This window comes from Cynocephalus volans, chromosome 13 (assembly GCF_027409185.1).
Source record: "Cynocephalus volans isolate mCynVol1 chromosome 13, mCynVol1.pri, whole genome shotgun sequence".
Taxonomy (NCBI): domain Eukaryota; kingdom Metazoa; phylum Chordata; class Mammalia; order Dermoptera; family Cynocephalidae; genus Cynocephalus; species Cynocephalus volans.
In genome coordinates, this window is record NC_084472.1 from 79,854,361 (window position 1) to 79,998,539 (window position 144,179).

General features: G+C 34.7%; 2 protein-coding genes and 2 pseudogenes across 3 annotated transcripts; 2 read left to right on the forward strand and 2 right to left on the reverse strand.

The window, feature by feature from the left end:
• Nucleotides 1-16,625: 16,625 nt before the first annotated feature.
• Nucleotides 16,626-17,591, reverse strand: LOC134361703 (myosin light chain 6B-like; annotated as a pseudogene).
• Nucleotides 17,592-27,820: 10,229 nt separating this feature from the next.
• FBXO8 (F-box protein 8) lies at nt 27,821-86,057 on the reverse strand. Its single transcript, XM_063077016.1, has 6 exons — nt 85,732-86,057; nt 61,094-61,430; nt 58,064-58,190; nt 31,928-32,046; nt 29,783-29,979; nt 27,821-28,361 (listed from the first exon to the last, which is right to left on the reverse strand). Exons 2-6 carry the CDS (start codon nt 61,420-61,422, stop codon nt 28,174-28,176), a joined length of 960 nt encoding a protein of 319 aa, XP_062933086.1. The 5' UTR covers nt 61,423-61,430; nt 85,732-86,057; the 3' UTR covers nt 27,821-28,173.
• An 11-nt stretch (nt 86,058-86,068) lies between these two features.
• CEP44 (centrosomal protein 44) lies at nt 86,069-116,628 on the forward strand. Of its 2 annotated transcripts, XM_063077014.1 has the most exons (11): nt 86,069-86,546; nt 100,339-100,477; nt 104,162-104,309; nt 105,624-105,770; nt 106,171-106,293; nt 108,439-108,609; nt 109,600-109,806; nt 110,557-110,632; nt 115,361-115,485; nt 115,740-115,777; nt 116,544-116,625. In XM_063077014.1, the coding sequence occupies exons 2-11, from the start codon at nt 100,389-100,391 to the stop codon at nt 116,584-116,586; spliced, it is 1,167 nt and encodes a 388-aa protein (XP_062933084.1). In that variant the 5' UTR covers nt 86,069-86,546; nt 100,339-100,388; the 3' UTR covers nt 116,587-116,625. The 2 variants fall into 2 exon arrangements, with proteins under 2 accessions (XP_062933084.1, XP_062933085.1); XM_063077015.1 differs by lacking the exon at nt 115,740-115,777 and having other exon boundaries at nt 116,544-116,628.
• On the forward strand, nt 94,372-94,488 carry LOC134362248 (U6 spliceosomal RNA; annotated as a pseudogene).
• Nucleotides 116,629-144,179: the final 27,551 nt, after the last annotated feature.

Genomic DNA, 144,179 nt, shown 5'->3' on the forward strand with positions numbered 1-144,179 from the left:
TTAAATAGGAATCAATAATTCATTGTAAAGACTGATTCATTATAAAGACTGAGTTTATTTTTTATGCTCAATTTTAATAAATTTTGTTTTGGGTTTTATTTCAGACTTTGGGTCTGAAATAAATGATCGTAAGCGGTTTGAATATTTACCAACAAAGACTAAGTAACATTTAACAGTTAGACACATTGTTCAAGTGAGATGTTAAGACACTGTTAAGGTAGGTTGGAAGCACTTAGTTTTGATAGGCATGATATATAGCTAGGGAAGTGTACCCAAATAATTATGCTGTCTTTGAAAGAGTGGCTTATTTATAAGTGGACTAGCCAATGAGACTGAGGTAGTAGTTGTCAAATTTACAGGAAGTAATTAAAGAAGCTGAGATTCTCTTCTTTTACTGGCTCTTTCTGGATTACATAGAGATTATGAAGAGAGACAAGAAAAATGACAGAGCAGCCTGAACAGCCCATCAAATTTTTAACTAAGAAAATTGTTTTTCTTCATAGATAAACTTCCTAGTTAACAAACACTTGTTGTTTTTATTTTATACTCTATTGATTGAAAGTTCGGGGGAAAAATCTGATTTCTACATTTTGATAAAAATACAGAGATTGTTTATTCTCCAAAGGACTAGTTCCTGTTTCACTAGCATTTTGTAATACTCTCCAACCTCCATTCTTTTGGTTGGTTGCCATCTGGCATTTTGCCTTTGATTTTATGAATAAGGTCCCCAATTGTTTCTGCAGCTGTTATCAGTGCAGCCTGACCTGTTTTGAATGAGGATAACAGGGGAAAATCTCTCCACAACTTTCACAGCATTTCATTTCTGTGGCTCTCTTCCCAGACCACGTACTATGATTTTCTAGTGTACAGTCCTCAACACAGATGGTGACATAACTAGACCCTTGGCTCAAGGAAGACATAAAAGTGAACTCTTTCCAGTAATCATTGTTTACAAATACATGTATAAATGTATGAGTATGGGATCTATTAATTCTATACATATCATATGCATATATATGATTGTCCTCATTAATGGTTGCTGATAATGCTTCTAATTATACAATTTCTCTCTACCTCCAACTAGTTGTTTCTTATATTTACAATAATGTCTACATCTTCTGTACTAACCTCATGCAAAATAACTTTTAAACTGTACTCCCAGGAGCCCAGGTAGAAGAAGGGAAAGAGATGAGGATGATGGGCTGCGACTGGTCTGGTTTTCAAGGTTATAGGTCCATCACCCTCCTTTCAACCAGAGCAGCTCTTTTTAATTGGTTTCATGTATTGGTTTTCAAGTAAAATTCCATTTGATGAAGGGATTTCACTACTAATCTAGAGGATGACTGATTTACTCACTACTAGATGTGGCCTCAGGCCATTCAGCCTATAGATAGACAAGATATTACTATAGCTAAAAAGGCCTTAAAAGCAATCTCCCCTGAAATCTCCCACTTGTAGCAGATTTGCCTATAGGTACCTTCTGGTACTGCCTTTGTTTTTTTTTGGGGGGGTTTTTTTTTTTTTTTTTAAGGAGTTGAAAACATCAGTTTTAGGGCAGCTTAATAGGTTGAACTGGAGAACACATTAAACCACATATTAGTACTTCCATATGAATAAGTTTATTTATTAGCTCTTGGGACCTAGAGAGACCTGGAGAAAACCTAGTAAGTTCTGGTGGGAAAAGGGGATAGAGAAATTTTCCCTAGGTCATCACTTCAGGGAACTGCAAGGTACTCGGGGGCAGGGGAGTGGAGTGGAGGGAACAAGAAGAGAAGGAATGTAAACCTGGGCAGTAGAGGACAGTGATAGGAAACCCAGGCTCTGAAAGTTGAGGCCTGTGGGTCGAGAGAGAGGACGGCTGATGCCTAGTAAAGCGTCAGGGAGCACTTCTCTTCCCCTACCCCTGGTCAGCAGAGCTCTTCCAGATCAACATAGATTCTTCTTTTTTGACATAAGTGCTTCATTCTTCTGATCATGTCAACTATATTTTTGTTCTAACTGAATTTTACTTTTAAAGTTTTCTGTTGTCACCAACATCAATAATAATACCTAACATATATTTAATATATTTATATTAATAAATAAATATATCCTGAGTTGTTCCTTTCATAAAACATCTCCAATTTAGGCAGGAAAGTTCCTAAATCTCTGAATAAAATTGGTCATACACATTGACACTTAGTGCCTCTACTTTTCTAGACAGGTTGTTACTGATAAACAGCCATCTAGGTAAAATGTAATGACATAATTTTCCTAATTATATTCTCCCTACAACAAGATAGGGACAGAATATTTACTTAGTGTTCACAATTTTTTAAGTGAAGGAAAAAAGTCTACTGAGACTAGTTTTTACATTACATTAAGCGATAAGTAAGACTGAGTGATTCACTATGTGCAAATTATTATTCCACATCTCCAGGCCTGCACTGGAGGAAATTTTCTTTAATGATACCTCTGTATGCACAAAAATTTTATGCTTTTGATTTGAGGGTGATCCCTGGGTAATTCTAAAGCCAAATTTGTGAGCAACTTTACAGCGGGAGAAGAAAGCAACAAGACCGTTTTTTATAAGTACAATTTTAGTAAATGCCTACTTTAGATGAGAGAGGGACCTCAGAAGAGGTGACAGAGACCTTTATTAAAACGAAACGAAAACTCTACATAGTATTTTCTTACCAATAGTTCCCGCACTTTTATATGAAATTTTCAGATGCACATAATATTGCCATACAATTCTTCACAGTTGACAAAGTGTTTTCACATGCATTTCTCCTTTTCTGCAGGCTGTGATCCCTGGACTCTTTAAGACCCATAGGAAAGACATCCAGGATGTCATTGGAGGTCATAGAATAGCGCTCCGGGTACCCAATACCCAGCAAGCACCACCTCTCTGGGAAGTGACCCCGCCGGCGCACCCACAGCTCTGCAAGTCCCTGGACCTTGCTTGTGTTCCCGTTCACACTGCGTCTCATGCATGTAGCCCGGTGAAGATACAGGGGACAGCTGTCCTTTCCCGCAGGGAACAGGCTTCTCTTCTGCCCATCACGTTCAGAAGAAGCACTCTGAAGTGCAAACACCTTTCTAAAACTCTCAGCGCTTCCTAGGATGCAGCCATCAATGCCTTGCTGAGTTATCCGTTCTTCTGATGAGCAAATACACTTAAGCCCCCTGCCCGCTGCTGGCGGTGCGCCCCGTCCAGTTTCTTTAACCGATGCGTGGCCGGCGGCGTCGCAAAGACCCGCTGACTCTGGGTTTCCCGGTCCCCGCGCGTTCGCGGGTTGAGGCTTCTTTTGCCTGTGTGTTCTGTGTTCCTTTTTCCAAAGCTCTATTTACACGAATTCCTTTCTTCTTCCTTTCATTAAGCCACCAGGATTTATTTTCTTTTCTCTCTCTATCAACCATGCGCACATTCAGTGCTGAAGAACCAGTCGACGTTTCATGTTATTTATTTTTATTTCTGATGAGGCAGGTTCAACTCAAACAGCAAAGTCAGAGAAAATAATCAAACAGCTCGCGGCGAGCTTTTTGCTTTTGTTTTCATTCGAGTTTTCCTTTATGGATCACTTTTAATTCTCTTCATCAAGGTGTAAAGAAATCAGTATCCTTGTGCTCAGCGCAAGGAGACCACAGCAAAACCGCTCAGGCCCTGAAGAATTCCTGATGTTCAACGGGCAACTTCTCTTCCCACTGAGGAGGAGACTTCAGTTAGAGAGAGAGAGAGAAATCGAAAAACCTTCCAGCAAAATCAGTCATTGCCTGGAGAAACCCCGCCAGTTCTGGCTGCCATTCAGGAGCTGCTCGTTCTTCCCCAAGCAGCTCAGGCAGGACAAGGAGGGAAAGACCCCAGGTAGGTAAAGGATCCAAACTCAGTGCTGATGCAGAGAGAGAATCCCCTCTCTCTCAGTGAGGGACATAACTCGCTTTATTATTTATTTGTTTGTTTGTTTATTTATTTATTTTGAGGGTGGTTTGGTGTCATTGAAGATCCATGGGGCCAAGATTCCTTAAATGACACTAAAAATATTGAATTGTTAACTCCATGGGTTGCATAATGACGAACACTAACTGAGAGAGGCGTAGAGTAAGTACCTGTTTTCCTGCCCCCCAAAGATGAAAACGGGCTCTGAGAATAAAGAAGTGGAGGGTATGGTTATCTGCTATTTAGAACACTGGTTACATTGCTGAGAGGCTGGGGAAAGGAAGGCAGTGTGATTTAAACTACACATAATAAAGAAACCTCTCTAGATGACAAGGAGAGAGAGGTTTCAACCAGGTGGCTGGGAATGTGCCTTACATTTCTGTTAAAAAATCCCATCCTCTGAGTGCCCAGCCCAGAGTAAGTTCTAGTTTTAACTTGATCCTCCCCTCTAGAGTGGAAGCTGTAGGATAGGTTGTGTGTGTTTTTAAAACTGTTGTGTCCCCAATGCCTAATATAGTAGGCATTAAATTAATATTTGTGAATTGAATTAGAACACTAAAAGTCCCCTCCCCCCACGCCCCATGAAAAAATGGGATTTACCAACCATGACTAGTGAAAGAAGGAAGAGACGAACATTGAAGTGTCTTTACCGACAGCATTGGGAAGAACTGGCCACCTAGGAAAATACATACTGGCCCAATGACATCTTCACCTAATCTTTATAATAAAGGGAAGCAAAATCACAAGTAGATGGGGCAGAGAGGATGCAGGAGAGTGCTTCGAACGATTTCTCTTTGGGCTCTTGGAGAGAAGAGATCCTGGAACAGGGGCCCCGGTTGGAAGGTGGCATCAACATGAGCCTTCTAAAATTGAATTTATAAACGCAAAACTGCAGAACTTTCAAACTACTGCCTAAGTAATGGAAGTCTGTCCATGTTCAATGGGTTTTGGACACGGCTCTAGTAAGAGAACTGTTGATCTGGGACCTTCGCTTTGGACTCCTATTCGTCTTCCCTCCTCTGGGTCCCTAAGGAAAAGGAAGGCCTGCTGGCAAACCCCAGCGTTCTCTGTCGCTCCCAACCGGACAGTGACTCTCGCAGGAGACTCCGGTGTTGGGTTCCCGCGGCCCTCTCCCCGGTCCCCAGTCACCGTCATCACATCCCCTGGCCCCAGCTACTGACGGAGGTCATGCGCAGCTGCCATAATGTGTACAAAAGCATCTCTCCCGGGCGTCGGTTCCTTCTGTTCTTGGAATGCTTTTGGCAGATGCTCCTCGTTTTCCGGGTCTCCTGGGAGTTTGAACAGACATTTTCTTTCTTTCCGCCCCGATTCCTTAGTGCTAACTAGCTGGTGCACTTCCACGCCCTGTCGTCCCTCCCAGCTCCCAGCTCCTTTCCTTTTCCGCCCCGGGGCGCGCAGGAGCGCGCGCCCTGGCCAACATCAGCCTTTTGATCCTCCGCGGGCACAACAGCTTTCCGGGCAGGGAGGGTTCTACCTGCCTCCAGGGTGTGAGCCGCAGAAGCTGAAGAGACTGGCGGGGCGGGATGACGAGCTGCAGCAGACTCGGCTTTGTCTGGTCGCCGGGGGTGCCAGTCCCCGCAGGCGCGCCCATCTCGGTGCGGCGCGCCCGGGCTCGCGGATCGCCTCTCACGTTTTGAGACGCCAGGAAAAGCCCTCTTTGGGGTTCTTCCCGCCGACCGGTGGGGAGAGGAGCGGGTAGGGCAGAGTCGAGGCGAGGGTGGGGGGCCGCGGGGGAGAAGACGTGAAAACCGGGAAAGAAGCGTCCGCTGACCTTGAGTTCGGCTTCGATTTGAAGCGTCCGTGATGTTGGGAGGCTGCTCACCCCCACCCTCACCCCCGTCGCTGACTCAGATTGATCCTGGAGCTAGTGACGGGTGTTAAATTGGTACGCGGGTGGGGCAATTCATTAGGCAAGAAATGGATTAGTTGTTTATTATCTATAAACATTCCAACCCCAGCAACCAATCATAAAACCGCGGAAGGGCCTATAAAGTGCAGCGGCGGCCAAGCCTCGGTGTGGGCAGGACGGCCTTGGCAGTTGTTCTGGGGATCAAGGGCTGATTACAGAAGAAGGGAGAGGGCAGTAATCCATCAATTCGTAAGAAAATAATTTCCTAGACTGGGAATCACGATTTTTCTAAGTTGAACGGGGCAGGGAAAATGTTGGGGCGAGCTGGAAGAGGGAGATAAGAGAAAGGACGAAATGAGGATTGGAGGCCGCAGTGAGGTCATTAGGGAAGTCGATACCAGCAATAAAAGCTGTTGATTAAATGAGGAGAGCAACTTCATCTTTGGTTTCTTGGTGAAATACCTGGTCATGAAAGCAGCCTAATAATATTTTATGAAGGAAAAAAAAAAAAAAGTTAAAAATTGGCATCTTCCTTGCAGCAGAAATTCACTTTTGAGTATGACTTTTTAAAATTCCCATTTGGGGTAAAACATATTCTAATACGAGGTAGTCTTGAAGAATTAGATACTTTTTTGAAGTAAAAAGATTTTAAAAACTAAATAGCTATTTGGTTTCTTGGGGTATTTCTTAAAACAAGCTTTAAACCCTCATTGCATATTCGACATTTTATTGTATTAGAAACAGTGATGCAATATTTATTCTGGTTTCTGAAGAACTAATTCAAATATATTGTTTTCAATTTGATTCAGAACCTAATAATCAGAAACTAAGTTATTGGTAAATTTCTTAATGCAATTTAATAAATATATCGGCTTAAAATTTTATTAGGAATAAGTTTTAGAAGATAGTGATACGCACATCAGAGGCTTCTTGCTTCTCTAATTTTGAAAACTTGTTAATTTAAGCATAACAGCCCCAAAAGGAGAATCAATCAGCATGAAGGAACTTGACAAATTACAAAAACTAATCCTTCTCAAGTAAGACCAAGATAAAGAGCATTACCGGCACCCCAGAAGTTCCCCTCCCACAATAGATTTTTAAAACTTCATTTATCAGATTTTTGTTTGGGGGGAAGTTGCTATGTAAGTAATTGCTCATCGAGTGCTTGAATTTCTTTTCAGTACTAATATTGTGGATTCCCCCCTCCCCTCCGGGATTATCTTGAAAATAAAAATAAAACACTTTGAGCATTTCAAAGAGGGAACAAAAACAACCTCTACATCCAATTTTTTTCTCCCTCTGGCAACCCAGACCCCTTCCCCCAGCTTTCCTTATTCTGTACAGAGAGACATAACAAACAAACGATTACATGTTGGAAAACACATCTGAAAACAGAAAGGTCACATTACTACCGAGTCCTGGGGAACATTAATCTGGTGTTTGGAAAAAAGTTGACAGTTGAAGGTTGGGGTTTCTCTCTTTTCTACTCTGGGACTAGGAGGGAGAGAGACCGAGAGAGATCATTTGAATGAGAATAGAAGGGAAGAGACCACTTTGTGGCTTTTTCACTTCAGAAATAAATGATTTGGAGCCTACCAATGTTCTAACCCAGATTTTAAAACACACATGTACAAAGGAAACTACAGGGACTGACAAAATCTGAAATGCCTTGAAATGAGTTTGCATTGACTCAATGTGTGGAAGGGTGTGTGTGTGTGTTGTCCTAAAATAATTAATGTGAATAGTGAGAAATAATCATAACATCAAGCCCTGAACGCCTGAGGGGAGAGTTTGCTGGACAAAAACCAGTCCCTTTTCTAATAGCTTACAACAAGGGGAAAGTTGATTGCCTGACCACTTGCCACTCTACGGCATTCCTCTCGGCCCGCGCCCCCCGTCTTTCCCAGTCCTCAGGCTCGGAGCAGAATTCATTTCCCTGACTTGGTTAGGTGCGGGTAACCCATCGCCCAGCGCTGAAGCAGCTGGGTCTCCATAACCCTGATATCTGGCTGCCACTGCCTGAGGTTCCTTTTATCTGAATAAGTGAGGTAGAATGAGAAGGGAAATCCGAAGTGCATTTCTGGGACTGGGACTGGAAATTATCATATTGAAAATTATGCTGATAAATTGCAGCGACAGCAAAAAGTGAATCCTTCTTTACGCGCATCCTCAGATCCTGATATCTCTATAACAATAAATTTGTGAGGCGGGAGGGTGGAGGGGGCCGGGCAGTGAATCAAAAGACTTAGGATCAAACGGTTTTACCAGAACTTTGTGAAACCTTGAGCATGCCACTTTAACCTTGATGGGCTCAGGTTTCCCCACTCACAAAATGAGATCGAGTGATGCGCTCTTGCGTTCCCTGATGGCAGGGATGATTAGGCCATCGAGAGCAGGCGCTCTTGGTTGCTAGAGCCTTCCCCCCAGAGCCCTTGGCGTGTCTGTTAAAAATGCAAGCGCGTTTTTTGAACTGTCTAGGAGACTAGGATGGGAAGATTCAGGGCAAATATTCTAGACTGGGACATTTCGCGCCAAGTCCCCTGCGGTTAACCTGCCTACGGCCGGGGTGGGCAGGACGAGACGGAGAGCTCTGCCCCCACTGTCCGGGCTGACAGTGCTTTATGTGCTCGTGACACAAGTCGACCATAAACTTGCATTGCTAGACTGTTGGGAGCTGCGCCGGAGTTGAGGCAGGACGGGTGCCCCAACGCGCACAACCTTCTGCAGTCCCCCCACCTAGGGCTCTGCAGCTCCGGGGCGCAGGGATTTCAGCTTTCCCTGCTTCACTGGTCGGTTAACTGAAAGGCGCCTGGGGGAACTTGACTGAGTCTGATGCGGGTTCTGGAGGCCGCGTGCCCAGCCCAGCTCCGGGTGTAGACGGCGGCGACTGCGAAGCCAGCACCGCGACTAGGCCCAGCGAGCGGGCGGTGGGAAGGATTCGCCCTGGAGTTCCGTGCGAATTGCCTTGACAGTAGGGGGTGGGGGCGGGCCGCTTGCCTCGGGGTGGAATCATCCCCGATCATTTATGTTAAGACGTGAACTCCTCCAGAACCCAGCAGAGGCTGTGGACGTAGCCCCAGAGCCAGGCAAGCGGCCAAACTGCGCTTTCTATGAAGGAGCGAGACTGATTCCATCTGGTTGCTGATATACTTTCTTTTTTTTTTTTTTTTTCTTTTTTTTAAGCAATCATCCTGAAGAGCTTCCCTCGCCATTCACAATTTTCAGCAGGCTGCCTCTCCGAAGTTGGCCGCGGAGCAAAGGCCTCTGCCGGGTAGTCTCCGGTAGGGGCCACGTCGGCCAGGCGGGTTCCCGCAGCGGGACCTCTGACAGGGTCGGTGGAAGCCGACTTGACGCTTCCAGGTTCCTTCCCGGTTCGTTTCTCAACCCAGCAATTCAAAAATTTATTGTATAACTATTTCCAAACAAGAGCGCGATTAAGAAAGATTGCAAAGAATTAAACCGGCCCAGGCACCCATGTTTGGGAAAGGTTTTCCCCGGAGACTGGGAGAGGAGGCCATTCCCTTCTGCAGTTCACGAAGTTTCCTCCAACGTTGTCGTTGAAGATTCCTCCTACAGCCTCGTACCTGGCAGCGACACGGACATGGCCTTGAAACAGAATAGGGCGGCGTTCCTCTCCCTCCGGTGTTAAGTCTCGGAGCGCCCCCTCGCCCCCACCCGCCATTGAAGCAAAAGCCGCCAAACTCCAGGCAGCAGGACGGCATGGATGAAGGATGCCATAGTAAGGCCTTACGTGCTTCGCGAGAGAAGGTCCCGGAATCCCAGAGGGGTTTAGGCAGCTACCTTACCTCATTCAGCAGGTTGACTCTTGTCTATATCATCCCCTCCCTCCCACAGTCTGGAGAGAGAGGAAGTGGACCAGAGAGGTACAAGTTGGAGAAGACACCCCACCCCTCCACCCCCATCGGACCCCCCGCAGTCCGAATCACCTAAGGACACGCGATTTGCTTAGTGTTCCTGTGAGTCACAGAAGATGTTAATGAGAAAATACAACAGTGGCTCGGTGCAGCAAAGGGGACAACCCTCTCTTATTGATAAATATTGCTCCAAATGTGTTGAAGACTTTCAATGATTTTTACTCTGTTTGGAATTTCTGGCGCTATACTTTAGATACCGAAAGAGAGCAGGTATTACTTATGCTAGTCACGTGCCAGAACACTGTTAAAGTGAAAGAAAGAAGGGGAACTACAAGGGTTTCTAAAAGGACACATGACATATAAGATAATCACATACAGAAGGCTCACATAATTTTTATGAAAACAGTTACAGTTAAGAAATTACATTTCCAGTTTAAGAAAATTTAGTTCTCTTAGTTGTTTGGACAGTTTTTTCCAAATTGATGACGTTTGGTTACAAAATTTTACTTTTGCAGAAAAAAATGTTGCTCCCCAATCAAGTTATAACACCATGACAGCAAATAGTACGTTTGGTTTTTAAACATACACAGTTGTTTTGAAACAAAATGTTTTGAGGTACCTGACAGCATAGATGAAACAGTAAAAACACGGTTATATTTTGGAAATTATCGTAATGCATTTCTCTCTATGATATCAGAATTCACCCCAATTAAAGAAAGAACAGCTAACTCTATGGGTTAAATAAACACTTTTTCTTGTTAATTCCCAGACATAGATTGGAAAGTAATAAGTATATATTTGCAAGAAATCATTACAAAATCAAGATTTAAAAGGTTGTACAGTCTTCTCCTGGTAAAAACAACCTATATGCATTTCATATCTGACAATATGAAAGTGTCATCTATAAATATTGCATTTTCTGGAACTTTGTAGTAAAATGGAGAAAGATAATATTACTTACATTGATTTATTTTTTCTTTTAAACTCCCTCCCCCAAGATGAGATAGATACCTTTTGTTTAAACAGCAAATTGTATGAAAACATAAAATCTGAAGGAATTAGCAATTTGAAAGTCTTTTGGCAACTTCAGAGTTTATATTTGTTGGATTTTCTCTCTCTTATTTCCATAATTTACATGTGTGAATATTTGTGTGACCCTCACTCTTTTTCCCACATGCCATGCATATTAGGTAGGATAAATTAATTTTGAAATTCTGGCTTACTTTTAAAATGAGGTATAGCCTTACTGTGAAGTCAATAAGCTAAATGTGTGTGTGCATTTTTTTTTTTAAAGTCCTAATGACTAAATATAAGTACAATATTGTTGATGTTAAAAGGCAAAAAGCTTTCAGCCTGTGAAAATCATCTGCCAAATGTATATTGAACTCTTTGGTCAAGATCTCCACATAATGTGTCCTCAATAGCTTTTATAGTAACTATTAATATTGAGATTATGGTGCTAGATTCGTTCCAATTAAAGAGAGTTTCTGAAAAACATAAGAATAGGAAGGAGAAGACACCTATCTCACACATTTACACCCTAAACTTCCAATCCCCAATGCAGAAGGAATAACACTTTTACTTTGTTAAAATGGTCACTAACCTGGCTAAGATCAAGTGTAGTATCCGTTCTTATCAGTTTAAATGGTCACTAACCTTATAATAATAAAGGAATGTTTTAATCTCTTACCAGAAGGGGTCTTGTCAATGCAGCAGAAACTGAAATTGTGACTGTTCCATATTGTCTATTGAAGTACAGGGCTCTGTACTGTATTGCCTTTGTGAAAGCTGAGGTAACAATATATGACTATTGCCTCCCAGCGCCCTTATGAAAATGAGATATATGGCTAGTTAAACAAATGCTGCAGACCTTGACCCAGGGACATAGTTGAGAAAAACAAATTATTGTACATACACTAAAACATAATTGAGATGTTATTCTAAACTTTGTTTTAGTGTATATGATTTTGTATGTACATATCACAATGATATGTAAGAAATGATTGTACTGATAAATGTTACTTAAACCACTTTTTTCACCAGAGGGATAAAAATTACCTTAGAAAACAATTACATGGCAATTTTCTCTTTCAAAGTCTTTGAATATTGAATATTTTAATTCATATCCTATCATTCTCATACTTAAAATTTTTTTGGCTTCTTCAAAGCTGGTATTTTAAAATTTTGTTTTTATTGCAGGCTGCTATGTGTGTAAGGTTGCATTTACCATTGACTCCCTCAAAATTCAGTCATTGTTTGCTTGGGATTATATACTTGTTTAAATATGTGTGCCTATTTGTTTAAGACTATGAACTCTGGGGAGAGTTTGAATTCTATGCAACATAAATGAGTTTTATATAATGAATATACACAGTTTCAGCTAATAATAAGATTTGTATCTCAGCAATATGTTATTAAATGTATTAGGATCTTGTCAGTTTAAGATCAGCTTGATTTGAAAACAAGAATAAGTTCTTTTAATGAGCTACTGACATACTGTTATATTTTATATGCATACTATTTTTTGCTGATTTTAGAATGGAAAATAATCCCCCTGCAAAATAAATTTGAGGTGGATTACCTAATACATTTCTTCCAGTCTAAATTTTAAGGTGCTAAAACATAGTCATATGTTTTGCTTTTCAAAATATCATTTTAAAAAAAGGAAGTCTCAAAAATAAAAAAGACATTAGAGAAATAATCTATTTAAAAACTATGATCATTATTTTGCCTTTTTATCACCAATCTTTATGCCAGGAAAAAATATGTTAAAAGTCATGATCACCCTATGTTCATTGAAGTAGAAGACTGAACTGTTATTTTGAAAAAGGAAAAAAGAAAAAAAATTACATATTCGTACATATGCACATGTATTCTTTTTAAAAAGAGAATTAAAAGGGCTTTATAATTTTGGGCAGCAGAAAAAGGGAATAGCAAGCCCTACAGCCCAAGCAAGAATAAAGCCTGTAAGCATTTTTACACAAACGAGAAAGGGCATTTTCTAGAGTTAGTTTTACTTGTGCCCGGAGAGATGAAACAGAGAGGTAGGCTCTCAATATCTAAATTAAATTATATTGATGGTCTGTCTACACAGAGCAATAATGACATTTCCTCTTTCTAATGAGCTATGTAAATATAGACCCACCATTTACTTTTGAAATGATTTAGAACTTTTCATTTTAGTTGGGAAACACATTTTGCCAATATCATATTGTGCCTATATTTTTAATTTCATGCCTCATAACAACAGTCTTTAAATAGAGTATACCTCCAGTAAGTGTTCATCATTCATGTAACAACTATTTATTGACTATCTACAAACTTGCAGGCTCTACTCTAGGAGCAAAACAAACAAAATACCTGTCCTAGGTGGAGTTAGGGAAGTCTTTCTGAAGAGTATGGAAATTAATCCTTAGGGGAAAAAAGCCTGTAGTTTTTAGGTTATACAGTAGGTGACAAGGTGTGCAAAAGTGACAGCTTAATGCAGAGCTTGTGCAAAGAATAATGGCTTTGTATGAAAATTTCAACCGCATTTTGTTACAAATGTCTCTTTTTGAGCACTGTGGTTAAGAGCTAATCTTTAGAATACATCTTGTGTTCAATTATACAAAACATTCCTTGCTAGGGGCTCATCTCTTCAAGGAAAGAAGAGAGCCAGCTGTGTTCCCCAGAGGCACATCTATAAGATCCCCAAGCTTATCTTAAGAAATTTTCCTCTTTTCCTTCCCATATTTCCCTGTGCCTCCAGATGTGTAGATCATAGAAATCTGACTAAGGATGTAAACATCTGGCTTTGCACAGGGCCTACAAAGCCTTGGTTCATTTTTATTCAAATTTACCTAGGTAAACTTAGGTACCACACTTTGATTTGATAATTTGGGGGGTTAGTGTCCAAAACACTAACAGCTTAGAATAACATTCATGCTGGCGAGGAATTAAACACACACGTCAATATATACATATGTGCAATCAAGCACATATTTTGTTTTCAGAGTCTCCTTTAGTGAGGCCTCATACTTACATTGAAGAAATAAAATTCCTCCATTTCATCAGACCTCTTCATTGGAAGAGAATTAAAATATTTTTCCCAAATAAAATTGGATATTTACTTATTTTTAGATTTCCTAAAGAGATTTTTTTTAAAAATACTTCCCTTCTTTGAAAAATGGTTTATACAGGATGTAGAAGTGCTTGCAGGTTGTTTAAATGTAGAGTTTGAGATTCTTCTGTGCTAGTTTACCACACCAAGACAGGATCTTTGTTTTCAGTTGAGTATTCTCTAAATCTTAAAGTGAGATGTTAGGTAAATATTTCTCTAAGTGAAGATGCTCTCTCCAACAAGTCTGTGTGTTCTTTTTCTAAGAACATAATTAGTAGGACATTAAAATTTTAATATGTATAGCCGAACATTTTCTCCCTATATATTCACTTTGCTTGTGGTAATTCTCAACACATTTGAAATGTGTGGATCATAGCAGAGTTTATAAGTTTGGCCATAAGGTTTGATGACAGCTGTGAATTAGCAAAGGAAAGATTATTTTAATATAAATTGGAAATGTGGGTTAAGTTTTCTGGTAGATGTGGTCGTTTTAGAGTTATCAGAGTTCTACGGTAACTAATATTTGAGATAAAGTGAAAGCATGTATGCAAAGCTCAATTCCTCTCAATACACAGTCAGGCTCAATTTATATCTGTACTGCTTAACTCAGGGCCCTACACATAGTTGAATTAATAATTTTAATGATTGGTGGCTATGATTTATTTCACAGAGAAATCATTTGTATAAAATTTTTTGTGGATCTTAATGTGGCCAAGTCCAAGGTGTGGTATGGTATTAACTAGTAAAATAATAGACTATTACCTAATATGATTTTAACTGTACAAAGATTTTACATGTAGTTAGTCTGAACAAAAAAAGAGAAAATTCAAGGGTGTTCAAGTGTTCCTAAAATGAAGATGGCAACTGGCAGCCACCCACTCCCACTGACAGCAAAGCAGCAAAAAGCCTCAAAGGGAAGCCTAAGGACACTTAGGGACTTTATGTCAGAAAGAAGCAGAATAATTTTAAAGAAATTGAGGTTATAAATATGGAATGGATTATAATGGGAGCTCATGGAATTTCCTTCTCTTGAGGTTTTTTTGTTTTTATTTTTGCTTTTGTACATAATTTTTATTTAACCATATGCTTTTAGCTTAGTTCAGCCTAGAGTGCAAACTTTAAGTTGTATTAATAAAGAATTCAGGGCTATAGGGCCATTATAATGTTGTTCGTGTTGGTATAACTTTATCGGAAGCTACAAATACGACCTGATGGAAAAACAACCAATGAAGAGAGCACTATGAAAACATCCACTGTTTTACAAATAACTCTGTTATTACAGATACAAAATGATAGTTGCTGTTAGCAAATCATCCACAGAAAACTTTCAAAAAATCCTGCGACAAGGAAATGGACATTTCTTTGTGGGAGAAAGGGTCTTCATCCACAATTTTTAAGCAGAAAACACTTCAAGGTCAAGCATATTCCTTATCTGAAAACAATGTTTAAACTAACATGCATTTTAAGGAGTATATTCAAAGAGATACAATATCTTTACAACTGTCTTCTTGAGTAGGTATTTCAATTAACTTTCTGCAGAATATAAGTAGTCCAAACTTCAGCAGCAAAATATCACAATATAACACACAAACACAGAGTTAATGTGTTATATTGCAGAAAGGAATACGTAAAGAACATACAATAATAATTTGATCATATGAAACATGATACATAGCTGAAATATAGTTCACTTAAATAGCTTTGTGACCAAGAATATTAAATTCTGTATTAAATGCCATTTTAAACATAAATTTTCAATTTTTTATGCTTAAACTTTTTTTTCTGTGAACTATTTCTCACTTTCAATACTGCCCCTGTGATTAATATTACAAAAGATTGCAATTTTCATGAAAACATCAACATAAAGACATTGACTTATGAGAAAATAAGTCACTTAGTTCACAGAATGGGAAAGTGGTGTACATTCAGATTTGAGGAGAAGGGCATTTGGCTAATCACCAAGTCCTTCACAGAAATGTCCTTATATCAGAAGCAACGTGAGATTTGAAAGAATGGAAAGCCACACAATCACATGTCGGAAGGAAAAATAAGCTTTTTGATTCTTTATGGATATTATCTAAGTGAACTTTGTCTTCTGTTGTAGAAGTGCCTGAGCCCATGCTATCGTAAAAAATTCATCACGTAATTTTGTTTTTGAGTGCTGTTAAACTCAAAAAGAATAAAGGCAAAGAGGGAAAGGGAAAAGAGCATGTAAGTCCCATCATTGAAAGCACAATCTATTCGAGGTCCTACATAACCCTGACATTTATTTGAAAATTTTCAAATCTTCTCTTGAGGTCTTTAACAATAGAATCGAATAATTGAATATCACTAATTCCCCCGCATGCCCCACATTAATTCTGCTTTGGATTTCAGGGCCTGGGAATATAGCTTTTAGTGGTTTTAGAATATCCATTACAAAACATGTCAACTCTAATAAATTTATTATAATAAAATTTTGTTCTGGATTACAAACATTTTATGCTTTTCTCGTAGACTTATTGTCTTTTATGAGAACATTACTTTTTGTTTCACAAACAATAGTATAATGAGCAGAGTAGAATTCTAAATTTTTTAAAACTACAAAATCCTCAACAAATCCTCAATAAATCAGTTTCCATGTAATCATATTTTCCACTCACTATTTTTAATATACAAACATTTTATTTATAATTATAATTATTTTATGTATTTTATTTAGATTTTGTTTATATTTTATTATAACCAGTTCTCCCTATTCTTTTTTTTTTTTAACCAAGGTAGGAACTGTGTCTTTATCTTAGAACAGTAGGTTGCCTTCTAGTGGCAGGAATGTTTTTCATCCTCAGGGTCCCAGTGTCCTGCCACCTGGGTATGTAGAGCTCAGAAGCTGAGGATGTGCTTCTGGAAGGCCTGGGAATTGATGCAGCTGTTGCTGTACTCATGTCCTGCCAGAACAGTCTCTACCTCCTCCTCAGTCATCTTCTCTCCCTGGGTGGCAAGAACATGTCTGAGCTGTGCTCCCATGATTTTCCTCTTCCCCTCTGCAGTATATTGAATGGTCCCCCCAAAGTCATTTAAGCTTAATCCCCACTGTAACTGTTGAGGGTAGGAAATCCTATTACGGTAATTGAAAGGTGGAGGCTTGAAGAGGTGTTTAGGTTCTGATGACCATGCCCTAATGAATGGATTAATAATGGTCAGGGTGAGCTCATGAGAGTCTTTCTCTTTCCACTCTGCCATTTTTTGCTATATGAGACCCCTGCATTGCTGTAAAGTCTCAACCAAAGAAGCCCTTCACCAGATGTGTTCCCTGGACTTTGGACTTCCCAGCCTGAGAAGCTGTAAGCAATAAATTTTGTTTTCTTACAAAGTACCCAGTTCCAAGTATTTTGTTATAAGCAACAGAAACTAATACACCCTCCTTGTCAAACACCCAAAGTCCTTCCAAGTAGTCGTCACATGTACCTTGGTCCTCATTTTCGGCCACTGCCTGGAGCACGGGCAGGAAAGTTTTGAAGTCAAGACACTGAAACTTCAGCTCATCTCTCTTGGGGTTCCCCAGGACCCTGAGCACTTTGGCCTTGGTGAGTTTCTGGTCCAGACCCTCATCGTGTCCCCACACTGGCTGTACAGGATCTTACCATCCCCTACTCAATCAAACAGTATAAAGGCCTCCTTGGAGTCCAGCTGGTCCTTGTTAAATTGGATCACCGCTTTGAAAAGACGGCTCCTGGGTTTTCTCAGGCCTTGGTCTTGGCAGGAGGGGCCCCTGCTGCTGGCTTTGCAGTAGGCTTGGATATGGAGGGCCCTTGTTTTCTCATGGAAATAATCCTTCTTGGGAGGCATGATCTAAGGACAGTGTGTGGATGGGGGTGCCCATCTCTTGCAGGGTCTGGGTAAGGAACAGGGGTGGACTCTCTTTGTGCTCAACTAGATCTTATATTTATCTAGATTACTGGCTAACCTCCCTTGGATTTCTTCCCTCAACATACTCCTTCTCAATGTTTTTTATCTCAGGAAAGGGCACCACCATCTATTCAGTTTTTTTGTTTCTTTCTGGGGGCTGGTGATCTGAACACCTGACCTTGGCATTATCAACACCAAGCACTAAGCAACTGAGCTAACTGGCCAGGCTACTCAGTTTTTAAAGCCAAAAATCTAGAAGCACTCAGTTCTTTTCCACTGCCGCCACCCTATTCCAAGCCTCCATGATCTTTCATCTGAACAGCCTCAGAAGTCTGCTAACTGGTCTTTCTTTCACTCTTGCTCCAGCAGCCTATTACCCACTCTTCACACAGCAATCAGAATAATTGTTTTAAAAATATAAATCACACCCTATTACTCCTCTTTCTAAAATCCTTCTATAATGTTCCATTGCACTTGAAATAGAATTCAAATTCTTTACTACCACCTACCAGGCTCTACAAGATGTGTCTCCAAACCCAGCTTACTCTATAAGTCTCTCCCCCTCTCCCTTCCTTCCTTCAGTACATATTTACTGACTTTTCTTATGTTTTAGTGACTCTTTTTAGGTGCTGGGAAAAGTGTCTTCCTTCTTGGAGCTTACATTTTATTGTATACAGACCAATGTTGTTTCTGCCTCATGACCTTTGCACTTCCTGCTCCTCAGTTTTGGAACACTTATCCAGATCCTCTGAGGGATATAGATAGATAGATGGATAGGTAGATAGATAGACGTCACGATAGCCAGTACATCTGGACTCACTGGCCTGTGGCCTCTAAATAAAGTCATGTTTATCTTCCCAGAGTGTACTTGTGAAGGCTAAATGAGTTAAGGAATACAAAGCCCTTAGCATAGTAAGTGTAATAGAAGAGTAAGAAAAATGTTATCTATAATTTAGATTTTATTACCATTGCCAATTAAATATTTCTACAATTTTGTCAGAGATTTCCTTATGATATTGACCAAACTGCAAAATGAACTCTCTTGCAGGCATCCTGAGTTGCAAAATACATTGCCAAGATGCAGAAACAGCATTTCCTCCCAGGACCAGTGATCCATTCTGCTGCATGACACAAATATCCCCAGCTTAATACGATGGTTTTTTTAAATTATGGATGCCAATTGGAAAATAATTTAGAGATGTTTTTGATTGGAAACAAATTTTGATCCCTAGATGCACTGCATTCAAAATATCTCCACTGCAAAATGTTTAAACTTTTATTATTGCATTTATCACATTGTGTTATAGTCATGGGTAGGGTGACCATACATCCTAAGTTTATGCCTGTTGTCCTGAAGTACCATCTGGTTTAGCATTTTAGCACTCTCAAAAGTGTCCTGGTTTAGACAATAAACTCTATAGTTCCCCAATTATGAGGCAGGTGCCTGGCTGCAGAAACTGAGTAGCACTGGGGTGGTCCTAAGCTGAGTGTGGGCCTGTTAGAGAAACTGGTGATGCTGGTGACCTAGAAATGTCTGGCTGATTTGCATGCAGGGAAGGGCTTTGAGAAGAAATTTAGGTGCTGAGGGCTAAAGGTGGAATCAGTGGAGGACGGTAAGGAGGGCCTTAAAGACTATAACTAAGCCCTCTGAGAAGGTTCCTCTTCCCATTTCTGCTAAGAACACAGCATATTCTAAGACACTGAGGACTATGACAGCAGCACAATTTTGGTTCTTTTAGGGCTTGTAGTTGTAAGTATATTAGAAGAACTCCAGGGCAATGAGACACAACTCATAAGATGCTTTGCAACCCTAAACCTCAGTGAGGTGGGAAAGTGACTACAACTGAGTTTCTGAGGATACTAAGAAATATTTTGAGGGACAGCAGGATGTGCATGCATCTTAACCATCAGTGGAAGACTTAATTTGCTTTAGTATAATTTTAGTTTTGAGTACTCCAGTTATAGGGTCAGTGACAGTATATTGACTAAAAAAAATAATTGATAAGTAGAACACCTCAAGTCCTGGAAAAGACAGACTGTCAAGAGGAAACTTTTCTGAGCAGAGAGTATCTTGGTTATTTAGTTTTAAAATTTTATTGTGAAAGATTCTTTAAATTGAGAAAGGATAGTATCTTTTTTATATCTAAGGCATGTTTTTAAAGTACTTTGAAATTTTTGAATGCTTGGTTTGAGAACCCTTGTCAAAATCAATTTGTTCATTCAACAGATACTTATTTAAATCCTACTATTTTAATAAGTATCTGTCATGCACTGTATGTGCTAAGTGCTCATAACAATGTCGATATACTATTTATTCCAGTGTTTTTTCCTACCATTTCTATGCTGATGACCCCCAAAATATGTTATCTTAGCCTTTATCTTCCATTTCGGCACTATATTTCATTTAAAAACTAACTGCTGACTACTTTCACACAATTTTCCTGTCTGTACTTTAACTGACCGAAGGTGAACTTCTTCTCTCCTGCTTATATTCTCCTTCTCTTACCACCTGTAGTGGATTAAACTTTGTCCCCCCAAAACTCGCTGAAACTTGGATTGTGTTCCCCAAGTTTTATGTATTAGAAACTTGGTCAACACTGTGACTATTAAGAGGGTGGGAAATCCTATTATGGTAATTGATAGGTGGAGCCTTGAAGAGGTGATTAGATTGTAGGACCATGCTGTAGTGAATGGATTAAAAATGGTGGTCAGGGGTGTGGTTCTGAGGGCTTTAAAAGAAGAGGAGAGTCTGGCTCTCTCTGCTCTCTCTCCTTCCATCATTTTCACCATGTGATACTCTCAAAGAAAGCCTTCAGCAGATGTGTTCCCTGGACTTTGGACTTCCTAGCCTCTGAAACTGTAAGCAATAAATTTTGTTTTCTTTATAAATCACCTAGTTTCGAGTATTTTATTATAAGCAACAGAAATCATGTCATTGATTAATTTTAAACATAAATACAGAAATAAGTAGATAAGGGATGTATTAAGTCAGATTGCAATCTTATAGCTTAATGTAAAAACTTGATTATAAAACTAGGTCATATTTATGTTAAACAAAATGTTTTCAAATATAAATAATTTTACTTTAAAAAAATGCTTCACTTCAATTCTTAAGTAAAAAAAGAAAAACAGAAAGTATCCTGAGATTCTAAAATTGCTTGTTTATTTTTTTAAACAAATTAGAGAGGAGGACGGGACATTAGTAAAGATTTTGTCTTCAAATAGTTTCCTTTGGAAAATGTCAACAATTTAAATATTTAAAAAGTGATTAACTACTTGTAAAGAGATTGAAAGCAATATCTTAGGTATGTGTGTCCCCAAACATACGTATTTCTGATTTAGACTTTTAAACTGTCAATACCAGAGAGACAATGCCATTGACGTGGACCTGGCACTAGTCCTTCCAGTTAATTTTTTCCCTGGAGAGTGGTTTTGGGCGACAGAGTGGCGTCCGGGCTTCCCAGGTTGTTGCACTGACAAACTGCAGTGGTGGTAAAGTCAAGGAGCCTGACAAAATCCCATTAATCATTTTAAATTAAATCCAACCTTCCTGTCCAACTATGCCAAGAAGAAAGCCTTTTTTTTTTTTTTTTTTTTTAAACAAATGAAAACTTCCTCAGTAAAGATTTGGTATCTTTCTCTTGCTGGTCTTTAATTCAGTTAGACAAAAATAAAATAAAACAATCCACTTTTCTAAGCTTGAAAACAAAACGTTTCTGCAGATATGATTTCACAGATCAACCAAGTGTCTTTTAAAAATAAAACAAACTTTGAATAAAAATACATGGAAACATTCTAAGGGGAAACTTCACTAGGTAAACTGGGGAAATTGTTTATTTTCTGAATAGTTCAATAAAATAATTTGTTCTATCTAAAATGATCTGTAATAAGATTTTAAAGAGGAAAGAAAAAACTCATTATCCAAATTATTTTGGTATATTTTATTCCAGTCTATTTCCGTTCATAAGTTTTTGCCTTGTTTTATATAGTGATTGTAATGTGTATATACATATGTATGCATATATACATATATGTACATACATACCCTTGTTAATATTTGTACATATGTACAACTTTATATACTATTTAACATTTATCATGTGTCTTCCCATATTATTCATAAACATAATGGCTTCATAGTAATATATTATGAAGATGATATATATTTTGGTCTACTTAAGCAGTACCAAATATTTGTTTGTTATTTGTCAAAACTGCCCCAAGTTTTGGGCATTCCAATTATTTTCATCTTTTTTTTTTCCTTTAAAAACAATGGTGTGATTAAGGGTATGCATACTGCCTTTTCTCTATTTTGGATGATTTCTTTAGGACTTCCTAGGAAAGGGCATATTCACTTATGAATGCTTGAAAAAAACCGTAGGAAGTTGAGTTATTAATAGTGATATTTAAGAAAAAATTCACTTTACGCACAGGAAAACAAACTCTAATTAAAACAAACAGGTTGTTTAAATATTAAGACTCTTAAACTCTCATTGAGCATCAGTCATAATACTGTCAAAAATTTAAAAGACCAATTAAGAGAAGTACTAAGATCAATGACTTAAACTCTTTAAGTTAAAAATTGTAGACAATCCAAAGTAGCAGTGATTCATCCAGATATTTAAAATTAGAAGTCCTGGAGAGATGAACTTATGTATAGAAAAATACAAAGGTTGAGTCTGTCTTAATATTTTTAAAAGTTAATACATTCTGATTTGTAAGTTGTGTACACCTAAAAGTTCTGAATGTATTTGTGAAAAATAGAGATAGTAAAGCCATCTTTCTAAATATGCTTATATAGAAACTAAACTAGAGCTAAAATAATTCATTTGGATTTATTGAGAAACTGCTCTAGGCCATTGTCTGTGTTAGGTATTGAGGGAGACAGAAGAATAAAATTTCCATCTGCAAGAATTGAGAAAGTTGTCCTGGAGGGGAAATAATCTGAGAGGACTTTGAAGGACAAATTACTTTTCAACAGGTAAATTTAGAGGAGAGGTTAAGAGCTTTCTGAAAGAGAAAACAGCAGATAAATGGAAGAATGAAAATACAGGGCTCATCAAAATTAGAATGTTAGCTTTAACAAAATGTACTCAGGAAAATCCTGTTGATGACAAATTTGGAGGGGGCTCCAAAAATTTTTAAGCATTTTTTTCTTTCCTTTCTTTTTTTTCTCCCTCTTTTCCTCCCTCGCTCCCTTCCTCTCTCCCTACCTCCTTCCTTTTCTTTCCCCCCCCTCTCAAAATTATGACATGTATCTTAGAAAACATAACTGGTGACTGTATATAGAAAGTATTCATTAGCAGTACCCTGGTTGGTATTATAAGTTCTGGGCTTGAAACAACACAGCACTTACTGTGGAAGGAAGGTGTAGATAGGCCTGAGTTGCAATGAACCATAAGCATTCTTGTGGGTTTCAGCAGAGCTCAAATTACAGTGGGTAAGGGAGTATTTGTCTAGCAACAATATAAAAGCCATTATGAGTACTATGATTTTTTAGCCTCAAAGAACTCATCTTCAAGTGGAAAAGGTAAACTTAAGAAGAGCATAGATGGGAAAAAACTACCTACTTGGGCTGCAACAAATGTAAAGCTTAGCATTCTTCTTGAAATGCTCCTTCCTTAGCTCTTGGGATACCACTCTGGTCCTTCTACATTTTTGATGAACCCTCTTTTTCTGACTTCTTTTTGTCTACCAAAACCTCAAATGCTGTGTTTCCCAATTACGTTTTTTTACTTAACATACTCCCTAGAGGAAGTATCTTTTCCCATGCTTCAACTTAGTATAACATACTGTAAATACTAGTATGACCCCAACTTACATAACCAGTTCTTATTTTTTGTTTTTTTTTTAAAAAAATATTCTCTAGCTGCAGTCAATGAATGTTCTATTAATACCTTCAAGTTACAAAAACTGATTATCTTTTCCATTTTACTGCACTAGTTGCTTCTCCTAGTATTTATCTTTGATAACAGGAAAGCCAGACCCTTGGATTAGAAACTTCTCTCCAAAATCACCAAATCTTCTATCAATTTTCAGGGTTTAAAAAATTAATTACTACAAACCCTCTGCCACTTCCCTAGTTCAGGCCTTACAATATAGCCTGATAGGCTGGGAGCAGTTTTTGACCTCAATATGATTACATTTGATGAATGAGCTGGACATGTATAAAATTATAGTATAATCATTACAATACAGATATGTACAAAGTACTATAGTTTATAGAAGAAGCAATTAACACTAGTATTAAGCATGATAGAAACAGTCTATTGAGAGCTTTGATAAAGAAATTACATTTGACGTCGATCTCAGATGAGTAAGGGAACTTTATATAGAGAAGGGAGAAAAGAATATCAGAGAAAGAAGGAAAGTCTGTAAAAGGGAGAGAAAGACAAGACCACAGTTGAGGAATGTTGTTGGAGATGAACTTTAAAGGTAAGCTGAGGCCATATCGTGAAAGATCTTATATGCCATGCTAAGGAGGCTACACTTAATTTTGTAGGGCGAAGGAAGACATTGAAAGACTTTAGACAAGCGTCATCAAGAGATTTGTTTTAGGAAGACAAAATTGTTAAATCCGAAAAAAGATGCAATAGTTCTCAATTTCAGGTGATTGGTCTCCCCAGTAGGCATGTGGAAATATGTGGGGAAATTATTTTTATGTCATAGTGACTAGAGAATGCTACTGGCATCTAGTAAGCAAAATCCAGGCATGCTATGTCCTATACCGCATAAGACAGTCTTCCATAATGAAGAATATCCTTTCCCAAAGCCAGTAGAACCCTCACTGGGAAAAACTGAATTGCTTAATTTTCTAAATGTTTAGCAAATGTTTATTAGGGTTTTTCACAGACAGAACACATTAAAAATTTCTACTCACCTAGTTTAAAAAATAACCAGAAATAAATCCCTATTCAGTAATCATAGAAAGTAGTAAAAAGAATACTACCCAATTGGAGAAGATTCCACTTCAAGTGATGGCTGAGTAGTTCTTCCAGACCAACCCTCCAACATATAAAACTACAAACTCTGGAATCAACTACCTGAAAACAATGGAAAGCAACCAAAAGCAAGGTGATCCTACAAAGAGAAAACTTGGAAGAGAATAGCATTGAGTGTTTCCCATTTTTATAGCTTTTAGTCCAAGGGCAGTCCCCACTCTCCATCATGTGGAGCCTATAGTTTTATTGGTTTAAAAAACCACAGGACACAGTTTGGGGCAATGTCAGCTGCTGGAAAATGAAGAGGAAAATCCTGGCAAGGAAAGAACCTTGAAAGAAAATCCCTACATTCTGTGTATGAACTCTTGTCCAAAATTCTGGCTGGTCTCTGAAGCATGCATGCACAGAACAAATTCCAAGTACAGTAGCCAGGTTAAAGAATGAACTGAAACCTGAACTGCCACTAACTGCAGGAGAGCCAGAGCTTGCAGTTGGGAATTCAGCCAAGTTAACTTCTTGCTTATAAGAAAAAAAAAGTTTTTGGAGAAACATATCAGAATCTAGGGTTTCTACAGCATTTTATTTATCATGTCCAAGACACAAATCTAAATTACTCAACATATGAAGAAACAGAAAAATGTAAACCATTCTCAAAAGAAAAGAAAATCAGAGAAGACTGACAATGAGATAATCCTGAATATTAGAATGAGCAGAGAAGCATTTTAAAGCAGTTTTTATAGGTTGCTCAAGGATGTAAGGAAAAATGTACTTATAATAAATAAAAAGATAGGAAATCTCAGCACATGAACGTAAAAACTAGATGGAATTTCTAGAACTAAATAAATATAAAGCAATTGAAAGAAAAAATTTCATTGGATGAGCTGAAAAGAACAATGATTACAGAAGAGTTAGTGATGTGGAGAACAGATCAAAAGAAAAACTCCAATTAAAGAAAAAAGAAGTGAAAAGATTGAAAAAACCAACAGAGCCTCAAAAACCTGTGAGACAGTATCAAAAGGTCTAGCATACGTGTAAATGGAGTTCCAGAAAGAGAGGAAAGAGAAAATGAAGTAGAAAAAATATTTGATGATATAAAGCACTAAGAGAAAAATGACATTATACACAGGGGAAAAACAATATAAACACTACTGATTCTCATTAAAAACAATGAAGGTCAGGAGACAGTGGAATGATATCTTTAAAGTGCTCAATGGGGAAAAAAACATCAATCCAGGATTATATATTTAGCAAAAATGTTACTCAGAAAGGAAAACAAAATAAAGACATTTTTGGAGAAAAGAAAACTATGATAATTAATTTCCAGGAGACCCGAACTATAAAATATGTTAAAGAAAGTTTTTCAGTTTGAAAGGAATGATGCTACAAGGAAACTTGGATCTTCAGGAAAGAATAGGAGTATCAGAAATAACAATCTGAGTAAATATAAAAGAGTGTTTTTTTCCTATTTTAAATGTATGTGCCTGTTCAAAGTAAATAAAATTATATTGTGGAGTTTATAACATATGCTATATGGAATACACGTGACAACTATAAGATAAATGAATGGGGGATGGGGTAAATAGGCTTACATGGTTACAGGGTTTTTGTATTTTATGTAATGTTTATGGTACAACATTAACTGTAAACAGGCTGTGCGAAGTTGTATATCTTGAAATGGGTTTAATTTGCACAGGTGTATGCATTTGTGAAGACTCACTGATTGGTACCATAGATTTACGCATTTTATTATATGTAAATTTTACCTCAAAGGAAAAGCTAAAAAAAAATTGATCTTTAGTTAATAATATGCAAGTTAAGTCATTAGGAAGAAAGTGCAGTCACATCTGAAACTTATTTTGATCTGTATCAAAGGAATAAGATGGGTCGACTGATGAGGAGTCAGACAGATAAATACGTGGTAAAGTGAATATAGTCAAACTTTAATTGTAGAATTAGGTAGTGAGTATACAGGCATTCTCTGTAAAATATTTCAACTTTTCTGTATGTTTGAAAGTTTCCATAAGAAAATGTTGGAAAAAAGAATACTGCCAATCCACAGGTCAGGGTGGAAAAATAAAACAGGAAAAAGGAAAAGAAATAGCAAAACAAAGGATACAAAAAAAAAAGAGAGAGAGATACTCAATTAGAAAGAAGTATTTTGTCATGAAAGTCAAAATTATGTACATATAAAAATTTAGGTATTTGCTTCAGAATCTTAGAAATTATTTACTACCAGTCTAAAAGTCCCTTTGATATTCAAAAATTGATTACCTTATGTTTTATCCTTGAAAAATCTGTAGTACATCATTCCAGTTGTAATATTAACAACCACTATTGACTTAGGGTCAGATCTGGAAGGAAACCAGCATTCCATACCTCTAGTAAGGAAGGAGTTTTCATTCCCCCCCCCCAAACTAGCAGCTCTATTCGTCAAATACTATATCATTCCAAAGATTATGCTTTTCACTTAGAGGTAACTTTTAACTCAACGTATAAATACATTGTTCTCTATCATTCCAAAATATTGTGTATTTTAATTATTAAATAATTTAATTAAGATATACTCCTTAAATTTATTCTCCATTAGGCAGTATTTTTCTTCTCATTACCCAATCATGTAACATCTGTGAAGGTAGAGCCCATGTCTAAATATCACTAGTACCTAGCACAGTGCTTAGCACATGGAAGTCCTTTTGTAAATATTTAACTGAATAAATGAATACGAGTGTTTATGATCACTTATAATATCCCTTCCTTAATGGGTTCTCAAAACAGACCATCAAGATTAGGAAAACAGTAAAATTTGACTAATTATGTCAGATATAGAGAAGCAAAGATTTACCAGAGTTCTAATAACATTTTATTTTTATGAGTGTAAACTTTAAATTTTGACTTTTTTTATCCTAAATGATTTAAAGGATTTATTGAGACTTGACTAACTCAGAAATTTTAAAAATGAAAAATCAAATGATAAATTTGTATTATAAAAATAAGTGCCGGTTTTGCATAGTAGTATAGTAACAAATCAACACTCTTTTCAAAGTTCAAAAGAAAGTGAAGATGTTATTGGTTTTTATCTGAAGTCAGATCCAACTTTTGAAAAGACAACAATAATCTCAGATCAGAATCAAATAAATTTTAGAACTCAGTTTGAAAGAAAAGGAAAAACTTTAAAGTCTTTACAATAAAATAATTATGATTATAAATCTCTTTAGTTAAATATGTACATATATATTTTTAAAAAGAATGGAAATGGATAGAGTTTTACAGGCAGATCTAATGCACAATACAACTTTTAGAGTATAATGTCAGTTTAACATCCTTTAACAGCTGTGTCAGATAGTGGCTCTGCTTTGTGCAAAATATGATGAGCAAAATTTTAAAAAGTTCTGCAAAATTGTTTAGTTCCCCAAGGAAATTACTACAAAAGAAAGTAGCAAAAGAAAAAAGGTTGTACACTCAAGCTTAATTGTATACAAAGGCTAGCATGACCAGCACTGATGTAACTTGCATATCTGCTAAAGTCGTCCTTGGGCAGCTTTAGTGTGAAGTAAAAAGTTGAAGTCCTAGCACTTGTGCTTTTATGCAGCCACATGGCCAATAAGGTAGATGTTGTCATAAAGGTGCCCTACAAAATCTTCACTAATGTTTTGAGCAGCACGACGGGTATTTCGAATAAATTCTCTCTTTGACATTTTATTCTTCACATGAGGGCTACTGAGGTCAATGGAAAGTAGAATCAAAGAGTAGCACAGTACATAGACAGCATCTGGAAGGAAAATGAAAACACTTCAAGTTATTAGCTGGTTTAAAAAATATAATCCCAATGGCATCAGATAAGGCAAAAGTGTTTATAATTTCAAGAGATCAAGATTACCTCATAACTGAACACAGGGTGACCAACCCAGCCTAGTTTGCCTGGTCCTTTCCCAAGTTTAGCATTGAAAGTCCTGCGTACTGGGAAAGTGCTGCATATTGGGAAAGACCTCAGTCCTGGGCAAACTGGGATGGTTATTATCCTAACTGAATTATTCAGTGAGTATTTTCATCAGTTTGAAAGAACTTTAGAATAGCTTAAGAGTTTACAGTGAAAACTCATTCTAGATTTAAAATTTCAGAATTGGCTTTATTTTCATATTTGCTTTCAAATGTGATACTTCCATTCAACTACCCATTAAGTAGACTGTGCTGTAAGCATATTTATCTCCCCATTCAAAAAAAATTTTAAAAAGCAACATATTTACATAGAATGCTTTCACAAAAACCTAAATTAATTTGAAAGCAAGAAAACACATTAACTTGGTACTAAAAACTAAAATGCAAATAACTTGTAAGATTATTAAATTAATATTTGCATTTGAGATATGTATTTTAAAGCCTAATGGAATTTACATATTGATTTCAAAAGTAATTCTTTAGAGAAAAGATTGCTATACCTGAGCACCATGCAACAAAGTAATTTTCTTTATATATGCTGAAGTCAATATTTGATGTTTAATATTAAAATAGTAACAGATGTCATGATACTTGCTACTACAATGGTGTTGATATTTTGGAATCCTGCAGTCTTAAGAAAGCTAAGTTAAACGTGTCTTGTAAAGCATGTTCAACAAATTTTATATGATATGGAAATGTTTTATAATTCATGCTTAATAAAATAAGCACAATAAAATTTTTACATGAAGAGATAAGTAAAGCTATAGCAAATGAAAAAATATGTAGAAGACTGGCTATCTCATACACATACATACACACACATAAACATTTATACACACACAAACTGTAAAAACTAGTTATATTAAAAAATTTTAGTAAAAATGTGTTATTTATGTAACGTGGATCATTAAAAGCTTTTCAAATAATTTCTCAAGTTTTCAGTTAGATTAGTAAAAATATCCAGTGCTCAAACAAGTATAATTTTAAAGAATTTATGTAGTCAAATTTAACTTTCTTCCTAAAACAGTATATTTACTATACATATAAAAAATAGCTATGGCAAGCTAATGTATTCCCTCTAAGCTCACACAGATGATGTATTCCATAGAAGCAGTCACTGCTACAAACAGTAAAATAAGTATTTGTAATTACTGTTAGTATTTTTCCCCACAGTGAGAAAAATGTCTCATATACTACTGTTTCTCCCTGGAGATGAAGAGGGGGCAAAGTATACTACATACTATATATTCTTACCAGGACTAAGGCCAAGTTCTCGCATTAAATCAGGGTTACAAGCACAGAACCTATGTGAGAACTTTGTTATAAGAGTTTCAAGATACTCCCCACGCTCTTCGGGGGCATGGATATGACGAAAAAATTCTCTCAGTGCATTTGGCAAGAATTGATTTCTAAAATTATGCAATGTTACAAGGTCATCCAAGACATCTCTCCTATAGAAAGAGAAAAAGGTACAGCTTTAGTTAACTGTTCTTTGTTTAAAAAAAAATGAAAAGAAAAATCAAACTGTCATTTTTTGATAAAAATACTTTATTATTGATTAACAAATCATCTAATCCTATAAAAGTATATGTAATTATTAAAATTTTTAAAAATCTAAGTATGGTTATTTAAGAAGTTAAATAATTTTGAAATCTTTCATGAATAGGTTACAACAAAACAAAATAAGGTAAAACCAGCAATTCCACTTACAAAATGAAAAAATAAATAAATTTTGTGGTATTAAAAAGGGCAGCTACTTTTCAAGTGTCTTCTTAGCTAAACCCAAATGGCAACAGAATTCTTTATTTTTTAAATTATGAAAGTAATGAAAGTCTCTTACCTACCACACCAATCCACATCTCCAGAGGTAACAACTATTTAAGTAGGTTTCTAAAAATGCCTACATATACCATATATTGTTTTAGAACTTGCTTTTGCTTTTTTCATATAATATATTGTGAACATCTTTCTATATCTGTACGCACAGATCCACATCATTCTTTTTAATGGCTCCAAAGTATCCCACCTCATAAATGTAATAATCCTATTGATATACATTTAGGTTCCTTACAACTATATAAATATTTGTGTATTCATATTTGTATATACAAGGGTACTTCAGGAAGTTCATGGAAAAATTGAACTGAAATATAATATGAATTCTTCTATGAAGTTTTTGAAGACCCCTTGTATATAATTTTTTAAACAATAGCATTCCAATATACAGTCACACTTTGTTACAATATCCTTCAATTCTTATTGAACTTAACCATGATTATGTAATCACAATCTTCCATTTTTACCAATTGGTTATGGCAGGGATAGGCAAACTACAGCTAGTGGGCCAAATCTGGCCTGCTGTCTGTTTTTATAAATAAAGTTTTATTAGAACAGAGCCACATTAATTTGTTTATGTAATGTCTATATCTGCTTTCATGACACAATGGCAGAATTATTAAGTAGCTGTGACAGAGCTCACATGACCTGCAAAGCCTAAAATATTTACAGAAAGAGCTGGTTCTTCACAGAAAAACTACTGATCCCTGGGTACCTAGCATTTAAAGGCAAAAAGAGCTAATGACACCATCTTTACGTGAGAGATTTCTTTCAATGAACAGTATGCTGGATGTAAACTCAAAAACAGGGATTACATCCTAATCATCTGTGCATACCTACACTCTTACAAAACTTCTGGAATATAATAAATGTTTGTGAATTATTGTTAAAAAATCTCGAGTTAAAAAAGATTGAGAATTACAATGGCAAATGTATTTTTGCACCATATATTAGATTAGTATGAGATCTGTAATTTAAAAAATGGTAGTCCAGTGAGGTCATATTAAAATACTGTCTGAATATTTTTATGTCCATTAATAACCAGAGTTAAAAAGTACAAGTGAACAACTATCAAAACAGAACAGCATACTAGCCAACATAATATCTGTGTAAAACATGTCACTTTTTGAGAATTTCCAAACTTGCAAATGACACTTCCATGTAGTATCTACATGCAAATATATTCAGATCTCTAGGATTTGTGGGTTTATGCTACAATTTATCTTTGTATTAGATTTTTATATAAATAATTTCAGAATTTAGAACTTTTAGTTATCTAAACACTTAGATTATGGATAGTTATTAAGAAAAAGGGCTGTAGGTTTCTCAAAAATATTTCATTTTGGTTTACTATTACAAAGGTACTGGGCTTCCGTTTTCTGTGTGTATGTGGGATTTTTTTACTTTTACAATGACACCTTTTCATCAGCAAGTTAAAGCTCGCAAAAGAAATAATACTCAATTTTGCAACTACATGATTACTATGCAGTATAATTTTTAAAGTGAAAGAACTCATCAAAAGCATTTCATAACTCATTTCTGATAAAAACAAAATTTTTTTACCTTTCATCAAGATAGATTCTCAGTTTTTTCCAATTTAGTGTTCTTGTACAGAAGATAAACTTTGCTATTTCCTTTGGTGAATCATCTAGAATACCCTTGGACATAAAGTAATTTACTCCCTAAGGCAGAAAGATAAGTCTACATAAATAAAATCAGTCTTTATTTATAAATTTTAACAATTAGGCAATAGCAGAACAATAGCTATAAATTCTTCCCAGCATTAAATACACTTTTGATAGCTTTATCATGCAAAATACAAGCTAGAACTTGAACTGAAACTATTATTTGTGGTTGATAGTTTACAGGCAATGAAAAATAGGAAATTCAAAGCTAAGACTCTTAAAGAAATCTTAATTTAATTTTCTGGCTCACATCAGGTAAAACTAACTATACAGAAATATGGCCTAATTTCGGAGGTGGGGAGCTGCAGAAGAAACCACAATATACATTTTAAAATAAGCCTCGTAGCAAAGACTTCCCTTGTCTAATAGAAAACATGATTTCTTAAAGCTCAGATATATATTATAGTACACTTTTCAAGGAAATAGCTTCTTGAGAAAAAAATATTCTCCAAATGAAAGACTAACAATTTTATTCTGAAAAGAAAAATTAAATTATTTAACTTAAAGTAGGCCCAGCTCCAGGCCCACTACTTTTGTTTTAAACATTGCTACATTCTACAAGAATCTAGCTACAATACACACTAAGGCAAAACAGAAGATAATTCAATGTTTTGCATAGAATTTATCTTTGAATTTCCTTTTCTCTGCATGCAAATTTTTCAGAGACACATTACCCATAACTTTTTACCTGCTTTAGATTTAAATCAACAACAATGAAACGTCAACAAAAAAATCAAATGCTGAAACCAGTGTTCTCTCATGTTGATGGAGGTAACATTCAAATATATGTCTTAGATGGATTTCAATGTGCAGTTATTGAAATAAAAGGCAGGTGTGTTTATTTCAACTTGCAGTTATCCAGATACATGCATTCCCACGAATGCTTATGTCTGGATACTACCACATTGTATGCAGTTAATTGGTAGAGAAAATGACGTATTATACACATGCAACATACTGTTTTCACACATAAATTCCTTCAGCATTTCTTCACTTTACAAACACTTACATAGTACTCAGAAATATTGCACACACTAAGAATTCAAAAAGTTGGAAGAATTTCTATAAAAGACTCTTCAAGATAAAAACTTTCTCATGAAATTTTTATATTAAAAAAATTTTAAAGCAATTTGTTACTATGAGGTAACGATTTTGAAAGGTTATAATCTACAAATTTTAATTCAAAGGTAAGATTTTTTATAAAAAACTAATTTTATGAATCATCAGGATAATATCCTAATAGCAACAGTAGCAAGTTTTTATGGAATTTTAATAATATAAAAGCAATGTTAGGGCAGTAATTTTAAAAATGTACATAAAGAGCAGAATGTGATAAAATAAAACTTTCTTGTCAACTCAATTGAAAGCCATATTTCATACTGAATCCTGGATACAAGGGCTAGAAAATGTAATACGATCAAGACAACAGAAAGCCAAAAAATTTGTTTGGAATGAGGCTTTCAGCAGTTGTCTGAGGGGTTAGGAACTAGAGAAATAGTAATGCTTGTTCCATCCTTTCCATTATTAGTTTGAATAATTGAGAGTTGACTGTATATTTAATTGATCTGCTTAGTAAAAGTCATATTTAATTGTTTCCAAAATTCCTCAGTTTAAAAGAATAACAATATTTCAGAATTATTTCCAGTGTTTAATTCTAATGTGTGATTTAAAAGACAAAGGAATGTAAATTAAGTATCAGTTAAGATTCTTTATTCATACTAAATCAATATTTAAGATATGTAAAACTAATTCTAATCTACTTTTTAAAAATTATGCAAAATAAATAATCTCACTAATATGATTCATTAAATGGGATATAATTCTCTAATTATATTCATATGATAATATCACTTGATACTCTTAGTTATAAATTAACATTCATATTTACCTTATGTAAGCATCATAAAAGTACATTGCTGGTCATTTCCTTTTTTAGAAAACACACATTTTGAGAATTTAGTATCTAATCTAAAATGAATTCTCCAAAATCATCCAAATACACATGAGTAAGAAAGTACATAGTCAAAGAGTTTTAAACCCAATCCTGAAAACTGGGAACACAGCTTGAAATAAATAAACTCTGTTGGTTTTATTAAGAAAGGAGGCATCGGTTTCAAGCCTGGGATTTCTCGAGAGAGGAAGATTACTTCAGAAGGGTTATCAAAATGAATGGTAAAGGAATGACAAATAGAAAAACGCATGAGACCAGATTAAATGGTCTTTAATAAACAACCGGCAATCATCTGAATTCTTTTCTTTTTATGTACCAATGAAATAAAAATAAATAAAAAAAAACAGCATGAGATCTGCTGAATGACTGTACATTTGCTTAATAAGTAGTATAACCACTTCTGTTTTTTAATAAAGTTTTGGAAGAATGGTACAGATATCCCTAGACCACATATTAGTGACTGGTTGGGACTAAAACTCTCAGCAGTGTATGTGTATGTGTGTGTGTGAGCCTGTGCACATAGACATACACAGTCTGTGTGGTGTCTCACAAGCAAAGGAAATCATGAGCATTAATATTAGTCTATATTAATATAAATATGGTTTCCAGAAAAAGGAAGGTTGTAGCTTAGTATAGTCAACATGATTCACTATGAAAGTGTCCAATTTTGGATATTACGTTTTATGAGGCATATTGACAAAAAAGAACTTATTTGAATAAAGGAAATCAGGACCTGGTGAGATTGTTGAAGAGTGTAGAATCCATGTTATATAAGGAAGAGTTAAGGGATGTAGGGGTATTAGGCCAAAGACAGAAATACTTATGAATGAAGAAAAGATGAAGACTTTAAGACATCTGAAAAGCTGTGTTGCAAGGAAAAAGGAATAGATACTGTGTATAATTCTAGTGACGATCTTAAGCTCATTTTTGAGTCTTGGACCCCTTTGAGTATAATGAAAGCTATAGAACTTCTTTGAAGAATAATGCACACACACACATTAAAAACAGAAATTAAATGCCTGAAGCCCATCTAAGGACTGCAGGTTAGGAATCCCTATTCTAGATGAGTGTAGGAGTATAGTCAGTGAGTGTAAGTTATAGGCAGGAATGTTAGCACCACATAAGGAAGGGCATATTTGCAAATAGAGTTGAGTTGTTCAAAGGCCAATAGCTTGTCATTTACTTGATTCAATTTTTTTTTTCTTTTTTACATTTCTAAAATAAGCTTGTTTCAAACTTCCTATTACTTTAATTTGATTGTTTAATCTATATAAATTTTGAGTTAAAATCCCTTATGCAAAGTCAACTCTCTCTCCCCTTTTATTAATGTGAGGAAAATTCTAAGACATTTTTGTCAGGTAACTTTGAGATAAATCATGATGGTGTCAGTCCTAATAATGGGCTGGCTCCACAGTAAAAAGATAAGCTCTTGTCAGCTGAAAGAAAACTATTGGCCAAAAAAGATTTTATTTAAAAAATAGTTTTAAAGGAAAATTACAGTGGAGAAAATAAAATTCCTTTTATGAAAATAGACATTAGGCCTCATATTTCTTTGGAAAATGACAAACTGGTAAATAATGTTTATATTACAAATTTAAAATTTCTTAGTAATTTGATTTTTTAAAAAAGCATCCATTTATGTTTAGATACAAAGACGAATACTCAAAGACCAGTTTGTAAAATAGATATATGTATATCTGTGCACATTTATCCACATATATGTACCTGCTGTAAAAGCTTTTTTAAAACATTAAATAAAAACAAATGGCTGGCCGGTTAGGTCAGTTGGTTAGAGCACACCGTTGTAACACCAAGGTCAAGGGTTCAGATCCCCTTACCGGCCAGCCGTCAAAAATAAGAAAACAAAAACAAAAACAAATACCTTAAAATTGTCTACACTTTGTTTAAAAATATAATTAAACACAAAGTACCATATGCAAAGTATTCACTGATAGACACTGAGTAGTAAAAGATAGAAGTTTGCCCTAAGATAATTTAAAGTTTACCTGTGGTGATGAGACAGTTACATAAATAACTAGAATAAACACATGTGACAAATCAATGAAAAAAAAAAGGTTGAATATGGCCTGAATGAATGGGTATGAAAAGTGCTTCAGTAGTTCAAGGAAAGGAAAAACCACTATAGGATAGGATATTTGGATAAGATATCCTGGAAGAAATTAGGCTTCAAAGGATTGGAAGGGTTTTAAATAGCACTGAATAAGGGAAACACTGGAGAATAATGTTTCAGTTAATATTATATGAGCAAAAGCAATACATGGTAAAAACTGAGGCTATTTTCAGGAAAGAAGGGAAACCATTTGGGCTTTGAGAGTAAGTCTGAAACCAAACTGTAGTAGAAACAGTGGTGAATTTTAGGGTAAGACGTTTATTTTCTATTCTCTATGCAACTGGAAGCTTCTGAAGTCTTTTTAACATGGTGAAGAAATGGCCTGCAATATGAATTTGACAGTAATATAAAAGAAACAACATAAAATATATTACCTAGTGGGCTACTACAACTGTCTAGGTTTCAACACATGGTAAAGTACTAGAAATGAAAAGGAAAAATACATTCTAAAAACATATTTTAAAAACTCTGTATGCTATATATATGAAAATGAGAAGTGAGCACACTTGATAAATATGCTATCAAGTCAAGGGACAATGAAAAGTGAAAGATAATTGATGTTTCTGGCTTAGATGAAGAGAAAAACAACTCACTAATAATGACAGGGAAAAACAAGTTATAGAGGGTATTGATTTGTAGAAAATAGTAATGAGTTTGGTCTTAGAAATGTTTTATTTTAGGTGATGAAAGAAATAACTAGAAAGGCATATTAGGCAATTGTCACTGTAACAGGATATAAAGAAAAAAGTGAGGATTGAAGATATAGATTAAGGATCTTGAATAAGAAGGATCAGTAATGGAGTAGTGTCTGGCTAGGGCTAATGTCTGGAATCCTGCTCACAGCGCTAATTGTCTAGCTCTTAATCCTGTTTGTGATACCAATTGTAAAGCTACTCAACCACACCCGTTGTGGTGCTCTTTCACCTGCTGGTAATCCTGCACCGACTGGGCCGATTGTCAAGCTAAGGCTGGGTCTGGAGCCCACAAAACCCTCAAGCCAGTTCACAGACTGGGTCACAAACCCTTCACATGCCAGGCTGGGTCCCCAGACCTCTCACACGCCAGGCTGGGTCACCAGACCCCTTCATGCAGGTCTATGAGCTAGGTAACCAGCCAAAAGGTCCTTGGAGCCATAGGTTGGAAAAGCATGGCCATGCTGGGTGGACTCTGGAGGCTGACCTCCACCTGCCTGCTTCACTAAAACTGTCTCTCTCTATCTCTATCTCCCTCCTCTCTTTCTCTCCCTCTCTCTACCTCTCTCTACTCTGTTTTTCTCTCTCTCTCTCTAAAGAACACACAAACAGCAACAAAACTAAAAAGACACATTGGTGCACATGCGCACTAACACCACACACACACACACACACACACACAATTTACCTACAAAGGATGCTGAACCACACCCAACTGGACCCAAGGTGAGGCCCATGACCAAACTATTCTATTTTCCCAACAAGTAGGTAACAAAGAAGAGAAGGAATCACGGTCTCAGAGACCAAGAGCCTTTGAGGTTTAATGAAGAAAAGGGTGTAAAACGCAATTACATAGTATAGCTGAAAGCTTAATTTTCAGAAGAGGAGCAAACCATGTCTCTGCCACTTAATGATGATGTGAACAAAAACAATTTACTCAACTTTTCTGAGCCTCAGTTTTCTAATCAGTAAAAATCTTAGATGGCTACTGTGAAGACATTAAAGTGCCTAGGAAAAGGAACAAGGCTAGTTCCCTTTTTCTCTCAGATGGCTCAAAAAGACTAAAACAGGAAAAGAGGGCAATGGATTTGGTGACTGGAAGAAAAGTAGTAACCTTCAAGAGGTCTCTTTCCACAGAGTAGTGGAGGCTCAAGTCCAAGTAAAAAGCTAAGGAATGAGTTCAAGGTAGGGAAATTGAGAATAGCCCACTTACTTGAAAAATCTGTTGGTACAAAGGAGGAAAAAATAAAGGGTAAAATTAAAGAATGAAATGAGATAATGAATTTTTTTCCAAGATATTTTTGACCTATGCATGTCAGAAGACAAAAGAAAGACAGTCAACGGACAGTAAAAATGAAATGATGTGCAGGAGAAAGATTTTGCTGCAGGAGTAGCAAAGCAGATGAAAGAGGAGCAGGGAGAAGGACTAAAAATACAGTTGAGGTTTATAATGCTTTCTAAGTCAGGAAAACAGAATAGTAGTAGTGGTTCAGAGACAGGTATATGAGAAAAGTAAAAAGCAGAAAACAGAGTGCATGTTGGTTTCTTTCTTAGAGAGGAGAAACCATCTGGGAAGAGTTAGAAAAGAGAGGGCTGATTTGGATCCTTCAGTAAAGTGGGGAAGATTTCTATCAGCAATGGCATGGGGTAATAATTGGGAACCCACTAGGAATAAAATAAAGGAATGCCAAGCAGCAATGAGAATCCAGGTGAAGTAAATGTGAATTCATCCCATCTCATGCTAAGGTTAATAACTAAGCAAAATCTACCATATATATGTTCAGAACCAGTAAATATATATTTGGGAAGAGAGTGAATTCTAGAAATCTAGGCATGAAAAGCCAAACGAAAAAGTACTGACTACAGGTAATGAGAGTGCTACTGGCACAGACACCTGACAGAAACATTGTGCAACAATTGGTATCAATAAAAATAAAAATCACTAATAAAACAAAACTATCACACACTAGGGAGTAGCCTTAATTTGTTTTCCTAAAGAATAACTTAGTAAAGAAATTTAGAAAAAATTTTGATTTAGCAAATTTTTTCAAATTTGTATACAATGCAAAATCCAGTACCACGGCTATTACAAGTAATAAACCTGTTCTTAGAGCATACTATAATAGAAAGAAAAGTGTAAACTATGTTTTTCTTTTTAAAAGGACATTCTGAAGACTTTAAAAAATAATCCTTAAATTTTAACAATATTTATGAAACAAAATAGTTCAATCTAGATTTCTAACTTTCAGTATAACTGATATATTGATTTTCAAGTTCACATTTTAACCACAGTGAAATGAACAAGTAAAATTTAAATTCAAATGTAACATTTTCACATTAAAAATAAGAGATACAATATATGTTTTGAATACTTTCAGAATAGTAAAAAATAATTAGTATGTCGAAGGCTGTTCTGCAGGTCAAATGGGAGTATTCCTATTGTCTTGTTTGAAACAGCAGCAGCAATGATTAAGAGGACTGCTCTGATACTATTTCTTCTTTTCTACAGTGCTCTCAGAATTGCTAAGGTAAATGTAAAATCAATTAATTTTGTTCAGTCCAGCAGTTCTCACTCTCTCTAATCGAGAATATGTACTGTATAGTTCAAGGGGAAAAAAAGCCCACAGAACTTGAATAGTTGAGAATAATTTATCTGGGGATATTTATTTTGCAAAAACAAAGACCCCTCCCCCCCAAGAAAAATCCAACACATTGCTTTTTAACTGCGGTAAAATAAATGCAGATTTCTTAATGAGCAAGTTTAAGACTAAGTATCTATGTTCTTATCCTGTCATTTCATTTCATTCTACCCAGTAAGTTTTCCAAAGTTTTTTCTCTTTCGTAACTTTCTATGCCCGTTTCCTATGTTTAGTGCTGACCTTCAAGCACACTTCAGAAATGTCATACATTGCTTTTATAATTGTTATTCCTAATCTAGTCACTAGAGTCTGATGAAGGAAATAATCAAAATGAAGCAGGTTTTCCAAAACTTACCACCTTGAGATAAGCTTCACGAACATGATTTCGAAATCTTTTTCTTAATATATGTGGTTAGAACTGATTTATTAATTAATATATTACCTACTAGATCTGAATAAGCCATTTAGATATTATGAAGAATAGCTGAAGCATGAAGCTTCTGCTTCAGGGTTGCATGTAGACGTTTTTGGTTCCCATGTTGTAATCAGTAACCAGTGATTGTGATTTTTGTATTCTGGGAGAAAAGGACAACTATACTTGGAACTTTCCCCCTTCCTTTTGAAACCTCCTTCTGAAACTCCCTTATAAAATGCCTTTGCTTGTAGTAGACTTTGGAGCACTTTCCAACTGTTGACTTGTGTTTCATGGGTAGGTCCTCAAGCTTGGCTTTCAATAAGCCTTTATAAAAATTATTTCTGCCTCAACAGCCTTAATTTTGGTTCACAAAATGGCACAGTCTCAGGATCCTGAAGTGAACACCCCACCCCCACCCTGACTACCCAACGTGGTTTTCAACCTTCAAGCGGGTATCAGCTACCGAATCCCTTGAATTCAAGAACTTGAACGTCCCCTCACCCCCATCCTGGGTGCAATAGGTGGCCTCCTCCCAAGATCACCAAACCTCCCACCTTGGTTTGAGGTCCTGGTTTATTGAAACCTGATTACCTCCTTTGTTGGAGGCGTTCTACTACTCTCTCAAAAGGAGAGTTACTGTTTAAGAATGCATGGTAAAGTTTGAATTCTAGGACATGGTTCTGTTTGCCTCCCAAGATGAGAGGAGGGCTTGAATCAGAATGAGAGTTGCTGTTACGAATTCAACATAAAGAATTCTAGGGCAGTGTTAAAAAGGAGGCTTTAAAATTGTTTCCCTTGGGGTTTGAAGTGAGACAACCTTCCCTGGCTTACACTTGTTCCCTCTGGCAAAATGGCTTTAAACTTAAAAAAAGGGGGTGGGGGTTGGGTGGGGGGTGGGGAGGGCTACTACCTACCACACAGCTTGTCTCGCTCCAAACCACCAACATGGAAAATAAAGCTTCTAAATTTGAAGGTGTACATCCTTTGTCCACATCAGCTTGTTTCATATACAGTACTTATTATGGGTACTTTACTTGAAAATATTGAGGAAAATGGATCCTTTTCACCAGAGATGATAGAAAATTAAATTGGGTCTTTTGTTTTAACTAAATTAACTTATTTGCATGCATAACTGGAAAAAACAGGTTTCCAGATCCAACCACCTTTTCAATGGTACCTGGAGGAAACTCAACAAAATAATGATAAACTTTTTCCCTTGCAGGTGTAGGAAACAAGAAAATGAAAAACTTAAGCTGAGGCTTCTTTAGCCTCACCTCCTTGCTCTTTTTGCCCTCTTTCGCTTTCAGCTTCTTTATATCCTTTGCTTTCTGAACTTCTTCAACTTGATCCCTCTATATTATCTTCACCTCATTCTGACTTATTCACGTAAGATTCATATGGATCCACATGAGAAGCCAGCCACACCAATGGAAATCCCACCTATTTTTGGTGGTCAATTTAGAATGAAGCCAACCAACAAATGAGGTGAGCTAGCCCTTGCTTTTATTTCCCCTGGAATAGGACTAAACTTAAAAATGTATTTAAAGGGTTTCCAGATCCCACAGGCGATCCTATTGATTTTGCTAAAAAAAGAAAAAAAAAAACAACAAAAACTGAGCATACTGTTTGAACTTATGACCCTGGCTTTTCCTACTTTTATCAATTGGTCCATATGCTAATTTCAGAAGAGAAAGCTACTAGATGGATTACTAAAGCTAACTGGATTCGTCCTTTAAAAGACAACTTTTTCAAACATTTTTTTAAAATTAACTTTTCATTTAAACATATTGATTGTACATATTTATGAGTATAGAGCTATATTTCAATACATGTATATAATGTGTGATGATCCATCAGGGTAATTAGCATATTCATCATTGCAAAACTTAATCATTTCTTTGTGATGTGAACATTTGATCTCCTCTCTTCTAATTATTTGATATCATGCAGTAAATCATTGTTAATTATAGATTCCTGGGTTGACTGTACACCAATAGAACTTGCTTTTTTCTACCTAGCTGTAATTTTGTATCCACTAACCAGCTTCTCACTATTCCCCCTTCTACCTCCCCTTAAGCTAATGAGTTAGCCTGAGAGGAAACATGAGCTGTTGCTAAACATCTTTTAGGTGCTTTCCCTATAACCTTCCCACCAAAAAAAAAAAAGAAAAGTTGATTTAAATAAATTTTAACAATGCCATCAGGGTCCAAATAAAACTGTCTTTACTTGCTTTAAAAGATTTGAGTTAAGCAAACCAAAACAAAACTGCAGGTTTTTTTGTTTTTGTTTTTTTTTACCCCCCCTTTGATCCTAACTCACTTTTTGGGAAAAATTGATTTCATTGTTAACAAAACCAAAATAAAGCCCTGATTGATACTGGAGCTACTTTATTTATTTGAAATCATACCACTTTAAAAAGATCCCCTCCTCAGAATAAAAAAATCTTTAAATGTGATAAAAATTTCAAATAAACCTATTAATGTATGCAAAGTGCTTACCTTTTCAACTGGAAACATTAACTGCACAGCACTGTTTCATACTTGTCCCATCGACACCTATATGCTTTGACTGGTACTTTTTGGAAACTTATAATGTCATATTTCTTTTTCCTCAAAGGAGGAAATATATTTGAGTTTAACAACATCTCATGCTAATCAAAATTTTTTACCTGGCATCTTTCTTGTGATGGCCTTGATTATTTGGTTCAAATACACCCTACAACTGTAAGGACTGAAAACCACAGATGCAAGTACGTTACTTGCCTCCCTACCAAAATCCTTGTGGTCTCAACCATCCACCAATATTGTGAAAATTTTATCAGCAATTCCCATTAAGGTGGAGATAAACTCAACTAAGTCTCTGCCTAACATTAAAAAACACATTCTAGGATCAGAGGCACTCCAAGGAGTTAAACCCATAATAGAGGACTACATAAAACAAGGTATTAATTATTCTTTGTACAAGACCCGCAATCCCCCTATTTCACCTGTACAAAAACCCAACAGTAAGGGAAGATGGTCTGTACAAGACCTTAGAGCTATCAATAATACTGTAGTTTCCTAGCATCCTATAATAACAAATCCCCATACTTTGTTAACTAATATTCCTGAGGATAACTCTATTTTCATAGTTACTATAACTATGAAAATAATAATAATAATAATAATAATAACAACAACAACAACAACAGGATAACTCTACTTTCATAGTGCTTTCTTAAACATACTTGTAGATCCTGATAGCCAATATCTGTTTGCTTTCACTTGGAATGATCGAAGGTATACTTGGACTGTAAAGCCCCAGGGCATACTGAGAGCCCCACGTATTTTTCTGATTTTTAAAGCAGACTTGGGTGATGTTGTGTTTCCTAATGGATCAACTCTAACCCAATATATGGATGATTTTCTCCTCTGCTTTTCTGATTTGAAAGCTTTCCAACAGTATAGTCTACATTTACTAAAATAATTAGCCACTATAGACCATAAGGTATCTAAGGAAAAACTACAGTACTGCCAAAAAAAAAAAAAAAAGACAGAAAAGTTGAATATTAATATCTAGGTCATCTAATCTCTAAGTTTTTTTTTTTTAAATAAACCCTGATCAGTTAAAAGAATAATGACTTTCAACCAATAACTAAGAAACAACTCCAGGGATTTCTCAGATTGGTAGGCTGTTGTAACAACTGGACACCAAATTTCTCTTTAATTGTTCAGTCTTCATATTCTTTCACATCACACCCAATATTACCTTTGGAAATCAACTAGCTTATGAAATACTCCTATTGTTTTCCCCTAGTATTATCGTTGCCTTTACCAACAGATGAAATTCCTCATGATTGTTTAACATTAACTGACCAACTTCTGTTACAGAAAAGACCTTTGGATAATGCTGATTTAATTTGGGTTATACATGGCTCATATTTAAGAGATAAAGAAGGAAAATATCCTGCAGGTTATACCATAGTTTCTTTTACAGAATTTGTCGAAGAAGGATGGCTTTTCTGAGTTGTTAGAACCTCTTTAGAAACCCAAGGCATTGGTCATAATAAAAGTCCTGCGACAATCCAAAGGAAATAAACCAGAAGCTAGAGGTAATCATTTTGCAGACCAGGTAGCTAAACAGGCAACTTTAAAAACAAAAAAGAAGGGGTTCTCCTGAAACTTGCTCTTTATAAGTTTTTAAACTTAGTCCTTCCATATTAAAGGAAGCTCAACAATGAGCCCCAGACTCAGAAAAGGTGATGCGGGAATCAAAAATATTTCTCTCAAAATGATATCTGATATTGTTCTAAATATAAACCCATAATTCCTATGGATCTACAACTTCCATTTCTAAAATATATATATATGAGTTAATTCATTGGTGAACTGAAGAGATGATAAATGGGGAAAACAATATTACTGAAAATATAGTAGCCCCAAAGGTTGCTTCCAGATGCACTATCTGCCCCAAACATAACCCAGGGTAATCTTCCTATAGCTCCCCTGGTCATTTTCTTTTGCCTCTTGGACCCTTTAAAGTTTGGCAACTGCCCCCTTCCCAAGTTATAAATTTGTACTTGTCATGATTTGCATGTTCTCCCATTAGGTAAAAGCATTTCCATGTAGAAGAGCTACTGCCTTACAGGTAGAAAAATTATTATTAGAACAAATAATTCCCTGTTGGGGAATTCCTTTGGAACTCCATTATGACTGTGGAACTCATTCTACTGGACAAATTACAAAACCTATTTGTGATATTTGTTCTGTCATACAACATTTCCATTGTGTGTACCACCCACAATTCTCTGGGTTGATGGGACACACCAGTGGAACCATAAAACTTAATTGGCAAAATGAGTGAGGCTTTTAATCTCTAACGGTCTAAGACTCTTCCACTGGTTTTGCTTAATTTAAAGTCCACACCTTTTGGAAAACATAAATTGTCTCCATTTAAAATTGTTACTGGCAGACCCATGTCCTTACAAGACCCCACACTCAATTCCACGGGTTTAAAGAATGACATCTTACATTATTGTAAAAATCTTGTCAACTTTCTTGACAATAATAACTAGGCTTATAAGAGATTCTTTCTACAAGGCACTCCCAAGAAAAAAAGATAAAAAATTACATGATTTACATCCTGGTGACTGTTCATTGGAAAAGACATCTAATCAAACATTCCAACAGGGTTGGAGGGGACCTTACCAGGTTCTGCCGACTAATCTCTGTACAACAAAATTAAAGGGTATAGATTCATGGATTCTTATTTCTCATTTTTTTTTTTTTTAAGGCTAAAAATCCCAAATGGACAATAACCCCTAAGGAAGGACTTCATCTTAAATTCGTCCAACATGAGGATGGGAAGCAGATGGCATCAGAGATCAACAGTGAACCCAAGACTTCCAGACCAGTCTTGATCAAGGTTTGTTACTATATGGACTCCTTATTGAACTATCCTGACATGTTTTCTCTACTACTTTCCATTATCTTAAAGGATAAAATGACATAATAACATCCTAATTAAACTGTCAAAAGTGTAACTACTGGAGAAAAGTGATCTGATTGTTGAATTTGCCACATGCTCCTGAAATCTCTCCATGATCAATGTATGCCCTTAATAATGCCTCTGATTTTTTAGATGTTCCCATGGCCACTACATACCTCAACCAACCTACCACTGGCCTCACCTTTCAGATGAAATTGGCTCAAAATCCTAAAAATTCTACTCCTTGTTTTAATTTTTCTGAAGTTAAAAACTTTACTGCTTTTAATGCTAAAATCCAATTAATTATGAACCCCCATCCCTTTATTATTGATTAAATTTAATATTGAAAATGACGGCAAGTCTAAATTATGTCAAGAAGTAGAGTCAACAGGCTATAATATAGATGAAATCTGGAACGCCTGTACTAACCGAGACCCTAGTTTGACTCAGTATTATCCTGATTACCCATAAATTATTTTATTAACAGAAACACATTATAAGGAATAACCTGTGCACCCTCAGGTTATATTTTTGTTTGTGGTATGGGCTATGATCCAACTGAAAGACAAGCTCCCAGATACCTTAACAGCTGGTTTCTGCCTTTTGAGATACTTTGTTACACCCTACACAAGACAACCATGGTGCCCCCTTTCTCCCTATACCCCAAATTCTAAAGGACTATATTGGCTGGATACAATGATGACATTGGTCAAAGTATTTTGGGACTTCTAACTCCCAGTGCTGGAGTCTATGTTAACAGGGATATGACTGGAAATCTATCAACTACAATTGGCCAAATAGCCACTGAGAGTACTGCTGCTTAACAAAAATCTTTAAACTCCTTAGCCCAAGTAGTTCTTGATAATAGAATATCTCTGGACTACTTGCTCGTTAAACAAAGAGGTGTATATACAGTAGTCCATACCAATTGCTGCCTATATATCAATACTTCAGGAAAATTAGAAACTTGGCTGAAAAAGAAATAATTTACTCAGCAGGCTAAATGGTTTCAAGATATTAAAAAAATAAATCCCTTAAATGACTAATTTAGCTGGTTGCCATCGAGGTTGGATCCTTGTTCCATTCAGGATTACAAACTGTGGTCATTATTATTGTTAGCATTATTATTATATTTTTATTATAAAAGTATTAATGACTTGTATTTCTGCTTGCTTTAAATCTACTGTTCAAACTAAACTTATGATTGTTCAACATTTACAAATGATTCATCATGTAAATGAATAACACGTTGCTCAATTCATGAACTCACCCCATGTTGCTCTTTAATTTGGCCCAACTATAATATTCCACTGTTCTCTTTCCCCCCAACGAAGGACATGACTTCCCAGAAATGAGCTTTCACAGGTCTGTGGGACCTGAAATGCATACAACTTCAAATTAAAATTGATTTTCAAAGCTTTCTATCGAAAGTTCTTAATCAAAAGGGGGAAATCAGGAAGGAAATAATCAAAATGAAGTAGGTTTTCAAAATTCACTGCCTTTGGATAAGCTTCATGAACCTGATGTCAACATCTTGTTCTTAAGATAATGTATGTGGATAGAACTGTTGATTAATTAATGTATTACCTGCTGGTTCTGAATAAGCCATTTAGATATTAAGAACAGCTGGAGCGTGAAACTTCTTCAAATTGCACGGAGATGTTTCTGGTTCCCATGCTGTAATCAGCAACCAGTGATTGTGATTCCTGGGTACCATGAAAAAAGGACAACTGTACTTGGAACTTTCCCACTTCCTTTTCAAACTCCCTTATAAAATGCCTTTGCTTTTAGTAGACTCTGGAGCACTTTCCAATTGTTGACTTGTGTTTCCTGGGTCAATCCTCAAGCCTGGCCTTCAATAAACATTTATAAAATTATTTCTGCCTCAACAGCCTTGATTTCAGTCCACAATTCAAAGACTGAAGTAAAAACTATGCTCAAATTTTTAAAGTTGTCCTATGTATAAAGATTATTTTATAAAAGTAATGTTTTTCTCTTACTGAGGTACCCATAACTAGGCTATTCACTGAAAGGCTCTGTGTTATACAGAATTGAGAGACAAGGGGGAAATTAAAATTGAGAAAAAAATGTAAAGACAATTTTCACGTCAGTCTGAAATCAGAACTGCAGATTTCAGTCTCCTCTCTTCATTAGGAAGAACAGAGAGCATATACTGTCTACACTCATTTGGGAGAAGTGACAGTTGTGAATTGAAGAACACCAATATCCTGTAGCCGATTCCCTCTGATAAAGTTACTGAAATGAATCATTACATCACATTTTATCTGGAGGATAATGAAGAGTCACATGGTTCAATTTTGTGTATGGGTTATGGGATGAAATCAGTTATAAATAAACCTTGTTTGGCTTGGCAAAGATTTCAGCTTCCCAGAACAATTTATGGAGGACTTTTCAGTACATTAAAGTGAAAGATGCTGAGGAATTGCTAAGGACAGTAATGAATAACCTTACATTATTTGTAGCTAGAAGATGTCAACAGAAAACTTCACATAAAGGAGGGGCAGTTAACAAGAAAATCTAAATAAAAATGGAGTCCAGGGAGTATGGAGAAGAGGTATAGGACAGATCTTTCTGTTTATTTTTCAGGAGAGAGAAAGCAATTATATCAGACAAAATAGCATGAACCTTATTATCTAGAGCTTAAATAAATAATTTAAAACCCTGGTAATTAGTTCTAATAACCTCAAACAGAAGAGTCACATGTGTGAGTTGTTTGTTTTTTTGTTTTTTCTGACTGGTAAGGGGATTGCAACCCTCAGCACGGTGTGGTCTGCACCACGCTCAGCCAGTGAGCGCACCAGCCATCCCTATGTAGGATCTGAACCTGCGGCCTCTGAGCTACCAGCGCCTCACTTGCCCAAGTGAGCCACGGGGCCAGCCCCACATGTGTGAGTTCTAACATGCCCCAGAAGAGCCACACCTGTGACTGAAATGAATCAAAAAGATGACAGAGAGGAAGGTACTTCCTAAATGATAAGTTACTATTAACAAGTATATGAATGAACAATCATTATGGTAATTATTATTGGTATTATTATTATTGCGAAATTTGCTGGTAGCTGAAGCAAACTTCTTGGAAAGGCCCCTTCTAGCTCTAACCTGTCTCTCAATTCGAAAAAGAAAGCATTCCAATCAAAATACGGAGATAAAACTCTACTAGGTTAAGGTGTATGATTAATAACAATTCAAACTAATGAAAAAGTGACATATTTAAACACTGATGTTAGCTAATTTAGAAGTCTTGTTTTACAAAAATCTCACACAAATACTGCATTTGCAATGTGCAAATGTACAACTATTTAAATTAGTAACTCTGATAAATAATAGCTTTATCATATCACCTAGATTTTAATGCACACATTTATAAATATATTTTAACTGTTCAGAAACAATTTTGAAATAAATAACATTAAATAAAAAGCCTTATTAGTAGACAAGCAGAGAAGCAAGCTGGGATTTAAATGTAGTTTCATTGCCAGCACATGTGCATACTTATTCATGTAATGAAAGTATCTGTTCATCCTACCACCGTTTCAGCCAAGACACATGTTCTAATTTGAACATAATTTTGGACCCCTAATTATTGTTTAAAATGTTTTCAAAAAGATTACACTAAGCAGCACCACTGAAACAAAATGCTATAGTATATGCAAAAGATGTCAGGAAATGCAGTTAAAGGCAAAGGGTATCACCAAAGCTAGGAGATGGTGGTGTGACCCTATATAACTTCATGAAGGACCATTGCTCAGGTGTCAAATAGTTATCTATTAGAATACAAAAGTTCCAGGACAGGAAGAACCCCAAAGCCAAGAGCAGCACCTGGTTCTTGGTATTTTAAATTATTATAGTTGTATCTCTGGTATAAATATGTAGCTAGACTTTGGTGATCACTTAGAGGCATTAAGTATTTCACATGTTTTATTTCATTTAATTTTCACAATACTATGCTATAGGTACTATTATTATCCACATTTTATGGGAAAACTGAAGCACCGAGATATTAAACAACTTGCCCAAAGTCAAAGTCACATAACTAGTAAGTAGTAGAGATACTTATATATTTGTCAAATGAATATTTGAATCTATGTGTACAAAGCTTCCAGCTGACTTTCAAGAGAAGCTGTAAACTTTTGAGAATTATATAATTCAACTAGAAGAAAAAAATTATACAAAACAACCCTTCCCCCAAAAATCTATGAGTTGGACCAAATAGTAAAGGCAGATAAAACCCCAGTATACTTTGACACACCTCAAATTATAAATTCTCAAAGGTTGGAGTAACCAGTCCAAATAACCAAATGCAGCATATCACTCTGATGCTATATTTAACTGCTAATGGCCAAAAGTGGTTCACAAAAATCTTTCAAAAGACTTTCATTATAAAGTGTCTCTAATAACTTTATGACTTGAAAAAAGAGTTATATAATCTTATGGATAAATTTACACTATAATTAGTTGATTAAAAATGCATTTGATAAACTGTTACCTTTATACTCCCATATTTCAAAAGCTGCAATTAAGTTGATGAATGCCTTACAATTGATGACATCCAAGAATTGAGAAAATGTCCTTTACTTTTCTGATAAAACACTCATATTTTGGAATCATTTTTCCTGTGACACTGGTAGCAGCAATTGCTGAATTCAAGAAAGACATGTAAAAGAGACAACTTCCTTGGACACTAAAGCCAAGAACTTAAATCTAGAAAGTGATATGAAGCTTCACTAAAACTGTTGTCACAATAGATAAGGAAAAACACTTTGGAGGTATCAAGGTGGTCAGGTAGGGTATGATAAAAAAATAAAAGGCAGATTTTTCTTTGAAATGTACTTAAAGTGTCTCAATACTTTTATTTAACTTGGAAATAAAAGTAAAATTCAAATTAAAAAAACTTGCTAGTTGGGCCGCCCTCATGGCTCACTCGGGAGAGTGCAGCGCTGGTAGTGCTGAGGCCACGGGTTCGGATCCTATGTAGGGATAGCCGGTGCGCTCACTGGCTGAGCGTGGTGCAGACCACACCGAGCCGAGGGTTGCGATCCCCTTACCGGTCAAAAAAAAAAAAAAAAAAAAAACTTGCTAGTTTTTGCATTTCACAAATCAATACATTGTCCACTAATTTCAGTTAACTTTTACCCCAGACAAATCACACTCAATAAGATAGCAAATTAGTATCTTCCATAGCATATTAAAGAAAACAAGAACAAAATGCATCTGGTGGTCTAATCGAAGAATAAACTATGGAATACTCTAGGGCCTAAATATCTTTTTCAATTGGATAAAGATCAAAAGAGGGCCTGGGAAACTGTTTAACTTTGAAGCTTCTAAAAGGTTTATCTTGAGTCCACAACCACCTTCTGTGGATTGACTCTAAGCCACATGTTGTAATGACTCTTGGAGACAAGGGAGGAGGAGGGCAGCCAGGATAGAAGATGGTTAAGGCAAGGTGTAAACTAAAGTTGACCTAACAGACACAGGATAAAGTTGCTTTCTTAACCATAAAGTCATCTGATGGATCAGATTAAAAAAGAGAGAGATATGAACATACATATCCACACACACCACATTGCCCTCAAAAAAGTAAATAATCTTCAATTTAGCATGACTTGACTTGTAGCTAATTGATCGAAGGTATTAAGTTGTCTAGATAGAGGATGGTATTTAGTGTCTGACAGGCATAATTTTACACTTTGATTCTAATGTTGATCAAGGGGAAGGAGCTTTGCCAATGAACTTGAGCATTTTAGCTCTTTTGGGTAAACACTTCTTATAGAGGGGGAAAGTAGTTAAGCTACATATGGTAAGGTATTCCTCCCATTGTCAACTAGAGAATTTGGGATAAATTAATTGATTTGCTAATGAGAATTAGCAATGTTTATCTTTAAAAAATAATTTACATTCAGGATTACATGTCAAACTTCTATGAGTTTGGGTGGTAATAATAATAATAATAATAATAATAATAATAATAATAATAATAATAATAATAATAAAAAATCAGGATGCTTTTGGTTGTGAACAATAAAAAACAGAATTCAAAATAAAGAGATAAATTTACTTTAAAAATAAAGTATAACTTGTTACTTTGTATAACAGGAAGTTCCAGACTAACATGGCTCCAGGGTTGTTAGGCCCACAGAAGGCCTACCCAATTCTTTCTTTCCAATCTGCTATTCTCACTGTGTTGCTAACACTTCTAATGGCTGCAAGATGGCTGCAGGTGGTCCTATCATTATATCCTCACATAAGACACCTGCATGCACATGTGCACACACACACACACACACACACACACACACACACACACTTCAGAGGACTACTTCCCTTTGTCTCTTTTTAAAACCTGAAAAATCTTTCTCTACACATGTCTCCTCCAATGTCATGGGTCTGACTGGATGACATGGATGCCATGGAAGCCAAGGGGAATAGAATTAACATATTAGCTTGGAATAATTTATATTAAATTCTTAAGGCTGGGAATACAGCCAGCCACTCGGCTGGTTGAGGAGCTTTATCCAATAATAAATCTAAGTGATAGGATCTAAGTCTTGCTCATATAGGCCTACTATAAATCTCAAAAATCACTTCACCATGGGACATAGACTATTAGAAGGAACTCTAAGACACCTCTTGAATTCCACCATTATCCTTCCTTCTCTTCTTCACTGTGTAGTAATAACTATTTCCCTCTGGTAACTGGGCTTAACCACTTCGACTATAGCATAACTACCTCCCTTCATACTTTTTTTTTTTCCTTTTTTGTCTGTTTGCTTAGTGGTAGGGGGATCTAAAATGGCAAGAAGGTAGTGCTAGCTACCAATTCAAATTGTTGTGCCTCTGGTATCAATATTCCTCCTTTGGGGACTGAGGCTCTAACCCAGCAGAGACCAGAAATAAGGAAGGTAGAATCAAAAATTTACAGGTGGATCACTAGTTAAAACAGTGTTACAGGTGCCTGAATGCCTTCCCAAAGGCCATTTCCCTCTTTTCATTGCTTCTACCATCTTAGTTGCTGAATCTTAAGTCTAAGCAAATCCTTTCTAGTATATTATTGGTCTAGTGGTGTTCATGTAATTTAATTCTCTTCAATAAGAAATGAGCAGAACTACACTGAAGGCTTCTGAAAAGATTTGTTTTCCCTAAAAATTAAGAGCAATGTGAGGAGAGAGCTTTCTTTTCCTCCCCTCCTTCCTTTGTGCTGGGACACTGTCATGTGACAATGTGATATTTTGTGCTGTGATAGCCATCTCTGTAACAAGAGAGGGCAAAATGTTAACACTGAGGGTCCATGGTAAGATCATTACATCACTGAAATAACTCTGGGATACCCACTCTTTTGATGTAGACAAATGTATATGATTTAAGTCACTATTAGTTTAGGCTCTCTGTTCCTTGCAGCCAAAAACATCCTAGATGATACACATAGGGACAAGTGGGTACTGCAAGGAGCAGATCACAAAATGTGAAGCTGGCTGTGAAGGGCACTGATAACTCAATTATTCCTAAACAGATTTCAATTCATAGCCAAGAATTAGTAATTTGAGTCTACTTTTCTCTTTCTTTATGCTATCAGGCATTGTCTGAAGTATACATATCTTCCTGTCAACCAAGCTCATACTCTACTACCTATAACACAAGTTTATTCCTGAAAGATTGATAAAGTAAAATGTCTAGACCTATAGAACTAAGGATAAAACCTTGAAAGGAAGTACATTTTCCAGACTAAAATGCATTTTAGTAGCCTGTCACCCTTCTCTGGGAATATCCTTGTGTTGAAGGAGATATTAAGATTTAATAGAGTTAGTGCAGTGAATGAGATACCAAGGATATAACTATGAATGGTCTATTAGTTCCAAATTATCTGACACGGATATTTATATCAATGTGTAAAGGCAATTATTTGAATTCAATGTTTCTTTCAGGTTTATTGTCCTACTCATATCTTACAAACACTTTCTCTAACAAATTAGATGGCAATCCAAATATAGAACATGGAAAAATCAGTCTGTCAAGACTCAACTCTCAGGTTTTCTTTTTTTTTTTTTTTTTCATAGTAAGCACTATCAGACCAAAAGAAAGAAAACAAATAATTATATAGAAAGAGAGAGGATTATATCAGATAGCTGGAGGTGAACAATAGGGTCTTTCAATCATTGTAACATTTATTTACACACAGTAAAATTGCAGATAATCTATACTAGTATATCTCAAAGTATGTTCCCTGGAATGTCCCTTTACTCCCCTGCACACTCCCCACCCCAAAAGGACACTATGCCAAACAAGTCTGGATAACACTGCATACAACATTCCGTCTTAGATACTCACAATGTGTGCATCAATGTATTAAAGGCTTTGAAAAGTTATGCTGTATATAAGCCAACTAATTATAACCTATCATGTTCACATTTATTAGACTTGGGAACTCCTTTTTAACAATGGATTCCCAAAAAATACATTTGGGAAATGCTTGTTTGTACATTCTGATAATAACAATTATGGTTGTCTATCCCAAGGAATAAAAGTTAAAGTTATTTTTCACCTCTGTTATTGTGCATGAAGTAATGATAATGACTATTTTGTTGCCGTATATTGGAGAAAAAAGTCAATAAGATTTAATATATGAGATACTATTCATAAGAACTGAGTATAAACTCTTGATATCCTTTCTATAACAGAGAAATCCTACAAATTTCCTGTTTATACTTTAGGTAGTCCAACAACAAAAAATATGTTATCTTGAAAATACCTTGTATATTCATTTTCATCTAAAACATGTGTATAGGTCAAATTTAAAATATTTTTCTTTATAGATTCTAAGATCAATCTAGTAAAATGCATAAAATTGTAGGCATGTGGGTCTTTCTGTACAAATATAGGAGAAACATGTTTACATAGTTAAAAAAGAAATTTTTTTTTTTTACCAGACCCCAATGAGGATATTAAAAAAAACAAAACAGAAAAACCCAACTGCTTAAAAACACATTTACAAAGCAAAAATAAACCTATCATAAAGTTAAAACATGTTCTCTACTAATTTTTCAGATTTTAAAAATAACTGTCAAGAAAGTGTTTTAATTCTAATGAAGCACAAAGAATATAGCTTACTGGTTGGTAAGTAAAATTACTTTATTATAATACTGATAGTGGAATAAAATCGATACACTCAACTTGAACATGCAGGGGAAATACAAATTAATGTAAACAGATGATTTTCAGCACATTCTTTCACTAGAATGTGATCACCTGCCATGAAGTACACAAGCTCATGCACAAGATCAAGACGTTACAATACAGCTGAGATCACAATGTCATGCATGTAACAACAGCGTGCTAGATAATCATACCACAAACTGTGCAGATGTTCTCCCCCACCCCATGAGCCACTGCCAGCAGTTGCTGTGGAGTTTGGTTACCCATATCCGTGACATGAACGGTGTCCTTTGGAGAATCTTGTTCCCTGTGGCTGTAAGTATTCTTATTTTTACAATATTTAATGATGCTTGTTATCAAAATGTTAAGTACAAAACTAGAAATTATGAAAAAGTAGACTTTTTACAATACTGAACAATTATATACATCTTATCTCAGGCACTTACAATAAACAACACTTACATTTATACATAATATCAAAACAAATTTTCTGCTCAGAGTTAAACGAACCCCAGATAATGTCTGACGACAGTGTTCCAGTGAGTGGGGGGGGGGGGGAATCAATCTCCAACAAGTACTTCTTGATTTCTAGCACTCCAAAAGCTTGGTAAGAGTCATTCTCATAGCCTGGCTAAAGTATGACTAATACGGATAAGTTCTAGATAAGAACATCTATTATGATAACACAATTATATGATCTCAATTTTGAAGACTTGACTTGGCAAACATTATTTAAATTAGTCAATGAAAGAAAGTACAGAATAAAGTCTTTAAAATACTTCCCTTCATTTCTCTGAACCTTGTAAGTGTATTTCAACATCCTTTTTTGCCTATTTATATTCTAAGTACATTCTGGTAACGATAATTCTATTTTGCTATTAGGCAACACCTGCTAAATTACTAATGTTCATAAAAGTGTAGAATCAGAATTCTGGAACCACAAGACAATTTGAGTGGTTCAGCTTTGACTCTTGGCAGCACTATATGGCCTTTTAGAACGTGAATTCAATACTTCTGTATTACTCCAGAATACCTTTAAATCAGGCCAGGGAGTAAAGAAAAAGAAAATACAGCCAACTCTCAATAACATAGAAGATAGGATGGATGGATAAGTAAAATCTAAAGATCTAAAAATCTTTCGTTAATTCATAACTTCAGCACGCTTTTTTAGCAAACATTTGGCTTAAAAATCTAAAAAAATTTTGTCAGATACAAAAAGGACTTGAATTTCACCTCTATTCTCTGCCTCCTCCTAACACTCTAGAGGAGGTATTAACAAGAACTGTATAGACTGATATACGTAACTGCAAAAATAGAAACATATTTTTACATCTAGCTTTTCCAGTTTACATATTTAAAACTATCTATATCATATTCTAGTATATGAGGGCCTACATATATTTTCACCTTTGCATTTGGCTTTATAATTTGTTTAAAAATTGGTACTCCTTTAGCAAGGAATGACTACTTACCATAATCAATATCAGCAGTTACATCCAACTTTTCTGACTTTATAACAATCTACAATTTAGTACTTACCAAGTTACATTTCCTTAGAATGTAACATTTGCAAATGACATGAATTCATGATGACAGTTTTACTCAACATCAATAAAATTCATGACTGAAGCCAGTATGCCTTGATAAATTGGGCATAATAAGACTGGGTTTTACAACATCTGCCTCTTCTGATTCTTATGAATTTAGAGTAAAGCACTGTACTATTCTGCCTCAGTTCTTTTCCAGTAATCATCATTCAATTATCTCAAAAGACTGATGCAAAATATATATCTTACTATAAAGTTCATCATATGAATTGTTTTAATTATCAACAAGTAATACCTAATTCTGATAAAGAACTAAGAATAATGAAGTCTCCGAAACCATGCCATTCTTGGAATACATAAATGTAGTAAAATCTCTTGTACAGAGCAGTATGCCACAGTACAAGATGAAAAAGGTGACATGCATACATTGCTATATGCTTACAAAGAAGATAACTTGGATTTGAACTAAAATAAAATAAAAACAAGTGTATTTTATGATAAAAGGCATCAGAAAAAATTTTCAATAAAGGGACAAGTAACAAAACCTAAATTTATGATAGTTTATCCATTCATTTGCCTTTCTAAAGAATGGTCATTAGATTCTAAAAAGCAATATTAAATTGGTTTCAAACGTATAATTTGAACTTTAACTTCTTATATATCATTCTACTTTCATTAAAAGTATCAGTTTTTTATTCATTGAAAATAAAACCTCCTTAAACAGTGGTGAAGGAAAGACTACAAATATCTGAATTTAAATATTATACCACGCTTTATAATATATACACTTTGTTATATTTGTGGGGAAAAGACTTAACTGATATGCAGTATGTGTATCAGTAAACCTTAGCAATGGGGTTTTATTTTATTTTCTATTTATGTACCAAAAAATTAACAAAGAAAGAAACCATGCATAATAAGTAAAAATCAATTTATTTAAAAAATATCATTGGTATAACTATATAACTATGTGTGAAATCAGTATTTCTGTTTAAGATTCAAATATTGTACATGGGAGAAACATCTCCCTAATTATAAAAAAAGCTGAGATAATTTTAGAAAATATTTGGCTGCTTGATTTAAAAAGTCTTCAATACCTCTACAACAAATGAAAAAAGTTGGTTTTTGAAAATTAAAATAATTCAGCCAGTTAAATTTTTCCACAGAAAATAATACACCCAGAAGCAGTAGCTCTGAGTATTGTATAATTTCCGCTCAGATTTCTAAGAATAAGTCTAATAGATAATTAAACATTTCTGAAAATCTGAACTTTTCCAGTATATATTAAAATGAGAATAGGAAAGAAAAATCAGTGAAAGAATTGTCTCATATTTTGATCAGTTTAGATATCATATTAAAAAAAAATTAATTAATACAAAATTATTCAATTTTATAACAGAATCTATAAGTGGTTTGTTTTTTGTGTGTTTTTTTGTTGATCTGGGCTGGTTGGTACAGGGATCGAATCTTGAATGTTAGTGTTATCACCATCACACTCTAATCAACTGAGATAGTGGTTATCCCAGGAGTTTCTTTGTCAGCAAGGAATTATATTGTTAAAGGCATTATTTAAAGACAACGTTTTGACATGTCAGAACCTACAATGACGTCTCTGTGATTATCTCTGACAATAGCAGCACAGCTACTAAATAAAAACAATAAATAGGAAGAAAATGCTGCAGTTAAAATCTGATGAACATATTCTATGTTCTCATTATCACATTTTGTCCTCTTCACTTATAATGTACTAATATCTCAATCAGGTCACTAGAGGACTGCGTATATATCTCAGATGCTGCCATACAAAGTGAGTAGGTAGATTATAACGTGATATGGTAAGGTAAATAAATATGACTATGTCTTAGAGCAATAACATACTGGGCTTTTCAGTAATTGAAAAGGCACATTCAACGACTTGTTTTTCCTGCAAGTTTATCATATTGGAAAGCTGCAGCAAGACAGTAATAAAGTTCACCTGATACAAATACTCAAGTTCCTCACTTACCTCATCTGGGTTGGCATTAAAGGTGAGGCTGCCTTCGTCCAGCTGCATATACAATTTTCTAAAGGAAAATCCTAGAGGTGGGCTCTTATTGTAAATGGAACAGTGACCCCAAGTGGATTTGCACAACCTGTAAAAATAAGAGAAAATGAGACAAGAAAACATTACTATACTTAATTTCCTAGGTTAAACATGAATACACATGATAAAATAGTAACACTGAAATGATACAAAATTGGGTTTTGGAGCTCTAATGTTTAAATATTTAATTTTGTACTTGTTTTTTATTTACTAGAGTATGATAGATGCCTTAAATTTAGCAATTTTGATAGCACCTAATACACGTGAGTGACAAAGATTAATAATATTCATGAGTACTAGCTTAAGTTAAACAAACTATTAATAACAGTAATATTAGCTGACAGTTACTGGTTTCTTACTAGATGTCAGGCACTATTTTAAGTATTTTAACTATATTAACTTGCTTAATCTTTCTAGGATATTGGTAAGAAAAGATACAGATAAGAAAAACAGAGATGAAAAATTTGCCCAAGATCACACACCTAGTATATGTAGAGGTAGGATATGAACCAATGAATCATAATCCAGAGCTTGCAATCTTAACCAAGAAGCCAAGCAGAATCTATTAAGTACCTAAATGTGTTCTATTGTGAAAAAAATCTAAGTGGGGGGTCAACCTTTTGCTTTTTTGACAATACATATATTAATAACAGATAAACATGGAAACTGTAATGCCACACAACATCAATACATACATCAAAAGCTGTGATGTTAAACATAGCTATTTGAAGATACTATTTCAAAAACACTGGTTCTTTACTTGTTTTTGTTTCACAGTGTTGGACGTGCTTTGTGATTTGTCATCACAGTTATACATGAATATTTAAAAATTCTATAAAACCTAAAATACTAACAGTTTTATATCTCAAAACCATTTTCTGCAGATTGGGATAGTTGTTTCCATTTCTGGACAGAGGCAATAGCTACTGGTTATTATTTAAAAGCTTAAGTTACATTGCCGGGAAATTCTGGATTTGTACCTAAGAGCCTTAAAAATAAGTGCATTACCCTAGAGATGCAGAGAATACTGAAATTATATTTCGATACATTTTAATAAGTCTTTGCCTAAAAATTGTGATTTTTTTTTTTGTATGTCCAAAAACACCTGCTACTTGTTGAGCACTTTCTGATATTTATTATTGATTTTTGCTTCAAACTTCCTTCTTTTCACGTACATACAAAGTACAGGAAAATAAGAAGTTATTGTCTCAGACTATAACATCAAAAATTGTGAGGATAAGTGGGTAAAATATCTAATTTAACACAAGACTAACCTAGTTAAGTTATACCCTTGCATTACTTTTACCAACCAAATGAAATTATTGATTTTAAAATTGTTAATATAATAAATTGTTTAGAAAATTATCAATATTTTAACAGTCTCTTTAATTTAGTCCCATAGCTTTCGAGTTTTATTATTAAGCCATATGAAAGCAACAGAACCTCCCAATATCAATAAGTATTCAACATATCCAAAGTTAAAATAAAAATTAAGCCAGGCTTTAATTTCGAATAGAAGAAATTTATCATTAAGAAAAAAAAATCCAAGTGTCATAAAAATAGGAAAAATTATATGGCATTTAATAAAGGAAGCATTTCTTTCAGTGATGAACAATCAAGATTTAAACCCCAAATGAATACATTCTGACTGAGTTCAGATAAGCTTAAAAGTAAATTTTAGGATGTTCAAATAAAACACAAATTAATTTTGTGGGAAATACTAAAATGTAGAAAAGAGATCATAAAGAATAAGCTGGTTTTAAAATATTTTCATTTCCTCTTATACTTACATAATGATTAAAAAATTAATAACTGTTATTTATTTTAAACATTACTAATAAATAGAATTTCCTTTTATTTACATAGTATTTCCACTATAAAAAGGCAATAAAAGAATAACAAGATAATATTGATGATTTTTATCTATTTAGAGGTTAAATCATTATCTATTTAGAGTATAAATCATATAGGTCATATGTCACATAATCCTGTGACATCAGGAAGCCTAAGTTAGTAATGCCATTACTGAAAATACATTTTTATTAAATTTTGACAATTTAGATTAATTTATTAATTCTTTCCATTAGATTTCCAGTTAGAAATTATTTAACATCTTAAGACTTTTGTTTCCAGATGAAGTCTAATTTTAAAATAATGAGAATGAAATAAACTTTCGTAAAGGAAGCTAATAAATCTGAGATCCAATGATTCTTCTATGTTTGGTAACATCTTCAGGACTCGAAAAAAAAATCATGTACCTATAATTTTTAAGTATATGATGCTATTTACAGAATAACTTAGATTCAATAAAACATTCTATTTCCCCAAATGTTCTTAGATTTGTAGTTTAAATTTAAACTGGTCTATTACCTGCTAAAACTGCTATAACCTACTTTAAATACGGCAAGTAGATTATTTATCATCTTGCTTTCTAATATTTACCTACTTAATTGACGAAAATTTTCACCAGTTAGCTTATGCTAACAAGCCCCTTCGATAAAAATAAATACATAAATAAGTCAAAACACACACACATACTCCATTTGCAACCAATGAACAGTAACACTTGAGGACCATTTATTGATTTTTAAATATGCCTGTTCTTCAGTTGGGATACCCTATGGGGAACACAAACTACACAGGGGGTGTGAACACTCCAAGTTTTGGGTAATTTCTCAGTTTATAATTTTGTTGTATTTTTAGAATAAACTGAAAATTTCTGATTTATAATAAACAGACTCATCTCAATTAGGAATCTCTCATCTAATTGTAAAGTCATTATTCTATTTTCTTTTTTACTATCTTATTTCCTCAGTATTGAATTTGACTGTGATGATAACTGTATCCCAGTTAAAAAGAAATATTTCATAATACATATATATTATAAAAAGAACATTTCATCATGATTATGTTTAGAGATATCTGAATCATATGCTGGTGGGCTTAACTTACCCTTGCCAGAGAAGTTCATCATTAGCGAGGTCCTGCCAAACACATGAAGCCAAGCAGAGGTCAGTTGCATTCAGGTAGGACAAGATGGTAAAGCTTAGCTCAGGAGGCAACATCTCCAAATTAATGAATCCTTCCTGTTCTTTAGATTTCCTTGCCTTCAAAAGATGATATATGTCAATGCCTCCTTGGACTTGTTTGCGATGATTGGTGTTAGAAATGTTGCTCGTAGCCATTCTCCTGCTCTGCTCTCTGGTGAGGTAGCCTTGCTCACTATAGCCTTCCTGTTGAAGCTGCTGGTTTCTGGCCACTCTCCACAGCCCCTGACCCATCTGCAAGGCTGGGAGAAAGCCAGAATATAATAAGGGTGACATTTAAAAAATAACCCACTTTCTCCCAGTGGTATAACAAATCTAACATGAAGCATTCATTTAGCAGAATTAAGATTCCTCATTAAAGCCTATTAAAACCAGTAGTAGGTTACAAAGAACAATTGGAACATTCTAAGTGCAAAATTTGGATAAAGAAAGTTTAAGACATATTTGGTTTGATCATCACCTTTATCACAGTTTGCTAACTACTTTTAAAGTCCACAGGTGACATAATCATTTTTCACATAGTAAGATTTAAAAGTTACTGATGTCCTAAAGACTGTTACAAATTATAATTATGTGGACTTATGGTCCAGTATTAAATACAGCTCTGATCAGAGCACAGGACTTCAGTTAAAAGGCCTCCAGACCCTGCTTTTTATCACAATTCAGGCTAAGCTAAGCTAGCCTCTTTTAACCAAACTCCCAGATGCATAACAGCTGTGAAACAGACTTTTAGTTTAATTCTTGCCAGTCTACACTTACATTGTAGGCTATAATAAAATGTAACATAGGCCCTGAAGTCTAATTCAGAAACCTTATAAATTACACACCTAGAAGTCTATGATAAATAACTCAGGAACAGCTATTTGGTTTTGTTGTTGCTTTAAACTAAAAATAATTTAGACTAATTTTCTAATTCTTTTCCAGATACTTCAGAGGTACCTGGGAAAAGGCATGAGAAGAAGATGTGTTCCAGTCTCCTCCACCTCCATTTGACCTCCAACTAGAGCAGCTCTACATTTATCTGTTACATAAATTGGGCTTTCCTATATTCAAATATTTAGAAAATGACTGGCCTAGACTTCTTATTTGGCTTGCCTTTAAAATAAGTAGTTTTTCCTGAGTAAATAAGTTGAGTTAAAACTAAATCAGGAATAGCTTTTAACTAACACAAATTATTATTTTCATGATCTTTTTTAAAAATAAAATATTCTTGTTTTATCAACCCCAGTTGACTAATAAACACCTGTATGTGTTTCAAAAATTTGGAAAAAAATACTTTCACAAAATAATCATTAAAATAGTCAAATAACTTTCACAGCATGACCTGAACTTAAAATATAATTTTGTTTTAATTAGCTATTTACAAGGACTAACAAAAACAAAAGCAAAAAACCAGAAAAATGACCAAAAAATTTGAAGATTATTAGGAATAATTTGAAAGTAGAACGTCGAAGAATGTCAAAGATTTTTTAAAAAAATACTTAAAAAAGCACAACCCATGTGTATATTTATTAAATTATTGGCTATGTTTGGATAATAGTAACTATATTATGTCATCTGAAGATCAAAAAAGATAAAACAGTCCAGGATAATTTTTAACAACTTCTCCTCACGTTGAATTGCTTGGAATCCCAGCAGCATAAGCTATAAAGGGATGGTGAGGAGGAGGAATACAAAGAAAAGGAAGATATTAATGATTTTAAAATGTGGGAGAATTTGTTTTTGCAAAGGAAGCACAGAAGATAACCTTTCTTTCCCCACTACACATACCACAATAAAGGTATCAGTTCCTAAATTAGTATTAAGCTATAAAAATTAAATTCTTAAAAAATACAGAATACTAAGACAATGAAAAGACAAGCCATAGACCAGGAGGAAATCTTAGCAAAACACAGAGATGACAAAGGAGCAGTATCCAAAATATACAAAGAACTCTTAAAACTCAATAATAAGAAAACAAACAACCGCTTTAATAAACAGGCAAAAGATCTCAAATGACACTTCACCAAAGAAAATGTACAGATGGCAAATAAGCATATGAAAAGATGTTTAACATCATATTTCTTTAGGAAATTGCAAATTAAAACAACAATGGATCATACTACACACCCATTAGAATGATATATCCAAAACACTGACAATACCAAATGTTGATGAGGACGTAGGAATGCAAAATAATACAGCCACTTTGTAAGACAGTTTGGCAGTTTTCTAAAAAACTAAACAAACTTTTACCATATGATCCACCATCAGCACTCCTTGATATTTACCTAAATAAGTTCAAAACTTATGTCCACACAAAAACATGTACATGAATGTATATAGCAACTTTAGTCATAGTTGCCAAAATTTATAAGCAACCATGATGTACTTCAGTAGTGGAACGCATAAACAAACTGTTATGTCCATACAATAGAATATTATTTAGCACAAGAATGAAATGAGCTATCAAGTCATCAAGAAACGCAGGACCATTAAATGCATATTACTAAATGAAAGAAGCCAATCGGAAAAGGCTCCTTACTGTATGATTTCAATTATATGATATTCTGAAAAAGGCAAAACTAGAGACAAGAAAAATGATTAGCATATCAACAATTTGTAAGTAGTTTTAAATTTGAGTAATTTTTAAATGTGCCATGTCACATTACAATATAAGTACAATTTAATTTTGACAGAATGAATATTTTAAGACTCCCAATCATAAAGAATTGTATTTTACTTTGATCATGGGTAACCCCTCTGCTTAACTTAGCAAGAAAACACCTAGAAACTGTTTTAATTGCTGGGCTCATCTAACATACCTATTATCATCTCAAATAATTAAATTTATTCTTCTTTTTTTACACCATTAAAGGTAAATAATTAAAATGTGGTAACTATGGTGTCTGCAATCTCAAGATTTAAGGCATTTCTTAATTTCTGTGCATTTCCCCTACAGCATCTTTCTAGGGGCATATGGTTAAGCAGCTGTTGTTACTCTGAAGGCTGTTGCTAGGGAACAAAGAATCAGGGTGATTTCCCCAGGCTCTGGACTTTAATGGGGATTACTTATATTGAGCACCGGATAATGTGATTCAGAAAGCATCCAACAGGTGAAAGGAGGTAAAACCAGCAGATGGTTCTTAAAAAAAAAAGATAGGGAGGGTGGAGGGTTGAGACTCATGTATATACATTGTTCAGACAAAGAAAGGTGCAAGATTATACCTCATTTTCTATTCTCCTTCTGCTAAACAATACTGCAAATTGTCTCTTTGGGAATTCCTTTTCCCTTTAAAGCAGTTTTTGATTCTGGGTAAAAATACAACATGATAAACCACTCTGAGGAAAATTAATATCATAAGTTTAGCATTTGGAGAAAGAAAAGGGTGTCTATTGTTCTATCCCCACTCTCAATCTTCCTTAGGATAACAGGGATGTGGGATACGGGTGTAACTGCCAGAAAAGTGATAAAAAACTCAAAAAGAAGTAACATCCACTGTATAAGTTGTGGAGCAAGTCATGGAAGGAGCATAGTGTTGTGGGCTTTGAACTCAGACAGACCTGAATTTGAATCTTGACTTCATTTGTTATTACTAATAGTATCATGGGGAAGTTTCATGACTACTCTAAGCTTTACTTTCTTCTTATGTAATGTGGAAGAATGATAATAATACTTCAACTGTCTTGTCCTGCTTGCTGAATTAGCCCATTTACGTTGATACTTGCACAGCTTTGTGGGGCTTATACATACAATTCTTTATTGCCTTAGTTATCTCATATTTTGCCATTGTTATTTTTTTCTTGTAAATGCAATTCTTTTATATCAATGGTGAAACCAACCAACCAACCAAACAAACAACAACAAAAAAAAACCCCAAACCATAAAAAACAAAATAGCCTGTATTATCTTCCACAAAAGATTTCAAAACTCAGTATGCCTGATGATAATGCCAATAGCAGTGTCATGAAACAGGTTCTTGTGTTATCATTAGTTATGAGTCAATACCTGGCTCTAAAAGAGATGTAAAATATGATATAGTTTCATGCTGGTTCTTGCATGATTTCAAATTCTTGAAAGCAGGTGTTTGGACTGAAACAATCAAAACTTTATTTCAAAGAGACACACATCAAACTAGGTTTTTTAAAATTAGTTTATGAAAATACTGCGATCAGAGTAGGAACTTAACCTGTATTTTTCCTAGGAACAATGGTTTGGTATTCACTAATTCAATATTTGTAGCCAACTTTATAGAACAACTACGCAAATAACAAGAATCAACTGTATTTCTTTTATTTGTATATGAAATAGGTTAATTATGCTCTTATAAGAGTACATATTTTTTCCAAGAAAGAAATTCAATTGAAAAAAAAAAAATTAAACACAAAACAAGTTTTTGTATTTGAAATTACTAGTTTTGGTGTAAATATGGATTTTGTGATGAAACTACTGCTGATAATTTGCTCACTCAAAATAGATTGAAGAAAATAGGTATTTCTCGTTTTATGTGTTTCTGTTTATAGATACTTTATCTAACATATATTGTTAATTCATTAATATTTTAACTCAGGACCAAAAGCACTATAACACATACCTGAAGAAAGCTTATCTAACACACCTATCTTCTCTCTAAAGCACATCACTTAGCAACACAAAGCAACACTTCAACTCTATGTTTACAGGCCATCTTATACACCAAAATCACTAATAAAAATCACAAAAATGTGAAAAACATGGTCCTATGAGCAGGCAACAAAAAGGACATTTGTTTACAATGAGAGCTAATACAGAAAGCAGAGCCTTGCCATGTTCAACCTCAGCTGGAAACACATATTTCGAACAACTTAAATTTTCTGCATCTCTGTGCATGTCCACTAATGACTGCAAAAGAGCAAGGGGTATTGATTTGGAGGATACAAATAAATTTTAGTGAGTATGTAAATTCACAAACACAAAACCTACAAATAATGAGAACTGACTGTAAATTAATACCACTCAAGATGCCCCATGCCTTTTCTTTCAAATTTGAATTTATTTTGTTTAAAGCTTCTTTATCATGTTGAGAGGTTCTATAAAATTCCTCCTAAGAAGTTTCAAAATGAAACCAAAGAGATTTTCTCTTGGTTTCCAAAAGTGGAAACATTACTTCATTATTTGTCATCTGACAGAAATAAACAGAAATTTCATAACTACTTAGGTCATAGAGGAGAATTTCTGCTAACAAAAAATTCTCTAGAAGATTTCCAAGTTGAAACTCTTCCTTTTAGAGGAGAAAAAAAGATTATGGGGGAAAATCAAGGCAATTGTGACACTGTATTTTCTCCTTATTTGTCATAATGGTAATAAAATTAATATTTATAACCAAAGATTCAGATACTGTTTAGTAAATTTAAATTTACACTTTACAGAGAGTGATGAGCACAAAATAAAACAAATCTCAGAACTCCTTTTTAAATCAAAGTACCAAATGAAGCAATGGCTAAACGGGGAAATTAACATGATCCAAGAATTTCTGTTTTCTTGGAGTTATGCAAACACAGCTATCAATTACTTTTGACCGTTTTAATACAGTAGTCAAGAAATGTTCCTTGTACCTCAGAGCTATTATATAGTTTTTTGGCTCAGGGGTAAAATATTCATGTTCAATCTGCACTGTCTGCAAATATACTCATATAGCATGGTAGTGGAGAGGTGACTCAGAAGCCTGACACTAAAGGCTATTGAATGTGGACTGGTAACCTTGAACATTCAGTGGTACTGTGGATAAATGTGTCACAACAGCTGAGAGGGAGCCATTTATCAATTTAAGCTCATATATAAGAAATTCATATTTTGGTTTGTTTATTATCATATCTTACATTTCAAACTTAGTTTTCTGTTCCTAGAGTCCTATGCTACCATAGCACCAATAGCTGGGATGGTGTAAATGGAAAGTAACATGATTTTAGAAAGATTCCAGCATTATTCAAAAATAAACAAAGCCCTTGAAAAATATTTACCTAAAAGACTGCAAAAAGCTTCTTTATTAGCCAAAGGTCCCTTTATAAAGCAAACAGCCACTATCACCTTTAAATGATCTCTATCTAACAACATTTTAGCAAAGTTACATCCAGAGTCACCATGTATATATAGTGTTTTTCCTTCCAAAAAGGCTCTTTTGGTATTAAATAGCTTATTTTTAATATTCTAAACTTTAAAATTGTTTCAATTCATGCTAACATGGTGTATTAGTCCATTCTGTGTTGCTATAATGGAATACCTGAGACTGGGTAATTTATAAAGAAAAGGTTTATTTGGCTCATGATTCTGGGACAGTTGCATCTGGCGCTGGCCTCAGGCTGCTTCTACTTGTGGCGGAAAGTCACAGGCAGAGGGCAGGTACAAGCAGATCACATGGCAAGAGTAAGCAAGGTGGGGGGGAGGTGCCAGGGTCTTTTAAACAACCAGCTCTCATGGGAACTAATGGAGGGAGAACTCATTCACTGCCCCCACCCATGCAGGGAGAGCATTAATCCATTCATGAGGGATCCGCCCCCATGACTCAACAACAACTTCCAACACTGCCACACTGGGGATCAAATTGCCACATGAGTTCTGGAAGGACAATACACCCAAACTCCATCACACAGTTTTAGGAACAGATTTTAAACCAGTACTAGGACAAGTATAAATGGTAGAGTACCATTTCATTAACATGATTTTGTGATTTATAAGATGTTGGACAGAAGATGGAAGAAACAATGTTCTAACTCACTTTTGAAAAAAATCTTTACAGTCAACTCTTGAATTCTTGTAAGATGGAACACATATATTTATCACCTCTCCTTCCAATTAAAATCACAGAAAAGGAATAAAAAATGTAGAAGCTACACCTAAAAGAAAAAACAAACACACACAGGACTGGCGCGGTCCATGCCATGGCAGGATCCTAAAGGAATCAGCTTGGGCTGCCCTCTCCGAATTGGCAAGGCCGCCAGAGGGAGAGTTGTTGGCAAGGCCACAGCTATGAGCACTTGCTGCAACCATAAGGGATCCTGCCTCGGCTTTGCGGTACTGCTTTTGCTTTCTCTTTTGATATTTTGGTTAGTGTGGCAGTTCTCTAAATCCCCAAAAGATTTTAAAAATAACACAAATGATTTTGCGGTCATTGAACTAAACATTCCCACAGAGGATCTGGGTAAATTGGATAATTCTAAATTATTCCTTTATGACAAACTGACCACACCAACATATGCCTCAAAAGCACCGCTCATGACTAAACATGAGCTGCAGCCCATAGAGGCGAAATTACTTCAAAAAAGAAATCCCCATCCTCTCCCTACCATCTAATAGACATAGATCATATGATAGTACTGTCTATCACTTTGTAACCGCAATAACCGCCACCCTGTTAATAGGGTAGATATTAACCACAGCTTGCCAACAGGAAAAGGTCACAGGTTAACTTCAGGACAATGAGAAGATGGTCCCGATCTGATAACCTGATACCAAGAATAGGAAGCATGAGTTAATCACCCTAGACGTGATGATGAAGGGAAAGAACAGGCTGACCACCAAAAAAGTTTCCTCCGTGCTTTTTGAATTATTGACTCAAGCTTGCTGATGTAATAAAAATAGTACCCAAAGCCACCCCACAGAGCTGTAAATTTAAATAAAAGGCATTGTCTCATGCTCTACTGGGCTCCAGCCCCAAAGTGCTGAAAGCCCACAGAGAGAGAACGTGCATAGTGATGCACTGAGGTCTCCGTCTGTGTTTATTTTCGCCGATCCTCCTCATCCCTTTTCGGGTACCCACCCCTTGCTGAAGCTGGACTTCAGCACAGGACCTTGAGTGGACATGAGATTTCAACATATTTCTGTAACATGAAAAGTGTGAAAAGTGGAAGCAGCAGGGAGGGGTCGGGGTGGGGTGCTGACCAGTTACCTCAGTTGGTTAGAGCAGTCTCCAAGGTTCAATCCCTGCACAGGCCAGCCATCAAAAAAAACAAAACAAAACAAAAACAAAAGAAAAAAACCGAAGGTGGAGCAATTACTGATAAAGCCATGTAGCGAGAGAAGGACGATAGTCGTGAATAGAGCAGAGACATGCAGAAGCTTATGTACCCTGCAGAACTGTCAAGAGGCTTAGGACTCCAAAACACTGCATAAAGAAGGAAGAAATTCACAGTGGAAAGAGGGGTTTAACATCACTGGATCACTGTTTCCTCACCTACACAATAACCATAAAAATATCCCCCTTTAAATGAAATAATGTGTGTATATGGAACAATAAACCACAACCTCTCCTCCCAATACATACACACATCACATGTCTAGAATGCTTAGGTATCTACCCCAACCCCTTTCCCTAGGCAAAATGAAGAAGCATTTTCTCCAAAGAAATTGAATATCCCTAGAGAAAAGACTCCCTCACACCACTATCCTCCTAATGTTTACAAGTGGCCCATGCAAATGACTGTCAAACCACACCAAAGCAAGGGCCACCAACCCTATTGAGGTGCATACATTTATAATTCACTTTTTATTACCTTAAAGATCCAATGTTTAATCATTAAAATGTGATTGAGACATCTGCACAATTACTTGGTTTATTCTTTCCTGATTTCATACAGTGATTCTTCAGTAAAAGTTAAATTAATTTTAATCTTAATTTAAACAGACACAATTATAAAATCTTATACTCTACATTTACATACTTTGGGGGGTTGCCTACAGTAGACACCTACTGAAGCTCTGCTATACACAACTATCACAAAAAGGTACATTTATCTTGCAACTTTCACCTTTCCAGTTCACTTGGGACCCTCTTAAAGGCTACCAAGAAACTCCTAGGGCAATGTTTCTTAAACATGGATTATGAATGTCCAGTGAGCTAAAAGCAAATCAAAACAAAACAAAAGCAATGGGATAGTACCAAAAAGGACACTGGAAGCTAACTTAAAGAAGGCTCCCTTTTGCCAAACCTGGGCAATATGGGCATCAAAATAAAAAGGACAATAATGAATTATAATCTATCACATAAAAAAAGAATCCATGAGTTTATACTGATGATCAATAAATACATAATAAAGGAAAAGGGAAAGCTCTTTCTTACAATAGAACGCTGACTAATAAAAATAGAATAACAGAGTTAGAAAAATCACTATTTTACAATCATTAGAGAAAAAATAATTCAGGCAAGAATTATCAACAAATGCTGAATCTGGAGTTTGATAAAGAATGGGATATTTACAGAGTCCCAAAGTATCTCTCTACAAATTACTCAGTAATTACAAAAAGAAATTAAGAAACCAGACAATACCTTAACCAAATGATGAAAATTAACATTTACAAGTAAGAGGCAAATAGACATCATGTGCATCTGGACATGATATCCTGAGAAGGACACAACGTCAAGTACACAGTATTCCAGCCCAAAAATCCATAACCTGAATCTAATCATGATGAATATCAGAAAAACCCAAATGGAGTTCGTAAAATAAATTTTTCTCCTGAAAAAATGCCAATGCCATGAAGCCAAAAGAAAAGGCTGAGGAACAGTCTTAGATTAAAGGAGACTAAAAACATAACATCTAATGTAATGCATGGACAGGATTCTGTACTGGAAAAGTTTGCCCAAGATCTCATAGCTGTCAAATGGGAGATTTAGGATTCAAAATCAGGTCTGAGTCCAAAGCTTTAATTCTTAACCAACAAACCATATGCCCAGAACCGTTAGAGCCCATGGATTACAACGGCAATCTACCATCTGTTTCTTCATCTCTGGTTCTCACCCCTTTTTACCTTTGTCCCTCCTTAGTACCTCTACTGTTGCTCCAGCTACAACTGCTCTCTCAGGCTACAGTTTTTGTGAAAAACACACAGGCTTTGATGTGAAAAAAGATCTGGATCAAACCCCAACACAGAATCTGATTAGCCTAAAATCTCTGGTCCTCATTTTTCTCAGTAAAAAAATGGATTCTTAAAATAATTCTTAAAAGTAAAATAATTCTTATCCCATGGGATTTAGAGTGGATAAAATTTAGAGAATCTAACCCATAGCAGGTAGTTTACAAAAAAGGGTAGATTTGTATTCACCACTCCCTCCTCCTTTAAATAACTTATTTTGGTTCTTCCACTTCAGAGTACACCTGATTATTCTGGATTTAATTACCCAAGTATTCATAATCCTGATCTTAAATTTCATTAATTTAGGGTCTGTGAAATTTGGAGAGACATCATTTACCTTTGCTAGGAGAAAAAAAAAAAAAAAACAACTAGTAAATACATAAATAGAAACTTTGCCTCGATTGATACACTACATATAAAAACAGAGTTTGACAAATAATATCAAGTATTTAAACATCAACTAGTGATAATATAGATACCTTTTTGGCAGTTAATCTCTATTATAATCTTTAATCACTATCAACATGTTTCTAGAAATAATAACTTCAAGAGCTCGTGGGAAGTTTCAACAAGTCAATTAATAAGAAGAAATTTCTACCATAGACCTATAAAACACCGTCACATCCCCAGTAATTTGAATTATATTTTGTGGATAGTATGTTAACTTTCTAAACCTTTGAAATCAATGTATCAATTGTTGAGATCAGTATTTTTAAGTATATTTCTCGATTACACTATAATGTTTACTCAAGCATATGTCCATTAAGATAATGATTTTGGAACTCACCTATCATATTATATTCTTACTCAATTTTATTATAAGGCTTATTAAAAGAAATAAACATTAAAAAAATATACAGGCAAGATATAGTCAGTCCTTGCTTTATATAATTCTTTGCTAACTCCTGATTAATAGTTACCATGGGACTATACAAAGCAAGGCCACAATTCCAATATGCACTAGTTTCAGTTAACATGGTACCACGCAAAATGAGGACTGCCTACTTAGTACTAAGATGAGAAATTGATTCCACACAATAGGCTACATAAATAAATACAGTGCAAATGTAATGCCTTGGACACATACTTAGTAAAATATCATTGGCTAAATGAATGGATGAATGCTAAACATTTATAAAAAACTGAATTATATGAACCTCTACTTGAACCTCACACCTTTTACAAAAACTAACTCAAAATGGACCATAGACTTGAATGTAAAACATAAAAGTATAAAACTTTTAGAAAAATACATAGAAGGAAGTCGCTGAGATCTAAGTCTAGGCAGAGTTCTTAGTCTTGACATCAAAAGCATGATCCATAAAAGTAAAAATAAATAAAGTGAACCTCATCAAAATTAAAACCTTTTGTTCTTTGAAAGCCCCTATTTGGAAGAGGAAAGAACAATCTACAGAGAAAAAATATTTGCAAACCACATATCTGACAGACTAGTATATAGAATATACCAAGAATTCTCAAACTCAGCAAAAAAACCCCCCAACAATCCGATTAAAAAATAGGCAAAAGACATGAGCAGACATTTCACCAAGATGACACACAAGTGACAGATGAGCACATGATATGATGTTCAACATCATCAGCCAAAAGGCAGGTGCGTATGGTTACAAAAAGGCAGCATTAAGGATCCTTGTGGTGATAGAACTGTTTAGTATCTTGACTGTGATGTTGGATAGGTGAACCAGCACGGAATTTCACATACACATATACACACACTGAGTAAAAATAAAACTAGGGAAACATGAATAAGACAGGTGGTTTGTACCAGTGTCAATATCCTGGTTGTGACAGTATATTACAGTTTCGCAAAATGTTACCATCCAGGGAAACTAGGTAAAGTGTACAAGGGATCTCTCTGTATTTTTCTTGCAACTGCATGTGTATCTACAATGATCTTTAAAAAAAAAAAAAAGAAGAAGAAGAAGACAGGAAATTGTACATTTAAAATGACTAAATTTTATGATATGTAAATGATACCTCAATAAAGCTGTTTCAAAAAATAGAATTAGAGAGAAACTCTAATGAATGAACTTAATGAAATTGAAACCCAAAAAACAATACAGAAGATCAATGAATCAAAAAGTTGGTTTTTTGAAAAGATAAATAAAATTGACAAACCATTAGCATGGCTAACAAAAAAAAAAAAAAAAAAAAGAGAAGATTCAAATAACAAAAATTAGAAATGAAAAAGGTGATATTACAACTGATTCATCTGAAATACAAGGAATCACTCAAGACTACTATAAACAACTATACATCAACAAATTTGAAAATCTGGAGGAAATGGATAAATTTCTGGACACACACAAGCTCCCAAAACTGAGCCATGAAGATGTAGAAAATCTGAACAGACCAATAACAATAAAGGAGATTGAAGCTGTTATCAGAAGGCTCCCAACAAAGAAAAGCCCAGGACCATATGGATTCACAGCAGAATTTTACCAAACATTCAAAGAGGAATTGACACCAATTCTTTACAACTATTCCAAAAGACTGAAACAGACGCAAATCTCCCAAACTCATTCTGTGAAGCCAACACCATCCTGATACTAAACCAGGTAAAGATACAACCAAAAAAGAAAACTACAGGCTGATATCCTTGATGAATATAGATGCAAAAATCCTCACTAAAATACTAGCAAACAGAATACAGCAACACATACGTAAAATTATTCACCACGATTAAGTGGGATTCATCCCAGGGATGCAAGGTTGGTTCGACATATGCAAATCAATAAATGTGATACACCATATTAATAAAATCAAACACAAGGACCACATGGTCATCTCTATAGATGCTGAAAAAGCATTTGATAAAATTCAACATTCATTCATGACAAAGACCCTCTATAAGTTAGGTATAGATGGAAAGTATCTCAACATAATTAAAGCCATTTATGATAAACCCACTGCCGATATCATCCTGAATGGGGAAAAATTGAAAGCGTTTCCTTTAAGAACAGGAACTAGACAAGGATGCCCACTCTCACCACTCCTATTCAGCATAGTGTTGGAAGTACTAGTCAGAGCAATTAGAGAAGAGAAGGAAATAAAGGGCATCCAGATTGGAAAAGATGAAGTCAAACTGTCCCTGTTTGCAGATTACATGATTCTATATATTGAACAGCTTAAAGCCTCTAAAAAAAAACTCTTGGAGTTGATAAATGATTTCTGCAAAGTAGCAGGATACAAAATCAACACACAAAAATCAGTAGCATTTCTATTCTCCAACAGTGAAAATGCAGAAAGGGAAATCAAGAAAGCTTGCCCATTTACAATAGCCACCCCAAAAATAAAATACTTAGGAATTGAGTTAACCAAGGAGGTGAAAAATCTCTAGAATAAGAACTACAAACCACTGCTGAGAGAAATTAGAGAGGATACAAGAAGATGGAAAGATATTCCATGCTCTTGGATTGGAAGAATCAACATAGTGAAAATGTCCATACTACCCAAAGTGATATACAAATTCAATGCAATTCCCATTAAAATTCCAATGGCATTTTTCTCAGAAATGGAAAAAACTATCCAGACATTTATATGGAATAACAAAAGACCATCCTCAGCAAAAGCAACGCTGAGCAAAAAAAATAAAGCTGGAGGCATAACACTACCTGACTTTAAACTATACTACAAAGCTATAATAACCAAAACAGTATGGTACTGGCATAAAAACAGACACACTGATCAATGGAATAGAATAGAGAATCCAGAAATCAACCCACACACCTACAGCCATCTGATCTTTGACAAAGGCACCAAGCCTATACACTGGGGAAGGGACTGCCTCTTCAGCAAGTGGTGCTGGGAGAACAGGATATCAATATGCAGGAGAATGAAACTAGACCCATACCTTTCACCATACACTAAAGTCAACTCAAAATGGATTAAAGAATTAAATATACACCCTGAAACAATAAAACTTCTTAAAGAAAACATAGGAGAAACACTTCAGGAAGTAGGACTGGAAACAGACTTCATGAATATGACCCCAAAAGCATGGGCAACCAAAGGAAAAATAAACAAATGGGATTATATCATACTAAAGAGTTTCTGCACAGCAAAAGAAACAATTAACAGAGTTAAAAGACAACCAACAGAGTAGGAGAACATATTTGCAAAATATACGTCTACAAAGGATTAATATCCAGGATATACAAGGAACTCAAACACCTTTACAAGATAAAAACAAGTAACTCAATTAAAAAATGGGCAAAAGAGCTAAATAGGCATTTCTCTAAGGAAGATATACGAATGGCCAACAGACACATGAAAAAATGCACAACATCAGTCAGCATTCGGGAAATGCAAACCAAAACCACACTGTGATACCATCTCACCCCAGTTAGGATGGCTAAAATCCAAAAGACTCTGAACGATAAATGCTGGTGAGGTTGCGGAGGAAAAGGAACTCTCATACATTGTTGGTGGGACTGCAAAATGGTGCAGCCTCTATGGAAAATGGTATGGAGGTTTCTCAAACAATTGCAGATAGATCTACCATATGACCCAGCTATCCCACTGCTGGGAATATACCCAGAGGAATGGAAATCATCAAGTCGAAGGTATACCTGTTCCCCAGTGTTCATTGCAGCACTCTTTACAATAGCCAAGAGTTGGAACCAGCCCAAATGTCCATCATCGGATGAGTGGATACGGAAAATGTGGTACATCTACACAATGGAATACTATTCAGCTATAAAAAAGAATGAAATACTGCCATTTGCAACAATATGGATGGACCTTGAGAGAATTATATTAAGTGAAACGAGTCAGGCACAGAAAGAGAAATACCACATGTTCTCACTTATTGGTGAGAGGTAAAAATGAATAAATAAATTCACACACACACACACACACAGAACCGGGGGGGGGGGGAAGAAGACATAAAAACCACAATTCCTTGAAGTTGATATGACAAGCGAACAGAAAGGACATTTTTGGGAGGGAGGGGGGAGGTAGGAGGGAGGGAGGTTTTGGTGAGGGGCCACAATAATCACCCACATTGTATATCGACAAAATTAAAAAAAATAAAAACAAAAAACAAACATACAAAAAAAGAATTAGAGAGACTCTAATGAATGTTCTAAAGATGGTGACCGAGGACACAGCAAGTAAAGTATCATGTGACAAATAACAACTATTTCAGATTTTACGAAATCAAATTATTAAAAATCTACAACTGATGAATCACCTGACTTCATGGAATTTACTATATAGATCAAAAGAAGACACAACCAAAGAATGTAAATTGTTTGCAACACAAATCCTATAAGAATGTTTTGATTATTTACATAGGATGTATCAATAATTGGGTTAAAGTATAAATGCAAAAAGGATTGATATTTGTGTGCATCTTACTTGGTCTAATAAAAAAGAGAATGTAAATGCAAAATACATTACTTGAAAAATTGGTATAAATACTCATTAAAAAACTGAAGTACATAAACTAATGTGAATTGACCCGGATTGCTTCAACTATCTTATTTCTAATATATGCAGAAATAATAATTTTATTTATTCAAATATTTTAAAAATCAGACTAAGTTTTGTTTAAATCTCTGAAATTCTTGTATATCCTTGTTTCTATTAAAAAAACAAAATCAATATTAATAGTAATACTTTTATTACACATTAACCAAATACTTATTTGGAAGAGCCAGTTAAAAAAAATCTGAATGTAAGTATTTATGTCTTTTTGGTTTATTAAAATTAATTTCTGGTTTATTATACAGAAATTAGAGAATATGAGCTACATAAAGTCTGCTTTAGGGCAACGTATACAGGTTTTCTTGACCCTGGTACTATGAAGGTTAAATTTAAAGGTGGAACTCCAATTACGCCCTAACTTTGCTGTGTGACTTCAGGTATTTCAAAGTTCTGAGCTTCTGTATCCCATAAAATGGGAGGAAATCTCTTCTATGTATTTTACAGGGTTTCTATGAGCCTTAAGTAAAATAACATATATAAAAGCATCTTTTAATTGGTAAAGCAGTATGTAGTTCCTGCATCAATTTCTTTCTTTTTATAATACAAAAATATAAGAAACAACTGTCCTGACATGATTTTGGATGCAGTTTTTTCATTTAAAAAAAAAAAAAAAGTACTGTTTTAAACAAATCTGTTGTAACATGCCATAAAGAAACTTTCACTAAGCACTACAAACCAAAATATTAATTACCAACAACTATACCAGTTACAAATTTGTTAAAATTTATAAAAATAATAAGTTTTCTATACTCTTTACTTCCAGTATATAGCTACCTTTCTAAAAGAGATGGTATTGTTGGCTGACTGTATCTGTAATGTTTTGCTCTCTTTTCAAAAGAGTAGAGTATTTCTACAAAAGAATAAGATAGAGAGAAATTATTATACACCAAATGAAGTACTGTTTATATAAGAAAAAGGTAACTGTAATAATGCTTTTAGTAACTTCATGACACTGAGCATTCAAATGGCACATTCTGTGAAAACAATTATGTGAGAAGTATGGTTTATATACCATTTAGGTATATAAAACCTATACAGTGGGCGATAAGAAGTACAGAAAGAAGTCTGGAGGTCTCAGAAAAGCATTCTGCTTTAAATACTTTTGTTTGAAGCAAACCAATTCCAAAAGCTCTTCCTGAGCAAACAGTGTTAAATCATTGGTATATGATGATTGACATATGAGTAGTCTCATTTAAATGCTCATTATAAATGGTTACTTTTCTTCAATATTTCTTAGGCATCTAAATAGTGGAATTTATAAATAAATATCCAATCTCAGATAAAGGTCTAAAATGTGTACTAAGAGAGTTATCTCTAAAATACAAATTCTACTAAGACATAAAGATAAGGAAATTCACTTATATTTTAAAAAAATTTTTCAATGTTTTTAAGTAGAAAGTAACAACTGGATTTTAGGGTATTTTACGTTTTAAAAATCTTTAAGTGTGATATCCTGTGATATTATTCAATGGCATAAAAACGTTGGGGAGTCTGTGAAAAAATATTTTCTACAACACATTTAGAATCAAGTCAGCAGCCCAGTATTTATTTCTCTGCTTCTAAAATAACAGACCACCAAAGTAGTTTAGAACAGACTAGGTAGAGAAATAAAAAATAAAAAAAAAAAGAAAGAAAGAAAGAAAAGAAAAGAAAAAACCTGATAACCAATCAAACCCCTAAATTTTAAAGGAAACAACTGTAGAGATATGAAGGAAGGAAAGTCCACAAGGAGGTCTTTCTAAAAAGCAAAGGGAAATAGCTAAGTACTAAGAGGTCACAAGGTACATTAAACACATAAAAAAGCCCCCACTCATTAAATTTAAAGATCTGGTCCTGCAAGAGCAGTTTTTCTTACTAAATGGCATACCATTTGTAGGTTTTTGGGTTTTTTTTAATTCAAAACGATTTACAATATTACTTTGTTTTCCAAAGATTTTTCCTGTTCTTTAATTTCATTCTATAATAAGTGTTATCAAAATGGCACCTAAACAAATGTAACAACAACAACAAAAAAAAAAGACGTGTTTTTTAAATACAACCAAAAATTTGAGAATTTTAGGTTTATATAATTTCCTTGGTTTGTTTTGCAAGAAGTGTTCCATTGCTTGTTTTAACTCTTAAATGAAATAAATGTATCAAAATTCTCATCAATATTATTTTTAATTATATGACTCTTACTTAACTGCAGTACTATTTACTCAGCACGACTGCAATCAGCAGCAGCCATGGCAGAATATCCCAACCCATCTCCTCAGCGTACACCAACCACACTCCCATACCCATTAACCACAATGGCCATTCCATGACTGTTGGGGATTTAAACAAAATAAAAATTGTAATTCTCACTGAATTGCTTTTATCTAAATAAAACAAGGTATTAAAATAAATATTTAGCACAGCCTGATATAGGAGGAAAGTCAGAAATTAGATTAGAAAACATTTAATAGTGAAAACAGACTGACAGAAAATGACAGAAAACATGGATTTGATTTGGCTTCCTCTTTAGCTAGTTGTGAGCATTGGGCAAGTCGCTTAAATTCTGAAGTCTCATTTTCCTCACCTGTAAAATAAGGGTTTTGAACTTGATGATCCCCAAGATCTCCTAACTTAGATATAAAATACTATGGTGCAAAGAGCAATTAGGCAAACAAAAGAAATAAATGGCATCCACATTTGAAAGAAAGAAGTAAAATTACCTCTATTTCCAGTTATAATCTTATATGTAGAAAACCCTAAGATTCCACACACAAAAAGTTAGTACTAATAAATGAATTCAGCAAAGTAGTAGGATACAAATCTAACACATAAAAATCAGTCATATTTCTAAATACTAACAATGAAGAATCTAAAAAGGAAATTAAGAAAACAATTCCATTTTGTCTGGCTAGGCTAAGGCCTGGAATCCTCACAGCGCCAATTATGGAGCCAATAATTCTGTTCGTGATGCCATTTGTAAAGCTAGGTGACCATGCTAGTTGTTGCGGCTCTTTTACCTGCCAGTAATCCTGCACCAACTGGACCAAAGGTTGAGCTAGGGCTGGGTCTGGAGCTCCCAGACCCCTCAAGCCCATTCACAGATTGGGTCACAAACCCTCCACACACCAGACCCCTTCATGCAGGTCTATAAGCTAGGCAACTGGCTGCATGGTCCTTGGAAGCGGAAGGTCTAGAAAAACATGGCCACGCAGGGCAGGCACCCGAGGCAGTCAAAACACCAGCCAAAGTGGTGCCGCTGTGCAGGCGCACTCACTCTACCCACACACGTTTACCGAACAACCCTGAACCAGCTTTGAGGTAAGGAGAGCCTGACCAAATTGTTCTATTTTCCCAACACATTTACAACAGCATCAAAAAGAATACTTAGTTATTAACTTAACCAAGAAGATGAAAGACTTCTACGACGAAAGCTACAAAAACACTGCTGAAAGAAATGACATACACAAATAAAGCACATTCCATATGACACCACAAAAACACTGCTGAAAGAAATAAAAGATGTAAATAAATAAAGCACATCCCATGTTTATGGATAGGAAGACTTAATATGGTTAAGAAGTCAATACTACCCAAAATGATCTATAGATTCAGTGCAATCACTATCAAAATCTCAATGACGTTTTTTGCAGAAATAGAAAAACCCATCCTAAAATTCATATGGAATCTCAAGAGACTCCCAATAGCCAAAACAATCATAAAAAAGAAGAACAAAGTTGGCGGACTCACACTTCCTAATTTCAAAACTTATTACAAAGCTACAGTAAAAAAAAAAGTGTGGTACTGACATAAAGACAGACATATAGACCAATGAAATAGAATAGAGAGCCCAGAAATAAATTCTTCCATACATGGTCAAAATATTTTTGACAAGAATGTCAAGACCACTCAATGGCAGAGAGTATAGTCTTTTCAATTAATGGTGCTGGAAAAACTGAATATCCACATACAAAAGAATGAGGTTGGATCCTTACCCAACACCATATATGAAAATTAACTTGAAATGGATCAAAGACTTAAATGTAAGACCTAAAGTTATAAAACTCTTAGAAGAAAAAATAGGGCAAAAGCCTCACAACCATTGGACTTGGCAATGATTTCCTGCATATGACACCAAAGGCCCAGGCAACAAAAGAAAAAACAGACCAACTGAATGTCATGAAAATTAAAAAGCTTTGTGCATCAAAAGACAATAGTAAAGAGGCAATCCACAGAATGGGAGATAATATTTGCAAATCATATATCTAATAAGAGATTAATATCCAGAATATATACAGAACTCCTAAAACTCAACAACAACAAAAAAACAACTTGATTCAAAAATGGCCAAAGTACTTGAATAGACATTTCTCAAACGAAAGTATATAAATGTCCAATAAGCACATGAAAATATGGTCAACATCACTAATCATTAGGGAAATGCAAATCAAAACTACAATGAGAGCTGGCCAGTTAGCTCAGTTGGTTAGAGTGCCACCTTGTAACACCAAAGTCAAGGGCTCTGATCCCCTACCAGCCAGCCACTCAAAACAAACAAAATGAAACTACAATGAGATACCATCTCACACCCATTAGGATGGCTACTGTCAAAAAACAGAACATAGCAAGTGTTGACAAGGATGCAGAGAAATGGGAGCCCGTGTGTACTGTTGGTGGGGAATGTAAAATGGTACAGCCACTGTGGAAACAGTATGGAGGTTCCTCAAAAAATTAAAAATAGAATTACCATGTGATCTACAATCCTACTTCTGGTTATATACACAAAAGAATTGAAAGCAAGGTGTGGAAGAGATATTTGTACTCCCCATGCTCATAACAGCATTACCACAACAGCTAAAATATGGAAACAACCCAAGGGTCTGTGAATGAATAAATAAATGGATAAGCAAAATGTGATACATACATACAAGAGAATGTCATGCAGCCTTAAAAAGGAAGGGAATTCTGACATATGCTACAGCACAGATGAACCTTGAGGACATTATGATAAGTGAAAGAGTCAGTCACGAAAAGACAATGTAAGATTCTACTTTATATGAGTTACTTAGAATAGTAAAAATCACACAGACAGAAAGTAGAATGGTGATTGCCAAGGGCTGGGGATGGGGATGAGGATGGCGAATTATTGCTTAATGGGTACAGAGTTTCAGTTTTATGAGATGAAAAGAGTTATAGAGATGAATGGTGATGATAGTGTGTAGAGCAGGAATCTCAGATCCTTCTGCCCCTTCCTGTGCAGGCCATGAGTCATGTAATTGAAAGAAGACTCTGGCAGCTTTATGCAAGGTAGACATATTTTATTCTTCAGATATGAGCTTCACCAACATGCTTTATTCTCAGACATGAGCTCTGGCTCTATTCCACTGACCCTCCATGCTCTGCCAACCAGCAGTTCAGAGCAGTTTTATACTCTCCATACACAATAGCGACCACAAGCTAAGCATCACATAATTACAACAATTGTGCTGAAACAGTAAATGGGCACACAGGCACAGTTACACTACTTTCGTAACTTGTTTCTAGTGAATGTGCTGTATCTTACCTATTTGTAACAGATGTGAGGCAAGTAAGCCTGACTAAACTTTTTCTACTTTCCTTACATAGTGGCACAACAATGTGAATGTTTTTAATACCACTAAACTATACACTTAAAAATGGTTAAGATGATAAATTTTATGTTATGTGTATTTCACCACATTTAAAAAATTGAAAAAATAATTCTATGATTCTATAAAACTAAAACGAGGGGAGAAAACCCTAAAAAAAAAGAAAGATGAAGAGGTGATGGAGATGGAGATGATTTGGTGTGTGTGTGTTTAGCATCTGTCCTTCCCATCTCTTTTTCCCCCATGTTCATGACTTCCACAAATCTCTACTCTAAATGAGCAGATAGGGGTTCTCCAAGCTTGGCTTACTCACTAAAATCTGGTACCTTCATTCAAATAGCTTATCAAATACTATGTAATCTATTCCTGAAGAATATACAAACTGCTGATCGCAGAACTCCCTAAACCTACTGACTAAACTTGAAATCACAAATATCTTTTTCTACCTCTATATCACTAAAATACTTGCCCCAAATATGATATAAACCTACTCAAGTCAGCAAGGAGGTTTTAGTTTACTTTAGAATCTATGTCAAGAAATTTGTCAGAAAAACAAAACTCTGAAAGACAAAACAAGAAAAAGCAGGGAACATAAATTTCTTGAAACAGCTGTCTTTCATTAAAATTGTTTTAAAATATTAAGTAAAAATAATTCAATGAAAAAGCAACTTGAGTTAGATATGTATTTCTTTGACTTCAGCATTAATGATTTTGATACATTACCACAGGCCAGCTAAAGGAATATCCTCAGTTCCTAAATTTGAATTAAGATGTTGAAAAAAATTAGATAGTTGTACATTAGCAGTTGGTAAAATAATGGACTATAAAGTCATCTGAATGACTAATTTCAATGCACGGTGATCAAAGAAAAGATCAATCTCTTGGTAATTCAATGTTTTCATATTGTGAAATGAGAAGAATATCTTTTAACCTAGAAAAAGCATAGCAAACACAAAAATTCCCCATTAAACTTATCATATATAATAAACTATGATAAATGTTTTGGCTCATCTAGAAGTTATGACCGTAAAATATTTTGTGGATGGAAGTATTTCAACTGTGTTATTTTCTCAAGCATTTGTTTAAAATTTTGCAGATATCCTAAGGGCCCAAAATTGTATTAAAGTGGCTGTAACCTCCTATAAATTAAGTATGTTAACCTCATAGAGAGCCCTGATTTGTTTTTTTTTTAACTTCCAACTTTTGGCAGCTGTCCAGTATGGGGATGTGAGCCCTGATTTAAAAAGCCAAACAAAATTTCATAAGTGCCACATTCAGGTTGGTGTTAAGCACCTGAGGTATGAGAGAAACTCAAATAATATTTTACTAACAAACAAGTATTTAAAACATCTTTCAAACCTGGAAGAAGCATAGTCATTTTTATATTGGGTCACAGCCAAAACAGTGGCACAACAAACGCAGAAGCCAGTATCTTTTATTTCTGGTAAGCTTATATAGCTTACTGACAAAAGCTGTGCTGCTGATGTGCAGTCAGGTAATGCAGAAAGGTGTACCTGCCATCTAATATCGCTTAAAAGAAACATCCAAAATACATTTCTATTCTAAGACACACCTCTCCCAACCCCATTTTATCACACCTACTTAAAGGCTGCCACTGACCTGCATTCTATCTGTACTCATCTCTAGCCCTTTCCTAGCTTCTTTCCTCCTGAAAACCAATCTTTGCTCCTATTTATTTTAAATCAATTTCAACCACATAAAATGGCAATGGGTAAGAAACACACAATCTCCAGTTGTGATATGCTCTGCTCATGTAGACCTTGAAAACACATATATTCCTTTTACACACATCATCCCTCAGGTCAATTTTCCCAAGAAAAATAAGAAATAAGCCTTTCTTCAGATTAGTAGGAGGAAAAGGACCAAAAAACCCCCCAAAACCCAAAAAACCCTTTTCCAAGTGAGATAATGCTAGTACAAGTTTATTTCTTTACAATCTGTCATTTTTCATTGTCTGACTGAATTTCTCTTGGACACATTTTTTGCTCAGTTATTCCTACCTATTATCTCCTAAAAATTAGCAGCCAGGGTATCTGTTCGGCAGGCTCTGAGATGGCCCCCAGTGATCCCTCCCTCCTGGGATTCACGTTATTGTGTAATCTTTCTCTTCTTGATTTTGGGTTGGACTCAACAACTCATTTCTAACAAATACAATATGGCAGTAGTGATGGGATAACCCTTCTAAAATTAGGTTATAAAAGACTGTGGCTTCCGTCTTGGCTACTCTTTCTCGGATTGCTCACCCTAGGGGGAGCAAGCTGCCATATTTTGAGGTGGCCCTACGGAAAAAAGAAACCATGTGGTGGGGAATCTATGCCTGCCATCAACCATGTGACCTCACTTGGCAGTATAACCTTCCCCACCTCAGTGGAGCCTTCAGGTGAGATCAGTCCCAAACTACATATTGACTGCAATCTCAACAAAGAACCTGAGCCTGAGGCACTCTGTTAAAGATGCACCCTAATTACTAACCTACAAAAGCTGAGCTAATAAATATTTGTTGTTTTAAGCTGGGTTAAATTTGGGGGTAATTTGTTAAACAGCAATAGATAAATAATGAAATATCTAATCAGGCTAATTATCAGGTTAACTAGATGAAAGTTTCTGACTCAATCTGAAAAAGATAATACAATTTATGTATTCTTTATTCTGAGACCTACTGTATTTTGTAAATTATTTACAAAATGTGGGTGGGAGGTAGGGAGAATGCTTATCTCAGAAATATATTTATCAAACTCCAAACATTAAAAGAAAGGGAAGGAAAGCTGAAATAGAAAACAAATTGGTTTGGCTTTGCAGTAATAAAGATCATGGTATATTGATGTCGGGAGAAATACTTACCATCCTTGAAAATAAAATATACTTGTAAAACAAGTATAATCAATTATTAAGTTAGTAAATACCTACTGAACCTAAAAATAAAACTAAAAAAGAAATCAAATTACTGAGGAATGGGATTCATTTATGTAATTTTGGTCATTAAATAATATTCACTGAGCACCAATTAGGGAACAGATTAGATCCCAGTCACAGAAAAACAAACGAGAAAGCAAATTGAGAGCTTCCCAAATTTGATAACCAAAGTTTGACTGCTGTAGCAACCGGCAATTCATCGTAACCCTAACTGTATATGTTTGCATTCACATTACTTAAAAAGTAGTTAAGAACCCCAAACTATGCCTAGGCACTAAAATAACATTCAATCTGAAATGCAGCACTTGGGCTTGAAGAAAGTAACCCCTGCTGTTTCTCGGCTTTATTTCAGAATGACGCTGGGTTAATACCTGGGGTCCCAAAGCTACCTATATCCCAATGGCCTAGAAACAGAAGGAACACACCCATTCCCGCCTCTCGACACCGACTCCTCACTTTAATTGGCCATCACGGTTATCACTCAAGATGCTTTGCACTGTCATTGGCTCCAAACTATTGCTGGTCGGCCAGTTTCTGCCAACGAGCAAGCACCAGCTGTCTTTATTTCCGAGAAGAAAAGTGAGGGTGTACAGGGAGGCAAGAGGCCGGAAATATCTAGGCTGACGTTTGTACCTGAGCGACCTGTGACCTCCACCGCCGCCGCGACGAATCGGCCTCTGGGCGGGGGCTTCTAGCCAAAAAGAAAATAGTTCAGCCGGGAACGGGTGCCCAGGCCATGAAGAAGCCGGTTCAAACTTTACTTGTTCACGCTGGTGGAAGTGACGGCGGTGGGAGGACCAGAAACAGTACCAGACCCCTCCGAACGCAGAGCACCGCGAGCTGCAGGAGCCAGAGCTGCCGACCGTTTGCGTTTTGACGTTTCCTATTGTTGCCGGAAGTGACGTTCGGATTCTGATCCTTCAAGAAAAAGCATTTTTATCCTCGTTGTTTACGATTCGCTATACATTCCTTGTTTCTCACATCACAGCCCGAGCCACTCTGACCATCAGAATTATTCAAACTTATCACCTGCGACTTAGAATCGGACTGGCCATCAAAGAGGCTCTCGGTAGAGTCAGAGTCCTCAAGGGTCTTGACGAACGCGCTGTGGAATCTGAAGCGAGGAATCCCGGAGCGCTGAGGAGCCCGCAGCTTTGAAGGTCTTGCCGCGGTGCGTGGCGGGCTTGGACCCGCCGTTCCAAATACAAACGGTCGGCGCGAGAGGTGCCCCTGGGCGTAGGCGCCGGGCTGCAGGGACTCGTTCGTTGCTGGAGGCTGAGCTCCGGAGACTCTCTGGAGTCTCTTCTCCTGTCCCTGTTGTGCTGGGCACGAGGCCTTCGGAAACTGCTTCTTTGCCCGGGGAGCCGGGGAGGCTGCGCCCCCCCTAGGGCAGAGATCGCCTTTCTCCGCTGCCCGTACCGAGGCCCCGAGTGTGGGCGAACGACCAGGTCTGCCTTTTTTATCGTTTTAAATCAGGTGGCGGAAGGGGAGACCTAGCTGTGCCTTGCCTATGTAGTCAGCTGGGTACACGTTCTTGGTGACAAAGAAGTAGGAAGAATTGTGGCAGCTTATTTTCTCAGAACTAGGTCGTGACTTAGGGTTGGGAAGTTACAGACGGCCTGATTCCTTTTGGGTTCTCTGAGGTGAAGATCCATTCGGATCCTCCGAAATACTGACTGGAAGAAAGGAGGAAAGCAGGTCGTGTTTTCCTTGCTTCCATTTCTCTGGTGTTTCAAATATTTCTCCACCTTCCTTGAGGCCTAAAGATTTTTCCTTCACTATTAAAAAAAAAAAAATCTCGACATTCTTATTTTTGTATTCTGGAATTATGGCTATCGTAAACTATTTTTCCAGAATTAACTGCAAACCTTTTAACAGCTCAATGTGTGAACACATCAGTTCCTCTGAGCTCTGTACTTGTCCTTTACTCCCTTTTCCCTCAATTTTCTCAATTCTTTGCGTCTCTCAGACCTTTCTCCCGATATCTTAGAGCAGTATTTCCCTAATATCTTTTGAGAAGTTTCATAAACTTAATTTTCCTTATCATTACGCCTCTGTTTTTGATACACAATTTAGATAACATCAAATATTATGAGCTGTTACAGACTCTTAGCCGTTGATCATAATTGTTAGTTTTTATTCTGAACCAAAATCACTTTGAGTCCAGTGACATTCCATCGAGAGATATACTTGTAATGACCTCTAACACCAGTGAGATCAAGCCAGGTTAAAAGTCTTAAACTGCTACAGTATACCGTTTTCACGACCCGTCCCGTAAGTTCAGTTGGGCAGATCTGACTTGTCGACAGAACTCTGGAGGAAGCTAGGAAGCTGTATTGAGCCTTTCTTTAATGATTGAATCTCTACTACAAGCTGAGTAGTATCTTCTTTCTTCTTTTAATTTCTTTTGATAAGGGTGATAAGGTGAAAGTGTTAATTTTTTTTAAAGTACAAGTTATTTTTCATCTCTGAAAGTACTGTGTTAAAATGTGCCTGAGTAGTAGATTGGCTTCTTTTAATATCTTAGTGTTTTTCAGTTTTATAATAGACCTCGTAAAGCCTTTCTTGAAAATGTAGAGCAGGAGCTGTAATATTTTTCTGAAATACATTTTTATCCCTTTATTTTTTCTATCCTGTCTTATCACTTATTTTCTTCACCTACCAATCGAAGTTGTGCTTGTATCTTATTCTTCTTCAAAATATTTATTCTGCTGGTACTGAAGAGAGTATGTTCCACGGACATACTTTGTTATCAGAAATTCCATTACCAGAGGTAGAAATAATGTAAGAGACATTAAAATGTGTTCCAGACATTAGAAAAAGGAAAGATGGAAAGATACCATAAATGTTACATAAGACAAAACTACGTATACTGGGAAGATGGAATATACATCTGGAAAGATAAAGGAAGTCTGTGGGAAGAGATGCAATTTACATTGAAGTTATGGAATGTCTTATGCAAAGAAGGCACTCTTAGAAGAATTGTGTTAAGATAGGTGGGTCTGGAACCTAAAGCAAGCTCAGACCTGTAATACTGGCCAATAGCAAAACCCAAGAGTAGGGTTTTGCATTTACAGCCAGATTAGTTCCCACGTCACCTTTTCCAGGAAAGTAAAGGCTGGTCTTGGGAAATCTCTCTTCTTCCATGTGTCCATCTATCCCCAGTCATACTAAAACATGTTAAATAAGGCATTAAATGACCTGCTTGGCCATTATTTTGTATAATTGTGACTTCAGGATCACTTCTTTTTCTAGTTATTTCCCATTTGACAGTGTCTGAAATTCCCTCTAAAAATGTAAATGTTTATTTGAAGTAATTGACTAAAAAATGCTCATGCAAAAGTGTATAAAAGTGTGTTCAATAACCTGTTCTTTACCATGTTGATATAGGATAGCAGATAAGGAAAAGGAAGGCAGTGTTCCTAAAAAGAGGGAGCAGTTGCTCTATCATGGAAAACTGGCTACAGAAATGGGTAGGCAGAGGCTTAAAGTAGAAAGTTTAGTTAATGTAGGATTTTGCAAATTGCTAGCCTTACAGCCTTATTACCTCTTGTTATATACCAGATACAGGGATGGGGTGTGAAGAGATGATTTGTTTCCTGGGCAGCTGCTGGAATGTGAACTAGGGGGAAAAGATCACACTAACTCTACCTCACCTGATTTATGAATTGTTTTGTTTTGTTTTTAATGTCAGTGACTTCATTTTAAAGGCGTATCATTCTCAGAGCATTTATTACTCAAGGTATTGTTATATATTATTTTCCTTCTATGAAGTGTTCATGGACAGTTGCAATAGATATTTTAAAGTATGTTGTTGAGTTTTGCCTTACTCATTGAGTAGACTTATACAAGGGTACTTCAAAAAGTTCATGAAAAAATACAGTCAGAAGATAATACAAATCTTTCATGAACTTTTTGAAATACCCTAGTAGTTCAGAGGCCTTTTATCTCCTTCAAGCAGAAGGTTCTAAATCATTTATTTAACCATTTATTTATTTTATGAACTTCCTTTGGGAATAAGCCCCTTTGAGAATCTAATGAAAGCCCTACTCCAATAACGTGAGTCATTTAGAAATAAATTCCATAGTATCATTTTTGGAGGGTTTAAAAAAATGGACCATTTTATTTAAAATCTCAACGATAGCACATGGCTTTTGGTTCCTGTATATATGTATTTCTGTTATGTACATTCTTCAGAGTCATATTCCTGTTTCATAGGCTCTATGTATGTCAGCGTTAGTAGCTGTCACCAATAAGTTTTCCAAAGTAATTGTAGCAATTTACCCTTTCACAGCACTGTGTGAGAGTTTCACATGCTCTACAGCCTCACATACTGGCTTTACTCTGTGCTTTCCTAATAATCAATGAGATTAAGTATGTTTTCACATGTTAACTCTTTTGTAGTTCCTGTTCAGGTCTCTTACCCATTTTTCTATTTAGTGTCTTTCTTTTTATTGCTTTATAGGAAGTTCTTTACATATTCTAGATATGAATGTTTTTATTGGTTATATTTATGGCCAAGCATCATCTTTTGTTCAATGGCTTTTCACTATGTTAAGGCTGTCTTTTGATGAACAGAAGTTACTGATTTTCACGTAGTTCATTTTATCAGCCATTAGATAAGAAATCTTTTTCTATCTGAAGATCGTGAAAACATTCTCCTCTGTGATCTCCACAAAGCCTGGTTGTTTCACCTTTCACATTCAGATTTTCAGTAAACCTGGAATTAGTATTCTGAAGGGTGTGATGTAGAGATCAATATTTATTTATTACATATGAATATTCAGTTGACATAATATCTTTCATTGAAAAAGACCATCCTTTCTCCACTGTTACTCAGCATCACCTTTGTCATAAATCTATTGTCAGTGAATGCTTGATCTATGTTTCTAGACTGTGTTGTGTTCCGTTGTTCTGTTTGCACATGTTTTCACCAACTTCCAAATTTAATTTCATAGAGTCTTGATATCCAGGGGTTTAAGTCCTCCAATGTTGATCTTTACGATTATGTTAGTTACCCTTATCTTTTTGATTTTTAAATAAATTTTAGAATCATCTAGCTACCTTGAAGCTGGTAAGAAAAAAATTTTAGAATCAGCTCGTCAATTTTCACACAAAAAATACTGCAGGGATTTTTTTTTTTTTTTTTTGGTGGTGGAAGGGGATGCATTGAATCTATGGCTCAATCTCTTGAGCCTTTCAATCCTTGATCAAAGTATATAGCACTTCTTTAGGTCTTATTTAACATATCTCAATGAGGTTTTGAAGTTTTCTGTTTTGAGGCCTTACACATCTTTTCTAGATTTACTCATATGTTAATGATATTTATTGATGTTGTAGTGAGTTATTTATACATGTACATATGTATATGTATTTAAGCATATTTTCTAATTATTTGGGGAATGCAGAGAAATGCAATTGATTTTTGTAATTGGCCTTTTATTTAGCAACTTTGCTAAATTTACTTATTTCTTTTGTTTTTTGGACCTTTTCATATATAATTATACATTATAATTTCATACTCATACTATAATTACATTTTTTTCCTTCCATTTTAGTGTTTGTTCCTTTTATTTCTTTTTCTTGTATTTTGTACTGTCTACAACCTCCAGTACAATGTTGAAAAGAAATGACTGTAGTAGATATGCTTGTCTCATTCCCCATCTCAGAAGAAAGCTTTCAGTACTTCACCATTAACTATGATGTTTGCAGTGGATTTTTTTAGATACCCTTTCTCAAATGCAGGTAATTCCCTTCTCTCTCTAATGTCCTAAGAGTTATATCATGAATGGATGTTGGATTTTATCAAATGCCTATTCTTCATATATTGAAATAATTATAAGATTTTTTTCCTTTTTTTTGTTAATGAATTGAATTATGCTGATTGATCTTGTTTTGTTCTGTACTTTGGGTTATAATCCAATACTATTATTAATTTTAGTGCTCAAATTGTTTCACCTTTGACCATTGGGAGCTCTTTCAGGTGATGCCTGTGTCCCTTTGACATATCTCCATCAATGTGGATTGGTTGGTTGGTTGGTTTTGAGTACCTTTTACTTTCTGGAACTACATAATGTTTCAGGCTCATCTTGTATACTTCCTGCCCCCCTCCTAGAAGTGGCCATTTCTTCAAGGAGCACTGATTTTTTTTTTTTTTTTTTTTTTTTTTTTTTTTTTTTTTCAGAGAACGGATTAGATGCTAAGATCTGGTCAGTAGTGTGCTTGTTGCTACTGGGATGTTGTTGCATTTAGTCACTTTCAGCTGACAGAGAAACAAAATATACATGTGTATACCGAACTCTATATACCCATACCTATAAATATTTCTATATGTAACAATCTGTATCTATATTAAGGTAAACATGAGTTCATACTTGTATCTCTAACTAATCAGTTACTGCATGACTCATTCTAGCCTTCTTTACTTGGTTATCTGTAAATTCCCACTCCAGCAGTGAGAAACCTGGCTCCTACTATCCAGCTATTTATTTACTTAATTGTTTAATTCCAGTATATATGTGTATGGTTTAATTCCACTATATATTGTACATTCGCATGCAGGATTTTTGTGTATATGTTTTTAAATCAATTGGGTAAATGCCTAGTAGCATGATTGCTGATTTTATGGTAAGACTGTATTTAGTTTTGTAAGAAACTGTCAAACTGTCTTCCAAAATGGCTGTACTTAATTTTGCATTTTACGTGAAGAATTATTAACTCATATGCATGTGGGGAAAAACTTTATGAACTCAAGTACAATGTTTAGGTGCATTTCTTTATGCCTTTAGTCTCAAAGTCTACACATTTCTAAAGTTATTTTAGTCAGCACCTTTCTACCTGTCCACTTCAATGAGGTTGTTTTATACATTGGTAATACAGTTAGAATCTCCTGTCATAGTTTGCATTTCTTCCTGGGATTTTCCAGCTTCCTAAATGATTTTTTTTTAAATTGCATGCATCAAGGTTCACTCTTTGTGCTGTAGTTTTGTGGGTTTTGACAAATGCATAATATCATGTACCTACCATTAAGGTATTATACTGAATGTGATATGAGATATGATATGAATATGAGAGTTTTACCTCTAAAAAATCCCTTAAACTTCACCCATTCTACCCTCCCTCCTCAGTCTGAATCCCTGGCAACCACTGATCTCTGTAGCTTTTTATTGTCTCTATAGTTTTGCCTTTTCCAGAATGTTATCTAATTGAAATCATACAGTATGTAGTCTTCTCAATCTGGCTTCTTTCACTTAGCCATATGCATTAAGGTCTGTATATGTTTATGTGTAGCTTGATAGCCATTTTGAATAACATTCCATTGTATGGATGTACTACAATTTTTTTAAGCCATTCACCTACTTAAGGACATCTTAGTTGCTTCCAATTTGGGGTGATTACAAACAGAGCTGCTATAAACATTTGCATGCAGGATTTTGTGTGCATATGTTTTCAAATCAATTGGGTAAATGCCTAGTAGCATGATTGCTGATTGTATGGTAAAACTATATTTAGTTTTGTAAGAAACTGTCAAACGTCTTCCAAAATGGCTGTACTTAATTTTGCATTTTCACCAGCAGTAAATAAGAGTTCCTTTTGCTTCACATCCTCTTAAGCATTTGGTATCATAATTTTTTGGATTTGGGCCATTCTAATTGGTGTGTAGTGGTATCTCATTTTGTTTGTTTATTTTAATTTGTAATTTACCTAATGACATATCATGTTGAGCATCTTTTCTTATATACTTATATGCCATCTGCATGTCTATTTTTTGGTGAGATGTCCAGATCTTTTGCCCATTTTTAAATTGGGTTGTTGTTTCTTGTTCTTCAATTTAAGAGTTCTTTGGATATTTTGGAAACAAGTCTCTTATCCAATATGTGTTTGTAATATTTTCTTCCAGTCTGTGGCCTGTCTTTTTATTCCCTTAACATGCCTTTTGTAGAAAAGTATTTTAATATTTTTATAAAGTTCAACTTAGCAATTTTTTATTTCATGGATTGTGCTTTGATATTATCTAAAATCTCATTGCTGAACCTAAGGTCACCTAGATATTCTCCTGTATTTTCCTCTAGAAGTTTTATAGTTTTGCATTATCCATTTAGGTCTGTGATTTATGAGTTAAATTTTGTAAAAAGTATAAGGTCTGTAGCTAGGTTGCTTTTTTGTTGTTATTGCATATATATATTCATTTATTCTAGCACTATTTATTTTTTATTTTATTTTTATTTATTTATTTATTTATTTATTTATTTATTTATTTATTTATTTATTTATTTTCATTTCCTTTTTTTTTTTTTTTTTAATTTTATTTTGTCGATATACATTGTGGCTGATTATTGCTCCCCATCACCAAAACCTCCCTCCCTCCCTTCTCCCTCCCCCCTCCCCCAACAATGTCCTTTCTGTTTGCTTGTCATATCAACTTCAAGTAGTTGTGGTTGTTATATCTTCTTCCCCCCCCCCCCCCGGTTTGTTTTTGTGTGTGTGTGTGTGTGTGTGTGTGTGTGTGTGTGTGTGTGTGTGTGTGTGTGTGTGAATTTATATATTAATTTTTAGCTCCCACCAATAAGTGAGAACATGTGGTATTTCTCTTTCTGTGCCTGACTTGTTTCACTTAATATAATTCTCTCAAGGTCCATCCATGTTGTTGCAAATGGCAGTATTTCATTCGTTTTTATAGCTGAGTAGTATTCCATTGTGTAGATGTACCACATTTTCCGTATCCACTCATCTGATGATGGACATTTGGGCTGGTTCCAACTCTTGGCTATTGTAAAGAGTGCTGCGATGAACATTGGGGAACAGGTATACCTTCGACTTGATGATTTCTATTCCTCTGGGTATATTCCCAACAGTGGGATAGCTGGGTTGTATGGTAGATTTATCTGCAATTGTTTGAGGAACCTCCATACCATTTTCCATAGAGGCTGCACCATTTTGCAGTCCCACCAACAATGTATGAGAGTTCCTTTTTCTCCGCAACCTCGCCAGCATTTATCGTTCAGAGTCTTTTGGATTTTAGCCATCCTAACTGGGGTTAGATGGTATCTCAATGTGGTTTTGATTTGCATTTCCCGGATGCTGAGTGATGTTGAGCATTTTTTCATATGTCTGTTGGCCATTTGTATATCTTCCTTAGAGAAATGCCTACTTAGCTCTTTTGCCCATTTTTTGATTGGGTTGCTTGTTTTCTTCTTGTAAAGTTGTTTGAGTTCCTTATATATTCTGGATATTAATCCTTTGTCAGCACTATTTATTAAAAAGGCTATCCTTGTGCTCCCTTCAGCAGCACATATACTAAAATTGAAATGACACACACACACACAGAGAAGATTAGTATGGGCCCTGTGCAAGGATGACGTGCAAATTTGTGAAGTGTTCCATATTTTTTTTATTGGACGATGCTGGTACGGATCTTTATAAAATAAAGCTACCAAGTAAATGCTTAAAAAAAAAAAAAAAGGCTGTCCTTTCTCCATTGAATCGCCTTTGCTACTTTGTCAAAGATTGATTGTATTTGTGTAGGTCTATTTCTGGGCTCTCCTGTTCTGTTCCATTGATCTATGTGTCTGTTCTTTTGCCAGTACAACATTGTCTTGATTAATGTAGCTTTATAGTAAGCCTTGATATCAGATAGTGTGTCTTTCAGCCTTTTACTTCTTCAATATCATATTGAGTGTTTTAGGTTTTCTTCCTTTCCATATACACTTTAGAATCAGTTTATTTATATCTAAGAAAACAACTTGCAGGAATTTTGATTGGGATTGCCTCAAAACTATGGATCAAGTTGGAAAGAATTGATGTCTTAACATATCATGTCTTCCAGTCCATGAACACAGACTATGTCTCCATTTACTTGGGTGATCTTTGATTTCTTTTTTTTATTACAGGAGCCATGTAAATACCTTTATTTGAAATTTTCCAGGGAACAATCTCCAGTACCTCTAATTGAGACATACTCTTAAACTTAAGACAGGAAAATAATATACCTTTGATAAAAGTAGTATAAATGGAGTTATATCTCATAAATGCAATGACTCTTTCTAAGAACATTGTGCATTCATTAATTTTATGATTATTGATTCAACCTCTAATATCAATAATATACTCTGTTTTAGGAATTACAAATGTAGTGGGGGAACCAGACAAACCTGGTTCTTATACTCATGGGTGAGATGGACATTGAACAATGAACATGCAAGTAATTGTATACTGTTATATTATGATAATTGCCAAGAGGGAAAGGATCTAGGTTCTATTAGAGAAAATTAACGGGTGTGGGGTTAATGTAGGTTGAGATCAGGACTTATGTGAGGTTGTAATATTTAAGCAGAATGCTGAAGGATATATAGGAATTAGCCAGATGAAGAGAGGAAAAGGGAGGGAGAGTATTCCAGGTAGAGAGAATAGCATGTACAATGGCCTAAAATAGTTGGATATCACCCTATATCCCTGGCCAAGCCCAGGAACATTATCCCAGATACTTACCATTTCCATTATTTGTTGCTTTCTATCATATCTTAAATTAACTGTATTATACTTGTTCTCTGCCTTATAATTAATTACCAGGTAGATGAAATGTTTTGATTTTCCCCTCTGATTAGGATTTACATGTTAATATATTAATATGTGAAGATCACAAAGTGACCAATATGTTCAATTTATTAATAGATAATTATAATAATTTTATGCTGAAAATATATTTTTAAGTATTTCATGGTCATTTAACATTTCATTTTTATAATTTCATGCTAGGAAAAAAGAGGATAAAAGGAGTTAGAAAGAGCCAAAGACACCAGGTATACATAGGACTGTAGTATTAAATGTAATTCTCTTAAGTTCTCTTTTGGCATTTACTAAGTGAAAGAAAGAGACTTGGGTGCAAAACTGGTGAGGGGTTAAAAGTAGGATGTTGTGGTCCAGGCCCTTGATGAAGCTGAGTCCCAGAAGGAAACAGATGGCACACTCAGAAGAGGAAAATTTGGGGTACTTTATATACAAAGAGACTATTTTCAAAGGTGTATGTGTGCAGGAATCTGTTTTTTGTTGGATTTTTTTAACCTCTTTATTGAGGTATGATGACATACAAAAAGCTGTAGATATTTAATGTATACATTTGATGTGTTTAGAGATAGGTATATACCCATGAAGCCATCAGTCATTACTCAATGCCATAAACGTATCCATCACCTCCAAAGGTTTCTCCCATCCCCCCTGTTTTTCCTTTTGTGGTAAGAACACTTACCGTAAGATCTACCCTCTTACCAAGTGTTTAAGTATACACTACAGTATTGTTAATCACAGCCCCTAGATTATACAGTAGATCTCCAGATCTTATTTATTTTGCATTACTGAAACTTTGTACCCTTTGACAAACACCTCCGTTTCTCTCTCTCCCCAGCCCCTTGCAACCACCATTCCATTCTCTGCTTCTATGTGTTTGACTTTTCAAAGTTGCACATGTTAAGTGAGATGATACAGTATTTGTTTTTTTTGTGTCTGGTTTATTTCACTTAGCATAATGTACTACAAGTCATCCATGTTGTTGCAAATAGCAGGATTTACTTCTTTTTTAAGACTGAATTTGTATATTAGTTCTAACAGTTTTTTGGTAGGATCTATAGCGTTTCCTACATAGGAGATCATGTCATCTGCAAACAGATTTTTACCTCCTCTTTTCTGATTTTGATGCTTTTTATTTCCTTTCCTAATTGCTCTGGCTAAAACTTACAGTACAGTGCTTAATAGGAGAGGTGAGAGTAGGCATCCTTGCCTTGTTCTGGATTTTAGAGGGGAAAGCCTTTCACCTTTGAGTATGATGTTAGCTATGGGATTTTCATAAATGGACTTTATTTTGTTGAGTTAAATTCTTCTATACCTAATTTGTTTGAAAAGGTGTTGAATTTGTCAGGTACTTTTCCTGGATCTATCGAGATGACTATGATTTTTATCCTTATTCTATTAATGTGGTATAGCATATTTGTTGATTTGCATATGTTGAAACATTCTTGCATTCCAAAGATAAATCCTGCTTAGTCATGGTGTATGATTCTTTTTATGTGCTGTTGTATTTGGTTTGGTAGTATTTTGTTGAGGATTTTTACATTAGGGATATTGGACTGTAGTTTTCTTTTCTTCTAGTGTTTTTATCTGGCTTTGGTATCAGAGTGATACCAAAGAATGAGTTTGGTAATGCTACCTCGTCTATATTTTGGAAAATTTTAATAAGGATTGGTATTAACTCTTGTTTAAATGTTTGCTAGAATTTTCCTATGGATCCGTCTCGTCCTGGGCTTTTCTTTGTTGGGAATTTTTTAATCATTCTTTCAATCTCCTTATTTGTTATTGGTGTGTTCAAGCTTTCTATTTCTTCTTGATTCTGTCTTGGTAAGTTATATGTTTCTAGGAATTTGTCCATTTCTTCTAGGTTGTGTAATTGTTTGTAATAGTTTTTATGATACTTTTTATATTATAAAAAGTGGGGTCAGTTGTAATGTTTCTTCTTTCATTTCTGTTTTTATTTGTCTTCTCTTTTTTCAGACTAGCCAAGGATTTGTTGATTTGGGTTTTTCCCCCCTAAAAAACAAACTGTTAGTTTTGTCAGTTTTTAAATTGTTTTTCAATTCCCTATTTCATTTATTTCTGCTTTAATCTTTATTATTTCCTTTCTTCTGCCAATTTTGGGTTTAGTTTTTTTTCTTTTTTTTCCTCCTGGTTTCTTGAGGTATAAAGTTAGGTTGTTTGAGATCTTTTTTCTTTTTTAATGCATTTATTGCTGTAAACTTTCCTCTTATTCTGCTTTTGCTGCATCCCATAAGTTTTCTATGTTATGTTTTCATTTTTGTTTGTCTTGATATTTTACAATTTCTGTGTTGATTTCTTTATGTGAGTGTTATTTAATTTCCATGTATTTGTGAATTTTCCATTTTCTTTGTATTATTGATTCTTAGTTTCATTTCACTGTGATAAAAAAATGATTTAATCTTCTTAAATTTGTATAGACTTGTATTGTGATCTATCTAGCATGCAATCTATCCTGGAGAATGTTTGATGTGCACTTGAGAAGAATGAGTATTCTATTGCAGTTGAGTCTTATGTTTTGTCTATCTATGTTAGGTCCATTTGGTCTGTAGTGTTGTTCACTTCTGCTATTTACTTGTCTATTTTGCCTGGATAATCTATCCATTATAGAGAGCAGGGTACCAAAGCATCCTATTATTGTGTTGATATTTTCCCCTTCAGATCTCTCAGTGTTTGCATTATCGTCTTAGATGCTTTGATGTTGGGTGCATATTATTTATAAGTATTATATCTTTCTGTTGAATTGACATCATTATATAATACCTTTTTTGTCTTTTTTGACAGTTTTTGAGTTAATATCTAGTTTCCTTGTGTAACTATAGCCACCCTTTCTCTTTTGGTTACAATTTGCATGGAATACTTCTCAACCCTAGCCTATATGTGTTGGGCTAAATCTAAGGTGAGTCTCTTGTAGACAGTATATAGATGGTTTTTTTTTTTTTTTTTTTTTTTTAATCCATTTGATGATTCTTTGTCTTTCAGTTGGGGAGTTTGGTCCACTTATATTTGAAGTAATTTTTAATAAGCAGGGATTTACTATTGCCATTTTGTTCATTGTCTCTGTTTTGTGTTTCTCTTGTTCCTGTCATCTTCCATTATAGTTTTTTTTTTTTTTTTTTTTGGTTACTATATTATTAGTCTGTTTCTGTTGCTTATAACAGTAATAACTGAAACTGGTAATTTATAAGAAAATGAACTTTAGTGCTCACAGTTTTGGAGGCTGGGAAGTCCAAAGTCCAGGGAACACATCTGGTGAGACCCTTGTTGGTAGGTAGTGACTCTTCACAGCAAAGCAGAGTGTCACATGGCAGATGGTGGAAATAGAGAGCTAACTCCTCACTCCTCCTTTTAAAGCCCTCAGAACCATGCCCGTGATCACCATTAAACATCAGTGGAATAATCCATTTACTTGGGCATGGTCTTCATCATCTAATCACCTCTTCTTTTCTAGGTTCATCTACTTTCTCTATAGTAGAACTTGCCAATTTGCCGCCATGGAGGATATAAGTCTGACTAACAGTCTTCTTGAAGCTGAGGCATAGGAGGAAACTATACTATTTAACACATATATTTTTCTTCAGTATTTTTGCCTCCCTGCACTTGTTCCATACTCTTGACTTGCCTAATGTTTCCAAATATAATGTCTCTTTGGTTCAGTTTTCTTAGAGTGGAAGACTATTTTCTCATCCCAGGGAAGTAGAGAGGTAGTTGTCTAGCTGAGCAAGATATATCTTTGGAGGTATAAGGGATTAAGGAAAGTGAACTAGGGTTTAGTCACTCCTTATATAGACTTTCAAATAATCATTCTTATTTCAGCCCCCCTGCCCTTATCCCTCTACCTTTCAGAGGTATCAGGTTCCTCTCATTTGTGAACGTATCTTGCTTCTGGTGTTTCTTTTTTCCCAAATAGGCAGATGTAATTGGTCTGTCTTTGCTCTACTTGGTTCATTATCTCTCATCCATCTCTTTTTCATTTTCTAAAATTTTGTTGATACCTCATTTGTCATGTGGAATCCCCTCTAGTTCTCTTTTTCTTGGTTGGTGTATGTGATTTTTACTTACTTACTTTGATTGTAGTGGTATTTAGGAAATGGAAATGAATGTAACATGCATTTAATTTGTCATATCTAACCAGGAGAACCCTGCATTTTTAAAAGCTCATCTATTTTTATTTTTAAGGAAGGCATCTGACTGGCAACTGTGTGAGATCAGAGCCCTGGGAATAATGACTAAATCTATCCTAAGTTTCTTTGTCTCTGTTTTTTACTGATTGTATTATGAAGCCTCTGTATGCATACAAAGTAGTCATTGATGGAAGTTATTTCATTGTGATGTGTCTTCCCAAATGGTACTTGATTGTTCAAAATAAAGTATTTGGGAGAGAGTGTCATATGAGATACACTGTAAGAACATTGAATATAAGGCAAACTTATTTTTTATAAGGAAAAATATTGGGGGATGGGGTGAAACTTACCTTATATTCAGGAATTCATAGTAGATACAAGGCAGTACTTGACTAGTAGGAAGATAAGTTAAGGGAAAAAGAACTAGGGTAAGATAAACATGGTAAATGCCAATAGGAAATATGAATGAAACAGAATAGAGAAGCTTCAAAAAATATATGGACTTAACCCCTGTTTCATGGATTTTTATTTGTAGGTGAGATATTAGATTATTTCAAGAGTTGGAGCTGAATCTAATATTAAATAATGGCAACAGGTGACGTAAAAAGAAGCTTACGGAACCTAGAACAAGTGCTTCGCTTGCTAAATTATCCTAAAGAGGTGGATTGTGTAGGGTAAGCTATAATATCAAACTTAATTGTGTTCTTTTTGCTAGTGATTTGAGGTAATATTTGACTTGGGGGGGGAGTACCTAACCAAAAATGCAGATTTTGTCTAGGTTGTATTTAAATTTACTTTGAAATGATTAAAATATTTGAGTAATTAGGGAATTATAGTAGTTTTTTTCTAAGCATGAATTAATGAAAAATTCCAGCCCAAGATATTTAAAATACCATTTAGAAGTATAGTATATGTCAGCGTAAGTATGATTTCTGTATGGCTTTTAAGCTCATAGAAGAATAATGGATTTCATCAGTTATATAATCTACCACCCTCTCACATTCAGATGGATGGTGTTTCTTATTTTTAAATATATCCAGAATGAGCAGAGATTGCTGCTGTTTCTTGTCAGTCTGTTTCTTTGTTTATTCCTTTTATGGAGGATATGTTTTATAAATTTAAGCCATGTGTTCTTTTTGATATGGAAGATTGTAATTAGTAGATTTCTCATGCCAAGCTATACTATGTTTGAAGATCGTTATTAAGATATTCCATTTAACAGACCCACTTTAATCCTTTCAATTTAGCTTTCATTTTTCTTTCTTTTTAAAAAAATTTAATTAAGATAATTTATGGTTTAAAGAAAAACAATATATTGAACAGTTTATAACATTTAGAATAAAAACATGTATGACAACAATAACGCACAGATGATAGTAATAGAAATATACTTTTGTTAGAATTTTTCATTATCTGTAAGCAATAGAATATTTGAAGGTACACTGAGAAATTTATTATGAACATTGTAAACCTTAGAGCAGCCACTAAAATAACACAAAATTGAACAGCCAATAAGCCAAAGTGAAGATGGAAGGAAATACTAAAATTTCTCATCTAATCCAAAAAGAGTCTGAAGACTGGGAGAAAAACTTAGAACAATTATTAAGATGTTAGATGTAAATGTAACCTTATCAATAATTACATTAAATGTAAATTGTCCAGGAACTCCAATTAAAAGCCAGATTATCAAAATGGTTAGAGCGGGATGCACTATATCCTATCTGTTATCAACCCACGTAAACATAAAGACAAATAGGTTAAACATAATAAAGTGGAAACGGATATGATTGCCAACACACACAAAAGCTGAGTTGTTATATTGATATCTAAAGAGTAGACTTCAGAACAACTAATAATACATGGATAAAATAAAATAAAATACCAATGATACCAAGAATAAAGAGGACCTATTGTAATGGTAAAGGAGTAAGTTTTCAAAAAGATCTAACCATCCCAAGTCCATTTTTCAACTATGTCTTACTTGCTTTTGTAGAATATAGCAACATACATTTCACCTGTATTCACGCCAATGTAATATGGTACTCTTGTCATTCTCTATCCCTTAATACTTTCATTTCTTTATAGGACTTATCCTTACCTCACTGATTGATTGATTAAATATTTCCCTTCAGCTTAAAAGAATGTAAACTGAAGTCTGTAACTTTGTTTTGTTCACTGCAGTATCCCCATATCTAGAATTGATCTTGGCACATATTAAGAGGAGATTAGACTTTTACTGAATGAATGAGTGTCAAGGGACAAGTCCAGAATAGGCCTATGTTCAAGTAGTAGAGCGAAACTTGGTTAAACCAACTAGGTAGAATACTTAAGTAAAGGGTTTTATAAATAAGAATGGATATTCTAATTGTACGCTAGGGAGAGCTAACCCCAAGAGAAGGCTGCAAATGAAAGGACAGTGAGGAAAGTAAGGAGTTTATCTCTAATTACTATTATTTTAGGCATTATATGTGGGAAGCAGAAGGTATGAAATAAATGTAATCCAACATGTGTACCAATCATTTTGGTTCCTCAAAACAGGAAAATCTCAACTCTCCAGAACTTGCAGGGACTTAACCAGTTTGAGTAGCCAAGTTTTCTCCACCACTGTAAGCATCAACATCTTAACACATTTTAGATAGGAATAATTCTAAAATATATGGATAGTCTCTTGTTTTCTGAGTACAGTGTTTAAACATTTAATTTTCTTATTGATCCAAGAGCATCATTAAGAACAGTAATTTTTAAATTAGTCTTTAACATACTAGTATCTGAAGGGTCTATTGAGATAGATAATGCTACTTGCTTCTTCCATAGAGAGATTCAGATTGTTACCCTTTCCCTACCACACACACAAGTATACACACAACACCTCCCACTTATTTTGATTCTTTCTACTTTTTCACATTTTTAAATTTTTCTTGTTATTTGCTGTTTTTTTGTGTTGATATGCCAAATTGTAATATCTGTTTTTCTTATTGTTTCTAATCCGCTAAGTCCTTAGAAATTACATAACCACAGTTCTGAAAATGTTTAACACAGAAAGTGTTAAATGTAGGCCTGGCTGTTACCTATTCATAATGTGCATTAATTAAACAGATTTTACTATTTAGAGGTATTTTTTTCATTTCCTGTTTTTTGGACTATATTCCAGATAGACAAGGTGGCCAGAGCAGTTTTCTCATTGGGTAAAATATTATTGTACCGATAAAAAAGCATCAAAGAGAAACAATTTATATTTGCCCTGAAAAACAAAATTCAATGTTATCATCATATATTTGTTCTCTGCCTTATTACAAATTTTGGTGGGGATAGGGAGATTTATGTACAAATCTTAAATTTCTTGGAAAACATGTTTTACGTAAGTACAGTATTACTTCAGTTGAACAAATGTAAGTGGCTAATTGGACAATACCTCTTGTGCTTGTTGTGGAAGAATCAGTGAAGGTACTTCACACTGAGAAAATAAGTAGAAAATTAGAAAACACTACAAAACAGAGTGTGAGGTAATAGATACTGAATACCCTGGGAGTTATTCGGGGAGAGATCAGTATGAACCAGAATGTTGAGGATGGCTTCATGGAAGACTTGAGACTTAATACACGATTCATAAAGAATGAATGACATCTGGATAGGCAGAGAAGAGTGGGATACCTTTCTATGCTGGAGGAATTAGTATAAGCGTAAGCATAAATTTTGAATGAGGGCTGGCCCTGTGGCTCACTTGGGAGAGTGCGGCTCTGGTAGCACTGAGGCCGCAGGTTCGGATCCTATATAGGGATGGTCGGTACGCTCACTGGCTGAGTATAGTGCGGACAGGGTTGCGATCCCCTTACCGGTCAGAAAAAAAAATTTTTTTTTTTGAATGAGCTGTAAGTGGAATATTGCAAACTGCTCAGCCTAGTCACAGCCCTGTTTTTGTCATCTGTAACTTACAATTCATTAGATTTACCTTTGCAAGTTTATGGTAGAGTGCAAATGAGGTAATGTAAGAAGTGTTTGCAAAACCATAAAGTGTGCTTCAATACTGTAAGGCCGTACATATTTTTTATTAGTAGGAGAAAATGGAGTAGACTGAATTAAGACTAAGCTTTGAAAAAATCAGTATTTTCTATGGTAAATAGACTGTGGGTACTAGAGAGCTATAGTAAGATTTTGAGCAGATAAACAATAGTATTTCATAGTAGTCTGGCTAGACTGGTTTAGATAAAGGGATGGAATCTAGAAGGTCTCATGTATCATCTAATTATTATGGATATAGTGTTAAACTGCAAATTATTGACAACATTTCTAATATTTCCTTGATTATCCAACTTTGTAGAAGTCTTAAATTAAAAATCTTTTTCTTTTTTCCTTAACAGTTTGATAAAGGGAGATACAGCAGCATCTTTGCCCATCATCAGCTATTCTCTTACCTCATATTCACCTTATGTAACAGAACTTCTGATGGAATCCAATATAGAACTCATAGGAAAGAATGACTTACGCTTTATAGATGGTGTCTATAAGGTATTTTGAGTTTATGAAACTAATTATTTTAGAAGCTATTGAATGATTTTTAAAAATTTGAATTTCATTAATAAGTTCTTTAATATATGCAGCATGTATAGTTGACAGAATATTTTTATATACATTTATCTCATTTAAATGCAGTCCCTTCTGGCTGGTTAGCTCAGTTGGTTAGAGTGCGGTGTTACAATACCAAGGTCAAGGGTTTGCATCCTGTACCAGCCAGCAGCCAAAAAGAAATCAAAGTGCAATTCAGGTTTGCTTTGCAAATGTTTACTACTTTAATAAATATGGCAACTGGTAAGCATTTGTCATTGGCTATCATTTGCCCTTTTTGTATCAAATTTTATTAAAATTTGGTATACTGTCAGAGGTTCGAGAGAAATGTGATTATATTTAGTGAAAGTTATAGTTAATTATGAGTTAATGTAGTTGTTTGTAAAAGGGAACTAAAACTTTGACAGAAATATTATGTTCTTTGAAGTATGAGACCATTATGTCTATCCTACTATACTTGTACTGTATGTGTATAGAATTTAATCTCGTATTTATTTATTTATTTATTCATATTTGATTTTTAAAACACCCTCCTTTTATCATTAATTTTTGCTCAAGTACTGTGGTTTTTTTTTAAGCATTGTTTTTAATGATGAAGCCCATTTATCAAATATAATCTTTTAAAAAATAAGTGGAGTTGCATTTGATGAAATGGGAGCTTTTATATACAGTCTCTGTTTAATCTTCCTGTTCTTTGCCTTTCATCCCAGAAAGCTTCTGTGGAAGCCTGAGAGAGATCTTGTAAGAAATTCTGGGTTTCCACAGAGTAGAATTTGGAAACTACTGTTCTAATCTATTTCTGTCATTTTACAAATGAGAAATTGAAACTAAAAGGTCTACTGATTTGTCTAAAACTCACATAGTGGAAGAATTATAAACAAGAAGAGCTATGGTTTTCTGACATCTGATATGATATTCTAATTAGCTAGGGAGTTTTTCTAGTACGTACGAAGATATTTGAACTTTTTGATGATTGAATATATTTTTTCATCTCTCTGTGCAGCTGTCTTTTCTCTGGCACATCCTTAGCTACCTGTTTGCTACCAGGATACTTCTCTTACTTGCTCATGACTCACACCAGCCCTATAAATCTCTTTATTACCCTTTAGTTAATGGCTTGATTCTCTTTGTCCTCTCAAAGGTGAGAGGACATTACTTTCATTACTTACCTGACATAAATGGCTACCTAGGCATTTATCATTTTGGATTTTAGAAAGAAATTGTTCCTGATTATATCCATCCATTTTCTCTTTGCAGCTTCTTCGTGATCAATTTCATTATAAACCAATTTTGACGAAAAAGCAATTTATCCAATGTGGGTTTGCAGAATGGAAAATACAGATTGTTTGTGATGTTTTGAATTGTGTGATGAAAAAGCACAAGGAATTAAGTAGTCATGAGAAGGTAATTTTATGAGTAAATTTAATGCTAATTTATGCTAAGTGGCCCAGTATTTTAATGTATAAAGTCAGTACTCTAGACAGCCAAATTATTGAGTGCATAGTACAGTTATTATATTATTCACAGATTTGAGTAACCTTATAAAGCTTTATTTTTTAAAAAATTTTTTGCCTTAAATACTAGTCATTTGTTTTTACACATCTGTGACTTGGAACAGCTAGTCCTAAACTAACAGTTCAGAGATAATACATTTTCATCACTTCTTAGTTTTTAAAAGACATGTAGTCTCATGTCTCATTATTTTGTTAGTTATATTTCATATATGAAAATCTAAATGATAATGGAATTTAAATATACATTATGTTTTCACACAAAATTTATTATGTCTAATACTTTTTTTTAGACTCCATCACAGCAAAAAAAGAAGATCAGCTGTGGTAAGTCAGAACCTTCTTCGAACAATGAGAAAATATCTGCAGAGGCTGTTGGCATTGACATCACTGGCAGGTTTATGACTTCAGGAAAGGTAAGAAAATACAAAGAAAATGTGTCATATAGTTTAAGACTTATCTGCCTAATTCAATATATAGGGTTTGCTTTTCTGACTGGCACCTGGTGAAACATTCTAGTCAGATATTACTAGAGTGCAAGGGATTTTTAACAGTGTATACCATTGTCTTGGGAACATTTCTAAAGTTATATCAGGATAGAAATATAAAATTGAACAGCTTTCTCTTTATGTTTCTTATTTCTACTTCTGCCTCATTTCCCATATAGAATAGTGGTGATTTAGAAAGATTATATTATACAGTCATCTACATTTACTTTTAATTATGGATTTTTTTTCTTCCTAAAACATGGGAACATATGATGAGCCTACCATTAGTAACAGTGATAGGTTATGATGGTTCATTTACATATGTTCATATTTCTTTAACCAGGAGTATGAATTATCTAATGACTGGTAGTCCCTAAACCTGGAATCTGGTTTTGGATTAGTGTTTTGAATATGTTCTCATTGTTGATAGATACTTCTTCGCCTTTGTCTGTTTTGAGTACCTGTAGCTAAATGAGTCCAATGTATTTTGAGATAACTCTATCTCCAAGGGAGATTTAAGCTAAAATATTATTTTATAATGATAAATATACTTCTAGCTGTCTTCCGTCTGAGAAAAACGCTGAGAATGAAGCATAGAATACCAGATGAACAATCAATATGTAATTAGATGATAAAAGATGTGATAGTGACTGACTGAAGTAAAATCTAGACAATTATTTCTGCCCTAATCCAAAATATACAAGTTATATAAATTTAATCTGTGGATACTTTTATACCTTTTGTTTTTAAGTGAAATTTTACTATGAAGAAAAGACTCTTAGGCCAATAACATTTTTTTTTTTAATGTGCCTATTTTGCTCTAGGTAATAAGGTCAGTACGAAAACGAATTATAAAAAACATCATTTTTTAATCAGTGCCCATAGTTCTTGTCTACTAGAATCTCTAGCTTGTCTAACTATTTTTAGCTTTACATGGTCTTATTTTTTAACTGTTCAATGATTTATGTCTTGTATCTTTCTCCAACTAGAATATATATAAAAACACAGATTGTCTTATACTTATTTTTTTACTTTCGTTGTGCTTAACACAGGATTAGGTACACCGTAAGCACTTATTGAGCATGAGTTGATATAACAAAAAGTACTTTTCAATCTTCTATTTCAGTATGGGGGTTGAAGGGTAATCTAAATTGCCCTAACAAAGAAAAATGCAAAATTTCAAGACATTAGACTTATTTTTAATTTTCTTTAACAAAGTTTTTTCTGTTATCCATCAAAATTAAGTGAATTACATCTGATCTTTAAGTTCTCAGATTTAGATCTTAGACTCTGTACAGTATATTTCTTTGCTCAAGGCAAAAGTTGAGTCAGTACTAAAGCAAATTGTCTCCTTTCCTAGTGCCTTATACAGAATGCTATTTGTATAACTTCTGTGTCACGTAAGTTAAGTTTTTATAATGCATATGCAGACTCTTTGTAAGCAGAAAGTAGGTAGAAGAGTCCTGTGTAAATGCATGGTTCGACCCAATGCCTTTTTGTTAGGACTTTTCCTTTGTCATTGTTAAGTTTGAATTGTTAACTGAAGGTCTAATATATTATATGTTTAATAGGCAAAAAAATTGCTATGCATACTACTCGAGAGCTAGTTCTTGATTATTTATATGTGAATTGTGTGGCAACCTCTTTTTTAAATAACTTTTTATTATAGAACATTTTAAACATTTACAAAAGTACCCATCATCCATTTTCAACAATTTATCAACTCTTTGCTAATCTTATTTCCCCTTATTGCAACTACTGTCCCCAACATCTTCCCCCCCGCCCAAACTGGAATATTTGAAACAATCTTAGACATTATTAGATAAATATTTCAGTGATTTTTCTAAAATATAAGAATGATTTTTAAACAGTTATAACCACATTTTAATCATCACACACAAAAATTAGTCATAATCATAACGTTTGATATATACACTATATGTGGTAATTTAATCTTTTTAAAATCTTTAAAGGAAGATTGAGTATTCCTTCTTCAGAAAAACTGTGTGTGTGTTTTAAGATAATTGGTGAGGAAAACATTGAAGCATTTCTTATGTATTTTTCTTTATGCAGAAGAAAGCTGTGGTGATCCGTCACCTGTATAATGAAGATAGTGTTGACATTCCTGAAGATACATTAAGTACAGTAACAGATGTTAATGAAGCATTTGAGGTGTCTGTCTTAAAGGATACCGAAGTAAAGATTTCTGAAGCCAGTGTCCCTGAAATCAAGGCTGAGCAACAAGTAAGAATTTTGGACTTCTTTAGCAGATGCCAATATTTCCTACTATGATATAAGATTATTTCAGCATCTACACTTTGGAATATTTCTAGCCTTTTGAATTATTATTTATGACATATTACCTATGTTACCATTACTTAAAAGTCAATAAATCTTACTGAATATAATTCAACAAATGTTATTTGCTGCTTATGTTTAGGGTACTGGGCTGAGTGTTATGGGTTATGCAAGAAGAATAAGACATGGTACTTGGCTTCAAGGAATGTACAGTCTAATGAGAGAGATACACTACTTTGCACAGTGGAGGTTCTCTACCATCTGTTTCCTATATTGGTGAATGGAAAAGACTGGTACTTCATTGCCTTTTTATTTTCCTTTCTGGGTCTTTGCTGTCCTTTTCTGTCTGTCTTAGAATACCATTTCTGTTACTGTTTATTGTCACAGGCCCCATGATATATATATAATCTCTACTACTTCTGCTAAAACTTTTCTTTCTATCCTTCCTGTATGTCTTATGAGTTCTATACATCTCAGTATACAGTTGGTATTTATAAAAACTACCAGATGGATTTTGGGCTTATTTACCTTTATATGACAAACTGAAAAATCTCAATGCCCTGTATTGTTTTTGTTCATTTCCTCTTAGCTTTGTGCTAGGCATTGTAACAAGAAGCTAATTAGTCATGCTTTTATTATATTACCTGGTATTGTTTAAGAGCATTATGAAAATTAACTCACCTCTCATAAGAACCATATGAAGTAGGTACTGTTGTTATCTCTTTTTTTAGATGAGGAAATGGAGGCATCAGGGTCATAAATCTCCGATGAACTAGTTTAAGTGTTCAAGTAGTCTGCCTCCAGACATAGCACTTTAACTCTCATTCTAAACTGCCTCTCCTAACTATTGAAATAACACAATGGAAATGGGAATATATTGGTTTTAAAGGAATTTCAGTTTATGTAATATTTTTTTAATCTTTCTAATAATTTTAGGACATAAGAGTTAATCCTGAGATTACTGAATTACGGACTATGCTTGCTGAATGCCAAGAAAAGCTTAATAAGATGACTTGGATAGAGAAAAGGTTAGACTCTTTGGAAGAAAAAATGAAAGGAAAAGTGATGGTAGATGAAAAGACGTGGACTAATCTTCTAAGTCGTGTCACTCTTCTTGAAACAGAAATGCTTTTGTCTAAAAAGGTATTTTTTTTCCTTATCATTTATAGAAGATCTCAAATACAATAATTTCTTTTATTGTTATTTGTATGTTCGTTTGGAGATACTAAATTTAAGAATATGTAGGTAATGGGAAAATGTGTAGTTAGAATGAAGTCTTGTTTAAATGTAGCTTGTTTTGTTGTTGTGGCTATTGTTTTTCTCTTCATCAAATAAGATAATCTGAAAAACCTGTAAGTCGAGCTTTTAGAGCTGTTAATAATAACCAAAATACTTAAAGTGAGGTAAGGATATGATTGATTTTGTTTATGAAAAGCTTGAAATTATCTTATATCTCTTACTACTGCAAAGGGCCTGTTTTCATAGGGTGAAGAAAGAAAAGTTGGCAGGAGAGGAAAAATTAAAATTATAATTCTTTCTTTCTTTTTTCATTCATTTACTTCAGTCATATTATGAACTTCATAAAAATAGTTACCAAATTTGCCATTGTCTTATCAAATCTGAGAAATCTGTTTCTTATTTGAATTTCTTGCCTATCTTTCCTTCCTAGAGAGTAAAATTGGTAGATTCAAGAAGTTTACTCTCTGCTTCCACATTTAAAAGATTAATTCTTATACATAAGAATATATATATGTATTGCTCTGTGAATAAAATAATTAAAAATATTTAAATATTTATCATACCACCTTTATATTTTATGCTTGGCAATAAGAATATAAAATGAGAACATTTTTCATTTCATTTAGTTATAAATATTCAACTTTATTATTCCAGAATGATGAATATATAGAGTTTAATGAAATGAGTGAAGACTGTGCTTCTAGTAGTGACATGGATCTTCTGAATCCTGGTAAGTTCTTAAATGGTATTAGTATTGGTGGTATCATAAGGAATTTTCAGAGAAATAATTTTTATGGATATATGGTAATTTCAATGTTTTCAAGCCTTATTTTTTTTTGAAATTGCAAAGCTCCTAGAACATAAAGAAAAATGCATCTATAGACTACTAAAGCCAAGGATTGCTTAAGAAGCCAGCTTACATATCTTATATTACATCGTGGGTAAATAAATTCCAGGGTACAAAATTGCAAACTTTTAGAGATATTGGCCACCGGGGCTTCTAGTTTAAACTTACATAGTAACTTTCTCATATGTAAATAATACATGTAAGAGAAGAAAACACATTTGTCAGTAAGTAACCTGTAAAGTATTGCAAACCTCTTGAATTTGAGCAGTTTTTTGTTGATGATGATAAAATGAGGAAGATCTAGAATTAAGATAGGTGTTCTCCATGTCTCTTCACTAGGCTACTGACATTTCCAGTGTGACTGAGCAGCAAGGATAAGATTTGTTTTCTGGTTTTTGGTGATAACTTTCATTTTTTTGATTCTCACATTTTTTGAAAAGACAAAGGTCTAAATTTTGTCTCATGTCTATGATTAAATTATATTTGTAGAAGAGATATTTTGTCCAATTGAGAATTCATCATAAAGTTAAATGTTAATACCTCAGATGTTTAATATCATAAAATTTTTCAGCAACTACATACATAACAATAATAATAACTAATATTTTATAGTACTGACTATGAGCTTGATACTGTTCTAATTGCTGTATTAACTCATTTAAATCTCAGAGCAACCATGCAAGGTAAGTATTATTGTTATCCAGATTTTACAGACGAGGAATCTGAGGTATAGCAACATTAACTGACTATGCCAAAGGTCCCATAATTATTGAATGGTGGAGAAGATTTGAATCCAGGCAACTGGCTCTCAAGTTTTCTCTTAACCGCTACATATTTAATGCACATACCAATTTTATCATACACAGACAATTTCAGTGATTAGGTTATTAAATATAATTATTTGAGATGCTATTTTAGGCATTATTATAGACTGCAAATTTCATATTTGGTAAAATGTTAACTTTTCTCTGTTATAAGTCATGTAATTTATTCATCAAATATCAAAGCTTGACTAAGATCCTTGAGAGCAAAAACTTTATATTATGGTCTATTTGTCTAACAGACAGTAAGTACATTTGTTCATCTTTCTCCAGTATCTACATATAGTAGAGCTCAAATATTTATACATTGAAAGAATATTGAATGCCTACTACTTGAAAAACATTGCCTTTTGCAAGTTTGATTTTGCATATTCAAGCTTATCTTTTTTGAATAACTTATTATTACAGAATATATGTTTAATGTATTTAGAAAACACATAGCCAAATTCAAGCTACTGCGCTAGGACTTAGAGTGATAAGCAGATACGTCGCTATCTGTAATGGATTATAGATTATGAATAAAGTTAATATGTAGTCTCATAGATTTTATAATTTGATGTAGTTTTAAAAAGTCAAGTTTCTAAAGCCTTACACATTATGCTTTACATATACATGCCATTTGGAAGCAGAGCGTTTGATTCATTTGGATGCAGACAGCAGTAATGTACCACTCTAGTCTTAGGATCATGTTAAGTCAGGAATGATTTTTGTTAGATTCCAGAATTTTTTTCCTTCTATCAGAAATACAGTGTTCCATAGGAAACTGTAAGGCATCTCAGTGTCTTGGTAAGAATGATTTAGGAGAGACTTTTAAAGACTGGGTTTGGATTAGGTGATTTTGGAGAGAATTTAAGGAAATGAGGCCTCTTCTGATTTGGGTGCTGTCAGGAAGCAGGAGCAATTTGATTGATGATAAGAAGGAAATGGGGCTGAAATTTTTAATGGAAAAGAAGCACTCATGTTAGCAGGGAGAGAGCTATGTCTGGTCATTTTTGTGATTATGTGGTGTTCTTGTTTTATCTGTCTTCAAACATGACAGTTTTTTGTTTTCATTAGTTTTATTAAGGTAATGAAGTGATCTTATATGATGTTATTTTCTATAAAGTTACATATATTCAGTAGAGGCTGTAGTAACTTAGGTGTTAATTGCCAGATAGGCCACCAGCTCTAAGGACTGTTTCACTTTTTTGTTTGTTTTGCTTTGTTTTGGGCCTTTTTCTTCTTAGAAGAAAAAAATATTATTAGTAAAGGTGTGGCACCTCAAGAGTGTGGTTTGTTCCAGTATGACTAGAAGGAAGGGTACATGTGGGCACATGAAGGAAGTTGAAGCAGAGGAGTGGAAAGACCAAATCGTGGAGTTTATCCCAGAGTCATAAAAAGATTTTTAGCAAGGCTAGTATTCTCAGACTTGTGTTTCAGAAAGTCATTATAAAAGCAGAATAGTGTTTGATTAGAGGAAAGTAACACAAGCAAGGATGGTAATTTGAGGGTATTTCAGTGATAATTATTTCACAACAATAATGAGAGTCTCTACTAAGGCAATAATAGTGAGGATAAAGAGCAGGTAATTTGTTTGGGAGATATTTAGATGTTAAAATTGATAACCCTTGATTACTGGTAGAAGTAAAAGGAGTGAAGGAAAGGGAAAAATATAAGACTGACTACTTGTGTTTGACTCATGTGATTGAGTAGTCGTTACTATTTAATAAAATAGAGAATTCAGGAAGAGAAGGTTTGGGGGGAAATGGTGAGTTCACTTTCAAGTATGTAAAATTATATATGAAACACTTAAGACAGAATATCCAGAAATCAGTTGGATATACACATTGGTCTTTGATTTGGAAGTACTGGCTTATAAATTATAAATGGTAAAGGGCCTAACTGGTTCTCTTAATGGAATAAGGTGATAGTTCCCCTTGGCAGTGAAAGAGTAAGGGTCATATGGGGAGAGTTGTCTAGAAGATCTAGTGTCCCATATCTTAGAAGATCCTCTTTTAACAGTCACTACTGAAACTCCATACCAATTGGCTTCAGGCACCTGACTTCAGGGACTGCTGCTTTCCTCTTTCCTTTCCTTTCCTTTTTAACCTAAATTCAGTTACCAATTATTTTCTCAATCCCATATAGCACAGCTAAGAAACCACTATGTTTAAATAAGCAAGACTTTACTAAAGGCTCAGGAAATCAACAAGAAAAATTATCATAGAAAGTAATATATACTTAAGTGATCTGGCTATTAAATATGGCTGCTGTTCTGTATATTCTCCACTCTATAACCTTATAGGCATGTTGCTCTGAATAAGCTTCACAGCTTGCCTAATACCAGCTTTCTCCTACCATGAGGCATACCCTTAAATAAGACTAGATACCTCAAAATCTAGGCCCCAAAAAGGAGGGCTAAAAGAGCCATTCCCTTACCTTCTATTCTTTCTGTCTTTCCAGTGCTGGTTCCCTGTCCTAGGATCTCCTCCTTTTTGGAATGACATAAAAAATATTCAGTACCTTCAGAGAACACCTATGTCTACCCATGGAAAATAATCTAAGATTTAGGGTATAGTAGATATAGTACCTGCCTGATTTCAAATTATTTCTTAAAATTACCTGTTGTCCACAGCCCTTGATAAAAGGTCTATGTCTAGCAAGCCGTCAGAGTTGTACTATGTGATATTGATCCCCAGGCTCAGCTAATTGGATCAAAAGTAGGTGCCAAATTTGGGGAATACTAATCCAAAGTGTATTGAACCAAATTATATTGCCTTGCTTAGAGTTTGGAATTAGGACACCAAAAGTAAGTCTGTTAAATGATGTTGAGCCTGAGCTGGGATGGACATTTTGTCCAGGTTCATGCTGATGAGTAGGCAGAGAATGCTATTCTACAGAGAAAAGCAGAGGAATGGAGCAAAGGGCAAGAAAAGTAGGCAAGAGAAACTGTGGCTCTATGAGAGATGAAAGTTAAAGTCTTCTAGTTGTTTCAGTCCTCATGTGTTAATCTCCTAACTGAGGTTGTTTGTGTAGGCCAACAGTAAAGCTATCTTTATGTAAACCAGTTTAAATGGGCATCTGATTTTTTTTTTTTTTTTTTTTGGACTTGGTTTTGCAGCCAAATGTACTCTGACTAAAAAAGGGCTTACAGGATTGATTCGACAGGAGCATGTCTTATCTGTGATGTTCTGTAATTGATTCAGTTGTAGGACAGATTTGCTATCATTTTTTCAAATTAATGATACTGGGATATCTGAAATGTTGTTTTTCAGTTCTTTAGAAAATAAAATCTGTGAATCTCGAATTTTAAGCATTATTTTTTTTTCATATGTGTCAACTCAGGATAGAATATTTCTTGATTTTTAAAAGGTACGTATAGCCAGTTTTAGTAATGGTTGCCACTTGCTGCAGAACAATAGTAAAAAAATGTGTGAAATGTTTAACCCTTGCTGAATAGAAGCACTATTGATATTCATTATTTAATATATATGCCGCCATTTTAAGAAAAAAGATATACATGAGTTGATAGCTTATATTTACAAATAAATTAACTTGCCTATTTATTAAAACTGATTGCTATTATGATAAGGATAATATTGCCTTTGGTAATTTTTATTGGCAAATTTTTAATATCTACATCTCCATAGGAAGGCTATTATCTTAAAGAAATACTAAAAACTTGTCTTCAGTCTATACTAGTTGCTATTTTATATTAAAATATTGTTTGTTTTTCTTCCATCTATAAAAATGAATTTTAGATGTTTGACTCTACTGCAAAAGGAAAAGTAACATAAACATTTCTTTACAGATAGAAAAAGCAAAATGGAGAGGCCAGCAAGTATTCCTCCATCCTCTGGTTATAGTACAGCATCATCAGATTCAACTCCCAGAACCTCTACTATTAATTACTGTGGTTTGAAAGAGATTTCACAGGTAAGAAAAACTGGCAACCGCTTAGATGATTTCCTTTCAAAGGTCAGGAGAACAAGCAAGCATTAGTTTTAGTTCTGTATACTGCTGGCAAGAAAAATAATGAAACTGTGTAAATCTTAATCTCACAAATATTTTTTGTGATAAGTAAACAGTACTTAATGTAATATTTCAGACTGTTTTATATGTTCACGGTCCATCTTGGATGGTGGTTTACATTGAAAAATTGCCTAAATTTGTTGCTTTTTAAATTAAAGGAAACAACAATCCAGAAAATGGAAAGGATGAAAAAAATGTAAGTAACAGAATCGGGCAACAGAAATTCATTTCTCTGTAGGGAATTGTATTGGATTACAGTATATATAGAATGTACATATGTGTTTTCAAACCTTAAAGGTCTCTCAATCAGGTGTGGAATTTCCTTCAAGACTCCAGTGGATAATAAATCTACCTACAGTTATGTGTTTGTGAGATGAGTCACTGTTTTGGTTTCCAACAAGTGAAGTAAAACATTGTTAATAGAATTAACTGTGGATTAAAAAGTGCAGAGATATTTTTGGTTGATAGTTAATCATGGGCATTATCTATTTTTGATAACTGAATTATCAAAATATTAAATAATATATGTAGATGGATAGTTTGGAGACATTTTCAGGATTGTTAAAGTATTGGCTAGTCTTTTTCAGCAAGTTATTGATAAGATTATACAAAAAAGGATACTTTTAGTATAAATGACATTACATGTGATTTTTAAAGAGCAGTTCAAAGGAAATATAAAATGAAATTGTATAGGATTATTATGCAGCCTACTACTTTAAAGAACTATTTATTCTTTTGGAAGTTGAAAAGTACTGAAATAACAGCCCAAGAATTAGAAACTCTTAATCGACTCTATTTGTTTTCCTCTGCTTCGGCCGTAGTATACTTAAGTTTATTAATAGTAACTACCAATATTTAACAAAAATATTTAAATTTTAGACTCAAAAGCATAATTTCAACAACTTAAATCATATTCTTCATTATGAATTATTTATTTACTTAATGTGTTGTTTATATTTCAGGTTTGAAGAAACTGCAGAATTACTGAAATGTCCAAATCACTAACTGTAGAATTTTCTGCATGAACTTCTCTAGGAATTTGACTACTGTACATGTTGTATATAAGAATTCTTCATACATTTTTAATATACTGCAATATTTTTATTAATAGTTTGAGTTCCATTGGTATATGAGTTTTTCATTCATTATTGAATAAATACTTTAATATATTTGAGCTATGATTACACTGCTTTACTCTATTTCACTTTTCTTAGGAAAAACTTATGTTCCAGCACATTTCTTTTACAGAGTGAAATCATTACAACACTGTATTTTTGTGTTGACATTTGTTGGCAGTGTGCTAAGTAATATGTTTTTTAAAGTACAGGCTTGAGGACCATGGTTTACACATCCTGTTCGAAATACTCCAACTGGGACTTGCATATTGTACCCAGGAGGCTCTCGAATATACCATCTTGCCATCTGTACTGATGAATAAGTTGTAATGGAAAGTTAAAAATGCTCATTGAAAATAAAATAAACCAAAAATACAGCTACCTTCATGCTTAGTCAAAAAGCAGCAATACCTTTTCAATTAACACTGAGAAAATAAGGGAATGATTCTCCTTTTGTAGTTGAGAGCAGGTCTGAAGTTTCATTGTGAGAAATGTGTTGAGTATTTTAGTGCTTTATTCCATAACACATTTTAACAACAGCAGCACAGACACAGACGGTGGCCATCCAGTATTAGAAGATACACACTGAAGTTTTGGGGTTTTTTTAATGATGAGAAGTTATAAATTTTTTATTTATTTATTTTTTTTTGGAGAGCGAAAAAGCCTTAGATGAAGTTAGAGGGAAAAATGAAATTCATTTTTAAAGTTATTATGTAAATTATCTTTTTTTAACTTTAAAAATGTAATGATTCTGAGTAATCCTCAAGAAAATTAACTCCATTATTTGGAAGGAAAAGAGTATTTTAAAAAAATTATTATGTAGGTCATCGTATATTTTATTTATTCTTCTGTTTATATTATATATGTATGTATAATTTGGTATTTCATTGTGAATTATAAAACATTAAGTTATAAGTGGAAATACGTTTTAAGGAAGGATTTTTAATGTTCTCATAAATGATTAGTCATTAGACTTTATGAACTTCTATGTTAGCATACAGAAGCATACAACCTTGAATTTAGTAGACTTGCGGTAAATATTTTTAGAATTAATCTTATTAACTTTATTATTTCAAGAGACTACATTTTTATTAATCAAGAGATTGGTTATAAGAGAAAAAACTATCAATTAACTTCTAAAATATCTCTACCAGCATGGACTTATAGCACCACCTTGTGGTTCATATGTCAATATTTTATCTTTTATTAAAACAAGTGATTTCCCATAAAGGATTGAATCATATTTTCCCTTTTGAAAAACTCAACTTCATTTTTAAAAAGAAACATTTTTGAAGTCTTTTTGTGGAAGACAGAAGAAAAGGTAAGTCTCCTTCTCTTTGTTTCTATCCTTCCTCCTTTTTTTGTAGATATACACACAATTAAATGATTTGAAATATTTCTAATCTCCTAGTTTACATATAATGTGCATAACGTAAGTAGCTATTGAAAATGTAATAAAAGAGCTTATATATATTATCAATTGGAAATTTGAAGTCCAAGTTTTTTTTCTATCGTATATACATATATATACTTTTATGCTTTCATCTAACTATATAACAGGAACTAATAAAGTCAACTCATAATAACACCATACATTTATACTTACAAAGATTCTCTTCATACTATTTTGCCAACATAATTTTTGGAAAATATAAAGCAAAATTTGACTTCTTTGAAGTTATTGAAGCGATACCCAAAGTGTTTATTATTCTCTTTTTAAAAGTAGTAAAAAAATTCTCTCATAAGCAATTTGGTAAGTGGTTTATAATCATAAAGCAGCCCTTTTTGATTAACTTGAAGGTCTTGAGAAGGTGAGGCAAGGGAGTCCTGGAGAGATTATCTGGAGCTATATAATTAACCTTTAGTTAACTGGAATTTTCACTAACTCCATATATTTAATTCTTTGATAAACTGGATGAAAAAATATTATACTGCCAACAAGGTACTGTTCAGTAGGGCTGGCTGGTTAGCACAGTTGGTTAGAGCACAGCCTTATAACACCAAGGTTACAGGTTTGGATCCCTATACTGGCCAGCTGCCAAAAAAATTAAGTAAGTACTGGTCAAGAAAGGGTTAAAAAGAAGTAATCAGGGCCGAGCCGTGGCACACTCGGTAGAGTGCTGCGCTGGGAGCGCGGCGACTCTCCTGCCGTGGGTTCGGATCCTATATAAGAATGACCAGTGCACTCACTGGCTGAGTGCTGGTCACGAAAAAACGACAAAAAAAAAAAAAAAAAAGAAGTAATCAACTATTTGAAAATTCTAGGCATACCTAAGGACTATTAAATCTTCTGTCATGTTTTTTTGTTTTACTCTACTGTTTTTAATGTGATATTTTAACATGTACTGTATTTCCTAAAAAGTAAAACTTAAGACTTTGGAACTGTGTTTTATGCCATTCATTACTCACAGCTTTATATAATTGATAGGCACTTGGGGAAGCATTAAAAAGTAAAGTAACCTTGTCAATTTTACCAAGTACAACACTTTTTGAGCTCAGATGACATTATAGCTTTAATTTTTACTTTTTAACAATCCCCAGGTTTGTCTTTCTCCTTTCTTTGAGACTGAAGGAGATAGATAGGGTAAAGTGGTGGAGGTAGTGGAAACTTTAAATTTAAACTACAAAATGAAAACTTCCATTGTTGTGTCACTTGAGCTTTAATGTTTCTAGTGAAACTGGCAGCTTAAGCTGGGAAATCAGGACAATACTGACAGCAGTAACAACATTGAGAACATACAAATTTATTTTTATTGAGAAGCTTTCTAAAATCCATACGATGTTACGACTTATATTTATCTCTAGTATTTGTAGGAATGGGGACTATATAAATGGACATGTCTTTTTTGTCTCTGAAGTCCGCTAAATCAATAATAAAAATCTTAATTTGTGGTTTTTTAAAAAATTTAAATGTAAAATGTCAAACTCAGCATTTTAAAATTAAGAACCAAGGACATCAGTAAGTATGACAAAGGCATAAATTATTTGAATTTTATATTATGGATGGGTGTTAAGAAGAGAAGGAGGAGAGATTCACAATATTAATCACCTAGGAAAGTTGAAGAGTCTGGGAATTCGAGTGATGAGAAGGCTGAATATTTTGGAATAGGTCTCAATTTGCAGGCTTAATTCTTCAGTTCACTTAAGTTGTTATGTACTTGGAGTGCACTTAGTTTATTAAATCATTAAATGGAGCTCTTCAATTCATTTGCTGTTGAAATCTTAAGAGACACTTGTGGGAATGCACCAGAATTATCCTATACTTGTTTCTTATGTCTTTTGATTGTCCCCGTGTATTAGACCATAAGCTCCCTCATCTGCACACCTTACTTTTTACTAAATTTTCCTCAAGAAGATCCCTTCTTTCTGAATCCTCAGTCAACAGTGTTTCTATTTTTGTTATCTTGCTATCTCTGAAACTTCTGAGATTTTCTAAGAATGTATCTTTATTAGGATATTTATGAAAAAAGTTTTAAAATAAAATAAGCTATGAAATAGTTACTGGTAATTACAATTGTTATACTCTATTAATTTGAATCACAGTGGAATCAAGATTGATTATTTTTGACCTATTACTGGCTAGCTTTTTCCTTTTTGTGTTTTTCCGTCAGCCATTTTGATGAGGAAGCACTACCTTCTATAAGTTCTATTTAAGGTGTTTTGGGTTTTGTTTTAGTGCTGTTTGCTATTGTAGTGGAGGCAAAACTTTATCTCTACTCTCTTATGGTCTCCAGCTGGCCCTGAGAATTAAATTGACATAAAACAGATTAACAGGAAAAAAGCACACAGATTTTTATATGTACATGGGAGCCCCCACAGGGAAATGGAGACCCAAGAAATGGCAAAACTTTAATATTTATACTGTAGGTTGAAAAAAGAATGGCAATTGTGGAAAAGTAACTAAAATGTGTAGGGAGGCTAAAGGAAGATAAAAATTATTTTAACAAGCATTCTTTGTACAGATTTTTTTCACTCTGGACTCTTCCTGTCTGGTGACAAGAATGTTTGTTCTCTCCACGTACTGGGAGGGCATCTTTCACATGGGAGTTTTTTTCCATCTCTGATGATAAGAATTTCTTTTCTCCTGGTACAGGGAGGGCAAAGTGTCTCTTTTTTATCTGCTGTTTTTCAAGTGCCTTTAGCTCAAAATAATCCTTATGCCAAAGTGGCATATTTTATAGTGGCATATTGTGCCACCCTTCAGTATCAAGAACGTGACAGAGAATATCACTCAGCCAAAGATTACTACTACTACTATTATTAGTAATTCCCCCATCCCCAAGCTATTTATACTGTACTATTCTGTATCCTTTATACTATTTCATCCAATTATCTTCTTTCCCATTGCCACTGTAAGTATTACCTCAGGGTTTTCCTGTTCTTTGCTTGCACTTTTCGCTGATCTCCCTGCTTAACCTCTTGCCTCCTTCATTGTACCCACACTGCTACCGAAGTGTGTTTTTCGAAATATTCCTTTGACTATGCCATGTTTTTGCTAAAAATGTATCTTTGTGTTTCTCCTATTCCTACTGAGCGAAGCCCAAACTTCTTAGGCTGGACAGTGAATGCCTTTTTCTTTGAAATCTCATCTACCTTAGCAGCAGCATCAATAAGTCTATAGAGTCTATATACACAATATTCCTCTAAATCTCACTTTTGCCCACTGTTTCTTTTACCTAGAATGACTTTCCCTTCCATCTAGCAAATTTCTGCTTATCCTTAAAGATATTATACCTTTCTTGGAAAGGCTTTTCCTTACTACAGCGGCCAAATTTTGTTTCTCTTTGCTGCTTTGGTGACTTGTTTATATTTTTGATTTTTGCACCTACTTCATAGCTATTATTAATTTATATGACTTTAATCTTCATTAGTCTCTTGTTTTCAGCTTTTCTTTCAATGTTTATTTCCCCTAGGGCCTAGCATTTGTTTATTTACTTATTTATTGCAAACTATATAGTACTAATAATTATTTGTTGACTGAATGAATATAAAATTATCTAGATAAAAAATCTAACAAAGATTTCCATATAAGAAAGGTTTTATCACATTGAAAGCTTGGGCCTGGTCAATCATGCTATATTCTTTCTATGGAAGGGATATATTGACAGAAGAAAGATATAATCATGAATTCTAGAAAAGGGTCATTCAAAGGTGAATACTTCATCTATATATTATGAATGCATTTAGAATGAAAGTTGATTAAAGTGTCTACTAGGTTCCAGTCAGTGTGCCAGGCACTGGACATAAGCAGAGAACAAGATAGACATGGATCCTGATCTCACTGAGCTAACACTGAGCAGAAAGGTAAACAAGCGATAACTGTGAGTAGGCACTGTGATAAGGTGAGAACGATTCTTCTATCCAGATATGGAAAGAAAGCTTCTAAGACTCAATCCCAAAGAATGAATGGGGGACAGCCAGGGAAGATGGTTTAAGCAAAAAGATTAGCATGAACAAAGGCTTGAAAGGGAGCGTATTTGAAAAAATTTACCAGGACTATCATACACAGTATGTCCTGTGTCTATGGGGACAAGGCGGCAAGAGGTCAGTTTATACAGTCCCAAGGGCATTTTGTATTTCATTTACTGAAAAATTTAAGCAGCAGAATTTCATAACCAGATTTGAGTTTTTGAAGGATTTATTTTAGTGCTTTAGTAGGGAGAACGGATAAGAGCGAGCAAAACTAGAGGCAGAGAAATGGTTAGGCTATTACAGTAATCTAAGAAACAGTAAAGTAACTCATGATTGCAGTGGAGATGGAGGGAAATAATGCGATTTGAGAGAGAATGTGTTTCTTCCATTTAAGGACCATGTTCAATTTAGTATCTGCATTGGAGATTGGGAAGAGGATACTACACTAATGTTTAATGCATTGCCTAATTGGACCTGGACTGAAATCTTGTTAGAAATGCAAAATCTGGAGCCCCACTACTGACCTACCAAATCAGATTCTGCATTACACCATGAACTCAAAGTAATATATCAACAATTTATTTAGATGTTATACTACATTTCTGTGTCTGATAATATATTTACAGATGGAATATGGTATGTAGCATTAATTCCCAAGTTGGCAACTTTTTAGAATAGTTTGTTCATATTAAACATTGATATTTTTTGAGCCTAAATACAATGAGTTTCTCCCAATAAAAAAAGTGAGGAAATTTTATGAACTATGATATTTTTGAAGGTTTGCTCAAAAAACGTATCTAGGTCTAATTTAAAGCACCGAAGGCAGTGAATTTTTAGAGAAAATTAAATTTTTACTTGCAGCAGTACGGCAGACAAGATATTTAAAAAATGTAAAAAACTGCTTACAACAAATCAAATATTCTAGAGAAAATACAATAGATATTTATCACAAGAAATTATAAGAAATCTAAAGGCCAAAAGAAGAGGAAACGGAAATTCAGAGTATTAAGCTTGCCTGAAATAGCACCTACCCTGAGGGATTGCTGATATTAGGAACCTAAGGCCCTGAGTGTTTTTTCCTCATGTTTTTTAATCACTCATTGTGGTATAATTTATATACCATAAAATTCACTAATTTATGTCACACATTCATGTAACCACTATCGTAATCAAGATATAGAGTATGCCCCTTCCTGTTCCTCCATCTTTGGCCCCTAGCAACCACTGATTTGCATTCTGTCATTTTAATTTTTCCATTTCTAGAATTTCATATTAATGAAATTATACAGTATTTAATCTTTTATTTCTGGCTTCTATTTAGCATAATGCTTTTGACATTTATCCATGTTGTTGTATATAGTAGTTCATTTATATTGCTGAGCAGTATTGCATTGGTAAACTTCATTGATATACTACAATTTTTTTATTGCTTCATCAGTCGATGGACACTGGGTTGTGTCCAGTTTGGGGGTATTAAAAATAAAGCTGCTGTGAACATTAGAATACAAGTCTTTAGACACATGTTTTCACTTCTCTTGGGTGTATACCTAGGAATGGGATGGCTGGGCTTTTTCATTCTTTCAGCTATTTAAAGATGCCCCTCTTTTGGTCTGCATTGTTTCTGATGAGAAGTATTTATTTTTGTTCCTTTATGGAATTTTTCTTTTTACTGTTTGCTACTTTTAACATTTCTCATTACCACTGAATTTTAGCAGTTAGAAGGGCTATGTAGACTAGAATGAATAGAATTTAGTGAATTTTTGGATATTAGATCAATATATTAAAAACAATCTTATTTCTGTATAGGAACTATGAATGGAAATTTACTTTAAAAAGATATATACAAAAGGAACAAATAATAAATTGTATGTAGGAACAAATGTATTAGAAGACATGTGTGAACTTCATGTAGGAAATCCTAAAACTTATGTAAAATAAAAACATTATAAGAAAACCTAAATAAATGGAGAAACATACCATCTTTATGTTAGGAAGACTCAATAAAGATTGTTCATTCTTAACCCAATTGATAATTTCAATGCAATTAATTCCAATCAGAGTCTTGACAGTTTTTTCCCAGAATTTAAGATTATGCAGATTAAAGAGAACAGTCTAAAAGATAGCTAAGATAATTTCTCCTAATGATATTAATAGGCAGGCTTTTATGGACTCATCAATCTGGGACCTATCTTCAAGTCAAAAGCATGTCAAATTGTTCATTTTAGAAATGGAATTGGGGGCCGGCCCCGTGGCGCACTCGGGAGAGTGCAGCGCTTGGGAGCGCAGCGGCGCTCCTGCCGTGGTTCGGATCCTATATAGTGATGGCCGGTGCGCTCACTGGTTGCGCACCAAGGGTTGCGATCCCCTTACTGGTCACAAAAAGGACAAAAAAAAAAAAAAAAAGAAAGAAAGAAAGAAATGGAATTGTTTTTTTATTTTGGTGGTTTTCCCTGAAAAGTGAGGAAGCAAAACAATTATACATATGGAATCATCTATGCAACTGTGATGGTATAATAGACACTTACTTGCTGTCTAGCTAGCACTTTCCTTTATCTGGGGAATTTACACAGTTTCCCAATGGGAAGTGAATTCAGGAGTGGGCCCACTCTCCTTATAGCTCTTTCTATGTTTTCCCAGATACTGACTGACAGATGAGATAATAACCCAACTCTAGGCAAGGAACTTTTGCTGTGTCTTCTAAGAAAGAAATTTTTTCCTGTCCAAAGTAGCTACCTGAAGAGAATCTCTCTTAGTCTACAGTTTAGTGTGAGAATGTGGGTCAGAATTGATAGTTATTTGTACCTTAGTGAAAAGTTACCACATGGAAACCAAAGAGGAAGCCAATATCTGAAAAAGTACAACTAAAGACAGTGTTTGAATGCTGGAAAAAGCTTCATCCAAAGCCGGGCCTACCTATGGGCTTTCCAGTTGCATAAACCAATATATTACCATTATTATTAAAGGCCTTATGGATATAATGGTATATCCAGAAAATTATATGTTATTTTTAGGAAAAACTCAAACTTATTTCTTTAATTCTTTTCCCATGGCAAAGAACTACTCAAATTTTTTTGCCACAATATTTTGACACGCGTAAAAGATATTGTTATTGGACAATTCAAGCTAATTAAATTCTGCATTGAAGGTATCAATTTCTCTTAACTTTACAGGCCCAAGCTATCATTTCACAATATAAGTTTATAAGTTAAAATCGCTTTTTTTTTTTTGCAGCTGACTGATACAGGGATTCGAACCTTCAATCTCAGTGTTATAACACCATGCTTTAACCAACTGAACTAACTAGCAAGCCTAAAACAGCTTTTTAATCTCAAGTTACATAGTCAAGTTTAAAATAAGTCATTAACATTTAAGATAAGGATGTACAAGACTAGTAACAATTATACTTTTCCATCTTATTGGGAAAATGAGTCAGGGTGACTAGTAAAATATCACAGGAAAGCACTTTACTCAAACACAAAAGTATTACACATTTTAACAGGTTAGTAATAAGAATTTTCAGAAAAGATGTTAGCCCTTCTCTTGGTATAGTTTTAGTTGATTTTTAGCTTATAGAAGCTAAAAGAGACATGTTTTTAAAATTGTTTTGATATATCTTCAAAGTTATAAAAGTTATAAAGTAGTCAGTGTTAAAATATCATTTGGTAGTTTAGCCATAATATTTTGCTTCCAGGATAATGTTCTCACACTTTATAGTTTTAAAAATGTACTGTACGCATGGGAACTAAAAATGTTTTATGCTTTGAGAAACCAAAGGGGAAAAGTTCACAAGGTAGTCCATGACTTTTTTTTTTAAGGCTTAGAAAAAGGATAAGCCTGTTTGGATTATGTTGTTCTCTGATTTAGTAAAAAAAAAAAAAAAAAAAAGCTAATGAGTATATGTTGACCTCCAGGTTATCAACATTCTTGTTCAAGATAGATTTATGTTAAAAATAGACTACTGAACTGTCTCGTTAAATTTTTAAAGATGAGTTTGGATGAGTTGCAAATAACATCCTCTACCCTTAGGTCAAAAAGAATATGTAAACCGAATTTTTTAGATAAGAATGCTTATTATAGTTTCAACTTTCATACTTACCATTAAAATGATTATATAAGACTATAAATATTAATGTTTTTACTCTAAATATGTTCTGAATTTTAACATGTTCATTATTTAACATGTTCAAAGTAACACATGTCCATTTTTTTTTTAATTTAGAAACTTTAAAAAATACAAAGAGCACATTGCACCCAGAAGTAACCTGTTAATATTTTGGTGTATCTTATTTCCTACTTTTATCTATCTATACGTATATTTATGAGAATTGTGTAGTTATTAAAAATGGAGATTATATTGTAGATGTAATTTTTATTTTTTTCATGGAAATCATGAGCATTTTCCTTATCATTAAATGTTTTCAAATATAAAATTTGTATTTTTTTCTTCTGATAAACTTCGTGAGGCTATAAATATGAATTTTAATAGCTACAAAGTATTCTCTCCTAAAAGTTCAACAAACATTTAACCTTCTTTAATGTGCTAGGCATAACACCATAATTTTTAAAATCATCTCTCTATTGCATATTTTGCTGATCTATAAAGTTCCTTAATATAAAAAGTGCCATGGTAAACATTCTTATACATAAATTTTTGATGATATGTATTAGCTTTGTAGCTATTGAAATTCAGATTATTATTGTCTATCTAATTCCCATATTCCAGAAATTTCTTAAAATGTCTACTGATAGCCCCTCACCAATGTTCTACATGTGGGTTTACAGCTTTCATATTTTTTTATTGCTATTGTAAATGGGGCCTATAAAGGGTGGGGAAATACATGCTTTCCTAATATAGAAGCTCTGCTTCATTAACTTAAATATTCTTATCAACTTTAGAAAAAAATTATAAAGTTAGTACATGATCATTAGAGATAAATTTAAGCATCCAGAAGTACCAATGTAGTCCATCCTTATTTTCCTCCTAATGTCTATTAAGTCCACACATAGGTAAAGAGCTGCAAATCCAGAATGGTGAAAGAGGCAGACATTAGCTGAGAGGGAGGAATTAAAATATAGCTCAGCAGGGAAAGAGCTGGGCAAGGCAAATGAGACAGGCTTTCAGGGTTGGTAGGCTAAAGGCAAAGTGTTGCACATAAGCTGGGGCAATATGAGGAAAATAAGTCCTTTGTACCACAGATCCCTACACTTGTGTTAATTACATATTCGAAGGTGAACCATGTCATTCACTTAAATGGAATAGGGGAAGGCAGTGGCAAGGCAAAGAAAGGAAAATAATGGCGGTAGCATTTGCTCATCCTTTAAACATGCAATACAGGCAGCTCTCTAGATTCATTCTATTAATTGCATCAACCACATCTTATAAAACACATTTCCATATGCAATATGCCTTGGGTTCATTTATTGCTTTTATTGACTCCTCAAATTGCTAACACCTAATTTTTCTTTATATCATTTTCATGAAATAAAATATAATTTTTATGACAATATTTAAAGTAAAACATATCTTCCCAAACGGTCTGTATGTCAAAGCAGAACATATTTTATGTGCTTCACATTTGAACTGCCAAAGATCTCAGGCAAAGTATGCATTAATCACAAACACCTACTGTTCTAGTTCAGGTGTTTGCTCAATACATAGGGCTAGAATTAGAGTGTGCCTTAGGCCAAAGGGAAAATTATTCAAGTTGAACATATTCATAAACTCTGGCTCAAGCAATGAATTTTTGAAATAATAAATGAAATTCTGTTCCTAGTTGGAGGGATATAATGCTTGGATAGAACCTGTTACCTTCCTGGAATTGAGGTCTAGAACACGTGAAGACATTCCTCTCTAACTAATGCATTTGCTAATAGAAACAATCCACCAGGATGTTGAATAAACATTTCTTATGGAGGGCAGAGTTTTTTTGAATTTTCTTTTTTCTTTCTTTTTTTTTTTCTTGTGGCTTGCCAGTACAGGGATCCTAACCCTTAACACTGGTGTTACAACACCTCACTTTAACCAACTGATCTAACCAGCCAGCCCCGGAATTTTCTGAAAACGAAGAACTGGTTATATTGAGCAGAGAGGATATTTATATTCTAGAAACACACTTTAGATAAGACAAAACTTTTAAAAACCAGAAAAGAAATCACTTTTAGGAGGTATTTTCAGAAAAATGTAAATTTTTAATTTTTAATAGGCATAAAAATAATTGTTATATTGATATTGACAGAAATTAGGTGGTTAATTGGAGATTTTAACCCCAAAAGATGAATTGCTCTAACATTGGTTTAGAATTTTTCTTTGCTATATACAGTTTAATTTTGTGGTCTGGCAAATTCCCCGTAGTCATTTGTCTAGTATGCATACCTTTCCACAGCTGGATTTTCAAATATGATTATAAAGTTCATATGACAAAACTATCTTGAAAATAAATATGTCAGCAGGCCTTGCTTTATTTTATGTATTTATTCTGGATGTAACATAACTTGGTAAAAACATAGACTACAATTTAAGACATTTTGCCAGAGTTATTCAAGTATAGCATTGTTTGAGATTGTGGAAGTTGATTTAGAAACACCTGGGTCGAATATTTATATCCATGCCTTAAATCCTAAAAGACTTGCAGTTTTATAGTACTTTTGGGGAAAGACAGGAACTACATTAACACTTGTCAGTGTAACAGTTAATGCACTGCTGAGGAAGACTTGTAAAAACTTTAAAAATTACACAAAAATATGAAGGGAAGATTAAAAGGGTTAGTGTTTGATCAGCATTTATATGTTTAGGATGCATTTTTTAGAGTATTCTTTTAGGGATATATATCTTTTATATTTTTGGGTTTGAGAGCATGAAGAGAAGATTCATTAGAATAAAATTCTAAATCTTATATTTAAATGAGTATCATTGTTGGTAGAAATGTTTAATGAAATGTAGCTATGAGTCCCAGCTAATGATAAAACAATAACCAACAAGATATTCATCTCAAGCTTGCTCTATGTGCTTCTCTTGGTACCTCTGTCTTCTTAATGATATTTATCCCATGCTCTCCTTCCTCCGTCCTTTACATCTGTTTGGTCCAGCTTGATACCACACAAGACAAAAAGTTTACTTAGTTTGGTAGAAGAATATAAATTGATACATTAGTAAGGAGAAGGTAAGGTCTTCTTCCTCTCTTCACTAGCAACATATGTACATTTAACAGCAGTCATCTGGAGGATCACCTCCACCTTTCTTGTCAGAAAGTGATTTTCAGACTGTAATAGGCGTGTACCACTGTAGCCCATGAAGTAAATATTTTCTAAGGGGGAATGTTATAGGCTGTTAGGTAACACATTAACCACATGACATAGCATACTTTTTAAAAAGTCACTTGGTAAAATAATCTTTATTGATAGTAACAACAATAATAATTGCTAACATCTTTGAACACTTACTCTGGTTGAGCACAGAGTGGTTTACCTACATTACTTCGTTTATATCTCCCAACAATCCTGTTAGGGTTGATACTTTTGTTATCTCATTTTACTGATGAGATATCTGTATCAATAATCTTTTGTGATTAACATACTACCTCCAAAATTAGTGGCTTAAAATACCAATCCTTAACTAATGATTCTGGGGATTAGTGATTTGGGTGAGATGTAGCTGGCTGATGGGTCTTGGCCAGGTTTAGGTAATCCTGGCTGACATCTATGAATTTGTGATCAAAAAAAAAAAAGAGGGAACTTGAATTTGTGATCAGCTGGTGAGTCAGTTGGGGCCTGACTGGTGTATAAAGACCTTAGATGGGCCTCTCTCCAACAGGACCTCTTTCCACAGTTTCTCATTCTCCAGCCTACTAGCTCAAGCTTGTGTATGAGATAGTCTCAGAGTTCCAAAAGCTCTTGAATGGAAACTGCAAGACCTCTTGAGGTGCAGGCTTGGAACTAGCAAAACCTCATTTCTAGTACATTCTGTTGTTCAAAGCAAGTCATATTGCCTTCCAGGTTCAAAGCGTGGGGAAATAAATTCCACTTCTTGGGAGGAGCTTCATTGTGATAATTTTTGCATTTTACTATTGTTTCTGAGTCAAAGAGATGTGCTGTGACATTCCAAAGATCACACAGCTAATAAGTAAAGAAATTGGATTCAAATCTAGGCAGTTTGAAGGCACAACACTGCACAATTCAGCATAATGTTCCAGATGTCATTGCTAACCTTTGACTTCATCCTCCCTTTAATGCAAAGGACCGTAACAATTTCTAATTATGATTTCTCTTAAAAGTGATGCTATTAGCTTTGAATGTGCAAACTATAAATTGTTAAATAATCCTTGCAAAATCTGATGAGTAGACCCCAATTCTGGTAGACCAGAATGTTGTAGACTCCATGAGTCTCAAGAGTTCATCAAGACTCTTGGACAAGGACAAAGAAGGATCAGTGTCAGAGCTGAGACTCCAACTAATAGCTTACTAACTCACAGAGAACTTTTCATCTCTTCAGAATGAACTCTGGGATAGAAAGCGAAAGGTGGAGATCAAATGGTTTTGGGGATACGAGACTAGACTTTTGGGAAAGGCAATGGAAAGCAAATAAGCAGAACAAATAACCAAATACCCTTTCCTACCTCCAATCCCCTGGCCATCATTTTGACCAAATCCTGAGTTTATTTTAGTATAAGTGCAGTCTTATTTACTAATATCAATGGCTCTGTGATCATCAGAACTCCTTTATGGCTGTTAGTTTTAATTTGGAGTTCCAGATTACTGTGGATTTTTTCCCTGGGTTATATAGCCATGGATTCAATTCAGGTTTAATTCAAGCTCAATAAGGTAGCTTCAATATAGCCATATTCCCTAAATTTGTGAGCTCAAACCATTCAAAATAAATGTTTCTAGTACCCAGGCTTTTCAAATTAGAAATATGGTTAACCTCTCTTTGTCTCAAATTTCTTTCTCCTATAACTTGGTCCTAGGGATCATTTTGGTTTTCATCCTGGACCTCCACTTTTCGCTTTGATTAACGGAAAAAAAAAAAAAAATTGAGCTGAAATCATTTTCTTCTTTTTTCTTCTTTCATCCATTTCCATGCCTCTCTAGTAGTTTTATATACTGTACTGTGTATTCTGGAGAACCATGGAAGAGCAAGCTCAGAGTTCAGCATAGTATCTACTGGGATGATACAGGCTACCCAAACAATAGCTATTTTTCTCCAAATGGTTTAAGTACTTTTTGCCTTTGATTCTCTACAATTCTTGATGTTAGCAGTGGGGGTGGGAAGATAGTCTCAAAAAATGGTCAGCTTCTCTTTAGAGCCATGTGATAGAGGGAATGGTTATAGATTGGATATTTCAATTTATCATTCCTTTTTACAAATCTCCTGTCCTTTATATTTGTCTAACAAACCCCTGGTTCATCTATACATTTTCACAAATAGGGACTACTATATATTTTTTATTTATTGTTAAGTGTATAACTTGTATATCTCTTTAAAACACATGTCACTTATTAAGTGCCAAGCATCGTTATAAGTGTTTTACTAATATTAACTTATTACAATACCAAGTGTTGATAAATGCTATGAAGAAAATTAATGGGGTAATGAGTTATGAGCATAAGCATCTGTACTCTCTGTGGCCAAAGATGATTTCTCTGAAGATATGAAATTTGAACTAGCATCTGAATGGTACACATTTCTAATCAGAGAAATTTGATTGGCTTTTTGGTAAGGCAATTAATTTGGAATGTAGGACAGTGGAAGATTATGTGAGATCTCCCATTGAGGTTACACAGGGGAACATGAAAGCTCCTGATTCTCGGAAAGATGGATACTAGGAAGAAGTGCAGAGTTCTAGAAAGGGAGGTAAAAATATGTCAAAGACAAATATTACACATTGAAAAATGTTACTTGGGTAGAGAAAATACACGTAGTGTGCTCCATTGTATACTGTAGGCTAAAAAATGTCCATATCATTAAAACCTTGGGTCCTAGCATAAGAAATATTCTGATAAAAAGAAATAACTGTATATATAAACATGTGCATTGGAGGTCTGTTGATAGTAGAGGAGTAAAGGAAACCTTCTATCAAGCAACAAGGGAATTGTAGACATTCAAATCATGTTTATAAAGAATTCATAATAATACAGAATAATTGCTATAGTATTAAGGGATAAAAGCTAGACTTGAAAACTATATAGAATAACATATTAAAAGCCTATAAATATACCAACAGTGTCTTAGTCCATTTTCTGTCACTTAGAATAGAATACCTGAAACTGGGTAATTTATAAAGAAATGGAATTTATTTCTTACAGTTTTGGAGGCTGAAGTCCAAGGTTGAGGGGCACACATCTGGTGAGGGCATCCTTCCTGGTGGGGACCAGCACAAAGCATCATATGCAAGGGGGTCAAGAGTGTCTTAATGTGCATGCTTGCTCCTCTAGTGCCACTCCTGTGATAACCTGTTAATCTATTAATTTATTAATTTGTTAGTGCATGAATAGATGAATCCTTTCATGAGGGCAAAGCCCTCATAATCCAGTCACCTCCTCTCAGTATTGCCACATTTGTGACTTAAGTTTCAGCACGAGCTTTGGAGGTGACAAACATTCATACCATAGCAGAATAGGTTACTCTGTGATACAGTTCGGATGTATTGTCCCCCCAAAACTCATGTGGAAATCTGATCCCCAACTTGGCAGTGTTGGGAGTGGTTTTGGTTTGGGGGGGCAGATCCCTAATAAATAGATTAACGCCCTGGGGAAGAGTGAACAGTGAGTGAGTTCTCGCTCTATTCCAGCGAGAGCTGGTTGTTTAAGGGAACTGGCCCCTCCTCTCTCTCTTTTTCTTGCTTCCTCTAGCCATGTGATCTGCTTGTACCTGCAGGCTAGCCTACCCTTTTCTTCCATGAGTAGAAGCAGTCTGAAGCCTGCACCAGATACAGCTTTCGCAGAATCATAAGCCAAATAAACTGTTCCTTATAAATTACCCAGTCTCAGGTATTCTGTTATAGCAACACAAGAACAGACTAATGCACTCTGGGTTATGAGAATATGGGTTTCTTTTTTCTTTTAAAGGCTTATATATTTTTCAAACTTCTAAAGTGAACCCACCCTACTTTTTTTTGATATAAAATATCTGAAACAAATTCGGATATATTTGGTGATGCATCACACTTTTGTATTAGTTATAATGATAAAATATTTTTAAAAAGGTAAGATTATTGTAACATTTGTAGATAGTACAGAAAAAAAAGACATGTGAAAAAATTATCATCTCACAGCTCAGAGGTAAATACTGTTGGTATTTTCTCGTATTTTCTCACATTCACTTTTCTATGTATCATTGTATATAACTCATGCACACGTGTGCACGTGCACACAAACATATATGCACATGGGTGGTACCTAACTTATGATGGTTTGATTTATGATTTTATGACTTTGTGATAGTTTTTTCAGGATGTAACCCCATCAGTCCATAACCCCATTATAAATTGAGGAACATCTGGACTTATGGTTTGACTTAACAATTTTTCGACTTTTATGGGTTTTTAGGATGTAACCCCATCAGTATGTAACCCCATCATAAGTCAAGGAACATCTGTATACACACAAACAATTTTGATAACTACTTTTTACATTAGCATTACCCCATATCATGAAAAATTCTTCTTAAACATTCTAATTGCTACAAAATATTTCATGGTACGTATATGGCATAATTTGTTTCCTCCCTTATTAGACCTTTAGGTTGTTTCCAATTTTTTGTAATACTGAGATTAATGTATTTTTGGATAACTTCTTGTCTGCTTTTAAAAAATATTTCCAAAGGAATTATTAGTGATTTTCTAATCACCAAACACATTTACCATTTGTCAGTCCTCATCCTTCACGTCATCTGACAGTTTCACTGATGTCTACTACCTCTTCTTTCTTCCTGCAGACCTCTTCTCTCATGGCTTTTGTGAAATGCTCTCCTGACTTTCCAAGTTTCATACATCTTTCTCAGTTTCCTAATGGCTTTCCCCCCCTTTTCTTTCTTAGGTTGGTGTACCTAGTATTTGGACTTTCATCTCTTTTTAAATTCTTGCTTGATCATCTCACTCAATCCTAAGCTTTTATGCTTTTATAAAGATTGCCACTAAATCTTTTCCTTGAGTTCTGGACTCTCTTCTATTCTCTGGATTCACATTTCTCTTTTGTTTGCTGAATTTGAGGTGGACACTTCAAATTCAAAATGTTTAAAATGAAAAGCAAATTTTCTACCAAACCAACCTTTTCTATTGTTTTAGTTCCCTCTTGTTTCTACATAAAGCACTACAGTCCTTCCAGCCAGGCTTATACTTGTGGAGTCTGTTTTTTGTTTGTTTGATTTTGGGGGGTTTAAAAATGACTTTATTGAGATGTAATGAACTTCACATATATAAAGCATAAAGTTTGATCAGTTTTGGAACTATCACCACAATCAAGATCGTAATCAATTCTGTCATCTCCAATGTATCTTCATGCTTCTTTCAAATTCATTTCTGCCCCTACCCCCATCTCCAGGCAACTGCTAATCTGCTTTCTGTCACTATTACTTTTCATGTCCTAGAATTCTATATGAATGAAATTATACGGTATGTACTCAAAATAATAATGTTGAAATTTATCCACCTTGCATGTATCAATACTTTTTTCCTTTATATTGCTGAATAGTATTTCACACATGGATGTAACATAATTTGTCTATCCATTCACTTGTTTATGACATTTGAATTTTTTCCAATTTTTGATTGTTAGAAATAAAGCTGCTATGTACATTGGTATACAAGTCTTTGTGTGGGCATATGTTTTTCTCTTAAGTAAATTTCTAGGAGGTAGCTGTACACTTAATTTTTTAAGAAACTACCTGTTTCCCAAAGTGGTTGTACAGTTCCTACCAGCAGCATATGAGAGTCTACTTGCTCCATATCCTTGCTGTCTTAGTATGTTCCTGCTGCTATAACAAAATACCTTGAACTAGTTAATTTATAAATAACAGCAATTTATTTCTTATGGTTCTAGAGACTGAGAAGTGCAAGATCAAGGTGCCAGCAGATTCAGAACCTAGTGATGGCTGCTCTCTGTTTCCAGGATGACACCTTATTTCTTTGTCTTTACATAGCAGGAGGCAGAAGGGCAAAAGAGACAAACACTTTGTCCTCCTATGGCAGAAAAGATGGAATTGATGAAAGGGTAAACTCTGTCTAAAGCCTCTTATAAGGCAGAGCCGCCATGACCTATCACCTCTTAAAGGCCCCACCTTTTAATACTATCACATTGGCAATTAAGTTTCTACATATGAATTTTGCAGAGATACATTTAGACCACAGCCTTCCATCCCAACTCCACAAAGTTCATGTCCTTCTCACTCGCAAAGTACACTCATTTTATCCTAATAGCCTCAAATGTCTTAACTTGTTCCAGCAATAACTCAAAATCTAAAGTCCAGAGCCTCATCTAAATATCATCTAAATCAGAGATGGGTTAGACTCAAGGTATAATTCATCCTGAGGCAAATTCCTCTCCGGCTGTGAACATGTGAAATTAAATGAGTTATCTGCTTCCAAAATACAGTAGTGGGACAGCCATAGGATAGGCATTCCCATTTCAAAAGGGAGAAATAGGAAAGAAGAAAGTGATAGTAGGTGCCAAGTAAGTCCACAACCAAACAAGGCAAACAACATTGAAACTTGAGGCTTGAGAATAATCTGATTCCATGCCCCACTTTCTGTATACACTGGAGCAGGGCCTGGACCCAGACTCATAGGTTGGAGTTGGTTGCCTGTGGCTGGCATTTCACGCACTAGTGGCTCTACAAGTTTGGGGTTTTGAGAGTGGTCTTGCCCCCATTACTTCACTAAGCATTTCCCTAGTGGGGAGTCTCTATGATAACCCCACCCTCATGAAAGTTCTCTACCTGGGCTCCCAGGCCCTCTGGGGCATCCTTTGAAATCTAGGTGGAGGTAGCCATGCCCTCACAGCTTGTGCCCTCTGCCTGCCTACAGACTCAGCACCATGTGGATACCACCAAGTTTTACTCCTGAGGCCCACTGGAGCGGTTGATATTGCAGATGACACTATACCTAAGCCCACTAGAGCCTCATACCTATGCCCCCTGGGGCAACCAAGGAGCACTGTGCCAGAATGCAAGAAGCAGAAACTTGAAGCAGTGAGCCCCGAGGTCCAATGGGCACACTGGGACCCTTCTTTGAAAATCTACTGTCCTTAAGGCCCTGGTACTCTGGGCCTGTGATGGGAGTGGCAGCCTTGAAAATCTCCAAAATGCCTTTGGGGTCATGTCTTGATAAATAGCATTTGGCATCCTTATATCCATACTTATCTTATAAAACATTTCCTTGATCACACCCTTGGTGTTCTCTACTGAACATGCCTTTGCATTCTCTACAAGCTGAGAATTTTCTGCTTCCCTTTTGATTATAAATTCTGTCTTTACTTCTCTTTTTTTGCATTTCACTATAAGCAGACAAGAGAAGCCATGCTGCACACTTGACACTTTGCTTAGAGACTTTTTCCAGCAAATATCATAGTTCATCACTCTTAAATTCTGCCTTCCACAAAGCACTAGGACATAAACACAATTCAGCCAAGCTTTTTGACACTTTGTAATAATAATGGCCTTTTTTCCAGTTTCTAATACCTTGTTCCTCATTTCTGTGTTAGACTGCATCAGAATTGCCATTACCATTCAATTTCTACCAACATTCTGTTCACAACTACTTAGATAATCTCTAAAAAGATTAAGGATTTCTCTACAGCTTGCTTCTTCTGAGCCCTCACCAGAATTGCCCTTAATGCTCTGTGTACATCAGTCTAGGCTTTTTCTAGCATGCACATCCAAACTTTTCCAGCCTCTACCCATTACCCAGTTCCAAAGCCACTTACACATTTTTAGGTATTTGTTATAGTAGCACCCCACTTTTGAATACCAATTTCTGTTTTAGTCTGTTGAGGCTGCTTTAACCAAATACCACAAACTGGGTAACTTTTAAATAATAGAAATTTATTTCTCACAGTCTGGAGGCTGAGAAGTCCAAGATCCAGGTGCCAACAGATTCAGTGTCTGATGAAGACTCATTCTCTGCCTCATAAATGGTGCCCCTTGCTGTGTCCTCACATGGCAGAAGGGATGCAAAGACTAACGAGACTAGGGTGTTACCTTCAATCTCTTTCATAAGGTCATTAATTTCACTCATGAGGGTGCAACCCTCATGACCTCATCACCTCTTAAAGGCCATACCTCTTAATATTGTCACATTGGTGATTTAGCTTCAACACTTGAATTTTGAGGAGACACATTTAGAGCATAACTCTCACCAGCACTTGATATAGTTAGTCTTTTTAGTTTTAGTCAATTATTGGTATTGTAGTGGTATTTCATTGTTGTCTTAATCTGTGTTTCTCTGATGACTAATGATATTGAGCATCTTTTCATCCACATATTGTTATCAGTATATCTATATTTTTTGGAATGTGGCTGCAAATCTTTTGCCTACATTTTAATTGAGGGTTTTTTTTGTATTATTAAATTTTAAGAGTTCTTTATATATTTTGGACACAAGTCTTTTGTCTGGTATATGTATTGTGAATATTTTCTCTCAGTTCTTGTCTCACCTTTTTATTTTCATAATAAAAAAGCATTATTTTAAAGAGCAAAAGCTTTCCAGTTTAATGAAGTCCGGTTGACTAATTTTTTTCTTTTGTGTCTTATGCCAGTGGTGTTCTGCTTTACAATAAATGATTGAATGAAAAGTGGTTGAGAAAAGCCAACATGTGGTCCTAAAGGTCTAAAGGTGTAGCCTGAAGTGGTCAAGTGTTTTGTTTTAAAAATTCATGTGAATTTTGCATTCTATTTAATAAATTAACCCTACTTTCTTTAACATAAAAGTAATGCTTTACAGAGGAGTGAGTTTATCTGATGCTCCAGGATAAAGGCCCATTTTTATTTCATGGCATAGTATTGCACACCTTGAGAACATAAGAATTCTAGGTTGAGAATCATATAACTGAATGGCCACTTGCCTCAGAAACCATAGCATTATTCATGAGTTCCAGTACAAACAAAAGGATAAGGTCACAATTAAAAGCAGAATCATTATTGTAGTTTAAATGTATAATGAATTCTGTCTAATCTTTTCTGACAATTAAATATGTTATTAACTTTCTATGTAAATTCAACTATTCAATTGCTTAAATATCTCTAGGATACTAATAAGCCTTCTGAATGAATAACAGATGAACAATCGAATATAAATGAAAACAGATGGCCTTAAAGAAGAGGATCCAGAATTGTCATCAACCCTTCACAATCACTACATGTTTTCTCTAACAAGCTCATATGCCCATAGCACATTGCCAAAGTTTATTGACTTTTTCCAAAATTTTTGTATTAAATTATGATTATGATCTCATAGAGTTCAGTATTGCTGACTAAAGAGCACATTCCCCCTCCTCCCCCCCCCCCGCCTCAGGATGTTCTTTCAAGGGAGTTGGTGCCCCAGGAGCTCGGGGAGGGAGGCATCCAGATGCGTTCTAAGATATTAGCCAAAACCTTGATGTATGATCTCAGAATCTTCCAAAATTTTATTCCTTCCAAATCTGAGAATCTGGAGTCACTCCATGATTTAGAGATACAAGGCAAATGGATGCCAAACACCTACTCTGTATTTGGTATCCAAATTCTTATGCCTTTACAATATATGTTTGTTAATTTGACCTATTGAGATACTAGTGTTTCTATGCATGTATGACACATACTTGCACAATAAATGTATTGATGATATATAAGGAAACAGGGATAATAAAATTCTGACAAAAAATAAAACAATGGTTTTTTGCTTTCAATGTATTGCTTTAGATTTAATGTGTACTTAAATGTCTGTATAAAATATGTTTTAAGAAGTGATAACAGGTTGGATATTAAATAACAATGTGGCAGCTAGGTCTAAGGTATATTACTGAATTTTTTCCTCATTGGACAAACACTAGAAGAGGGCAGAAAATTGATTTTATATCTTGTTTCTGCATACACCTCATATTGATTTAACTACTTAAATAAACTTATGGGTCTATATCTCTGATTCCATCTATCTATTTTTTTTTTTTTTCAACAGAAACTGTTGATATTCAAAGACAGCTTAGGAGAGAAGAAAGATATGTTCAGATACACATGCAAAGACCTGCAGAAACACATGCAAATGAGGGAGGGGGATGAAGAGGGTAAAGGGGTTGAAAAACATTAGCAGATATACAAATGTTAAAATATATGCTGATAGAGTTTGGATGTCTTTTCCCCACCAAAACTCATGTGAAAATCTGGTCCCCAATGTGGCAGTACTGGAAGCTGTTTCAGTCATGGGGGTGGATCCCTCATGAATGGATTAATGCTCTCCCTGGGGGGAGAAGGGTAATGAGTGAGTTCTCACTTGGTTAGTTCCTGCGAGAGCTGGTTGCTTAAAAGCCCCTGGTACCTCCCCTCTCTCTTGCTTCCTCTCGCCAGGTGATCTGCTTGTACCTGACAGCTGCATGCCACTTTCTGCCATGAGTAGAACGAGCCTGAGACCTGTGCCAGATGCAGCTGTCCCAGAATCATAAGCCAAATAAACCTTTGTTCTTTATAAATTACCCAGTCTCAGGTATTTCTGTTATAGCAACACAAATGGATTAGTACATATACCTATTATAACGTCTGCTAAAATTATGGTTCATTTTGACAGAAAGATTTTCTTGTGAAAATCTCATTTCAGGCAATTGTTCACTGAGCAGAATCACAGTAACTATCTTACCTATGCTTTTTATGTATTTATTTTTCTGACTGATTGTACTAGTTATATTGAGCATTTACTGGTCACTCTATATAATGTATCACAACACACAACTTGAATACTGACAAGTTGTTAGACGTTAATACCAAAAAGTATTTGAAAATTCAGAGTGCCTATCTCTTCCTTTATAATGATATCTGGCTTCATCTTATTTATGCCATTGGTTCTGTAATAACAATAGGTTTGCAATAAGATTATTTAAGTTAATATGTCATGTAGGAATATATTATCAATGCATAAAATCTTAAAGCACAAGATTTCTTTAAAAAATCAATGAATTTTAAAAGACATAGTTTTTAAATTATATTTGGAGGTGCCTTTAATTCTGAAGGAATGTGCAGTTTTGACATAAGCTGCTGGCTTTTTTTTTAAAGAGCAAAATTTATTTTTTCCTGGTTTAAAATATAATAAATAGCTCCATTTCCCAAAGACCATTTATCTTAATGTATATATTTTTCTAGGCATTTTTGGGAGGGTGCATTTTTACATAGCTGTGACTCTATACACAGTTTTTTAAACTTATAGTTAAACATAAGTTTTTCTTATAATATTACAAGAATTTCATGCATATAACTTAAAAATTTATCAAGTGATTGTGCTATACTTTTTTTTTTTTTTTTTTTTTTTTTGCTGTTGTAAAAATGCTCCAGTAAATATCTTACCACATGAAGCTGTTTCACAAATTTCAGATTATTTCCTTTGGTAACAGTATCAGTCAGAACTCAACCACTCTAGTGGTTGGAGATATATATTAAGAAATTTATTGCAAGAAACTTGCTTACATGATTGTGGAGGTTGGCTAGACAAACATGAAATCCACAGGGAAGGATGTCAGGAAGGGCAGTCTGGAACTTTCTGGCATGGGCTGAAACTGCTGTCTACAGGCAGAATTTCTTCCAGGAAGCCTAGTTCTGCATTTAAGCCCTTTTAACTTGTTGAATAAAATCTACCCAGATTATCTAATATAATCTCCATCATTTAGAGAGTCAACTGATTATTGACTTTAATCATGTCTGAAAAATATTATCTTCATAGCAACACCTGTTTGTGAGTAACTGGGAACTGTAACCTACCCAAGTTGACACATCAAAAACCATCACAGCAAATAAAAAATATATGTGTATAAAAAAAAGAAAAAAACAAAATGGGAAAAAAAACCCAAAACCAAAAAACTCCATCACAGTTAAATTCTCAGAATTGCTTAATCAAAGGGAATGAATTTTAATTCAAAACCTTTTTTTTTATTATTAAAGACAATTTTTTCAAAAGCAGTTTAAAGATACACAGCAAAATTGAGAGGAAGGTACAGAGATTTCTTATATATTCCCTGCCCCTCACACATACCTAGGTCCCGTGTTATCAACATTTCTGGTACATTTGTTACAACTGATAAACCTACATTGACACATCATTATCACCTGCAATCCATAGTTATATTAAGGTTCATTCTTACACATTTGAACAAATGTGGATGCAAATATCATGTATCCATCATTATAGTATCATAAAGAGAATTTTCTTGTCTTAGAAATCCTCTGCACACTGCCTATTTATCTCTCTCTCCCCAACCCTTGGTAACAACTGATCTTTTTACTGTCTCTATAAAATGTCATAAATTTGGAATCACAGTGTATGTAAACTTTTCAGATTGGCTTCTTTCACCTAGTAATATTCAGCTAAATTTCTTCCATGTCATTTTATAGCTTGATAGTTCATTTCTTTTTAGCACTGAATAATATTCCATTGTCTGGTTGTACCACAGTTTATTATCCATTCACCTACTGAGGGACATCTCAGTTGCTTCCAAGTTTTGGCAATAAAGTTGCTATAAACATTCATGTGCAGGTTCTTGTGCAGACATAAGTTTTCAACGCTTTTGGGTAAATACCAAGTAGTACAATTGCTAGATGGTATGGTAAGAGCATGTTTAGCTTTGTATGAAACTGCCAAAGTTACTGTTTCCTAAAGTGGCCATACGATGTTCTGTTCCCACCAGCCATGAATAAGAGTTCCTGTTGCCTCTGCATCCTCTCCAGCATTTGCTATTGTCAGTGCTCTGGATTTTGGCCAATCCTATAGCTGTGTAGTATATCCACTGTTGTTTTAACTTGTCTTTCCCTGATGACAGATGATGTGGGGCATCTTTTATTATTTTTCACGTGTATGTCGTCTTTGGTGAAGTGTCTGTTAAGGTCTTTGGCCCATATTTTAATCATGTTTTTTTTTTTTTTTTCATATTGTTGAGTTTTAAGAGTTCATTCTATAGTTATATTTTGGGTAACTATCCTTTATTACATATGTCTTTTGCAAATATTTTCTCCCAGTCTGTGGCTTGTCTATTCATTCTCTTGAAGGTGTCTTTCACAGAGCAGAATTTTTTAAATTTTAATGAAGTTCAGCTTATCAGTTCTTTCTTTCATAGATTGTGCCTTGGTGTCATATGTAAAAAGTTATCATCAAACCCGAGGTCTGCTGGATTTTCTTCTATGTTATCTTCTAGGATGTTTATACTTTTGTGTTTTACATTTAGGTGTGTGATCCATTTTGAGTTAATTTTTTGAAGAGTATAAGGTTTGTGTCTAGGTTTATATTTTTGCGTGTGGATGTCCAGTTGGCCCAGAACCATTGGTGAAAAGAATGATACATATTTTCAAATTCCTTTTCTAAAAGGTTGTCACAAATTTCTATGCTTTCCCACTCTATCCCTTCCTCTCCTTGGGGTAAATACAAGACTGCCTATCCTACTACACTATGAATCAACAGCACAGTTGAGAGTGCCCCTATAATAATAAAAAAAGTGTTAATGTCTCAAGATAAGCACAACATTTCTTGGCAGTAAGTGTTTAAGGACCCTTCTTTCCCAGGACAGTTTATCTGTCTTCTCCACATCAACATCTAACCTCCTGAGCATTGTATAACTGTATGAGCCTCATTAAGTAACTGCCCAGATCTACTTATAGGTGGGAATATAAATTAGTATTTATTATTTAATATGTATAGGCAATACATTAGGTATTTTTAGGGGAGATATAAATATTAATTCTCTTTTCAAAAAGTCTAAAGTCAAGACTAATTTTAGAATAAATATTTGATGTTATATTTATGTTAAGCTCATTTTTATATATTAGTGAGGCTAATTCATGTCTTAAAAATCTTCATTAATACAAATAAAAGACAGGATTGATCTCTCTGAAGCTTCTTCTTGTTTTAGTAGATTTATGTAAAGGTTCATATTATTTAATCTTTAGAAACTTTATCATTAGGCAGAAGAGAGTGGAGTGATTAATTGAATGGATTTGGGGATAAGATTTTTAAATTTGAATTCTTAGCTCTGCTATGTACTATTTTGGCAAGCCTGGACACACAATCTCCCCAAGCTTCAGTTTTCTCCCTTATAAAATGGAGATAATACTACCTCTTTTGTAAGGCTGTGTGAAGATTAAATGAGTCAGTACATGTGAAATGTGTGGTATACATGCTGGCACATGATTGTGTGTGTGTGTGTGTGTGTGTGTGTGTGTGTGTGTGTATACATGTGTAACCCCCCTCGATATTTTCTTCTTTCTTTCTATCTCCCCATTCCCATCCTATCCCTATCCTACCATTCAGGCAATTTAGAGGCAGGATAGCCTTTTATTTCTCCAAAGCCTCAAATCTTTTTATTTCTCCCAAGCCTCAAATCTTCAGACAATTTAGAGGGTTTGAAAGAAGCAGGAAAGGATGAGACTTAATTTGAAGACAGAGATAGAGTGCCTTGAAAACACATAAAGGAACAAATGTTCCTCTAGATTATGAAGAGGGCTCCCAAGACTGAGAGAGAAGAGGTGAACAAATGGATCCTGAGAGCAAAGGCCATCTGCAAGCTTCTTAGTGACAGTGCCTGAAAAACTGGCAAGATTCCCAAGAGGAGGGGTACTGCACTGTCTCTGGCAGGTGAGCCTGAGGCAGTTTCACTGTAGATTCCTTTTGAGGAATCTGTAAAGCAGCTAAGATTGCCAAAGCTGAAGGAGCTATCCAGACAAGGTCAAAGGATAACTGGGATAATTGCTAGGATGGTTGCAGATGGCCAGAAGCCCCTGATGTCATTTCATGTGACCCCAGAACCGGAGTACAACTCTGGGTTGGGCCGGGAAAGACTCTATGAAGGACTGGTAAGTTTCACAGTAACCCAATGGGATAGGGCTTGAAAATTGAAATTAAGTTGATTTATTAAAAAAGA

What these genes read in the sequence shown, in the direction of transcription:
- CEP44 (XM_063077014.1), top strand. Translation starts at nt 100,389, where the DNA reads ATGGCAACAGGTGACGTAAAAAGAAGCTTACGGAACCTAGAACAAGTG. An exon ending in AAAGAGGTGGATTGTGTAGG is followed by an intron (nt 100,478 to 104,161) that starts GTAAGCTATAAT and finishes TTTCCTTAACAG; the next exon opens with TTTGATAAAGGGAGATACAG. An exon ending in AATTAAGTAGTCATGAGAAG is followed by an intron (nt 105,771 to 106,170) that starts GTAATTTTATGA and finishes ACTTTTTTTTAG; the next exon opens with ACTCCATCACAGCAAAAAAA.
- FBXO8 (XM_063077016.1), bottom strand. Translation starts at nt 61,422, where the DNA reads ATGGGTCAGGGGCTGTGGAGAGTGGCCAGAAACCAGCAGCTTCAACAG. An exon ending in GATGAACTTCTCTGGCAAGG is followed by an intron (nt 58,191 to 61,093) that starts GTAAGTTAAGCC and finishes TTATTTTTACAG; the next exon opens with GTTGTGCAAATCCACTTGGG. An exon ending in TTAATGCCAACCCAGATGAG is followed by an intron (nt 32,047 to 58,063) that starts GTAAGTGAGGAA and finishes TTTCTGCCTTAG; the next exon opens with GGAGTAAATTACTTTATGTC.